This window comes from Scardinius erythrophthalmus, assembly GCF_964197995.2.
Source record: "Scardinius erythrophthalmus genome assembly, chromosome: 8".
NCBI classification, from domain to species: Eukaryota; Metazoa; Chordata; class Actinopteri; order Cypriniformes; family Leuciscidae; genus Scardinius; species Scardinius erythrophthalmus.
Genome location: NC_138228.1, coordinates 4,340,735 through 4,462,630, shown reverse-complemented (window position 1 = coordinate 4,462,630; position 121,896 = coordinate 4,340,735). Strand labels below are relative to the sequence as shown.

General features: G+C 38.0%; 5 protein-coding genes across 11 annotated transcripts; 4 read left to right on the top strand and 1 right to left on the bottom strand.

Moving 5' to 3' along the window:
• The first annotated feature begins 5,715 nt into the window (after positions 1–5,715).
• On the top strand, positions 5,716–21,201 carry itpkcb (inositol-trisphosphate 3-kinase Cb). Its single transcript, XM_081372594.1, has 7 exons — positions 5,716–6,634; positions 15,075–15,174; positions 15,284–15,497; positions 16,197–16,401; positions 16,666–16,767; positions 18,508–18,579; positions 18,701–21,201. The coding sequence occupies exons 1-7, from the start codon at positions 5,720–5,722 to the stop codon at positions 18,920–18,922; spliced, it is 1,830 nt and encodes a 609-aa protein (XP_081228720.1). The 5' UTR covers positions 5,716–5,719; the 3' UTR covers positions 18,923–21,201.
• A 699-nt stretch (positions 21,202–21,900) lies between these two features.
• actmap (actin maturation protease) lies at positions 21,901–25,619 on the bottom strand. Of its 2 annotated transcripts, none has more exons than XM_081371967.1 (7): positions 25,231–25,619; positions 24,973–25,152; positions 24,823–24,891; positions 24,077–24,201; positions 23,820–23,949; positions 22,995–23,065; positions 21,901–22,908 (listed from the first exon to the last, which is right to left on the bottom strand). In XM_081371967.1, the coding sequence occupies exons 2-7, from the start codon at positions 25,149–25,151 to the stop codon at positions 22,577–22,579; spliced, it is 906 nt and encodes a 301-aa protein (XP_081228093.1). In that variant the 5' UTR covers position 25,152; positions 25,231–25,619; the 3' UTR covers positions 21,901–22,576. The 2 variants fall into 2 exon arrangements, with proteins under 2 accessions (XP_081228093.1, XP_081228094.1); XM_081371968.1 differs by having other exon boundaries at positions 22,254–22,908; positions 24,973–25,155; positions 25,231–25,591.
• A 75-nt stretch (positions 25,620–25,694) lies between these two features.
• On the top strand, positions 25,695–29,692 carry snrpa (small nuclear ribonucleoprotein polypeptide A). 3 transcript variants are annotated; one of them, XM_081371966.1, is made up of 8 exons: positions 25,754–25,834; positions 26,205–26,281; positions 26,387–26,559; positions 27,222–27,395; positions 27,493–27,578; positions 27,626–27,669; positions 28,923–29,011; positions 29,094–29,692. In XM_081371966.1, the coding sequence occupies exons 2-8, from the start codon at positions 26,209–26,211 to the stop codon at positions 29,157–29,159; spliced, it is 705 nt and encodes a 234-aa protein (XP_081228092.1). In that variant the 5' UTR covers positions 25,754–25,834; positions 26,205–26,208; the 3' UTR covers positions 29,160–29,692. The 3 variants fall into 3 exon arrangements, with proteins under 3 accessions (XP_081228090.1, XP_081228092.1, XP_081228091.1); XM_081371964.1 differs by having other exon boundaries at positions 25,695–25,834; positions 27,493–27,669; XM_081371965.1 differs by having other exon boundaries at positions 25,807–25,988; positions 27,493–27,669.
• A 9,913-nt stretch (positions 29,693–39,605) lies between these two features.
• On the top strand, positions 39,606–108,239 carry LOC308694661 (uncharacterized protein). 2 transcript variants are annotated; one of them, XM_081372312.1, is made up of 14 exons: positions 39,606–40,072; positions 49,913–50,230; positions 82,933–82,990; positions 88,579–88,833; positions 89,902–89,962; positions 90,076–90,206; positions 94,930–95,049; positions 95,442–95,555; positions 98,095–98,205; positions 100,352–100,465; positions 100,717–100,763; positions 100,845–101,012; positions 103,785–103,935; positions 104,014–108,239. In XM_081372312.1, exons 1-14 carry the CDS (start codon positions 39,845–39,847, stop codon positions 104,442–104,444), a joined length of 2,307 nt encoding a protein of 768 aa, XP_081228438.1. In that variant the 5' UTR covers positions 39,606–39,844; the 3' UTR covers positions 104,445–108,239. The 2 variants fall into 2 exon arrangements, with proteins under 2 accessions (XP_081228438.1, XP_081228437.1); XM_081372311.1 differs by having other exon boundaries at positions 98,092–98,205.
• Positions 108,240–110,202: 1,963 nt separating this feature from the next.
• Positions 110,203–117,394, top strand: LOC308694883 (uncharacterized protein). 3 transcript variants are annotated; one of them, XR_014030649.1, is made up of 3 exons: positions 110,203–110,418; positions 110,570–117,163; positions 117,315–117,393. XR_014030649.1 is itself a non-coding variant. In XM_081372694.1 (3 exons), the coding sequence occupies exon 3, from the start codon at positions 112,528–112,530 to the stop codon at positions 116,776–116,778; it is 4,251 nt and encodes a 1,416-aa protein (XP_081228820.1). In that variant the 5' UTR covers positions 110,203–110,418; positions 110,570–111,699; positions 112,346–112,527; the 3' UTR covers positions 116,779–117,394. The 3 variants fall into 3 exon arrangements, 2 of the variants coding, with proteins under 2 accessions (XP_081228820.1, XP_081228819.1); XM_081372694.1 differs by having other exon boundaries at positions 110,570–111,699; positions 112,346–117,394; XM_081372693.1 differs by having other exon boundaries at positions 110,570–117,394.
• Positions 117,395–121,896: the final 4,502 nt, after the last annotated feature.

The following is a 121,896-nucleotide window of genomic DNA, read 5'->3' as shown; positions in this document are numbered from 1 at the left end:
GCTCCTGGTTCTACTTTTCAGATGCTTTGGTGCTCGTACTGACCTCCACATGATGATTTTCAGATCTGCTTTCCTGTGGGAAGTGAACTGAAGGTGTTTATGAATGAGCATTTGTGTGAATTCCCTCCAGTTTGAACTCTTTTGTCAGTTTAACATCAAGAAATTGAAGGAGATTATACAGCACATCCACTTCTGAACATAAAGCTAGAAACACCCCAAAAGACGAAACAAACAGTTGCTTAATTTTCATAAAATCATATTATAAATCAATACTAATATTTTCTGAATTTGTAAATTCGCGTTATCAATAACAGGAATACATTATAACAGAATTGCATTACAGCAGAATAAGGAAGGCATTCAAATTCACACATATATTCTTATTTTATTGAATATATAACACGCATGCTTCCTATAACATTTCAACATTTAGATTTAAGATCAAGATCAATTTATTTGCTTCATCATAACTTTATTATATAATTAGCATTTATGACAAAAATACAATAATTAAATGTAATATTCAACTTAAAACAATATTATCATAATAAATATTACACATTTATTTTTAAATAATTTATTTTTATTTATCTTTTTTATATTACATTTAAAATAATATTGTCAGGGGTCGCTGTAGAAGAAATGCAGGACTCAGGAGGTACTCAAACAGATCTTTAATCTGATAATAAAACAATACCCAGGGCCCAGTTTTTCAAAAGTAATCCAGTGGGATTTCGGATCACGGATTGGATCAAATCTTGGAAATGGGTTTTTCAAAAGCAAAAGAGGGATTCTGAACTAAGATCAGATCATGTAATCCGATCTTAAATTTGATCTGGATCAAACCTGCCCTTTGGGTTTTTCAGAACTTTGAACTCGGTTTGGGATCTATTTGATCCAAAAAAACAGGATTATCCTGATCCCATCAGAAGGGTGGATTCAGTTGTGATTTTTCGAACCAAATAAAACCAGAGAGGTTTTTTTTTTTAAGTGAATGAACACAAAATCAATATTTACTGGTGATGATATATACATTTCTTCATATTTGAAGCATATATGAAGCATGTCACATCTAATGAGATATGGTAAAACAACAAAATCTGCAATTTAACATTATAACAAAATAAGGAAAGTAAAATGTTTCTGTTTATAACAGTGTTTCTGTTTCTTAAAATTAAAATAAACAATGGTTATTTGTGGCCACCGGTATTTTGCCAACTGTTGTTCTTTGCTAAGCCAGTAGGCTACACTGTTGGTTCCATTTAAGGCTCTAGTAAACAGGATTTGGTGATCCTGAAAAGTTCCTATCCGGATCAGATTGATCCAATCCGATGTTGCTTTGAAAAACTGGCTCAAAAGTAAGCTGGATTACGTGATCACGGATCGCAAAAAAAAGGATTACTAAATCCGGATCAATTTTATCCGGATTAAACCTTTTGAAAAACCGGGCCCAGGAGATTTAATCAAAGGATACAAACCTGGGGTAAGTGAGAACAGAGGGCCTATATACAAGAGCAAACAAAGGAGCTGACGAGATCATTAAACACACTTCTGAACAGAATACTCTAATCAAATCAGTTACCATGGAGACAAACAGGTGAGGAACAACTAATTAAACACAAACTGAACAGAAAAACAAACTCTAAACATGAATAATCAAACTCAAAATTTGACAAATATGATATTAAATTATATTATAAGTAACAATGACATACGAAGAGTAATACTGTCATATACATACACACTTAATAATAAAACAAAATAATAAAAACAGAGACAGATCAGTTTCACCATCCATTTAATAGTTTCATGTCACATTTGTATGACAATCATCCTCCATTAGTCATTTCTATTTGTTGAGCAACTTGGGATAATAGTAATAGTGCATATTTAATCCTAAAACACCTCTTAATCACCCAGGTGTCATCCGCACTATCGTCACCTGTGAGAATTTCCACATTAGTTTTGTTTCCGTAATCATCACACAAAACCTTGCCTATATGTGATTAATGTGTAACTAGTGTCTCATTCTGACACTCTCGGGACAATGAGGAGTGAAACAGGCTTAGACCATCAGCCACCGCTTCATTCTCTCTCTTCTCCTATAGGAACGTCTGATCTCACTAAAGCTCAGAAATATTCATAATCCTCAATATGATTCAGTGTGTGCAGTTCTTACCTGTGGAAATCTAAGGTTGTTGGGAAGGGTGTGTTTCATGACTCATGACTCATTACTAATTATCACACAAAACTGTAAAACATCAGCACATGTTTCTCCAGCAAATCATACAAAGGAGTGTCTGATATTAATGAAGATGGTAAGTTCAAATTTAGTGTTTAATAGTAACATTAAACTGTTAAAACAGTCATGTAGAACATTTTACAAGAACAAAAAAAAAAAGTCAAATTGTGAAATATTACTGTTTTCAATGTGAATATGTTTTAAAAGTAATTTATTTCTGTGATCAAAACTGAATTTTCAGCATCATTACTCCAGTCTTCAGTGTCACGTGATCCTTCAGAAATCCTTTGCTGCTTAAAGCTACACTGTGTAATATTTTAAGTTGATTTTTAGCAAAAAACACTTTGTTCTTTCAAAATTATACATTCTCATTAATGTGTAATCACTTCAACCAACTATAATTAAGTATTCCCGTAAGAGTATAATCTGCAATTTAGAATACAAGCGAGTCGCTCGAATGGCGGAAGCCATGTTGTGCATCCATCTTGAAAATACATTAGACAAAGAGGGACATACCTGGAAATTCAAGCTTCGCCTTTTGCGTTTTTACATCAGTGGCACTGTGACGAATGCGAGGGGGAGATTACTCGCGACTGGCGGCAGATTTGAAATAATATGCCCACCGTAGGAGTTAAAATCGTCTTCCGTGAGCAATTAACCTCATATAAAAAAATAAAAAAAACCTTTCCTTTTCCTTTAAATCCTTGCTTGACAGGCTTATGCTACTCTGAACAATGCCTGAACTTCGTATTTTGAGCACTTCTTGCATTGTTTTTTACCTCTTCATGATGACTCGCTTAATTTAGTCCTAATAAGTCGCTTTGGACAAAAGCGTCTGCTAAATAGAAGAAGCTCTATGACTCAGTGCTTCAGAAGCTCTATGACTCAGCTTATCACAATAATATTCTCAGGTTGGCTGACAATATAGCTTCTAATCCCATGCATATTTTGCACAAAGAGTTTGAACTACTACCGTCAAAGCGGAGGTATAGAGTTCCCAAATTTAATAAGGTGAAGTTGAAACACTCTTTTATGCATCAGGCAATCCTAGCGCTGAACAACAACAAAAAAAAACCTAATCAGAGATCAAGAGTATTGGGATGGTGGGGTTGATGGATAAATGTTGTATTGAATGTATAATTGTGTGGTTTGAGTGAATGTCAATGTTGAATGTATGTTAAATGTTGTGGTAAACATGGATATTGTCATGTAAGAAAAATTTCAGACCTCAGTCTGACAATAAAGTATAAAGTAAGTAAGTAAGTAAGTAAGTAAGTAAGTAAGTAAGTAAATGACTAAATGTAAAGCACCCTCGGAATGGGAGGGGCTATAAAGTAATATTCAGTTGGTAGTCATAAACAATTTCACCGCTAGATGGGAGAAAATCCTACACAGTGCAGCTTTAACGTATACAATGTTTAAAAAAATATTTATGCGACATAAATGTTTACACTTTAATTCATTTCAGTTTAATGCATCATTGTATAAATGTGTTTAAAACTCCAAAATTGGAACATTTAATTAGATGTAGAACTACTCATTGGCTAATTCCAGAAACTGTAAAGATTTGGGTAAATAATCACAATGCTTCTCAGAGCAGAAATGATTGATAGTCATGTTTAGTTCTCTAAGCATCAGACAAAGAAATGCAGGATGGCTCGTCGACATTGTGGTCTGTCGTGCAGCCTTAAAACTAAAGCAAGAGCTGTTGTCATTTAAGATCACACTTCCTGTATCGCAGGAAACTTGTGCCACAACAATACATCCGTGTGTGTGTGTGTATTCTCACATAACTCTTCGCATGGGTACAATGCGATTTTCATTCCATTTGATTTAATTTTTGTGACGTTTAATTCATGTACACTTAATTTCTTTATTAATGCAACAATTATTCTTGCTCTTTTGTGGTTTATACTGAATAACCAGGGGGACTGTGGTGAATGTGGTCTTGTCTTGAGTTGTGTCCTGTGGTCATACAGTGTGTCGAGTCATAGTTAGACTCACTGTAACACGGATTGTTGGAGAGTAAACAAGAATATCTTAGGTTGCAGTGTAATGTAGCTTAGCTTTTACTAATGTAGTTTAGATAGGTCAGCCAAAAATCAAAATTATGTCATTATTAACTCACCCACATGTCGTTTCCATCCATTTATGACCTCCTTTCTTCTGTGAGGGGAAAAAACATAAAATGCTATGAAATTTGCTCAAGCTTTAGACATGTACTTTCCCTCTTTAAACACTGGAGGGAGACAATCTAGATGCATTGGACGATATCGACACACAAATGTAAACTATATGTAACACAAAGTCATAATCTAGTTAAATCAAATGACCAAGTTAGTTAAACATTCCCCCTCTATGATATATATGGCATTTTTATTGAAGAAGAGCTCTTCTGGTAAGTGTTGGGATCACTTATAAGTCACATATTAAACGTTATAACTTTGTTTGTTTAATTACAGCATGCTTGTAATGATCGACATTTATTGACGTGTGTACATGGGTGTGATTTGTAAAAGTATGTTCTTTTGTGGTTAGGTTAAGCTTAAATATTTTTATTAAGAACTGTGTTTGTCCATGTGTCTTAAGGTGATCAAAACGATGTGATAGTCTATTTGATATATGAGATATTTTGTCCGCCTTGTAATTATTGAAATTTTTTTATATATATATATTTATAAATCTTACTGGATCATATTTGATACATTATATTTTTTAAAGGGATAGTTCACCCAAAAATAAAACGTCTGTCATCATTTACTCACCCTCAAGTTGTTCCAAGCCTGTATAAATTGATTTCTTCTGCTGAACACAATTAAAAATATATTTTGACGAATGTTCGTTACCAAACAGTTGAGTGGCATCATTGACTTCCATGGTAGGAAAAAATACTCTGGAAGTCAATGGTGCCCCAAACTTGCTTTACTTGATTATCCATGCAATCTTTAAATATCATGTTAGATACAACAGACTTGAGGAACAGTCAAGTTTGTATTTATTTCTCAAACATCACTGTATTGCATTGTATTATATGTTTTGTCCCCCACAATTAAACTACAGAGCTTCGATCATAAAACAAAACATTTAAATATCATGTAGGCTTATAAGACATAGGCTATTATTAGGAGGTATTGAGTGACAACTAATATACTGTTATAATATATATTTTGATATATCAAAAGTGTTAACTTTTGGCCATACAAATAACATCTGCACCAAAGTGCATATTTTGCTCAGTTTGGGCCTCTGAATAAAACTCTAATATATGATATGGGTCATAAAATCTTGACGTATCAAATATGCTTATATTTTGTATTAATATACAATAAACTGTTCCATTTAAAAAAAAAATGTTTGATATTTTTGACTAGGCTATTATTTCATATGTCGGGCTTTACAGGGTTAAAGGCCTTGGCCAGAGCCAGTAGTGGGCGTGGCATTTAAAGGTCTGCGTGAGGGCTCGCTACGGTGTGCAGGATGGGCCAATCAACATTCAGCAGGTCTTCACACTCAAGCAACAGCGCAGCGCCCGTGAGCTCCACACGAGCGCGCGTGCGAGGAGTTTATTGTTCGCCGCACACCGGTGACTGGTTAGACGAGAGTCCGATGAAAACCAAAGAGCTGCCGACTGTTCAGAAATGCTGGCGGGACGACTATAAAGAGGGGAAGACTTCTGTGGATGTAAGCGTTCGTGAGCCGAAAAAGCTGTTTATAAACGCGAGTTCTTCCGGTAATCAGCATGCGCCCGAAAACTTGCTTCTTCTGAGTCGCGCGACGGACTTCGAGATTCAAGTTTCGGATTCCCAAGGCGGACAGAAAGGAGGACGGGTGGAGGAGAACCATGAGTGTTGCGTCTCGCTGTGGGACATGGAAAGAATGTCAGGAGGTGCCGTGACTCCAGGCAGAGTTTCGGAGGAAAATGTGACTCAGAGCCTGAACACCCCAGACTTTCTTGTAGACTTCAGCTGTTCGTCTCCATTAGCTAAACACAAAATGACCAAAAGTACGTTGAAACCCTCCGTTTCCGATCGGAGGAGTGAAGAAGGGGAGCAACACGCCTTAAACCCGTTCCCTAGGATTATTCCCAGACTAATAGTCACCCATGATGATCTGGGTCCTGGTGAGGACAGTCCGCGCATCACTGATTTGACGCTGAGCATGGGCGGGTTTTCACTGGACCTGCACCCCGACGAGGACTCGCCCTGCTCGGACAGCGGCTGTGGAGGCTCCCCTAAGCCCTCTCTGTTCCACAGAAAACTCTCCAGCTCTTCCTCTGCTGGATTATCCTCTGCCTCGTCGTTTGAGGAGTCTGAGGATGACTTCACAGGCAGTGACATCGAGCCCACCAGTCTGTCCCCCAGTATGTTCAGCAGTCCTGATGAACTGGCCGGGGTAAGTGTCCAGTTTTACCAATTTAAATGCTTTTAGTCTTTATTAAAGGGATAGTTCACCCAAAAATTAAAATTGCCATTACACTCTTGTTTCAAACCCGTTAGACTTTCATTCATCTTTAAAACACAAGATATTTTTTTTATAAAATCTGAGCGATTTCAGTCCCTCCATTGACAGCTACGCAACTACCACTTTGACGCTCAAAAAGCTCATAAAGTGATTGTTAAACTAGTCACTATGAATTGAGCGGTTTAGTCCACAGTTTCTGAAGAGACTTGATCGCTTTACGAAACAGATTAAATTTAGGCTTTTAGTCGCATATAAACATTGATCAGCGAACATAGACAGAAGATCAACCGAACATGCTTGACGAGCTAGAACAAACCTCATTGGCTCTTGCTGAAGCTCAAACGTGCTGCGTAACACAAGAATGAACCTCATTGGTTCTCGCACATCAAGCTAGCATTCTTGAGCTTCTGTTTACCACATTTGATATCTGCATTGATGAATGTTTATATGTGAATAAAAGCTTAAATTAAATCTGTTCGGTGATAATTAAAAGCGACAATTTTGGTGACAATCGGACAAAAATTGGAGTCGTCGCAAAAAACTACTAAAATATAAAGATGTGTCCTACTTAACTATGTAAAAAAAAAAAAACTTAAGTTCCACTAACTGAATTTAATATAAATTTAATCTACAATATGTTTATTTAATTGCAAATATCATGTAATTAAGTGTCCAAAAAGTGTTCAGTTTGTATCTCAAAGTATATAATTTCCGTAATAAGTATTCTAAAGTCACTTACGGAAATGATATAGCCTACTTTGAGATAATATACTTGCAAACTGAACACTTTTTGGATGCATAATTACATGAGTGTAGCCTATTTAGGATATGTCTCAAAGGTTAGGGAAGGGCTCTTGATGAGTGTTTGTGCACAAAAACTTTATTACCAAATTTATTGTCAAGTCCTGCAGCAGACGTGAGGTATTGTGCTGCTTATCTACTGCTATTCCTTTAAACGCATAGATTAGGAGTTTATGCACGCCAGTAAGGAGCTTCTCAGCATTATGTTGATAACTTTGTTGTGTTTGAGTTGTTGGTGATCTACAGTAAAGCTTCAGTTGGCATGTAAGAATGAAGATTGTAAGGATGCTTAAGCACTGAGTCACAGTGAAACTTTTTATTAGAAATTACAGCTATTTTTAATCTCATTATCTGTCCATCTCCAGCTTTTGTTCTGTGAAAGTGGTGTCTCTGAGGTACTTTGACATGAGCCTGTTATTTTATATATATGTAAATCGTCTGGCTTTTAGAAAAGGTTACTGAAATATCGTAGTTTCATTCTCTCTGACAAATCATTTCTGGTCTGGCAAACGTTTTCGGTTTCAGACTCGTGTTTTTGATATATATATGTTGGCTCTTGGAACAGTTGACTGGTGAAACCCATGGGAGGGAGGATTTTATTTCTGTGGAAAGTTGGTAACTACACAGTATATTTGGCGTTTAGGTGTTAGAGACAAAAGTGAGTAAGATAAACCTAATGCAAATGGGGATGTTTTTTTAAAGTATGAGCGAAACTCTGAAGATGAAGAATAGAAACTCTTCTAGTTTCTGGAAACAAACAAAAAAATAGAATTGTGACATTATTTCCAAAGGTCACTGATTGATTTAATGTGACTAATGGAGGAGTGAGACTCATTGTAATGACTCCATCTGGGAAAAATCCCCCGAATCCCGTGTGTCTTGGTGTCTGACGCTTCAATCTTGGTGAGACAATGTGTGCTCAGTCAGTTTTGCTCGGGATGGATAATCCATCTGAAACTGGGTGGCGTTGACTATCCGAGGCTTTGAGTGACTTCATATCTCTGATTAGACGTGTGTTTACCTTGATCTGAACCGAAACTCTCGTTCCACAGACTGACCGAGCGTTCAGTGCACTGAGGCTGGACATAAATAAAAACCTTGTCTATTACTGAACCTCAATGCTAAAGCATGACGCGAGCAACACCAAGGTCATGGGCTTGATTTTCCAGGAACATTCTAATCAAATCTGTACTACTTTGAATGCGGTTTTGATTCAGTTTGAATAAAATAAGGGTCTTACAGTGACTGAAAAACACTATGACCGGCGTCAGCAAAAACAGAACTGATATTATGCATTACTTGCACATGTGGGCGTTTCTTTGCTAATTTTCAGTTTCCCACTCAATCTCCCATTATCCAAATAACCACAGCTAGTTTTGTTCATGTCTGGCTGATCCGTGAATCAGGATGAATCAGTCAGGAAGTTCCTCACAATCTTTCCATCTTTCCCGCACTGATTGTTTTCCCGGATTTCTTCATGCGTATACATCTTACACTACGCTTGATATTTGTAGTGTTTTTGAAAGTCTCTTAATGCTCACCAAGGCTGCATTTGTTTGATCAAAAATACATTGTGTAATAAAATACAGTAATATTGTGAAATATTATTACAGTTTAAAATAACTATGGTAATATATTTGTATATTGTGATCAAAGCTGAATTTTCAGCATCATTACTCCAGTCTTCAGTGTCACATGATCCTTCAGAAATCGTTCTGATATGATGATTTGATGCTCAAGAAACATTTCTGATTATTATCAATGTTGAAAACATGATGCATGTTTTTCTGGATTCTTTGTTACAAAGTTCAAAAGAACAACATTTGTTTTAAATAGAAATTTTAGTCACACTTTAGTTTAGGCTCCTCTACTCACTATTAACTAGTTGCTTATTAGCATGCATATTAGCTGTTTATTAGTACTTATAAAGCACATATTAATGCCTTATTTTGCATGACCATATTCTACAGCCCTTAATCCTAATACCTAAACTTAACAACTAGCCTACCTTACTAACTATTGATAAGCACTAATTAGGAGTGTATTAAGGCAGAAGTCGTTGTTAATAGTGAGAATTGGACCATAAACTAAAGTGTGACCCAAAAAATTTATAATTATAAAGCACATATTAAAGCATGACAATATTCTATATCCCTTAATCCTAATACCTAAACTAACAACTACCTTACTAACTATTGATAAGCACTAATTAGGAGTGTATTAAGGCAAAAGTCGTTGTTAATAGTTTATTAATAGTGAGAATTGGACCATAAACTAAAGTGTGACCCAAAAAATATTATAATTATAATTATAAAGCACATATTAAAGCATGACAATATTCAATATCCCTTAATCCTAATACCTAAACTTAACAACTACCTTACTAATAAGCAGTAATTAGGATTTTATTGGAGCAAAATTCAGAGTTAATAGTTAGTTAATGGTGAGAATTGGACTTTAATCTAAAGTGTGACTGAAAATTCTTGTAACAATGTAAAATACTTTTTCTGTCACTTTTGCTCAATTTAATGAACTTTTGAACTCTTCATATCTTCTCACACAATTAAAAAAAAGTCAATCAAATAAAAGGCAACAAAATATTGATAAGTCTCCTTGTAATAAGCCCCAAAAGTTCCTCATCACCCTGTCAGGGTTTATTTAGTATGCTATCATTACAAGACTTTTTCCTTTGCGTTTGCTGTACATTAGCGTCATACAAGCTGCATATTCAAATTTTTGTGTTGTTTTTGAATGAATGAGCCTAAATTGAGTGTGTTGCATCACAGCTGCTGACATCCACAGGCCTGTGCGCACACACACACACACACACGTTCTGATGCCATCGTTTAACCATCGCTCACACTGTCATGGAAAACTCAGTTGTGGGCGGTTCCTTTGTCGCTAAGTAACCATGAATCCATATATGGTGTTGCTTCACACTTCTGTTTTCTTCATCTCTTTCTTAATCTGTGTCGCACCTCACTTCACTGATCATGATTCTGTGTGTTTGTGAGAATTACTTGTTATGCTGAATGTATCTTGCATCTCAGCTTGTGATGACGTAAACCGTTCATAAGCTTGCTTAACCACTTCTCAGACAAAGACACGCACTCCATACAACTTGAAAACAGTTTACAGGAAGAATGTAAGACATTTGTCTCTCTGGCTCTTTTGCTTTCTGTGAAGCTGTTGGACAGGTTTACCTCTATTGTAATGCTTTAGGAGCTTCAGAGAGAGAGATCAGAAGATCGAGAGGGAAAGAGAGAAGTGGAAAATGGATCTCTGCAGAGACGGAGGAGGTGGTGATGGGGTGGGTGGGGTTTTTACAGCGTGTTCAAACACAAACAGACCAGAACAGCACATTTATTACATTAGTGGCGTTTGCTCCCATTATGATCTGATTTTAATCATTATTACTTGCTTACTAAAAATAAGTCATTTAAGTACACCAGTCTCCAGTCAACTGTACTATTAAAATGATTTATTTAATGTCTTTTATTGCATCTTCATTTCAGGAGAACACGGAGAAGATCCATGAAGTTTTCTTTTAAAACAGCATTTAACCTTTAAAACCTTTGTTTTAATGTGATTGACAGATGTCAGGCATGCAGCAGGACGTTTATATCCGTTCCCTTTAGGGCTGGGCAAAAAAATACTATTTTTTTTTATTAATCTTTTTTTTAAATCTGGTCGATTCAAAATCGATTCTCAAAGGCCACGAAACGATTTTTTCCATATTTATTTATCTATCACCCAAAAGCCAGTATTAGTTTTCCTCCACTGTTCATAGGCTTGCAGTCTCTATGTTACAGCTAATGCTGTGAGATTTGACGTGTTTTATCTTAAACATAAAATAACCTGATCCTGTTTGATCAAGGCATGCGACTGTTCTGAATTTACAGCATCAATTTTTCATCTTGCATCAAAATCCTGTCTATTATTGAATGCATTTGAAATATAGAGTTGGGTTCTGTTTTAATGTACCCAAGTGTACCTAAAATAAAAGGAGTTTAAGAGTTCTCAATTTCTTTTTATTAATTAACCACTTGTACACTTATGTTCACTGTTCTTTTTTATAAATATAGGATTTAAATTAAATCTATATTCATTGAGTCGAATCGAGAATCGAAAATGGAATCGAGAATCGAAATCGAATCAAATTGGAATCTATAATATAATCTGGATCGATACCCAGCCCTAGTTCCCTTGAGTTGTTATTGTAAACTGAAACTACAACCATAACTATTAACTCTTTCCCCGCCATTGACGGACATTTCCGGCTTTCCGTGTTTTCCCTGTTACACAGTAGGGGGCGCTGTTACACATCTTCTGAAAGAGTAGAGAATCTCCGGATCAAAACACACGTGACAAAGAAGCAGAAACAAGTGAAGAAGTGATAGCATATGTAATCAGATGCACATGTAAAATAACATGATCATTAACATTAAACCACATATAAATGAAAAGTGCCTAATGTTACTGAATGAAATGTCGACAGGACTGTGAAGCTTTGAGTGTGTTGATGGACTCGATCGACTCCATCTGTGTTTTGATCATCGTTCTGAATCCCATCCAGACGTAGCCTTTGACAAAAACACGATTTTCTCAGCTTTTTGCTCAAAATATTGCTTTTTTTAATGAAACTTACCCACAAGTGTTGATTTAAAAAAAAAAAAAAAAATACATGAAGCTAGAATAAAACATTTTGGGTTTTTTGTTTGTTTAAAAGCAGAGGTTTTTTTTTTTTTTTTTAGTTTTTTTTTTTATATTGCATGTTCAGATATTCATACAACAAAATATTGTGAAAATTATCAAAAATACTGGTGGTGGCAAACTATTTTTTAAATGCGGGCTTGGAAAGAGTTATAAATCGTTCTCGGCGATTTGAAATAAACATGAAATAAAACAAATGTACATTTGAGCTCTCTATTAATATGACTGGTTGCCTTTAAGTCAGAACACCCAACCGCATATCAATGTTCTCATTCTATCATGAGATTGTTTACGTGTTCTTTTACACATTTCATTATAAGCTTGTTTGTGTTTAGCAAGAAGGGAGTGAATGAGGCAGGAGGAGTGCGTTTACGCTCCATGAGAGCTAGTGAACGATGATGGATTAGGATCAGAGAGTGAGATAAGAGTGTGCAGGGGGACATATGAGGAGGAGAACGCATCAACTGACGAGTGAGACACTGGACTGATGCGTTTAGAGAGACGGCGAGAAAGGCAGTTGAGCAGAAGTCCATGTGAGCGAGAGACCTAGAATTAACATAGAGAGAGAGAGAGAGAGAGAGAGAGTGAGTATCAGTGCTCCATGCACATGATGTGTGTGTGTGTGTGTGTGGGGCGGCTCAGTCTGTTTCCCGGATGCGTGTGTGGTTGCAGGGCAGTGCGGGAGTCGTGGGTCTCTGCACGCTTGTGTGTGTTTTAAATGTGTGTTAGTGCATGCTTGTTTTTACCCATAAATTAGTGACTGTCTGCTGTCTTGCTTGCCAGGTAAGAGACATTCTCACACACTCACACGTGCGCACACACACAGCTCACACTGTTGTGTTGATTTGGGAAAAGGGACAATGGCAAGTAAGTGTCCATGTTAAAGGAAAGGAATAATAGTGCCATTCTTTGTTGATATGTTCATTGTATTCATGTTCGATTCATGTTTTGAATCTTTTATTTATTTTCAAGGAAAGTAAATAGTAATCATATATTTTCCTTAGTTCTTGAACACATGATGTGTTTCATGGTGTTATTTTTATTTAGATATATATAATTTTTATTTATTTTTTAATATATATATATTATTTTTTTTTACAAATGTCATGAATTCATATCAATATCATTAAGGATTTGAGGACCTAAACCATTCTTTTTCAAACAGAAAAACTGTTCTATTTTTGTGCATTTCTTTCTTTTCTGCGAGAGATACACTACATGTCAAAAGTTTGGGTTCAGAATAAAAGAAAATATATATTATTCAGTAACGGATGCTTTAGGTTGATCAAAAGTTACATTAAAGCAGCAGTAACCTGACAAATGAGCCCAGAATAATAAACCGTGTGTGTGTGTGTGTGTGTGTGTTTAAGTCCTTGAGATAAGTCAGACATGAAGATACAGCGGCTCTGTTTGTCCAGGGTGGTAGTGACCTTTGACCCATGAGTGGATCTCATTGTGACAGCAGTTCATATTTTAGAACGATCAGGATAGGAGCAGCAGACGTGAATCAGTGTGTGTTGCAATTACAATTGCATTAAACATAATGTTGTCATCGTTTAACAATGGTGGATGTGATGTTTGATGGATTTCAGGTGGAAAATGTTTGTCTAAATATATGTAGAACTGTTTTGAAAGTGAAATGAAATGTCATCCGTCTCTCCCGAGGTTTGAAGGGAGTGTGTGTGTAACCAGGCAGAAGGACAGGAGGGAAGACAGAGGTCTTTTATGAGGTGTCCCCTGTCCCCTGTTGGCTATAGTGTCGTCAAAGGGGGTCAGGAACAGAGAGGACAGACTGAATTACATCTAAGTGTGGAGAGCGAGCTGTCGACTCTACAGAGCACGTGTTGAAAGAGGGGGATGGTTTGGAAGAAGGGAATGAATGTATGAATTGTACTGGGGAATAAAGAGAAAGAGACTTGAAAGTGAGACCATAAGTGAAGCATCTAAAAATATTTTTTAACTACAAAAATTTGTTGCTGTCGTTACATTATCCGGTATTATATAATACAATAACATTATTATTATTATTATAATCTAAAACCTTGTTTATTTTCAGGTTTAAATGAGAAAAAATTGCTATATTTTCAGTGTGGTGTCATACTATTAAGTAGGTCATGTCCTAAAAACAGGTTATTCTGGAAACTGTTCGTTCCGGGCAGGGATTATTGTTTTTTTCCGTATTCCTGTCAAAGCAAGTGAAAAAGAAAAGAGAAAGAGAAAACCATCTAAGGAATTATGATAGGAATCTGTCAGTGATTGTGAATGTGAAAGTTGAAAAGGCATCATAGCACAGCTGAGTTATGTCATTTCCCACACTCACACATTCCTCATCGATCAGAGCTTTATAATCAATAACCTGTAATCTGTAGAGCCTGTGCGTCACGGCTGCCGTGTTGACCTTGTGTCGCTGATAAACTCGTCCCTCTGGACCTTTAGTTCCCATGCCTGAGAAGAAAGGTGTCAGTGTTTTTACAGAAATGAAGGGTGCTCTGATTAGGGTTTTTGGGGCCGGTCACGATCACTGGAAGCAGGATTGGCCAATACAATTATTGATACGGATTACCAAATAAATAATTCTATTCTTAATAACAATCATGTATTTTACGTATAAAAAAATGAAGAGATGAGAAAGTCTCATGAATTGACAACTATTTATTTATTGGCAAACAAGTGCAGACCAGTCAAAATTGCGAAAATCGTGAGTTTTGCCTCATCTGATTGGCCTTTATAGAGACCTGCGCACCCGACCAATCAGAGGACTCTTACACAAAATGTTTGTTTAGAGAAAACCGATGTGGAAGTGGGATGAGGAGAAAATGATTTATATGATCTGAGCATATGCGATCTTTGGTTTCAGGCTAAATCGTGGAGGAAGTTGAAGACCATGGTGCATTGCTCTCCATTTGTGGTTTCCTTTAAGAAGCGATATCCTTGGATTCAGCTCGCGGGCCATGCAGGTGAAAACTCGTTCTCATTTCATTGCTGGATGAATGGAGGAGATAAGTGCATCTGACCCATCATGTTGGACTGATGAAATGAACACTGTTTCTTCCTCTTTGTGTGTAGGAAGTTTCCAGGCAGGCGAGTATGGGAAACTGTTGAAGAAGTATTGTGAATGTGAACATCAGTGTCTCGAGAAGCTGATGAATGACAACCTCCGGCCATTTGTTCCTGGCTATTATGGTGTCGTGCAGCAGAATGACCAGGATTACAACCTGATGGATGATCTGCTGACCGACTTCGACTCCCCTTCAATCATGGATTGCAAGATGGGAACCAGGTGAGGAGGAGAAACTTAGGGAAAAGAATAAAGATCAGTTTAATGAGATTATACAAATAAGCTTAAAACCAGCCCTAACCAAACAAACTAGATGGCTCGACGTCATAAATAGGGGTGTAACAATATATCGCAATACAAAAATGCAACAATATGTATCGTGGATAGTTCACCTAAAATAAAAATTACCCTGTGAGAAAAAATGTAAGTTTTCAGAGTCAGTTCTACAGTACATTAAACTACAATATATTATGTTGAATATAATGTATTATAATGGGGGAATATTAGTGGGTCCTGATAATGCTTATGTTATAAGTCTTATGTTACCAGTAAAAAGTGGCATACATTATTTTAAATATATCTAGCCAGTGACAGAGCAAGCATATTCATCTAAAATAATTCTGTATTTTCAGGTTCAGAATCATGAATATTGTTATTCTGGTGTCAACATTGTCCTGTGCTTTGGGTTTCAGCAACAAGTCCAAGCCTATTCATTTACACCCACAATGTTATATCAAATTTAGCATTTAATCAACAGGACATTTTTTCTTAACCTTTTATTATATGTCTTGGAGTATCGCAATAATATCGTATCGTGAGTTCAGTATCGTGATATGTATCGAATCGTGAAATTAGGGTATCGTTACACCCCTAGTCATTAATGAACGAGGGTTGTGATTGGCTTGATTTCTTTTGCCACAGGACATACCTGGAGGAAGAGCTGGTAAAGGCCCGTGAGCGTCCTCGTCTCAGGAAGGACATGTATGAGAAAATGGTGGCTGTGGACCCGGGAGCGCCCAGTCCCGAGGAGAGAGCCCAGCAGGCCGTTCTCAAACCTCGATATATGCAGTGGAGGGAGACGCTGAGCTCAACCGCCACGCTCGGCTTCCGCATAGAGGGCATCAAGGTGGGAGCTTAGCTGATCAAATAGAGATGTTACTTTATCTGTTCACTCAGGATGAGCTTTTGTTCATTCAGAATCCTGAAAAAATGCATAATATTTCCTCAAAAATATTAAGCAGCACTGTTTTCAACATTGATAATAGTAAGAAATGCTTCTTGAGCAGCAAGTCAGCATATTAGCATGATTTCTGAAAGATCATGTGACACTGAAGACTGGAGTAATGATGCTGAAAATTCAGCTTTTCACTAACCTTGTGTTTCATTTTAGAAAGCAGATGGCACATGCAACACCAGCTTTAAAAAAACCAAACATAAAGAGCAGGTGACGAAGGCCTTGGTGGACTTTGTGGATGGAAACACACAGTTATTGGTATGTTGTTTCAGTGGAAAGGTTGCACTGTTTTAACTCTGCACTGGAGGGTTTTTTTTTTCATTAGCTTTAGCCAATGGCTTTCCTGATTTATTTTAGTTTTATATTTGTGAAAATGCAAAAGAAGACAAACTACAACAGCAAAAAAAAAAGAAGAAAAAAAAGAACCTATTTAATCTGCAATGTCGATTCCTTCCTCTTTGGTTTCTGATGAATTTCTGTGAAGGGCTGATCTGACAATGACAAAGGCTTTTCTAAATGACAAAAGCCCCTGCTACATTATTATTTTAGTCAACTGCAATATATTACTGTGTCCTTGTTACATATGTTACATGTACTCACCATAGTAATAACAGTAAATTATTCATAATTACATGCAACTAACCCTCAACCAAATCCTAATCCTACCCTAACCCTATAGTAAGTACATGTTGTTAATTATTATTACTCAGTATTTAAATATATAATTACACTGTAACAATGACACCTTAAAATAAAGTGTAACCAAATATTTAGTAACAACTATGTTACTGTATTAATAAAAAAAATATTTATTTTCCATTTAAAATATCTTTCCATTGGACAAATATAGGAACTACTATTTATTTCTTCAATAGTATTATTATTATTATTATTATTATTTTTTTTTTTTTTCAAATAATTTTTCATAAGTTATGGATGTTATTTTCATCCATATTTTTATGTAACCGTACAAAACATATATATAAAACAAAAATAAGTAGATGGAAATTACAAAATATTATTCACTTTTATTTAACAAGAGTGGGAATAAATGGGATTAAAATGAATCATTCAGATTTATCCAGTTTTGTTAATTTATATGTTTGCAGTTATGAAGCTGTCTGACATTAATAAATTGGTAGCACTATTTTACAGTGTCTTTGGTTGCACTTTATTTTACAGTATGTGCATTTACTTGTACTTACAGCATTCTTACCCTAAGAAAGTACTGAGTAATATGAAGTAACTGCAGGTTTATGGGTAGGTTCAGAGTTATTATCTAGTTATTACCCAGTTATTATTATTACCCAGTTATTATTAAACAGTTAGTATGTAACATGCTTAACAGGACAATAAAATAAAGTGCAACCGTGTCTGTTACACGTGCACTTGCTATGGTAATAACAGTAAATTATGTATAATTACATGCAACTAACTCTAAACCAAACATTAATCCTAACCCAATAGTAAGTACATGTAGTAAATGTATATTACTCAGTACTTAAACTGTAACAAGGACACCTTAAAATAAAGGATAATCAATAAATTCTGCCATAGGTGTTTCAGACTGTAACATATATGTATAATTATTTTTGAATTATTATTTTTTATTTATACTATTCAAGTTAAAGGTGCAGTAAGTGATTTCTGGAAAGCTTTTCTAATATTAATGCGGGTCCTAAAGGTCTTGCCTGGCCATAACCAGTGATATTCCTCTGAGCTTTTCTCTTTTGTAATGTCTCTCAGCCAACTCTCTGTCTACAGTCTTTCTTCAAATCTCCCTCTTGCTCACTCTCTCTCCTCCCCCATCATCAGTGGACACGCCCCCTATTGCTGATTGGCTGCAAGTGCGTTGTGCTGCTCGGTCCAATCTTACTGCACCGCTAATCTAACATATTTCCTGCAATATTGCTATGTTGTGTATTTTTGCATTAACCAATGAGAATCCAGGAGATGTGGTAATGTATAATTAGAGTTATGTGTGTTCTGTTTCTTCAGAGGAGTTATCTTCAGAGACTAGAGGAGCTGCGCAGTGCTCTAGAGATGTCACGGTTTTTCAGGACGCACGAGGTGAGGAATCTGTTCTTTACATGTTGTGAAATCCTTTCCTGCCTGGGCCAAATCATTGTCTTCTCTGGAACAAAACAAATCATGACTCATAAGCTCGAACTTTTACCCTGTTTCTCTCCAGGTGGTTGGGAGTTCTTTGCTGTTCGTGCACGACGCTTCAGGCCTGGCCCGAGTCTGGATGATTGACTTTGGTAAGACCATCCCACTGCCACCACCCCAAACCCTGGACCACCGAACGCCCTGGGCCGAAGGAAACCGGGAGGACGGGTACCTTTGGGGTCTGGACAACCTCATTCAGATCTTTGGTGACATGTTGCAGGACTCAACCCCTGCCTCACCCTGATGGATGCACCCAACATGCTTCAGCCCGAAGGATCACGTGTTGGAACACGCTGATGGATAATTGGAGGCTCACCGCAGGATATCAGTCCTGAGAAGAGTGCTCTTGTGCTGAGGGAGTGACTGAAAGCCAACAAAGCACGAGTGGAAAAACTCAAGCTGATTTTGTTGACTCGGTGCTCCACAAACTCACGTTCCTCATTCCTTTTTTGGTCATGTGGTCCTCTAGATACACAGAAGCTCCACAACAGTCAAAATACACTGACACTGAAACCAAACAGACAGTGAGGAGCAACAGATGAGAAGAAACTATCAGGGTGCACAAACCATGATTATTCTTTAAAGTTCACTTGTCTTTTTTCTCGTTTTTTACCTACAGGTATGATGATAACACTATTACACTAGAATGTGCTTTGGTTTATGTTTTTTTTTTTCCTTGTAAATTTCTCTTTGGGGTTTCAGTTATGTAAATAGTGCTTATTTAATTTTTATTTTACTTTTTTCGGAATAATTTCGTTTTTTTCTTTGATTTTATTTCCATAATCTAACTAGTACCTCGTTTATTTCTGAAAGGTGATACAGATCTCATCTTTTTTTCCACCCTGTGGTCGTCTAATCTTAATGGTGTATGATATTTCCACGATTTAACCTTTTAAACAGTTCAGAAGAACTTTAATTAGTTCGAAACCATTGAAAAAGGGTAAAGTTGTAGAGTTTGTCACAAACCTTTTTGCACTCAACTAACCGCCCTCATCGTGGATAGTTTAATCTACCAAGATTGTGTTTCTTCTTTACTGATCAGAATTAGTATGCAGTGTTTCTTAAAAATAGCCACAGTTACAAAGATGCATAGCAAGCTAACAAGTATAATATATATTTATATACAGGTGTTGATGGAATAGTTTGCTCTGTTTGCTCACTCTTGGTTCATTCGGTTTTAAGGCTGACCTGTTTAGTTTCTAGATTAGCCAAAAAGAGGTTAAAAAAGTCAACCTACTTTATCTGCCCCAACAGCCATTAACCTGATTTTAGTTTTCTTTAAATACAAATAGATTATTTTTGGAGCTTTTTTTTACTGGTACCCACACCAGAACGACCTCTGACCTTCAGCTCTTTCCACATCACTGAAAGTTCAGCTTCATCGTGTTCATGAGACTTTGCTTGCATGCATATCAAATCTGACAGATTGTCATTCTGAGATGGGTGATCTTGCAAACTGTGGTGGAAACTTTATTTTGCTGCGCATAATCAGATTATACCAGTTATGGCCACTAATGTCATCATTACTAGTTCTCAAATTAGGTGCTGTGGTCAACTTAAAAAGAAGAAAAAGAAAAAAGACACCAAACTTTTTCCATCATCACTTCATGTTTGCTAAACATAATCAGATAATATCCTCTTCAAGATCACAAACATGGTGTTAAAGTGATTACCTCACCTGGATGGTGTTAGTTTACAGAACGGGATGTTCTACCACTGTGTGTGTGTGTGTGTGTGTGTGTGTGTGTGTGTGTGTGTGTGTGTGTGTGTGTGTGTGTGTGTGTGTGTGTGTGTGTGTGTGTGTGTGTGTGTGTGTGTGTGTGTGTGTGTGTGTGTGTGTGTGTGTGTGTGTGTGTGTGTGTGTGTGTGTGTGTGTGTGTGTGTGTGTGTGTGTGTGTGTGTGTGTGTATCTTATAGCTTCAGAGATTGTATTTTCCACCCTGATCGGGCCTGCACACGGTCTGTCAGCATTCCTTCTGTCAGTATTTCCCCATCTCACACCACGTTCCTCTGGAGATCCACTGCCTTGTTTACAGATTATGTAAAGTATTATGTATTGTTCAATGTGTTGAAATCGGTTTCCTACTTCCATACAGGGTGTTTTAGATGACATGTTTTAAATTGGAAAGAGAACTGGATGGTGCGCTGCCTTTTTGAGTCGTCTCAGCCCATTTAATAGTTTGAGACGGCAGTTTAATTGCAATAGGGACATGCGGAGCATTTGTACTCGCATCTCCTTCAATCATTGTTGTCTTGAAAGCCAATACAATAAACTGGAACCATTATTGTTTAATACACTTTATTTCTTCTGTTCACTTTCTGATTCTCCATTACTTAAAAATCATCAATACTCTATAGTATGGACTGGGCTGAGTATGTGTTTTGTTTTTGTTTTTAAAGAAATAACTTGTATTCAGCAAGGATGCATTAAATTGATCTAAAATGACAGTCAAAACATTGTTACAAAGAGTACTAATTAAAAAAATGCTGTTGAGCTTTCAATTAATCAAAGAATCATTTTTCTGGGAAAAATTATCATAGTTTCCACAGAAATAAGAAGCACAACTTGTTTTGGACATTGATAATAATCATAAATGTTTCTTGAGCTGCAAATCATCATATTAGAATGATTTCTGAAGGATCATGTGACACTGAAGACTGGAGTAATGATGATGAAAATTACATTTCGAAAAACATTAAAACAATGCATTTAAATTGTATTTAAATCACATTATGTTTAACTGTATAAATGCAGCCTTGCCATTTATTTGATAAACACCTTCCAAAACATTAAAAAAAAATCTTAAAAGAACGTTGAATAAAACATTCCTGAGTCAAGATGAAGTTATTTAGATTACACGGATACTGCTCACTGTTTTAATATAAATGTTCTATTCCTGCCGAGTGATGTTTTCCTGTCATAATTTCCTGTTCAGAACAGCTCTTCCTCGAGTTGCACAACATATGACTAAAGCGTTCTGATAAACACATTGTCCTATTACTGATGGTCGTCAGTCGTCAGTAAATGATATCTGAATATGACTCGCATCCTCAGCTCAGTTTGTGCTGAACGGAACCGAATGTTCAGATTGGTCAAGAGGATTACCTCACAAATACAGCTGTCAAAACCGACAGAATCGTTGCACAAACAAAGTGTTGCGCTAGCAGACACCGCAATTAGAAAAGGGAAGCATCTTAACCACAAAATGAAATGACAGATTAGTCTTTAAAAGCATCTGCAGCTTGTAAAATTTATTCAGAATCCGAATCAGAAGTCTTGGAAGGTGAAGCTCACGGTTAAGGGAAGGGGCGTTACATTTCCGATACACGCTGGAGATGATTGGCTAATCACAACGCACTTGGGTAAACTGGCCAATCAGAGCACTCTGAGCTTCTGAGAAGGAGGGGCTTTGTAGAAATCAGCGCGTTTCAGATTGACTGGGAAAAGAGGAGCTGCAATAATGTGAATTTTTACATGTATATTAAAGCATGTTAACCTATGCTATTACAACCTATAATCTAAAAAATGAACTATTAAAAATAGCATGACCTCTTTAAACCAAACGACAAATAAGTGTATTGAAAAAAAGATCTTTATTGTGAAATCTTATGATTCCTGAGGAGGAGTGACACTTTTTACCAGGATCACCCATCATTCATAAAGTGTGCAGATTATGTGTGTGTCAAATAATTTCACACAACCATGAGCATGTAATATAACTACATTATTCTGCATCAGTTTTATAGTTTTGCATAAAGTAACTTCAGTTTAGCAGCTTTACAAACATTTAATCTATAAGGACACCTAGTGGATGAAGACTGAAAACACAGGTGTGCAACCAACTCCAACTCCAGAAACAGCTGATCCAGTGTGAAGACGAGTCTTTGGTGTTTTTGATCAGCTCATCTGTGTGTTTGTGTGAAGCAGAAGCACTTGTCCCGCCAGACCGTCCTGAACGCCTCCAAGAGGAACCACGTAACGCGTCCCATCGCTGGCTCTCTGAGGGTCCATTTCCTTGAGCTGGCTGTTGCTCTGTGTAAGCAGCTCAAACTTCCACAGCTGGTAACGGAGACTCTTCCCCTGCTTCGCCAGAACATACACCTCTTCAATGCCATCCATCGGCCAAGAGACGGAGGCCTCGTTCTGAGAGAGGTGAAGCCAGGGAAATGTGACGTCAGGAGGGAAGTGTTTGCTGTCCACACACCCCTGTCTAAAGCCTAGTAATATACCTGGAAAAAATATTAGATTGAAGTGTTATTCTGTGACTTCTACTAACTTGCTGAGTTTGTTAATTGTCTTAATTATTTAGTCTCACCTGAGACGACAGCCCAGTGGGCTTTGTGGCCGTTGCGTAGACAGGGTTCATGATTAAAATCCTCATCATATCTGTGCCAGAGCAGTCAGGGAGAGAGTACAGTCTATTTATGTGTGTGTGACTCATCAAGCAGTGTCTATGTGTCATTGTATTCGATTATGTTAGCACTTGCACACATAGTTGGCAGTTTAGAGGATCCTAAAACTAGCAAACAACAGTGTCAGAGATGTGGCTGTTATTGGTTATTAAAATGTCCTAGTGATGAAACTAAACAAAATAGAACAGAATAATTTCAGAAAACTGTGATTATAAAACCTAGTGGTAAATTAAAATAAACAGTGAAAACAGTGAGCAAAACATAAAACTTGGCTAAGTGCTAAAATAAAATAAAATAGTTTCAGAAAACAGTGATCAACCAAAAAATAAAAAAATTTAATTAAATAAAAATCATGTCAGAAAACAGTGAGCAAAACAAAAAAGGGTAACACTTTATTTTACAGTGTCCTTGTTACATATGTTACATGTACTTACCATAGTAATAACAGTAAATTATGCATAATTACATGTAATTAACCCTCGACCAAATCCTAACCCTATCGTAAGTACATGTAGTTGATTAATATTACACAGTACTTAAATATATAATTACTCTGTAACAATGACACCTTCAAATAAAGTGTAACCCAAAAAACTTGGCCTAGTGATAAAATAAAATAATTTCAGAAAACAGTGATAAAAAGGTGATAAAATGAAATACAATTAAATAATAAAAATGATTTCAGAAAACAGAGCTAAAACAACAAGCATATAAAGCAGTAAAGATACGGTATAAGAACAGGCTGTCCGCCAGCGAGGTGTTTGAGAACGACAGCGGTGTTTTCTCCCATCATGCCTCCTGATAACCTCTGAACTCTGCACCCACACACTTCCTCCGCCAGCTTGGCCATGTCACTGGCTAATTCCAAACAGAAAAAAAATAGCATTATAACAAATTATAGCTTTACAGTTAATGCTCAGCAGAACAACCTGCAACACTACTTTACTTTTCACTACAGTTCAGATTTAAAAGCAGATGTCAGTACCAGAAAACATCTCTCCTTGTTCAGTGTAGGCGTTGTGTTTTGCGGTTTGGACCAGTGTGTCCATGACCAGCGTCTCTGGAAGATGGAGTAGATGAGCCGCCATCCATAAGGCCACGAGACCACATCTGAAACCACATCTCATCTAGCAGAGCACAGACTCGCAGACACACAGCGAATGGCTGGAGTTTTAGTGGTCGATACTTGGCTTTTTTAAAACATCAACATTGGACGATACGTTTGGTCGACAAGTGTCAGAATATGCATGTGATATTCACTGTGTACTGTGTGTAAAATTAACTAAAATGATTCCCAGTGTGTACAGATTTGCCATATTATTGAGTTTTATTCATGTTTTTAACAATTTCTTTATTTGTGCAATCCACATGGATTACTTTAATGATGTCTTTACTACTGTTCCGGGGCTTTAAAGTAGTTGCGTAGCGGTCAATGGAGGGACAGAAAGCTCTCAGATTTCATTACAAATATCTTTATTTGTGTTCCGAAGATGAACGAAAGTCTTACGGGTTTGGAACGACATGAGGGAGAGTAATTACTGACAGAATTTTCATTTTTGGGTGAACTAACCCTTTAAGAATTATTAATTTTTTAATTATTTATTTTCAATTTCGTAAATAAATATTTTGAACAATAATATTTAACCATATTAATTTTTAAGATATCGGCATCATCGACCATCAAAAAATCCACATCACTTCGACTAACAGGTATTTTTATGTAAAACTTACTGTGGACCGTCTTGAATGAGTGAAGGCACATACTTATTGAACAGCAACCATTGCAGATCCTTCCTAAAACTTCATGGAGAAATGCTGCGATGAAATCATGACTGCACAGAAAAGGTTTTCTGAGAGTGTGTAACTGTGGTTTGTGCTCACCTGCTTTCTCTCTGTCCAATAATAATCCTGGCCTCCTCATGGTCCCCCTCTACAGGGGCCCTTCCCTCTGATAAAGCCTGGTAAAGCTTCTTCTTGCTGGACACTGAGGGAGCCAGTGATGGAGGAAGAAGAGGAGGAGGAGGAGGAGGAGGTGGAGATGAAACATTCTCCGCTGACATGCTGCTGAAACACAAACAGAAGAGTTAGTAAATGAAAAACATATGACAGTATTGTGAGAGTATGGTGTTACAGACATACGTTACAATGTTGTTTCCAATAATCCGACATCAAAACAATGTTGCAACAAGTACACGTGGTAAGTAACGTTATATAAGCATTCGCAAAATTACACGAATCCACATCAGCGTCCAAGAAGTTATTTCACTATCTGCTGTGAACTGGGTAGTGTTCTCTACTTAGGGAATACCAAATAAGGTCATATACGGCCATGGTCGTGAATACAAAAATACAATAAAAATACAAAATATCCCGATTGATTAAAAAAAGACGATATATTTTTACTTAAGCAAATCAAAATGATTACAAAATCAATAACAGAAGCTGCATGTTATAGATTCAATTCGACGGCGTGACACCCGAGCAGAAAGCAGCGTAACACGATCAACGAACCAATCCGTTTATAGAATGGCTCACCCGCTCCAAAAGTATCCAATCAGAATGTGTGTTGGAAGTCGGATGTGCTCAGTTGACAACCAATCGACAGGCTCGCCGTGAGACCAGCTGTCCAATCGAATCCTCTTATATTTTCGAGAAGGCGGTTATTCAGGCGGAAGTTGTGCGCTCTTTTAACCGTGTGGATTTTCATTCAGGTTTGTAGTCGGCTGGAGCTCGACAAATAATTGTGAGTAAATTGATTTAATGCGTATTTTTTGTTCTTATTAGCCTTTTAACTTATTATATAAAAATACGTGTTTTCCACTGATGGAAAATTTAATTCTTTGTCTGATTAGTTGACATGCTAACTCACTACTGCTAGCTTCCTTGTAAACAACGAGGTAGGTCAGGCATTCACTGTTTTATAGCGTGCAATAAGAAATTAATAATAGCCTATGTATTTCTTTCATCTTTAGGACTTTTACCGAATCACAACTACTTCCATCTTTTGCCATGTGCTCAATAAGCTCTTTTGTTCTAGTTTTTGGGCGGACGCATGTTGAAGTTTCATTCCTTTCAGAGCGTTTACTAAACGTTATCTGTGTTTATCACTTCAGAATCATGGCTGGCCAGGAGATGAGGCTGAACCACACTATTTACATTAACAACTTGAATGAGAAGATCAAAAAAGATGGTATGGTTTTGTTTATCTGATTGTGTTTAGTAAATATCTTCCTTGAATTTTTGCATATTAATTGTTCATGTTGCAACCCTTTTCCTTTTCTCTTGTTTTTAACAGAACTGAAAAAGTCGTTGTACGCTATATTCTCCCAGTTTGGACAAATCCTGGACATCCTTGTGTCTCCTGCCCTGAAGATGAAGGGGCAGGCCTTTGTGATCTTCAAGGAGATCAACAGTGCTTCCAATGCACTCCGCTCTATGCAAGGCTTCCCTTTTTATGACAAACCCATGGTATGATCTATTATGTGTTTGCAAACCTTTTCTTTTTTTTCAGGATATGTTATATAGAATCTAAACTTTTCAACAGTAGTGTTACCCTACTGTTCAAGAGTCTGGAGATGGATTGATAGATTTGGAAAGAAATTCATTCTTTTCTTTCAGCAAGGATGCATTAAATTGATCAAAAGTGAGAGTAAAGATTTCTTGCTGTTCTTTTGAACTTTCTATTCAAAGAATCATGGATAAAAAGGATTGGTTTCCACAAAAATATTAAGCAGCATAACTGTTTTCAACATCAATAATGTTACAAAAACATGTTTCTTGAGCAGCATATTAGAATTAGTTCTGAAGGATCATGTGACATTAAGGACTGGAATAATGATACTAAAAATTAAGCTTTTGATCACAGGAATAAATTACATTTTAAAATGCGTTCATAACTCTTATTTTTAATTGTAGTAATATTTCTCAACATTACTATTTTACTGTCTTTTTGATCAAATAAATGCAGCCTTGGTGAAGCAGAAGAGACTTCTTTCAAAAAACATAACCTTACCGAAATTGTATATATTTTGAAGTAATTGATGTCTTTAATTAAACCCCTTTTTTTTTTTTTTTTTTTTTTTTTTTTTTTTTTTGTACTAAAATGCTTTTAAAATTCGTTCTATTCACAGCGTATTCAGTATTCAAAGCTGGACTCTGACATCATTGCAAAAATGAAGGGCACGTATGTGGAGAGAGACCGTAAGAAAGAGAAGAGAAAGCCTAAAGTCCCGGAAGCAGGCGCTGGGAAGAAGGGGGCGTCCGCTGCCACCCCTGCTATGGCCGGAGTACCTGCCGCTATGCCTGTTAGTATATGTGGGATCTTTGGGAATTGGTGTGTTTGTTCCATTGTGGCCTATTTTAAGGCTATTATTGAATTTATTTTATTTTTGTCATTTACAGGGAATGCCGCCCATGAGCCAAACTCCTCGCATGATGCCGATGCCCGGTCAGCCTCCCTACATGCCTCCGCCTGGCATGATGCCTCCGCCTGGCATGGCACCCGGACAGATGCCACCCGGTGCCATGCCACCAGGTCAGATGATGCCAGGACAAATGCCTGGCCAGATGCCACAGCAGGTATGTATTAAGATTAGTATAAAGACACATGCTTGATTTGTGACTTTATTATTAAAGGGATACTTCACCGATTAGCATAGCTTAGTCCCTCCCCTCCGCTTCCGGCTCATGGGACCTTATTTCGGAAAAAAATATGTATGGTAGTCAATGGCGAGAGACAACTTATCTTTTTATTCTGTCTGAACTGTGCCCTGAATTACACATATGATGTTTGTCAATTTAAAAGATAATTATGAAAGTCAAGAAAATCGCAGTTTGTCATAAAACAGAAGAGTAACGTTTAGTTTTATGTGAAAATCACTCAATGAACTACATCTCTCGTCTCGCACTATGTACGTCACCGTTGCTCGTATGTGTGCAGTCTGGTACAAAACACTCAGGCATGACGGCGCTACGTTACAATTATAACGTAAGACTATAGAAAAAATGACAGACGTTAGCTTCAGTAAAGTTAGCTTCCTTCATTGAGAGAAAAGGTATGACGTCACATGTGCGCCTTTTGGGTTTGTAGTCTTATATAGTCTTATACCTCAACAGTTTTACATCAAACTGCGACTTTCTTGACTTTAAAATGTGTCTTTTAAATTGACAAACATCATATGTGTAATTCAGGGCACAATTCAATTGAGATCCAAATATTTGTCTCTCGCCTTTGACTACCATACAATATTGTTCCTAAATAAGGTTCCATGGTGGTCTACCGGAAGGGGAGGGACTTAGGCTCTCTATTAAGCTTTGTATCAGTAGAAACCCGGTAGTATTTTGGAGTGACCGTGCTTCCCTCCCTCATGTCCCCCTGAGACGAGAGATTTCTGTATTGTGTGTCTGGAAAAAACCTCAGATGACGCAAAGATCGTCATTTAGCTCATCAGAGGCTTTTTTGTCCAGAGGCGAGAGACTACAGCCAGTAGGAGGAGCTCGTCCCGCATGTCTTCAACCCGCCCATAGGGGGATCTCACGATAAAACGCCGTCTTTTCAGTTTCCAGTCGACTAGTAGCCTAGTTGTATCATTTCTCCCGATACTGGTAGGCGTGGCTTGGGAGTGTCCTCGTAGGGCAGCGAAGCAAGTGCATTCTGGGAGTTGTTGTCTTTCATCCACATGAGCCAAAAATAAATTTTCTGTCTTTTCTCAGTCTAGAAGGCTCCAACTTCTGAAATAATTTTACATTTCTACTACATAAATGACCCAATTTAAATACACATTCATCTTTCCAGCGGAGAAATATCCCTTTAACGTTCATTTTGTTTGTAGGTGTCGGAAAACCCTCCCAACCACATCCTGTTTCTCACCAATCTCCCAGAGGAGACCAACGAGCTCATGCTGTCCATGCTGTTCAACCAGTGAGCATTTGTTTTGCAAATCTGTCCAAAACTGTCATTTTTAAAATCTTTTGCTAATTATAATGTTGCTTTCTTCTCATAGGTTCCCTGGATTCAAAGAAGTCCGTCTTGTCCCCGGCCGTCACGACATCGCCTTTGTGGAGTTTGATAATGAGGTGCAGGCGGGCGCAGCCAGAGAAGCGTTGCAAGGCTTTAAGATCACACAGAGCAATGCAATGAAAATCTCCTTCGCAAAGAAATAACACTCAGATTCGTGCGACTTCGATGACATGCCAGTTACACACAGGCCTGCGTTTAGAGGCCTTTGGGAACAGTTCAGGGTGTTTAATGGCTGAATAGAGGAACACACACACACACCATTCAAAGGAAAAAGTTCAGATATGAAAAGTGTTTTTATTGGATGTGACTTGCTTAGCTGTGTCAGTTAGCTTTGTACTTCACAATACAAGGTAAGGAGTGAATGGAAAGGTTATTTTATTTTTCTCCTTTCTCTTCCACTTCATCCTTTTACTTTTATTCCCTTTTCTCTGAGATGGTCGGCTTTGGTGAGTTTGTAAGTATGTCGTTTTTTTTTTTTAATCAAATGATGTCTTCTGAAGCATTGCACCCAGAGTCTGGTTCCCAGACATTGAACCTGGAGCTTTTGTTTTTATTAAATGGCAGTGTTTTACTTAACTTGCATTCTGCTTGTCCTTTCATTTTCTTTCAGTGTTGATCTCTTATTGTTCAGGCTGAGGCCAGTATTTAGAGCCTATTAAGTTGATTAAAAGTGAGTCAACATTTAGAATGTTAGAAATTATTTTATTTTAAGTAAATACTGTTTTAAAATTTCTATTCAAAGAATCCTGAAAAGTCATTTCGCTGCAAACCCATTTCAATAATAATCAAATGTTTCTTGAGCCGCATATCAGAATGATTTCTGAAGGATCATGTGACTCTGAAGACTGCTGAAAATGGGAGAAACAGATTTTTAAAACTCTGAACCAATATTGCTTTGTAAATTGTACTCAAAACACCGCACTGACATTTCTGTCTTTGCCCAGAAATGTGTAATGACACCTTTTACAAACCATATGCAAATTATTTTTAGTTTTAGTAGACTTGCGAAAATAGGTCAGTCTCATCCTTTACTATATTATACCTGCATAAGTATTACAATTAATTAAAAAATAACCTACATTATAGAGCTGACCAGAGATCAGTTAAAGCCGTTAGACACTTATTCACTCGACATTATCTGTGAACCACTGAATTCTTGAAATGTTGTGTAACGGTTTGCTCTTCAATAAAGTGGCTGACTCAGAGTCCTCAGCCTTGAGTGCTAGAATAGGACAGTCTAGTTATTGTGCTGGTTACGTCATAAAATGCTTCCGTGGTCACGAAACAAAAACGCTAGACTTGATTCACTGTTAAGCATAAGTGTTTTACCTGGTTTCACAGATGAGGCTTAAGCCCTAGTTTCAGACTAAAATGCATGTTTGAGCAGTTTTAACTGAAAGCAACTTGCACTGATACATATAATGCCATTTTTGTACAAGCTAATATGATTCTTTAGGGTCTAAATGAAAAGTTTGTAATATACTTTAATTAAAAATTCTCATTGGTATTGTAAGAACTCATTTTACCTGGTCAAAAACAGCTCTGTTTTCAGCATGCCTTTTTAGTGCACGTGTCTTTAAATGATAATGAGCTTTGCTCACCCCGCCCCTCTGTTCTGTGCGTACACCGTTTGTAACACAACAACCATAACGCATTGTTCATTATAAACATATGGGATTATGAATTATATTGAGAACGTCGTACATAGAAAACATGCCGTAATGTACCCTGAGTGTAAACAGCCGCATTCATCGTGAAGCGTGCAAGTGATTTGCAAAGATTAATATAAATATTAATATAAAGGTCAATAAAACGTTACACTCACTCACTTCTTCTGGAGGTTCAGCAGGAACACGAATAGTTGGTACCGATCCTTTTTTCAGGAGCAGCTTCTTAGCAAGTCCAGCTTTATAACGTTACTGACCTCGTTTGTAAAGCAGTCTGGTGAGAAATGATTCGCGCAAACATGAAAGCATTGACGTTGATCGTGGGGAATATTCCCTTCGAAAACAAACTCAGCCACTTCGTCTTCAGCGGTACGGATTTAGGAACATCAATATGACTGCTGTGTTCGTTATTACACCCAAGAGCAGAACACCACAATCGCTTAGACGCCATTCTGCTCATAGACAGCGCTCCAACGTATCAACAACGGCGGAGCGGGCGGACTATGATGACAGCTCGCTCAAGAGCGAGGGCGGGTCTGTTTTGGAACGCTGCTGTCAATCAACAATCGTGGGAGGGGCGTCGGTTTTGTGACGTCACAAAATCGAACAGCTTGATTTGAGAGAGGGGAAAACGTGTAAGATGATAAAAACCACTGGATGGATTTTTATCATTTTTTGATGGTTGTGTACAAGCACTGCCAACACACATTTCAGTACAATCAACTTGCAAAAGTACATGTACCTTTATATGACCCCTTTAAAATATGGCAGTGCCATTGTTTTGTCTCAGCCAGTAATGTTTTTTTCTATAGTTCATTTATAAAAGCTACTTAAATGTTTCAGATGTTGTAAAAGCGACGCAGAGATGGAGTTTTTATTACTCAACAGGTGAATAAGAAGTGTTATTGAACAGATAAACTGCCAAATGTTGCTCTCTAACAGAGTTCACTGTAAAGCATCATCTACTGTGAAGGGTTTCATGATGGTTGTTGAAGCTGTGCTGGAATTTACCGTGTCTATTAATGGGTAAAGCTACAGTAACGTCTTCAGCTTGAGATCCTTTCCATCTAAACCCGTTATATCTCTTAAGCCTAGAAGTGAATGTTTTATGAGAAGTAGGATAATCTCTCTCTCTCTCTCTTTAGTTATGGGAAAGAACCGTATTCTTCCGCACAGTCACACAGAGCCGAAGCGCAACCAACACAATCTTCTTCTGCTAAATGCATTCTGTCTTGTTTGTGGACCTTTAACTGACTTAAGATAAATTCAATACAGTGAATGACGTCCGTCTGTGGTCTCCCAGTGGTTTACATAATGGACAGTTTAGGGATTAATTTACAGCATACAAAAGAAAACATAACATAAACATAATATCCGCCTCGTTTTTTGTCTTGCGTTAAGTAATGAAACTGGGGAATCTCAGTGCCGATTCATGTTTCCCACTAATTCTTTTTAGTGATTTGGAATGTGTGCTAAGGATTGTGGGTGATTGGAGGCTGTTGAGGAGACACTTAAAGGGTTAGTTCACCCAAAAATGAAAATTCTGTCAGTAATTACTCTCCCTCATGTTGTTCCAACCCCGTAAGACCTTCGTTCATCTTAGGAACACAAATTAAGATATTTTTGATGAAACCTGAGAGTTGGATCACTCCTCCTGCAGGCTTATGGACACGTTAACTTGCTGGCCCAGAAAATGTATTAAAGACATCGTTAATATAGTCCAAGTGACTCCAGTGGCTCAATCTTAAGTTTATAAAGCGACGAGAATACTTTTTGTGCGCAAAAACAAACAAAAATAACGACTTTATTCCACTTTTCATTTCCTTCTCTCTGGGCCTCGAGTCTTTTCACATAGTGTTTTTGCGTAGCACGTCAGTGTTGCACATCATCACGCATCACACACATGACCAGCGTCGCCCAATAGTGAGCCTACGTGGTGACGTGCAACACAGACACGCTACGCAAAAACACTACGTGAAAAGACTCGAGGCCCAGAGAGAAGGAAATGAAAAGTGGAATAAAGTCGTTATTTTTGTTTGTTTTTGCGCACAAAAAGTATTCTCGTCGCTTTATAAACTTAAGATTGAGCCACTGGAGTCACTTGGACTATATTAACGATCTCTTTAATACATTTTCTGGGCCAGCAAGTTATAATGCCTTAGAAGCCTATGGAGGAGTGAGCCAGCTCTCAGATTTTATCAAAAATATCTTAATTTGTGTTCCGAAGATGAACGAAAGTCTTACGGGGTTGGAACAACATGAGGGTGAGTAATTACTGACAGAATTTTCATTTTTGGGTGAACTAACCCTTTAATGCATCCTTCAAAATAAGCTGAATTAAAGACGTGAATCGAAGGCTGATCACCTTCCCATGATCCTTCAAGTCGCCTAACAGTGTTCTTTCCCTTACAATGATTTACTGTTTCAGTCTCCTTATTCATGACACATCATTTAAAAAATTCAGTTCATGCCACAGTATCCAGTGCCAGTCCTTGTTACTTGTGGTTGTCCTTGTCTGTCTCTCCTCCTTTTGAAGTAGAAGCCAGCAAACTCAGGGGAGGTTATCGTCTCTTCTCATCTCAGTGTCCATCTACAGCCAAACTGGCTCATGGGCATGTGGTGAGGACAGCCATTCCTTTGACATCAAACACTCAAAAATCCCTGTAAAATATATAAGCAGCCTAGATGATCATGCCCACACAAGTCTATGTTACACTCTCTGTATGTGATTCATTGAGCTTCTCATATAGAAAACCAAACACTGAAAGTCACTAAACGAAATGAGTACATTTAACTCATGAGTACATTGTACTTAAACCGAATAAGTTATGAATAACCTATTTGTTATTTTAGCTCTTAATTAATGGAATGAACTTAAAATATTCAAGTTACATAAACTCAAAATGATTGACTAAACCAAGACTAAATTATGAGTGAATATGACTCAATATATGTAAGTTCAAAATACTCATATGTATTTGTTTTTAAACTTAAATGGTTTGAAGCAATCAGTTTCTTCAGTCAGTTTGAGTTGAGGTTAACTTATTGGGTTTTACAGTGTAAGAATTTTCTCTTTTTTGTTCAAACTCCAAATCCATTCCCCAAGATTACGAGTGGGTTTTGCTCTGTAATGAACCCCAGTTTGTGAAACTCTTGCATTACAGAAAGTTAATGGCAGATCATTCACAAACTTATAAGCTGCTCTTCCGACTTTCTGCGCTCATACATTCACTCTCTTTAATCTCGAGCAGTGAGTGATTTCTATTGAAGGTAAATGAGCCTCTCATGGTTTAGGAGTCTTTTGTTTATGGTATAAGAGGTGATTTACTCTTCAATTAAGTTTGAGGGACTCTGCACTGTCAGAAGTATAATAGGGCCCGCCTTGAGTTACATTGTGTTGTGACCTAAATGACTTGGTCAACTTTTTTCTTTGCCCACAAACGTGCATTCTTCTGCAGTTTTCCCAAGCCTCTGCACACTCTACTGGTTTGCCTTGAGAAAAACCTGACCTTAACTACTGCTGCTTGTGTGTGTGTGTGTGTGTGTGTGTGTGTGTGTGTGTGTGTGTGTGTGTGTGTGTGTGTGTGTGTGTGTTTCATGCAATTGGCATCATGCCCAGCAGTTTGTTGTCCTGCAACACTGTCCCTTTTGAGTCACAGAACAGATACTTCTTATGCCAGCATGTGTGTGGGACACTTCTGCCCCCACACTAATCATACGACCAAGTGACAGGTTGGTCGGTTTGAGAAAATTGCATACAATGTAAACTCTAAAAATGCTACAGTAAAACCTGTTAACTGATTAAAGTTAATTAATTAATTTACAGTGAAAACCGTGTACAGTGTAAACTGACATTTCCAAAATTCCCAGTGTTACACATCTTAAAGGGATAGTTCACCCAAAAATGTTGTTATTAATTACTCGCCCTCATGTCGTTCCAAACCCGTAAAACATTCGGTCATCTTAATTCGTAACACAAATGAATGATCTTTTTGATGAATACATTTTAACATTGATCAGCGATCATAAACAAAAGCGCTACCGAACCTGCTTGACCCGCAAGAACAAACCTCATTGGCTCTTGAGAAGCTCAAACGTGATGCGTAACACGAGATTTAACCTCATTGGCTCTTGAGAAGCTCATACATGATGCGTAACACGAGAATGAACCTCATTGGCTCTTACTAAAACTCAAACGTGTAACATGAGAATGAAGGATCTTTCGCTTGAGTTTCCGTTTACCACAACTGATGTGTGAGTGGATGAATGTGTATATGTTAATAAAAGCCTAAATTCAATCTGTTCATATAAAGCGATCAAATCTCTTAATTTATATTGAATAGTTTTACGATCTCTTTATGAACTATTTGTTCATAATTGGTATTTAAGTTCATCAGAGAGTCAGTTGCGTAGCTGTCAATGGAGGGACAGAAAACTCTCAGATTTCATAAAAAAGATCTTCATTTACCGCTAGTCTGAAGCTTAAAATCATTGGTTACCCGTAAGCCAATCACATAACGTTTGGTTATGGCGTGTGTTATGCGCATGCTCAGCCGCATCTAACTTCCACTGCAAACACATGTATGATGTGAAAACAAAACCATCGAGCGAAATACCGGAGTGAACATGGCTGTGAACGACTTTTGCAGATTATGTGAAGTAAATCTACGCATCCACGGTACAATCAGCATCTACATCACGGCTCTCAGCCCGCCCTCTGTTGTTGATTGGCCGGCTGTTTTCAGGCCGGAGGAAAACGGAAAGCTATGACGCGGTCTCAGACTGAGTACAGAAGCGAAATGAAATTGAGCGGAAGTACGAAGTCTGACGTAGTCAGGCTAGGTATTCTGTGCACTTTCTATACATTAGTATTTACTTGTGATGAACTTTGATTCATCATGTGGCTTTCTCTTGTGTTATTATAGTCGATGTTAAAGGTATAAAGCAGGTTTTACAGAAGTATTCAACCACAGCAGCATTTCTTTTCTGTAAAAGCAACAGGATTTTATTTTTTTCAGTGCATGTGCATTGTTTTATCACAGTGCCTTGATCCCTCAAAATGGGCTGTTATGGATTCAAATTTGTGTAATTTATCTGGGTAGGTTTAGTTTATTCTTTCTTTATAATTCATTAGCCTATTTTATTTCCATGCCAAATAAGCAAATATCTATTGGTCATGTTAACCACCAAGTTTCAGATGATAATGTGTCCACCAGATGGAGACATTTCCTCAGAGCACAGCTACTGTTGCTTATAAGATCTGTACCTGAAGAGAACGATTCTCTGCCTTTGGAAATAAGAAACATTTAGGCTGTCATCTTTGCTTTTTTTCAACAAACATTTGTTATGTGAATAATCACTCATCACACAACAGCCTATGAAAATATTAGTACATTTAAGAACCCTGCAAAAATAATCGGTCGCTACATTCTTCAAAATAAAAGTGCCAAAAGCTGGTTTTCACAGTGATGCCATTAAAGAATCATTTTTGGTTCCCCAAAGAACATTTCAGTGAACAGCAGCACTATGGCAAGCCGTTTTAGCTTTTAGCGTCGGCATGAAATCAAATTTGACAAAACTTCTTCTTATATGTAATATTGTAGTGTTTATTATAAATGATTTATCTGTGCACTTCATTATTTTTTTAAAATTCATGTACCCTATAATCGTTAATCAAATACATTACCCTTCCCTCCCCCCTTGAAACGACCTCTCTTCTCTTTCGGTCACGTGCCATGGCGAAAGGGTGCGGCCAGAGCCGATGAGGGTGCGGCTATCGAGATGCTCTCGAGGGTGAACTTGACTGATAACAGAGAATGTCTAATAAGGCTGATAACTTGACTTGACTCATCTTGGTTCGCGGGAATAATAAAATAAAATAAAAAATCCTTCATGGGAGGGTAACGGTGGGGAGTCCGGTGGAGAGAAATCCTCCACAACTGAGCGTAAACTGACATTCAAATCTGCCTCGATTTTGTTTGCAACGCCAAACCTCCAACGATCCAATCAATTCCCGAAGGACGAAATCAAGCCCCGCCCTACATTTTTTTTTCTAATTTCAGAAGCCGTTTCACTCGGATATGCGTCACAACAAGGAAAAAATTACAATCTCAACTTCCGTTTCATGCCGACTTTAAATTGTACCCAGTGTTACTCGTCGTAATTGCATTTTTACTAGTAAGAATTAAATTTGAGAGCTCTACAATTCAATTCTTACTAGTAAAAATTCCAATTAGAGAGCTCTACAAATGCATTCACTTCCATTCTCCATAGATTTCCATTCATTTTTAATTACGGAGCTCTACAACTGAATTGTTAGTAAGAATTACAATTAGAGAGCTCTACAATTCAATTATTACTAGTAACAATTCAGTTGTAGAGCTCCGTAATTAAAAATGAATGGAAGTCAATGGAGACATATGACTAGTAAAAATTCATTTGTACAGCTCTCTAATAGTGATTGCTACTAAGAATTGAATTGTAGAGCAAATTATGACGAGTAACGCTGGGTACAATTTAAGCTAAAACGGCTTGCCATACAGCACAGGTGTAATTTCCTGATCCATCTGCTGTCATTCTCTCTGAACATCAGCTCTCATCACGGCTTCAGGGTCGCTAGGAATAAAGAGCTATTAAAATTCAGTTGAGTCGAGGTCAGCGCCGCTCTATGCTAATCTCAGCCGGACTTGAAGAGCCCTCTGTTCTGGCCATAGGTCACTCGACTTTGGGAAATAACCGGTTTCCAGGGATGTGCACGTCAGCAACAAGTCCATCCCATCGCGAGTGGGGGAGAAACAGGAGCGAGTCAATAAAATCGGCTCATTATGTTTTCAGCATAAAGCGGATGCTTTGTGTAGTAGCAACTGCAGCACACAGTGGAAACTTCACTGATAGTGATATGAGGCCGATATTTTCCACAATATTCAGTCTAAAGACCTGATCTAGTATGGCCAAGCTGCTTTAAAATGAAGCTGAAAAGTGGCCAAAACCTCTCTAAAACCAGTAAACAGCTACTATTGTTTGTTACTTCTAAAGGACTCCTTAAATGAAATGTTTTTTCTCATTTATTTCTTCAGCCATGTGGAATTATAAACAGTCAATAGGCAGTGTGTGTGGTCCTCAGTAATGACACAAATCTACTGTAAACACACTCAAAAATATTTAATCTTTGTGAAATGCTCAATCATCTGTATTCATCTTGGATACAATAGCTGGTTCTGGGTTTAATGATTTCTCCTCCTCCCCCAACAGTGATTGAGTCCGAGAAAGCCTGCCGCTTCCACGTTTAGCTATGATGTGATAACAAGCGGGCGGTAATGTAAATGTGCATGAGGATTGAGTGTAACAGGCCTCTGTCTGTGTATTGTCCGGCTTCTGACAGGGTCTTTAATTGGTGCCGCTGCACTTTGATCACGCTCAGAGATTAAGTGAAGCTTGAGACCTATTATTCCTCAACTGCCATGGGAGTACACATGAAAAGAAACCCTACTGAGAATTTCCAGACCAGTCCAGTGCATTGTGGGATAGCATGCACTAGTGTATCCCTGGCTACTATAGTGTCATATACTCTCACAGTAGTAGTTTCACAATTTATTCATTATTAATGACAGCTGTAGACTTCATAAACAGGTCGAGGAAAGAGTTCTGAGTGATTATATTTTATTGTGCAATTACTGTTAGATCTATGCAGTGCTGTTTTACACTGCATGCCGGAAAAAGCAACAATTTTCTTTTCTCTTTAAACACTGAATGGTTTAAGGAAGAATATCTATGGAAACTTTCCATTGCATTGAAGGTTCTTTATAGTGGAAAGGGGTTCTTAAATATTTTTAAACCTAAGGAAAAAACTGTTCTTTTAATAACTGTTCACTGAGAGGCTCTTTGGGGAGCCACAAATTGGCATCACTGTAATTTATAAACTACTGTAATTATTACACAACAGCTGAGATGCAGATGTGTTGAGGTTAACCTCGTGTGTTTTTCTGACAGAGTTCAGCATCAGCTCAGTTGTTTTATTTTCTTGGTTAGGCTATATGAACATTATGGGAACATTACTTTTGAATGTTCTCTGAACATTCTGAAACAAGTTTATTTTTGAAGTAAAAAGATGAAATTAGACCATTGGGGTAAGATGGGCCACTAGAGTTAGTAGTGTTATTATGTTTAAATTGTAATTAATGGGGTTATTATTCAGTATTTCCATGAATCTTTGCTTTCATTAAAACCTATAGGTTACTGAGTATATGCATAGTGTTGCTATTATGACATATCTTCAATTAAAATATGGGAAATTAAATAAGCAAATATTCATATGCCTGTATATACATCAAATAGAATATTTTTACCTTTCAGATGAATCTCTTTTACCAGGATTCTGCTTTGTCTGTCATCGGCTATTCAATTATGATCACCTAAATTGTCAAAATAAAATGTTAAATACAATAGTTTATTTAGTACTTTGCATTGACACTTTAAAAAATTATACATATTACTAAGAATTATATCAGAAGTAAGTATGGCATCTTTCTCCATTCTACCTTATAATAATTATGAGGTTACCACAATAAATTCGAGCAGTTTCTATAAGTGTTACAAGTTGTGGAAGTAACAGCATCACTCTTGACATTACATGACAACAACTAATTCATTTTGCCAAAGCCAAATGTGCGGATATGATTTTGAAGTTGGAGACAGGTGACGGGTTTTCCCATGCGGAGGACACACCCTCTCCTGGCAACTTTAACCACTAGTGCTTCCCACGGTGATGCGCAGTGAGTCTCGCGCTCTGCACGCGCACACAACAGCCTGTCCGCTTGACGTGAGGGTAAAAGAGCAGCTTTCAGTGAGTGGGAAAGTAAATGGGATGAAATATCGAGTCAGTAGACCAGCAGGTCGAACATTCAAAGCTTCTTAACCGCAGCAGGTGGAAAGAGGAGGAAGAGCTCGAGGAGAAGGAGGAGGCGCGCGCGCGGAGTGTAGAAAGACCTCAGTGGTTTCATCATTTACCTGTGCATCTCATTTGCCAGCTATATTTTGCTCGTTCTCACGCTGTCTTCATAATGGACAGATGGACAGTGTGAAGAGAGCGTCACCAAACAGGGAAAGGCTGTTGCGCACGCACAGACCAAGTGCGCAAATGTCTGCAATGAGAATGGATAGAGACAGAAAGAGTTGGCACTCTTGGGAGAGCTCGAGGACGGGCAGAAGGAGTGCTGTTAGGGCGATGATAAGGGATGTAGTGCACGGACAGCACTGGACCGCGATTCTCCTGCTCTCGCTCGCGCTGCAGCCGCAGGTAATCCGCCGATTACGCGCTATTTTCAGCCACCGTTTAACCTGCGTTGACTTTTTATTTCCACGGTTGTGAGAGCTTCAGTGCAGGGTTGGTCTTACTGTAGAGGTGTGTACAGGAGATTCACACCACACAAGTGACTTTCAGGGAGCTCAACTTTTCAAATCAGTTTCTGTCAGTTATTTTCTGGGCGCAGTCGGTTGGGGTTCATCTCGCGCACAATTTGCTAACTACCTTAAAGACGTTTCCAACAAAACACTAACGATTTTTTTGTGATACATTTTTGTGTGTGTGTTGTGCAAACCCATAATAACGTGATAAATAATTACAGTAATTATTATTATTATTATTGTTGTCGATGTACCGACACCGATCGCCTAGCTGTTGCCATGGTTACCTCCTTTTGACACATTTAGCGATTTCTGACTAAACTTTTGTGATTGTTAAAACTATATTAAAAGCGATTATATATTTTTCTTTACCAAAATGTAGGAGGGTTGACGCTGAAATAGCGGTGTCAAACCCCTAACGAAAATTAAACAGGGTTTTACTGAAGTAAATGTGTAGTAATGTTTTTCTTTTTTGGCGGATCAATACCATTTGTATAACCACAGTTTTACCATAAATACCACTATGGTTAGTGAGGCAAACCATGGTTAATTTGTGGTTACCATGGTCTAGCTATATAGGCTAACCATGTTTTATTTATTTTTTATTTATTTTTTAGTATAGTAAAACCATGGTTAATTTTCGAAGCCAATGCTGTGGCGTTACCGTTTGCAGCCACCTGTTGTTCCATCTTTCTTTGTTGCTCGCTGCACTTGTCGCTCTTTTGGGCGTGTTGTCTCATTTTTCATGCAGATATTTCATTCTCATGCTCAGCTTTGGTTTATAGCCAACAATATATCTGACGCACACTGGAATTTGTTGTTGCAAAGCTTTGTCTTTAATACTATTTGCTCTGTAATAGAGAAATGAAAAACAAGGCTCAGCATATTTGTGAGTGAAATGTACCCTGGTGCACTGGCTTATTTGTTCAAGAACGCATCATTTTGCTCCAGTATATAAATGAGGACATTGCAGTGTTTTTCTGTTTAGAGCGAGGCTTATTGTTAATTTCATTATGTTTATATCAGGCAGTGAAGTAGTGGCTATGGAGATTTTTATAAAGAGAAATGGGTCTCTTTGTGGGTATGTGATTTTGCTTTTGTTTGCATTCCCAGAAAACATTCAGTGACTGTAATTATGCTGATGATCCATTTGTACCACCCGAATGGCTTAGCTGTATTTAGAGAACACATATCATCACTTTTTCAAAATATGAATCTCTCTTATGGTTTGAAAAAAGAAGCCAACTCTGTTTAAAAAGAATTAGCATCAAAGCCATAACCATGTATTGATGTCTTGAAATAAAGGATTAAAAGAAATAAGTTCTAGCTCTAACATAGTAGTTGTGAAGTAATCCATTTAAACTCTTTGAAAATTATATTTCGTTTAAAAATATTGACACATTCGCTCTTATATGTATGTCTAACGTCAAAATATGTCAAAAAGATATGTGAAAAAATGTCATATGTCTCATCACATTGAGTTATGAATGACATGTATTATGTAAATGATGGCATATTTTCAATTCAAAATGGTGAAATTCCATTAAAAAAGTTGAGAAGTTCACATTAATGTGGGTCTTTAAACATATCTATTGTAAAACAGTTGTTAAATATTAAATGTTTAGCTACCTATCTTACCACGCCCTCTTTCATTGTAAAAACTAAATCGCACTCGGTAAGCTCCGCCTTCTTTGATCTAATTGGCCATCATTTTGACATTGACGACTGCCGGGGCAGATCAGCATAAAAATAATTAAACTTTTTGAACTTTTTGTCATCCTAACAGAACGGTCGGTGCATAATGGGAAGCAGCAGAGCAGCATTAAGAATATCAAATATTGAAGGGGCAATTTGGCCATTTCTAATTATTATTTTGGGTTGGGTTCATAAAAACAAGGTACATCATTTCTGAATCGACTCCCAATGCTACACATCCCAGCGCAGCACCTGTTATTCCAGGCTTTGAGGTCTCGGCTGGGGTTGTTGGTCTGACTCCTCGCCTGCTGTGGAGGGCAGATCCTGCGTATGAAAACCCTTTGAGCTCAGAAACGGCATGTGTGTTCTGGCGGGTGAACATACCTGTCCTGACACCGAGGGCGTGTGAAAAACACTAATATTTTGGTTCTGCAGTTTTTGCAATACGAGAGCTTTGGTTTTTGAATGCTTTGATGGTTCTTGGATCAGATGTGCTTCAAAGTAAAGAAGGTAGACGAGAAAGGAAAGAAATCTACGGTTGGTTGGGCTATAAATAACAGGGCTCAACAATAAGGATGGCCCAGTCAGTGGCCTGAGGTCATTGAAGGAAATGTGACTTGACCTCTCCAGGCCAGTACTGCGCTTTCACTTCTTCTTATGTTCAACAATCATGATTAAGTGCTTTTATGCCTTGCAAACATTTGGGTTTTGTCTATTTGAACTTTGTTGTTCAATTTGATTTCTGCAAATTTAAATATGTCACATAGGTATTGTATGTAGCCTATATGTCGTAGGGTTACATTAGCTGTCTTTGTCAAAATTGCAGGAATGACTTGTGACAGTACTATGAATATTCACTACACTACCATTCAAAAGTAGATTTTAATCTACTTGATTTTAATATATTTAAAAATGTGTTCCTGTGATGGCAAAGTTTAAGTAGCCATTACTTCAGTCTGTAAAATATTTCAGAAATCATCATAATATGCTGATTTGATGCTCAGAACCATATTTTTATTTTATTATTATAAATGTTGAAAACAATTCTTCTGCTTAATAACGTGATAATTATTTTTTCAGGATTCTTTGATGAATAAAAAGTTCAAAAGAACAGCATTTTTATGCTGAATTAAATGATTAATTTCTTGAAATAAAATCCTCAAAATTCAGAATGGTAGTGTGCATTAAAAAAAATATTATAATCTCGCATACCTCATGCCATTGTTTCCAGAAAAAAAATGTGTTTATGAATGAACGAGTTATCCTATAGCTGTTATAAAGAGAAAGACCATATTTTTTGAGCCCGATCTCACGGGAAAACGTACAAATTCTACGAGGTGGCTTATTCGTACGAATTCATACGACCTGACTCGTACGAATTAGTACGTTTTTTGCAAAATCGTACATATTTTACGAATTGGCCAATTCGTATGAATTCATACGAATGACCTACCCCTGACCCCGCCCCTAAACCTACCCATCACGTGGGTTTAGACAAATCGTACAAATTCGTACGAGTGAGGTCGTACGAATTAGTACGAATTAGCCAACTTTTTATCATTCGTACTAATTCGTACGAATTGGTCGTGAGATAGCGTTGTATTTTTTTCTGACGCATATATAAATATGTTGCTATAACTTGCAAATGTTGCCGTTTATTGTATTTGTTGCCAGTTAAAGTAATGTAAAGAACTAATGATCCAACTGGGCCAGCCCAAAATAGTGATCTGTTGAGCCTGCAGAATATGCAGAAATGATGGCCTAAATATGCATGACAGTAGTGTGTCAGATAGACCAGGTGTGTTCTGCAGTGCTTTGTTGGATATAACGTCTTGTACTCAGACTGTGGACTTTAACGGTTAAGTCCATTAGTAGTTGGAGGATAGCCATTTTAACAGTACAGCCATTCATGCATTGTGGGAAGTATTAAAAAGTGAAATCAAGAATAATTCCTGGTTAAACGACTAAATCAGAAATGCGTTTGTACTGTTAGATGCTGATAATACAGTAACAGCTGGGCAATCCCAGTCTGTTAGATGTAGTTGTCCCCTCAGAAATGGGCAGTATTATTCTCATTTTGAATCGCAGCATGTCTTTGTCTCTGATGTTGGACAGCAGAAGTTCAGCATGAGTCTCTGAGGGGTTTTAATGTCTTGGTAATGAGCCCCGTGATGCAGCTCCACAAGAGAGACTGCTGAAATACAGGTATGTTGGGAATGACCCTGGCAGAGGATCGAGGGAGAGGAAGAAAGAGAGATGGAGAGTGATGGCCGGTGGTCTATCTGCCGAGTGTTTGATGTGTCCATGTTTTAGGAGCAGGAATGGGACAACATGCCTTGATGGAACAATGGGAGGACAGTACAGCCATTCAGCGGTCCGGCTCAAACGTAGGGTCACGGGGAGAGGAAAGGCACCACTGAGTCTTACTGTCTGACCCCGCTTGGAATGTCGTATTCACAGGAGAATCAGTGTGTGTGTGTGTTTGTTTGTGTGGGAAAGAGTGTGTGATGCTTCTGTTTTTTCTTGTATTTGCATATGGCAAAGACATCATGCACTGGTCTAAAATATCTACTCTTTATATAATAGCTAATGAAGCTAGGGTCTAAAATACCCGTTCATGACTTTCTTCTGCCCCTCTGCAGAGTTTTACGTGTGTGTGAATGTCAAGTCAAGTCACCTTAATTTATATAACGCTTTTTAAAATGCAGATTGTTTCAAAGCAGCTTTACAGTGATAACAGGAAAATAATGCAACAAAGTTTGTTTCTAGAAGAAAACCGCGTCATAGTCCAGCTTAAGTAAGTTCAGTGATGGTTCATGTGTGTGTGTGTGTGTGTGTGTGCATTCTCTCCTCCTTAAGACAAAAAGACTGAATAAAGGAACAAAGGAAGGTCTGAACACAATAATGAGAGAAGGACAGATCTGTTCCCAGGTGAAAAGGAGAGGAAAAAAAAGAACGACACGGTAGGAGCTGGTGTGTAAATGTTTCCCCCCCTTGGGGAGAGATGGAGAGAAAAGAAAGGAGGGGTATTGATATAAAAAAGAATGGAAGAAAGAGGACAAGGGGATGAAGAGTAGGAAGTAACTAACACAAGGGATTAAGGAGAGAAAGCGTGAGAGAGAGGCAAGACATGAGGAGGTAAATAACCTGAGGGGAGAAGATGGAGATAATGAAGTTAAGTGAGCATGCAGATGAAGAGGGTGATTATAGTTCAGAAGAGGACTGTCCGTTTAGACACACGGGATTTGCTTTGAACCAATGTTATCGTCTTTTCCTTCTGTCTGCCTTTGGATACAAAGGCTACTAGAGTCATTAACTGTCTGGATGAATAGGGTCTCATGAGGATCGTGTTTGTGTTGTTTAAAGGTTGTTAGATGTCAAGGAAACGTCATTGTGTACTGAAATGAATACATCTGTAACAGATTTGAATGTCATGTTTTATTTTGAATTCACATATTTTACTCAGTCCAAACCAGCAGGGCCTTTGAGCATTACTCAGAGCAAGTTCATCTGTGTTCATGCAACCGCAGTACTTTTGTTTTGTTTTGATTTTGTGGTAATGCTGTTGAGTGCTTTTCAATCTCCTGTCTTAAATGGTTAGTTCACCCCAAAAAAATCACAATTTTCACACACTCTGTTATTCTAAATTTAGTTAGAATGCTCTATGCTCTCCTCTATATCATCAAGTGAATGGGGGATGAGTACGGTCATGCTCCAGGAATTACATTAAAAACACCTTAAACGTAAATGTAGTGAGACAAGTCAAGGAAGTGTTGCATAAAATGTAATGTTTGATATCACTGACATCAAACCTGTGTGTAAACTTCAGGGAGATTTGAGAGCTGTAATGGAGGGAAAGATTATCTTCTGTGACCCTGGATCACAAAACCAGTCACAAGTCGCACGGGTATATTTGTGGCAATAGCCAACAATACATTGTATGGGTCAAAATTATCTATTTGTCTTTTATGCCAAAAATCATTAGGATATTAAGTAAAGATCATGTTCCATGAAGATATTTTGTACATATCCTACCGTAAATATATAAGTGAATGCAGCACAGTTGTGAACATAAATGGACAACTTTAAAGGAGATTTTTACAACAAATAGTTGTATCTCAGCCAAATATTGTCCTATTCTAACAAACCATACATCAATGGAAAGCCTATTTATTCAGCTTTCAAATAATGTATGCATCTCAATCTAAAAAAATTGACCCATGTGACTGGTATTGTGGTCCAGGGTCACATATAGCTTATAAATTGCATAACTTAGATAAGGTTTTAATGGTATGGAAAAGAGCTGCTGGGACATTGGATCTCTTTGCAAGCAGCCATTACCCTGTAGCCCAAGACTAGTTGCCCACTAAATCTAAGCAGGTTTGAGCCCATGAGAACCCCTAAAAGGTTCTATATAGAACCTTTTTCCTGGCTACGAAGAACCCTAAAGGGTTCTTTTGATTGGACCCCTAAAAAGGGTTCTATATGGAACCTTTTAGGGGTTCCATATATGAAGCGCCTGATAGAACACTTTAGGGTTCTATATAGAACCTTTTCTTCTGAGAGTGTGGTTAGTACCTGGATGGGAGTCTTCCTGGGAAAACCAGGTTGCTGCTGGAAGAGGTGTTAGTGAGGCCAGCAGGGGGCGCTCACCTGTGGTTTGTGTGGGTCAAAAAAAGCACAGTCCTTCGGATGTGACGTTAATCCGAGGTCCTGACTCTCTGTGGTCATTAAAAATCCCAGGATGTCCTTCGAAGCAGTAGTCTGGCTATCACCAGACCAAGCTCAATCTTTTAAGATCGAACATTGGTCTGGGGAGTGTACCGTGATCAACGGGCATAGTTCAAATGACTCTGTACGCAATTGGATGGTCCTTCAACCAATCAGACCAATGATCCGGGTGACGTACTTTGCAAAGCGACGCGAAAACTCCCAGCAGGAAATGTGTAACCAAACGTGTTGATCAGCGGTTTGCAGAAGCAGCAATGGAATCGAGCGATTTTTGCAGGTTGTGCAAAAAAAACATGAAAGTTAGTGGTATTTACACCCACTCGAGCGATTTGTTTGCTAAAAAAAAGCCATTGAGCATCTTCGAGAGGTTAAAAGGAATTGGACAGAGCCATAACGGCTCTTGAATTGGATTGGATTAAACCCGCCAATAGCGTGCCAGGTGGATAAGCCAGTTTGTGATTGGGTCCCGCAAATTTGTAATGGACGCAGGATAGATAAATGTACAGGTTTCCAGCCTGAGCTCCAGGGCGAAATCAAATCGCCGGCAGATCAGGCTGGGTTTACCCAGTCTATCGAAGCGGTGTAATCCTGGCCAAATTTGCCCTCATGGCCTCCTAATCATCCCCTTATAGCGATTGGCTTCATCACTCTGTCTCCTCTCCATCAATAAGCTGGTGTTTTCTTGGCGTTCTGGCGCGAAATGGCTGCCATCGCATCATCCAGGTGGATGCTGCACAATGTTGGTGGTTGAGGATAAAGGATCCGCCTAAATATAACAAACATTTTATAGAAGACTTTTATGATTTTCTGGCTGGTATCATGACAGATTATGACGAGATTTTAATTGCTGGGGATTTTAACATGTCTGCTGTCCTTTAAAACCACTTGCTAGAGACTGTTTAGATATGATTGATGCTTTTAATCTTTCATAGCATGTGACTGGACCGACACAGGTATATGGCCACACGTTAGATATGGTTTTATCTTATGGGTTGCCTATTTCTAATATTCGAGTACATAATGCTGTTTTTTCTGATCACATGCCTGATTTGTTTTTTCTCTGCCCTCTCATAGTCTCAAACTGCCTGCTCCTATGCGCCTGTGTCGTGTGTTTAAGCCCTCCACTGCTGCTCAATTTACTTCTGCTTTTATTAATATAACCCAGTCTGGTAGTAGTTCTCTAGCTAACCTTGACACAGAACAACTTCTTTCGTCCTTCCTTTCAAACTGTGCCGACATTCTAAACTCTGTTGCTCCACTAAATGTTAGGTGCCTCAGATCTAAATGTGAGCCATGGCTCAATGATGAGGCCAGACGAGTGTGCAGGAGAGCTGAGTGCAGGTGGAAAAAGCACAAGCTCCATGTATCATATGAAGTCCTTAAGGAAAGCTTGAGAAAATATCAGAAAACTGTCAAAGCTGAAAAAATAAGATATTTTGCTGACATTATCTCCCAAAATTTTAATAAACCTCGAGTCCTTTTTAAAACTATTGATTCTTTATTGAACTCTCCACAATCTTCCAGCTTGGAAGCTTCATTTGAAATCTGTGAGAATTTTCTTAACTTCTTTTTAGACAAGGTTGTCACTATTAGAGCCCATATCGCATCCCCCGCTCTCGACCCTTTCATAGTTAGCACTTACTCAACTGTCCTCAACCAGTTTGAGCCTGTGTCACTTGTGAATCTCACTGAAATCGTTATGAAACTAAAACCCTCTTATTATTGCCCCACTGACATTATGCCCCCTCGACTCTTTAAGGAAGCCTGGGAGACTATTGGCCCAATTGTTCAAAAAATTATAAATAGTAATTTGGCAGCAGGTGATGTTCCAACATACCTCAAAGAAGCAAAGAAATTTGGATTCCTCGGTTTTATCCAATTATAGACCTCGAAGCTTCCTTTCATCTCAAAAGTTTTAGAGAAGACTGTTCTTCTACAGTTGCAGTCTTTTTTAGATGTACATGGAATTTTGGAGATTTTTCAATCTGGCTTTAAAGCATTTCACAGCACTGAAACGGCACTTTTAAGAGTTTTTAATGACCTTTTATTAACCATTGACTCTGGAAATTCTGCCATACTAGTGCTTTTAGACCTCACTGCGGCATTTGATACAGTTGACCACGCAGTTCTTATCTCCCGTCTAGAGCACTGTGTTGGTATTAGGGACACTGCTTTGCAGTGGTTTAAGTCCTATTTATCTGGGAGATGCTTTTCAGTAAAGCTTGGAGATTTTGGTTCATCTACTGTCCCCCTTCTTTGTGCTGTTCCACAGGGCTCAATTCTTGGACCACTTCTCTTTTGTCTATATCTCCTCCCCCTTGGAAACATAATTAGAAAGCATGGCATCCTATCATTTTTATGCAGACGATTCTCAAATATATCTTCCCCTCAAAAGAGGTGAAAGCAACAATCTCATACCTCTACTGGAGTGCTTAAAAGATATTAAGGCCTGGATGGCTTCTATCTTTTTAAATCTAAATGAAGATAAAACTGAGGTAATTTTGTTTGGACCCAATTGGGCCCATGATATTCTTCCTGTTGACCTGGGCTACCTGCAACAATATGTGAAACCCATAGTCACAGATTTGGGTGTCAAAATAGACAATGTTTTTAAACTTGATAAACAGATAAATAACATTGTTAAAACCAGTTTCTGTCACTTGAGGCTTTTATCTAAAATTAAACCTGTCTTATCTCTTAAGCACTTTGAGCATGTGATTCATGCTTTTATTTCAACTCGTTTAGACTACTGTGCTCTTTACATTGGCGTAAACCAAACCTCTCTTTCACACTTACAGTTAGTACAAAACTCGGCCGCACGCCTGTTAACCGGCACTCGCAAGCATGAACACATAACACTAGTCCTGGCCTCGCTACATTGGCTCCCGATCCATTTTAGAATACATTTTAAGATCTTATTGTTTGTTTTTAAATGGTTTCAGCACTTTGTAAACCTTGGTTTTTTAAATGTGCTATATAAATAAACATGGAATGGAGGAGATTCAAACACGCTCAAGTCATTTGCACATGCGCTGTTGTAATCGCATTGCATAAAACATAAAAATTAGGCTGCACGCGGACAGTGTGCGCCGAAGTATGCTCAGGGCTTTAAAGAGCCTTGACAAACCTTGGGTTGAAATGTGTGTTCCCCTCGGTTGAAATATCGCACCTGCACTTTATTAACATAAACTAAAAAACACAAAAATCTTTGGAGGCTGAATGTGATGTGTCTCATCTTAATAATTTCATGCACTCTGTCACTTTAGACTTACTGTTTATTTAACCTTGTTGTTTTGATCTCCCGTAGGTTGTGTGTGCGGTGGGCAAATTTGAGGTGGAGATTCGACAGTGGCTGAACCCTCAGGGCTTTCTACAGAGTGGTCAGTGCTGTGACCCCCAGGCCAGCGGGGTGCAGCGCTGCTCATCAGGTGATCAGTGTGACACCTTCTTCAAGGCCTGTCTGAAGGAGTACCAGGCGCGGGTTTCACCAACCGGCCCCTGTACATACGGCACTGGCAGCACACCTATCCTGGGTGGCAACTCCCACACCTTACATCACCATGGAAATGAGGGAAGTGACAGCAGAAACGGACGGATTGTTATCCCATTTAAATATGCATGGCCAGTGAGTACAACTTATTTATCAGTTTAGCAAACACCGCTGAAGTGAGAATAGAGATCATGTTTTATCGAAGCCTAATATTGCTGAAGACACTCGGATGATGTGCAGGTTTTTCTGATCTTTTATACAGACAATAGTGCGTGTTTGAACATATCAGGGGGATATTTTTTAAAGGGCAGCTGTCATGTCACCATTAAACTGTCTCAGCTGCAAAGACATCACCTCTGCTGCCCTTATCATGCAAGTTCTTGAAGGTGAACCATGTCATTTACAAAGATAGAAAAAATAAGACTGAAAAAGTTTCCAGATCACTCCTCCATCTGCCAGTGGTTGAAAAATACATAGTACCGCCTCCAAAACTCACTCCATTAGTTGAGCCAATGTTTTGTTTTTTAAATATGCTGATAATGGAGAAAAAACAGCTAAATTTCGAAATTGAAATAAAGGTGTAAATGCCTATGCCAAGTTGTCTGTATGTTAAAGGAATAGCATTCTGTCCTTTACTCATCCTCATGTCCTTCTAAATCCAGAAGACGTTTGTTAATCTTCTAAACTCAAATAAAGATATTTTTAATAATATTTGAGAGATTTCTGTCCCTCCATTGAAAGTCCATTACACTAAAACTTTGATGCTTCAAAAAGGTCATAAAGACTCTTCAGAAGAGTTTTGATTTAAATCGCTTGATTTGCATGGATTTCTTTTACAATGTCTTTACGATCCTTTTCTAGTGTCAAAGTTTTGGTGTAACAGACTTAAAAGGAGGGACAGATATCTTTAAGGTTTCATTAAAAGTATCTTCATTTGTGTTTTTGCCAGGGCTGTCGATTTAATGCATTAATTTAATTAATTATTAATGGTAAAAAAGTATGCGTAAAAATTTTTGGCGCGTTTATCAATATCACACAAGTGCTGTTTTTGTCCCAAATAGCTTGCAAGAAGTAAATATTGTTACATTTTAAACACAATATTGTCTGCTTTTGCTCAATTTTGCCAATATCATCTGTAAAGCCAGAACAGAACTGTTGTACATCAGTTTTGTTTGTGAGTAAGTCCACGTTTTGAGCAAATCAGTCGGATCAACCAATGATTCAATGGCCCATTCATAAAGAGAGCCATTTACTTAATTCCTGAATGAATCAGCTGTTTGAATGAATCGAATGAATGAATTACTTACTCATTTAGACATTTATTGCAACCTACTGGCAGTTTTAGTTTCTTATTTACAGTATAATGTCATGAAAAAATGATTTCATATTTCCATATTAATAAAAAAAACCATTAAAGGTATAGTTCCTCGAAAAAAAAAGAAAATTCTGTCATCATTTACTCACCCTAATGGTCTCATGGCCATTGAAGCCTAAAAGTTTATGTGTTATAAGTTCTATGTTGAATAAAAAAAGGCTGTAGTTTCTCAGCCAAATTTTATATGCGATTAATTAATTGCCACATCATGTAATTAATCAGATTTAATAATGTAAAGCCCTAGTTTTTGAAGATAAACGAAAGTCTTCTGGATTTAGAATGACAAGAGTTCTGGGTAAATGATGACAGAATTTCCATTTTTAAGCAAACTAACCCTTTGAGAAAACCTTTTTCAAAGTAGATGCACTAGAAGTGTTGTATCTAAGCATTTGTTTGCCTCTATCTATTTACAGTAAATTTGGATTGCAGCCTAAAAGTGGTTTCCTTAAAGCTATACAAGCTGTTTCCTTAACTTGCTTATAGGGAAGTTTTCATTTATCCTTGATCTGACCTCAGTGGCATTACGCTGAGCATATGGAGGCATTAATGCTGGCTGGCGAGATCGTAGACATGCTGTGCCAGGGATCTTACTGAACCCTGAGTTCTGCGATCAGTGTTTGGCTTTCTCCAGCCTTAGTCTTTAAACTGATTACGCAATTATTGATTAGAGCGGATTGATAGAGTGTGTGTGAGAGAAAAAGATGAGGGTGAAAGATTGCAGCACTACATTTCCTTTTAATTGTATATATTGGTGTAGTGGTGGCTGAAGATAAGAATGTCTTTGTAACATAATGGGTGTTGTTCATGGTCCTATAATTTAATAAGGCCGCTGATATTTCATATAACGGCACTCGGTCGCTTCAGTGTTTCTCCGCTTGTCTGTGTTCACCACACACCGATCCATACCAACATTGTAACCGAACGATTTTCATTGATGGAGCAAAAATAAACAATATATTTGGTCATATTTTGTCTGAATTTGTTCCTCAATATTACATTCACAACAGCAACATCACAATCGCAATCTTGCTGCCAATGAAAGTAGTTTGGTTGCAGTCTCGTGAACCACAGAATTGGTTTTCGATTGGTTTAGTCAAACCTGAACATCATAAATTACAGCTTGTTTATTTCTCCACTCCTCTTCAATTTGTGTTTATTTCCTCTGTGGTCATTGTCTTGACTAGAAAATGTGTCTTTCTTACCCTCCCACTGTGTCTCATCATTTCCTTGCTCTTTCTCATATGAAACATGTTTATTCTCTCTTATTTTTCAGACGTATTGACATCACTTGTTTTTAGTAACAGAGCAAACACCATCGCTACAAATAAGCCATTAATTGTTGACTTAAAAACTAATCTTTAATTAGGCCACCGTGATTTAATACTGGTGTATTTGTTTTATGATATAACTTCATACAAACCTAAACATAAAAGAGAGATGCCCAAGGCCCCAAGAAGGAAACCAACTCTTTTGTTTGTCTTGTGGTTGAGATCATGAAAGTCTAGTCACTATGCTAAGTCATCACACATAATGCTAATCTTATGATCAGAATCTCAAGGGAGGGGTTGTGGATATCAAACTCTTCGATGAGTCACAGAAACCCCCAATAAAAGAAAGATGAGTCTCATGACCCACATCTCTCTCATGTAAAACATTACAATATACTCTTGCTGTAATTACTGTCTGCATTACAACCAGCTTCAGGCCCCAGAATCCCTTCAGAATCACTTGCCAGCTCTAGGAGACTGATAGGATGGTACAAGTAGGGTTTGCTAGTTTTTTTTAAATATATCTATATTGTAACGCAGTTTGTTGTTGCAGGAAGAAGGAGGCGGGAACATTTAAAGACTTTAATAACAAAATAAATAGACAAATACAAAATGAAACTAAAACCACTTTAAAGTCACATATAACAAAATAAAACACAACATAAATCCAGGCCTGGCCTCTCTCATCCTTCACTGTCATCGCTCCTCCGTGAGAGATACGAGACCGGTGTGTTGCTCATTAGTAATCACACCACTCGTCCTGCTCGCCACATATATATTGTTGCCTCAACTTGCCTGAATTGGGCTGTTCTCTGACTCTTAGCATCCTGAAATGAACCTCACAAGTGGCCAACGTGGAACATCACTCGACATACCAACTATTGTTCTAAATCTTTGCATCATACATTTATGCATTTGGCAGACGCTTATATCCAAAGTGACTCACGAACCCAATGCGACTTCAGTTAGAGCTCATCATGTATATAGCTGGAGACTAGACTTATGGTTGATTTCAGTATGGTGTTAGTGTGTTGCTAAGCTAATGCAAGCATCAAAAATGTAAGAAATGCACAACTTAAATCCAGAGTTCTCGCGAGAGCACAAGTTGAATTTGCTCAGCGAGTTACTCTGGCGTCGAGTAATGATGCTCATTAAATATGCCCTTGTATCCGAGCTGCACCAATCACATCGGGTTATCTGATATAGGCGGGCCAGAGGCGAGATGACGACAGCGCTGTGACGTCGAAGTCATTAGTAAACATTGCAAGATGGCTCTGGATGAACACCAGTTGTTTGAAACGGCTTTGGCCGCTACAATGAACGAGTTAGGCTTGGCTTTTTATCTAAAAGAGGAACAGAAGACGCCACTCGAATCCTTCCTTTGCAAGAAGGACGTTTTTTACTGTTTTGCCGACCGGATACGGCAAGAGTCTAATCTCCCAGTTAGCTCCGCTGGTAGCTAAGCGATAACTTGTTGTGATTGGTCGTAGTGTTATCCAATTGCGTGCAGTGAGATTTTCAAAAGCATGCTTGGTGCCGTCCCTCGAGCTGGCCGCTAGTGTAATGGGTTTCTTCCATAGAAATGAATGTATGGCAACAAACATAAAAATACACAGGCACAGCACACCCAAATAATAATATTTGGGTAAAACAGACCTTTTTTAATTATGTTAAAGTATTTTTCATCAATAATGTGTTATTAAATGGAATGGAACATTTCTCATGGCTCATTCATTGTATCTTTGAACAATACATAATTGGATTTCCTTCTATGCAAAGGATGTATGCAATGTTGTCTTATAATTTAGGAGGTATTTTAGAAGTTTTGGAACAACCTTTTTGGAATGGTTTCAGGGGCGTAACTAGGGGGTGACCATGGTGACCCCTGTTGCGCAAGCATTACGACTAGATTAACAGCTGACTTTTCTTGTTCAAAGAACTATGACACTGGCTAAAGACCATGTACACACTCCAACTGAACTAAGTTGTCACTTCACCTATTAATATGGAAAAAATAACAAGCCCAAAAATGCCTAAAATAAGAGGACATGGCAACACAGCAAGTGCACGCACGCTTGGCGAAGCATAAACAAAAAGCACAGAAGAGCGAGATGCGAGTGTAACAGTCAAACATGTTCTTCAAGTGCATGTTTACATAGAAAAAGAATGGAAAGGTAGCGCAGTGGAATGGGAAAAATCTTAAGGTTTAGCCAACAAAATTTGAAAATATTATTTGTATATCATCTGCGTTGTACTCTCTGAGGTTCAGAAAGCTGTCCTCTGTGAAATGTGCTGTACCTACTGTAACCTCTGAAAGCAAAAGGGGTTTTGCTTTTGCATCCAAACACACAGCGTTTCCACATGACGACACTACAATTCACTGAAACGGTTGCCTTCTTTGTTTGCATATGCTTTTGGGTGGACATTATGCTAACATAACATTATATGCTAACATTATGGACATTGTGACGTAGACTTTGTAACGTGGGAACATTGCAGATCATGTACAGGTGAAACTCGAAAAATTTGAATATCGTGCACCTTATTTGAATAAGGTGAAACTAATATATTATATAGACTCATTACATGCAAAGTGAGATATTTCAACCCTTTATATATTATAATTTTGATGATAATGGCTTATAGTTTTTGAAAATTTTCTACATTTCTGAGATTTTGAATTTGCACTCTAAAAAATGGTGGGTTGTTTTAACCCAATTGTGGGTCAAATATGGACAAACCCAAACGTTGGGTCAAAAATGTAATTTAAAATTTTGCCATATTTTACCCAAAGTTGGGTTGAAACAACTCAGCATTTTTTAGAGTGGGGTTTTCATAAGCTGTAAGCCATAATCATCAAAATTATAACAAATAAAGGCTTGAAATATCTCACTTTGCATGTAATGATATATTATATTAGTTTCGTCTTTTAAGTTGAATTACTTATGCACGATATTCTAATTTTTCGAGTTTCACCTGTACATTCACAAACAGATACATTACACACTAAAGGAAAACATTAAAGAGCATCATATGACCCCTTTAAATTCTTTACTTTCAAATGTTTCAAATCTTCAAGCTCTAATTCAGATGAATACTGCTAAAATGCTGTAAACTTCGGTGCACAAAAATGTCGGAATTATGCGAATATGTAAGTGAAGTAAACCTAGCGGATGATGCATTCCCACAACTCACAGCGCATGCAGAGATGGAGTTCGCTGTGTTTACTGTGAACCAAGCTGCTCTGAGATGCTGAATACAGTGGCGTATATCACAGTTATCTTATTAATTTTAATTTCACATTCAAGTTACATTAATTATTAGCTTTTTTTATCAACATTGTGAACCCCTGAATTGGGAAACCCTGAGAGCATGGCGCTATATCGCTGATATAAAAAAGTTAAAATTCCAAACACAAAACTAATAACACTTCAAACAAAGCAATAATGTACTGAAGTTAATGCATTATCTTTTATGCACCGATGCATTGAAGTGTGTGAGTGTATATGAGTATATGTCGGTCTGTTTAAAGAGTCACAGCTGTGAGAAAATCGTGGAGGGAAAAAGGCTGTCTGGATCAGTTTCAGGGCAGGGCTGAAGGTTCAGGGTGAGGGAGTGAATGGATTTCTGTGGGCATCAAGGTGGTGAAAGAACAGTATTATCTGTCCATCTTTGTGTGGTGGTTTATGGAGGGAGGGATGGTATCAGGATCCCACAGCCTCAGGTGAGGAGACAAACAGGTGAGCACAGTTATTATGAGGAAAGGTGAGCTGTTCTCTCTCTGGCTTTCTTCCCTTCTCTTCTCCTCCGCTCGCTTTCTGATCTTCCCAGCCTCTCCGCTCACGCTGTAAGTGTCGGTTCCTGAGTGATGACCCACACACTGTGTTTCACCGCTTAACTGTGTTGTCATACTGTAACGCATTGTGTCTCCGCCATTGTTTAGTGTTTCCTGATTAATGGTGCAGTGATTGAAGCTGTTGGCCTTCATGTGGTCGCACAGTAAATGAGATCATCACTCTCCCTTTCTTCCGTTGTGACAAGAAAAGACGAGAGGAGGGCGTCTATGATCGGGATGAATGGATGTGCAGAGGAAGTTGATGTGTGTGAACTCCAGGTCGGAGGTTTGGGAATCATCGTCTTCAGTGTCTGAGGTCATTACCTCTATCTAAAGCTCAGATATTTGTATAATCCCCATTAAAGGGCAGCATGACCAACATTGTAATTAGGGCTGCACAATATATCGAAATATCGCAAATGTATATATATCGCGATATGCGATAGGCTTGCAATAACTGGGGTCATGAACAAAAGACAAAGAGAAAATCACTCACTGCTCTTGGCTGAATAACCTTTGTAGCTTTAATAAGAATCAGTGTATATTTAATTCATACAGTGAAAACTAAGCAGTGTTTTATTTTTACATTTGATTATTCCGTTTGTGTTGTTAAACAATCCTAATGTAGGATAACCTGAACCCCTAAACCCTGTGGTTAACACTGATGTTAAAATAACACTTCTTGCGCAGTAAAACACTGATGTCCACTTTCAGAAGTTGTAGGGATGTTTTATTGTCACAAAAAGAATGTGAAAGGTTATATAATTTTTAATATATTTTAAAGATAATTTAAATTTATTTTACACACTTTAAGCATTATCGTATCGCATATTGAATATCGCATTATTTAATGAGTTATCGCATAACGCATTTTTCTTCAATATCGTGCAGCCCTTAATTGTTATCATTTTAGTTTGACCAACATTGTAATCACAGTAATTTGTATCCTAAAATAATATCCATTACACACACAAATCGATTCATATGTGAATAACGATTCTATCTTCTACCAATTCAAATCAATTCACAAATTTAAAAAAAATCAATTTTCTAAATGTTTGTTAACAACGTTGGAACAACGAAGGCGGCAGCAACTGCGACAGTTTAGAGAGTGCACAGGCTTGCAATGCGGGATCCAATATGAATCAAGCTTACTTAACAACAGGTAGCCTACTAAATCAATATCTTAAAGGAAACCTATTATGCCCCTTTTTACAAGTCTCAGGTGTCCCCAGAATAGTTTCAGCTCAAAATACCCCACAGAACATTTAATATACCATGTTGTAAATGCTCATTTTTGAGTGGGTGCAAAAACATGCTGTTTTTGTGCATGTATTGTATCTTTAAATGCAAAAAATGCAGTCCAATATACTGTGTTAATATGAAGGAATCTTCTGTATGGAATTTTCACAGATGTTTTACCCATATTTGGAATTACGTATTTTATTGTATTGTGTTTTTGAGTCGAAGGAAATGTCTGTAAACCTAATGGAAAAGGTAATGGTCATTTTATGCCAGGACATTATCCATTTTTCTACAGGTTATTTTCTCACAGTGCAGTTGGCGTGCGTTCAATTCCCTGCATGTTGCTGAATTTAAGCGAGTGTGATACTCAAGTCCTGAAGGTTATCTGATGAAGATTGGATTTGTACCCTCCGAGATATTTGAAGCAATTTATCACTGTTCCAGCAATACTCTGGGGTGTGTGTTCATGAGCAGTAGTTGTGGGTTGTAGTTACTCTACATCATTTCTTGATTGAGCATGTTTTTTTTTATTATTATTCAAAGTGATTACAATATGGTTATTGGGCGGTTCTCCTATTGGAAGCCTGACGTTGCACACTTTGTTCATTAGTGACCCTCCACCTCATTTATCACCACAGCTGAGGTCAAACCTCAGAGCAGATTTGATTAGAGGACCACAGCCTTACTCAACTAGGATACTAATTTTAGTAATATGCCATTTAGCTGACAGTTTTAACCAAACTTTTCTTTTGCTTATTACAGGGAAAGTGTCTCTGTGTGACCTAGGGTTGAGTTAATGGGTCAATGAAATGACTGAGGGTACGTTTACATGACAACGATGTACTAAAAACAGTACTTAAAAAATATCATGGGATATTAAAGTGTCCTGGAAGTAGCAGGTCATTCGGGCACTTTTTGCATACTCTTTTATGAGTACTGTGAATTACTTCTTTTGTCACATACTGTTTTTCACCTACTATATTCGATTTCAGATACAGCCTTTTTCAATTTTATGTATGTGTGTATATATATATATATATATTATGCAAGGACACATTAAATTGATCAAAAAAGTGAAAATAAAAACATTTATAATGTTACAACAAATTATATATCAAATAAATACTGTTTTTTAAAAACGTTATAGTCATCAAAGAATCCTGAAAAAAATGCACAATGGTTTCCACAAACTATTTTCAACATTGATTGTAAGATAATAATAAGAAATGCTTCTGAAGCAGCAAATCATCATATCAGAATGATTTCTGAAGGATCATGTGACACTGAAGACTGGAGTAATGATGCTGAAAATTCAGCTTTGATCACAGGAATAAATTATAGTTTGAAGTATAGAAAACCATTATTTTAAATTGTAATACTATTTCACAATATTACTGTACTGTAGTTTTGATCAAATAAATGCCGCCTTAACCTTCATTTAAAACCTAAAACCTTTCAGCTGCCCAGTCGAGATTTTAAATTCTTCCCTCCTTTCTTCTTTCATTTAAACCTGTAATCCCGAGCTTTAACATGGGCAATTGAATGCACCTGAAGCGGATATGCCTGGTTAAATGGAGTGGGCATGTCCAGACATGATCCCTGCCTGGGCTTATGGGTCCCATCCATCAATTAAACACGTGAAAAGCAATTTATCCATGATTCCACGTCAATTCCAATGAGCAAATCCAGAAGATTGAATCCGAATGAAAGAAAATCCACCCATATTTTCCTGTGGAAATGTTTCAGTCGCAATTCATCAGAAGAAAATGTATTAAAATGAATTAGGTTTCCATGTTCGTCCTGAAATAATGGATCTGTGAGCTGTGAGAGAATTTTAGAGGCTGTGTTGATGTGGTTTCATAGTTGGTACAGTTATTCATAAAGCTGTAGGGTGTAATGTTGACTTCATACTAGTACATACTCATTTTGTTTAAGTATAGATCACAGACATGCTGATGAAGAGCCAACTAAATTAGACATGGGAATATATATCAACTGTTTCCTGTAAATTTCCATCAGTGTTTCTGTATCGTGTAATATGATGAATGCGCTCTGTTTTGTGATTATTTATGTGTGTGTGTGTGTGTGTGTGAGAGAGAGAGAGTATGAGAGAGTGTGTCTCCAGGGTGAGCTGTAAACTGATCCCCTTCCATTATGTCATGTTGTATTTTGGAGAGTTTCAGCACTCAGTTACCTGGACATTCCTGATGCCTGGGAACCAGAGAAACTCATTTACCACAGGGACAGAGAGAGAAAGAGAGAGAGAGAGATTCTTCTGTCTTTCTCCCTCTCTGTTGACTACAACCACATACCTGTGCATTCACGCAGATCGTCTAATGTATACTGTGCAATTGTTTAAAGGCCATTGTGTCTTTCTCTCATGTGCTGCCTTCATCTCTCGTTGCACTGTTCTCCAGAAGTCTCTCTGTATGCATCTTAAAACACCTGTAACGACTTACATACAAACACGCTTTGACTGATCGACATGCTGTGTTAATTCCATTAACATTCATGTGCTGAAGATAAGACCCTAGCCTTGGGACAGTAGAGTTGGGGGACGCTGGGACATTGTTCTCTCATTTGTTTGCAAATTGGATTGAAGAAGGAGTTTGTATTAAGCAGCTGGTCTCGTTCTCTTCTCACCTTCATAATTTAATTGTATATAAGAGCTGCACGAATTTGGATAAATTGAGAATGACGATTTTTTTTTGTTTCAGATAGAGATCATGATTCTCCTACGATTCTGAACAGACTACAAACTAACATGTAATATACTAGAGTTTATGACAAAATGTTAAATGCTGCAGTCTATTTAAAATGTTTAATTAACCAGATTTAATTAAATATGTTTCAGTGTTTCAAATCATTAATACTTCACTAGTTTCATTACTGGATGAATCAGTGTTTTCTGAACAAATCTCTTGACTGAATGATTCACTAGCCCCTTTCACACAGCACCCCACCCCACCCCTGGAATATGATTTGCCCCCCCTGGTACCCCCCTCAACATCATTGGGCTAGATTTACAGTCAACATGACAATGCCCAACACCATTGGATCAGAGCGCTGTCAATCTCTGGGCAGAATGAAAGGATGACAGAGTCTTTTTTTTTTTTTTTTTTTGGAACAAAACTGTGTGGTCCACTAAATGCAGTGCTACATTTAATATCATCTATATTAGGGCACTGGGCATTGCAAAGATTTTTTAAATCATGCCTAATATTTTCTAAACAAGTATTTATTTCCAGTTGAATTTTCTGATTTCCCATGCCCCCCCCCCCCCCCCCCCCCCCCTCACTGGTTCTTGGTCCCCCCTGTGCCCCCCCATTTATAAAATCCTGGAATCGCACCTGACCTGACGTAGATGACGAGGTATGTTTAGACAGAAAACGAGACAGAGTTCTTTATTAAATTCATAAAAGACAAAAGAATTACAGGAATACTGGATTCTAAGCCTCAAATAAATGCCACTTCAAGAGCTCGAAGCAGAAATGAGGGAGAAACACCCAGAAACTCCTCATATGTGCCGCTCTCAAGTATAAGAGTCTTTCCTTGCCATTAATGATTGGATAGCACACATACGTCTCCTTCCATTAATAATAATAATGGCCAGCGCAGTGGCTGGGATATAGTACATAAACCTACCAACGTCCGTTGCCATGATTTTTGGAATCACTGATCACGAGAGGAAAAAATGAAGTTTTAGTCGTATAACATCGGTTAATGGAAACGCCGACATTTCGCAATAGTTTTTTGTCGACATTTAGAAAAAATCGCAAAAGAATTCCGCAAATCTGTAATGGAAACGAGCCTACTGATAAGATAAAATGAAACATCCAGATTAAACATTTAGATGGTCACTTATCCGGCTCACTGATTTGATAAATGCTATGATCATTTAATGCTGTCTGTTCTATTGTTCTTGTTATTCTGCTGTATCTTTTATTCGCCCTTTCGCTCAATTCCCTGGCCTCGGGATTTTGTCCTTTTCTAAAAGTCACTCATCCATAGCGTTCCTCCTACATTTTCTCTCTCTCTCTCTCTCTTTTCATCTACTCACTCCTGTTAGCTGGACTGTGCTCTCGAGTCTCTTGTCTTATCTACTCCAGACCCACAGTTCCTTGTCCTTTATCTGCCCGTCTTCTGTCTAATGCTGGGACTATTACACATTAAAGAGCTGGGACTGGTTTGAGTTTGGTGGAATTATTCTCCATGTACTCTGACTGGCAGGTTACTTTAATTGGCTACTCTCATTTAAACAAGGCCTTGTCATTTCTTCTTGTCATTTCATCACTCGCCTCGGTTTATCCTTTTCAACCCCTCCCTCGCTCATTAATTTGAACTCAGTTTTTTTTCCACCTCAAGTGTTTACCATTTCACCGCCGGCTCCTGAAATACAGGGTTTGGTGTCCTGTATATTGATCTGGTGCTCTGAGGGCTGTTATTTCCACACTGAATAGGGCAGGTCACTGATGTCCTGCAGTTCTGATTGTTAGAAGTGTGACTATTCTTTCTCTCTAGTGGCTGTTTCACTTGTTCACCGCTGCTTAAGGCTCCTTCAGAGAAATGAGAGTGTTGCTGCATGCTGACGGAAAGCATGAGTGCAATCAGTCACAGTATGGCAAGAATGTGAACCATGCATGAATTAGGGGTTGGCGATATGAGCAAAAATACATATCACAATATTCTTAACTGTCCGGACGATATCAATATTATATTGCGATATGAGAGAAAAAATTGGAATCACATTTTAGTACACATTAGTTAGCCTAAATTCCAGGCAAAATATGTATTTTAACCGTATATAACTAGAAAAAGGTGAGGGATTTCATTGGACATAGACCTTTTTTTTTGTGCCATTGTTTTTTCTTGTTATTCTTGCACTTGTTATGTCTTTCCACTTTTTGCTCGTCTTCTCATAACGAGTACCGGCAGCGAATGAAGACTTTATTGATTTCTGAGTGGGAGCCGTCTTCAGGCGTGCTCTGTCTCCAGGAATATCTGTTGCACGCATTTGGGTGCATTCCTCATATTTGCGGACATGCATGGTTTTCAAATGATTAAAGAGATTGCTGGTGTTTCCACCTTTGTTGCAACAACACGGCGACACAACTTGCATAGTATTGTTCGTTGGTCAATGTCAGAGATTTTGAATCCAAAACCAGTTTCATACGACAGAGATACGATCCTCGTGCTCTTCAACATGACTTTCTGCGTGTTCGCTCATCTTGTTCACTTTTGCAGTGCCTATTGTTAAATCTTACGAGTTCGCAAACTGCAGTTGCATGTGCTCGCTCTATTGCTGTTGTGTGTTTGCCTGGAAATCCAGACCTAAATCTGAAAGATTAATGGTCTGGCATCGACTAATGAAACTCGGCCAGCTCGAGGGGCGGCACCAAGCACGCATTTGAAAATCTCACTGCACGCAATTGGATAACACTACGACCAATCACAACAAGCCCCATACGCTTAGCTACCAGCGGAGCTAACTGGGAGATTAGACTCTTGCCGTATCCGGTCGGCAGAACAGCAAAAACATCCTTCTTGCAAAGGAACGATTCGAGTGGCGTCTTCTGTTCCTCTTTTAGATAAAAAGCCAAGCCTAACTCGTTCATTGTAGCGGCCAAAGCCGTTTCAAACAACTGGTGTTCATCCATAGCCATCTTGCAATGTTTACTAATGACTTCGACGTCACAGCGCTGTCGTCATCTCGCCTCTGGCCCGCCTATATCAGATAACCCGATGTGATTGGTGCAGCTCGGATACAAGGGCATATTTAATGAGCATCATTACTCGACGCCAGAGTAACTCGCTGAGCAAATTCAACTTTTGCTCTCGCGAGAACTCTGGATTTTCAGGGTAGTTGTGTGTTTGAGGAGACGGGTGAATTTGTGCCCTATTAACTTGGACTGTTACCATGCTCTCTGTGTTTGATTATTAATGCCTGTGCATCACGTGAGTTGGACACAGTAGAGGAAAAGGTTAAATGTTCAGTTCAGCCTCGATTCTGTATCGTCATAAAAGTTGTAAAGAATACCAAATTGAACAAAACAATATAACTGCAAAATTTTAATTTTTGAATATCTAACGGTATCCTCTGTATCGCAAAATCCATATCATGGCACAACATAATACCAGTAGTCACGTTCATACCGGTATAGCGCCCATCCCTAAAGCATTAATATATTTATAATGTAAACATAAACTACACAGCCAGATTTGTTTGATTTGCTGTTTGGATTTAAATAATCCTTAAGAGGCTATGATTGGATCATTATTGCAGTGATTATTATGTTTCTAGCATGTTATATGTTTGGCAACAGTTCTTCTAACTCTAACTCATTTCTTAAACAACTATGTAGGAAGACATCATGGTCAAATTGCACCTCTTGATGGAAATAAATGTTGTGATGTTATTTCCATCAAGAGGTGCATCAGTTTTTGCTCAAGATCTTGTATTGACAATGCAAGAGTCCAGCACTGTGTAAAGTCTCCTCCAGCACATCCCAAAGACTTTCAATGAATTTAAGGTTTGGACTCAGAGGAGCCGATTCATATGTGAAAATGATTCTTCATGATCCTCACAACCATTCTTTCACAATACTCTACTGAAACATTCACATAATTGAAAATAAATGACCACTTTGCTAGTATCTGTCTCTCTGCTCTCCAGGCGTTGATCTGATTCTGCAGAGACAGTCTTTCGTCGCACTATTACGTCATAATGTGACAAAATCTGAAACAAGTCGTCTTCAGAGCTTCAATAAAAGCTGTTATTGGACTAACGAGAACGTTTTCAGTTCTGAAACTTACATGACAATGACCTTGTACATATCAAAAGATCAAGAAAAATTGTATTTCTCAATTCATGAACTGTTTAAAAAGCAGGACTTATTCTGCCATATTGCACATTGCCTCCAATTCATGGTCATATGAGTGAGCCGTCGCAGGGCATTATGAGACTTAAGTGATGCTGCCTTTTAATTTGGCTAAAATGTTCTTCATTTCAGGAGTTGTGTAGTTATAAGGCATTGTTTATGAATCCTTAAAATTACGTCTTCGTAGGTAGTTCACTCGGTTTTTGAACAGAGCAACACTTGCTAAAAATGCTTTTTTATGTGAACATGCCAGACGGGCTAATTTCCTGTGAAAGACAAAAGGGACCCGCTCGCCCCTGCCGTGGAGCGGCTCGAGGGGGCCTGTTGTTTTTAGTGCTCAGAAATCACATACCTTTGTCAAGCCAATTAACCCAGAAAGAATTTGACTTTGAGAGAGAGGGGAAATTACGAGAGGGTGGGGACAAAGGGAGAGAGAGAGTGACAGAGAGAGAGAAATACCTCAGAAGAATGAGCGATACGAGGGGGGAAAAAGGATAGAGGTCAGGGTCTCCGTAATATGTGTTTACATGCTCATATAAGCCCCTGTCCCCCTTCGTTGTCTGGCTGTGACGTGGCAGAGACCGTATAAGATGGAGGAGATTGACCAAAAAATGTAATGTGAGAAACCATAATGCTCAATATGACACTGTAGGAAATGAAAAGCATTTCAGTCAAATAATTACTTATTTGCCGGTGTTTGTCTGAACTGTTCTGAGCTATTTTTTAACGTAGCGTAATGTTATTGAAACATTATCTCGATCAGTGTTATTGTTAACTAAATCTATTAAAAGTTATTTTTGTTTACTCCTTCGGGTACTTAAGTTTACTCGAACTTTTTCTGGCAATCCATGTTTTCACTGTTATACGGTAGGGGGCGCTGTTACAGATCTCCTGAAAGAGTACTCAAAGGGTTAGTTCACCCAACAATGAAAATTCTGTCAGTAATTACTCTCCCTCATGTTGTTCCAACCCCGTAAGACTTTCGTTCATCTTCGGAACACAAATTAAGATATTTTTGATGAAATCTGAGAGCTGATCACTCCTCCACAGACTTATGGACACGTTAACTTGCTGGCCCAGAAAATGTATTAAAGACATTGTTAATATAGTCCAAGTGACTCCAGTGGCTCAATCTTAAGTTTATCAAGCGACGAGAATACTTTTTGTGCGCAAAACAAACAAAAATAACGACTTTATTCCACTATTCATTTCCTTCTCTCTGGACCTCGAGTCTTTTCACGTAGTGTAATAGCGTAGCGCGTCTGTCTTGCACGTCACCACGTAGGCTCACTATTGGGCGACTCTGGTCATGTGTGATACGTGGTGACGTGCAACACAGACGCGCTACACTTAAACACTACGTAAAAAGACTCGAGGTCCAGAGAGAAGGAAAAGAAAAGTGGAATAAAGTCGTTATTTTTGTTTGTTTTTGCGCACAAAAAGTATTCTCGTCGCTTTATAAACTTAAGATTGAGCCACTGGAGTCACTTGGACTATATTAACAATGTCTTTAATACATTTTCTGGGCCAGCAAGTTAACGTGTCCATAAGCCTGCAGGAGGAGTGATCCAGCTCTCAGATTTAATCAAAAATATCTTAAATTGTGTTCCGAAGATGAACGAAAGTCTTACGGGGTTGGAACAACATGAGGGTGAGTAATTACTGACAGAATTTTCATTTTTGGGTGAACTAACCCTTTAATCTCCGGATCCAAAACAAGCGAAGAAGAACATCTGCGCAACTGAAATATAACAAGTGAGATGCTAATGTACTAAAATAACTAAAACTGAAATAAAATTCAAAAATAAAAACCGGTCCCACTTTATATTTAGTGGCTTTAAGTACTATGTACTTACATCGAAAAATAAGTACAGTGTACTTATTGTGTTCAGGTTGTATTGTAAAACACTTGTGCTGCTATTGAGGTGTGATACGGGTAAGGTTAGGGACAGGTGTGGTGGATTGGGTAGGTTTAAGGGTGGGTTAAGGTGTAAGGGAAGGGTCAACTGTGTAATTACAAATGTAATTACATAAATTAATTACACCTGTAATAAATAGTAAATTTATAGTAAATATAAGTACAATGTAAAAACATGTATGTACACAATAATTGTACAATTGTATCAAATTATTAATTTCAATGTAAGTACATAGTACTTAAAGCCACTTAATATAAAGTGGGACCTAAAAACCTAATAAAAATTAAAAAATGACTAAAACAAACTAAATACAATAACACTGCTTTAAAGCAAACAGTTTAGGAGATTTTAGCATTTCCCCAATCAACTTCTTTCTAATTCATGTAGAATTATCATACACTGTTTTTATGAAATCACATTAATTGTGACCTTTAATTTGTATTTTTAATTAGTGAGAATACAGGATGAACTGAAAAAAGCTAAAAGTTCATTAAAAAGTGTTAATTAAAACACTTTGTTTATAATCTTGATTTTTTTTTAAGTTATTGTCTTTGTCATTTGTCAGTTTCTTCACTGTATGTGCATATGAACATTCAAATAATTCACACTGTGGCCAAACGCCAAACCGCCAACAGAAACCATACAACCTTCTCAAAAAAGAAAAACAACGAGACAGAAAAAGTAAGATGATGGACAGCAGAGAATGCTAAACAGTTTCGAACAACAAATAGTTAAGAAAGAAAGCAATGAAAAAATACCAAGCACTAGATTTGAAGATTGGCATCCATGTTTTGGAGATACACTCCGTGTGTGTATAAAATGAATCACACAAACAACAAACGACCCCCGTTTCTCCCTCTGAGGTCATCGAGGGTAAAGTAAAGTGATAATTAATGTAGCTGTTCTGATTTAGTCTCTTCCTCTCTGATGCTGTTTCACCTCAGGTGGATGCTTCGGCTTCCATGGCAACACCGTCTCTCTGCAGGTGTGTGAGAGCGAGAGAGGATTGGATAAGTGTAGTTATTATGGGGTTTGATAAGTGTGTGTGTGTGTGTGTGTGTGTGTGTGTGTGTGTGTGTGTGTGAACGTGCATAATTACTATTGATGTTTTAAGAGACTGTTTTTCCTCATTGGTCAATGTGTAGGCCTTGATTCATCTGTGCATGTTACAGCAGGGACGTGATGTGATTTTGTATCTCACAGTAGAAGCAAGCAATTCATGCTGTATATAATGTTTAAGTCGCTTTTTAACATGTTCTGATAACATTTGACAAGTCTTTATCTTGAATTCTGAGAATTATTATGTTCAAAAGTTTGGGGGCAGTACGATTCTTTCATGTTTTTGAAAGTTTCTTTTGCTCATCCCAGGCTGCATTTATTTGATAAAAAATACTGTAAAAACAGTAATATTGTAAAATACAGTGCTATGCATAAGTTTAGACACCCATACTAAAGTTGACTAAAAAGAGGAATAAAAAATCATCTTTTGGAAACTGAACTTAATGCCTTAATTTAAAAAATTAGGAAAAATCCAACCTTTAAGGACACCAATTTTCTTTGTGAATGAATAATGTATCGTAAATAAATAAATGTTCTTCCTTAAAATACAGAGTGCATAAGTTTGGACACCCCTATGTTAAATTCCCATAGAGGCAGGCAGATTTTTATTTTTAAAGGCCAGTTACTTCATGGATCCAGGATACTATGCATCCTGATAAAGTTCCCTTGGCCTCTGGAATTAAAATAGCCCCACATCATCACATAGCCTTCACCATACCTAGAGATTGGCATGGTTTTATTTCAGTTAGCCTAATAGCTAGTTTGATTTGCATTGAGAGATGATCTTATGGAAAGTACTCCATGCCGATCTCTAGGTATGGTGAAGGCTATGTGATGATGTGGGGCTATTTTAATTCCAGAGGCCAAGGGAACTTTATCAGGATGCATAGTATCCTAAAAAAATAATAATAAAAAAATACTTAAAAATAAAAATCTAAACTTATGCATAGCACTGTATTATCCCAATTTAGCATAACTGTTTTTTTATGTGAATAAATTGTAAAATGTAATGAATTCCTGTGATTTCAGCATCATTACTCAAGTCGCAAATTTAACTTGTGCGCAAAATTGGAAAATCGCGTAAAACATTTGCGAATAAAGCAGTGTTTCAATCCCATTTGTTCATGAGAACAAAATCGTCACTTCCTGGAAAATTGGCGTAAAATATCTGTAATAAAAATGGAAGTTGCTGCAATCTGGGAAGAAACATGGCTTTTTTCTCTACATCATAAATGAGTTGCGTCTCAGACCGTCAGAGGAAATACAATAAATGCTGTCATGTTATCTTTAGGAACGCAATCATGTGAGTCGCTTCTGGAGGGAATTAAACCAAATTATTCTGATCACTGACTTTGACTCAGCGTTTCAGAACGAGCAAACCAACATTTTAGATGCTGTGATGCGATTGGTCCGCTGGCTAGTCCAGTTATCCAATCACATCCTGTGATGAGGCAAAGTCAAGTGAGTTTTTACGTTGGGCATGGAGGGATTTGTTTGGTAAATGTGTTTCCATCGTAGTTTATGTGCATGCCTTCTCATCGGATAAAAAGTGTATAAACCTCAATTGAGTGAATATGTTTTTTATGCACATTTTTTTAATTTATGCGCATCTTGGTGTTTCCCTCCAGCGTTTTTTTTTTTTTTTTGTATGCACTAATGTCACATGGTCCTTCAGAAATCATTCTAATATGCTGATTTGGTGCTCAAGAAAGTATTTCTTATTATTATCAGTATAAGAAAGTATTTCTTATCATATAATAAGTATTTCTTTTTATGAAAACAGATTTTGTTGCTTAATATTATTTGAGGGAGCCATGATCCATTTTTTCCAGGATACTTTAATAAATATAAAGTTCAAAGTAACAGCATTTGAAATAGAAAGTGTAAAATTCTTTAACCGTCATTTTTGATCATTTTTATATTGCCAAATAAAAGTATGAATTTCTTTCCAAACTAACCTCAAACTTTTGAATGGGAGTGTATCAATTGTTTCATTGTTTAAATCATAAAATATATTAAATGTTTTTCTTGGAACGTGTGCTTGTTCAATATTTGTTTGATATTTGTTATCTAAAACAATGACATTTATACATTTTTAAGTGTGGCATATCTGTCCAGATCGTTTTTGTGACCATTGTAAATCTGGGAAATTGAGAGAGTAACTTTAATGTTAATTGGGGTTGTGTTTGGGGAAGAATGAGTGATAGAAAACACAAGCATGATGGAAGGTTATGTCAAAACAGCATGTAAGAATAGTGAGTCAGTGACGGAGAGAGACGGAGAGGGAAATTCCTCTCGGAGGGCTGGGAGTTCTTCCTGTTGGAATGAGTCGTGTTTGTACAGGCTGACTCAGTCGGGATATCCTCCTGTACCCCCATCTGTGGGACACCATTTGAGTTTTGCAAATCATTAGTGCTTCTCTTTTTTCAGAACTTTTTTTCTTTCATTTTTGTGTGCATGTAGATATACTACAGTATTTCATATGGTCTGTGTATTTCATAACTTTTTGAAGTGCGGCATAAACTTTGCAGTTTTCGATGGGGTCCAAAACACTCTGAGACCACATTTAAAAAATCTGATCATTAAAATTAGATTTAAACCTGGAAATAAAGTATTATGACATAAATATGTATTATGCAGCTTTATATCTAGGTCATCAAATCAGTACATTTTGGCATTGATAGTGTGAACTGCTTTGTACAGATGAATTTAATTTTCAGCTTTGGATCATCAAAAATGATGCTGGAGATCACAATCATCAGGTTTTACACAAACTTGTGTGAGTTTATTTAGTCGAGCACTGCTGTCATTAAATTAAAAGACACAAACCAAATATTAAGACATTAATTTTTCAGTTTAACTTTCCACTTAAAATTAGAAAAATGCTAAAAAGAGGCATTTTCACTTGAGGTCGTTTGGACCTCGCTTTATTATTTTGACAGTCATTTAAAATGAGCAAGACAGACAAAGAGAGTGAGAGTAAAAGAGAGAGCGGGCGAGTGTAAGGTCAATGAGTTTAAAGATGAATGCAAGTTGGTATAGATGTTTATGGATGGATGGACAGATATTTAGAGGGGAGAGAGAGGTTGAGTGAGAGAGAACATAAAGGGCTTTTTAACAAAAGCTTTCATCAGTGGTTGGATGGAAATAGAGGGCATGTTCTGAATAGCATTCTTACTGTTGCTAAATATACTTTATGTCCAAAACGGCTACTTTTCAGGAAATGGAAAAAACACTGGGGCTTCAAATATGATCAGACACTTGCATGTGTTTCAATTCAATTATCAAGATTTTACCTAAATCAAGCTCAAATAAAGTTACAAGGTTTTTGACCACACTCTTAGAAGGGTTCTGTTGCTGCTTTATTGATAAAACCTTTTAGGGGTTCCCCATCATGGGATCATTTTATGGATTTAGGGTGTGTTCACACTTGTAGTTCGGTTCGTTTGGTCCAGACAAAAAAAAAAATATATATATTCTATTAAAAATAACAGATATTCCTGGTCTGTTTAGCATTCACATTGGCATTTTAACATCGAAACTAAAGGCTTAGAGATGTGTTCACAACCTGATTGGTAGGCTTTTATTATGTATATTTCACGACGAAACTTACAGAAACATCCAAAACAATGCTGTGTTCTGGGCTAGATGCGCTCGTTGAATGTGTGTAGCTACATATGATGGTATTCTGACCAGCTGAGAACCCGTGAAGTGCCAAAACAGCGTCAGGAATCCCTCAGTCACACACAACAAATATGCCAACCCTTAGTTTAAAGGCACAATATGTAAAAATAAATAAATTCTGGGTTAGGATTAAGGTTAATTTCTGACTTGCGGTTGTTTTATCAAAATGAAATAAAATAATTTAAATTTAATTGATCAAACGTAATTGTAACAAAGTTCAAGGAGGCGGACGTTAAATGTAACTTTAATCGTAAAATAAACAAAAGCAACAAAACAAAAGGAGCGGCAGCAGCATACAAGCATAAGCATAGCTCACCCATGAGCAGGATTTGCTTTCCATCGCCTGTAGGAGTAAAGACGACAACTCCCATGATTCCAGTGCCTTTAATTGAAACCCCCTAGCAATCACATTGCGACATTTAAAAAAATAGAAAAATACAATTTCAAGATCTATTTTTATTGTATTGTTGCTCATAGTTATTAATTCTGTATAGTTGCAATATTTGAAACTGCACTATCATGTTGTGTGTAAAATATTTTTCAGCTATTTTTCGGCTGATGATGAACTTCATAACTCGCTTCAGAAATAAACACAGTCAGGCTTCTTATGTCTAGAGACCGAACTCTACACAATTCCAGACTAAAACAAGTCTTAACCTGTGCCTTAACCCCCCACCATTCACTGATTTTAATCTCAGCCAAACATCTTTGTTAAATGTAACTGAATGGATGATAGATTGCAGATGTGCTGCTGCGATATAAATCCAAGTCGATTTTTCGATTAATCGTTTTTTAAAATGTGGTCGATTCAAAATCGATTCTCAAATGCCACGAATCGATTTTTTCCATATTTATTCATCTATCACCCAAAAGCCAGTATTAGTTTTCCTCCACTGTTCATAGGCTTGCAGTCTCCATGTTACAGCTAATGCTGTGAGATTTGACGTGTTTTATCTTAAACATAAAATAACCTGATCCTGTTTGATCAAGGCAAGTGACTGTTCTGACTTGTCCAATTTATAGCATCAATTTTTCATCTTGCATCAAAATCCTGTCTATTCATTGCATGCATTTGAAATATAGAGTTGGTTTCTGTTTTAATGTACTCAAGTGTACCTAAAATAAAAGGAGTTTAAGAGTTTGAGTTCTTAATTTCTTTTTATTAATTAACCACTTGTAAACTTATGTTCACTGTTCTTTTTTTATAAATATAGGATTTAAATTAAATCTATATTCATTGAGTCGAATCGAAATAAAAAAATCAAATTTAGAATCGAAAATCGAACTGAAATCGAAAATCGAATCGAGAATCGGAAATCGGAAATCGAATCGAAATCGAATCGAAATCGAAAATCAAATATCGAATCGAAAATCGAATTGAAATCAAAAATCGAATTGAGAATCGAAAATCAAATCGAAAATCGAATCGAGAATCGAAATTGAATTGAGAGCTTGTGAATCGAAATCGAATCGAATTGGAACATCTGAATCGATAGAAGAGCTTGTTGAGCACTGAGACGAAAATCGAATCGAAAATCGAAAATCAAAACGAAATCGAATCGAAAATCGAATCGAAAATCGAATCGAAAATCGAATCGAAAATCGAATAAAAAATCGAATCGAGAATCGAAATCGAAAATCAAATCGAAAATCGAATCGAGAATCGAAATCGAATTGAGAGCTTGCGAATCGAAATTGAATTGAATTGGAATATCTGAATCTATACCCAGCCCTAGAAGAGCACTGAGACAGTCCGGCAAGTTTCGAGTCCCCTCATGAAGTGTTGCTATTCTGAGGGGCCGGATGCAGTGGAAAACAGTGCTAGCTCATTATGAATTCACTGCAGTGCAATTGTGCCTCTTTTTCCCTTAAGTGTGAATAGAGTTCTTTCATATGCAGGCATCCAAGCGTATTAGACTGTCAAACAGCTCTGTTGCTAAAGGCTTTTTGGAAATAACAAACACAACATCCCATTTCAGCATGAAATTAACGCATATACATATACTGATTATGTTCTTCTAGAGTGAGAGATACTGTAGCCTTTGCATATCAAGGGCTTACAAAATACTTTATATGTCTGTGGATTGGCAGCTAGTCATTATAATAGACTGTGATTGTTCATGATGGTTTTTGATGCCATTCAGTAAAATAATTTTCCTGAAGATTGTCATTTTTTGATGCTACTGCAGGAAAAGAGATGGGACACAATGCTTTTAAAATGTCAGAGACGACACAATCAGTGCTGAAGTGCAACGCTTAAAGGGTAACTCTCACCAAAATGCAACCTAGGGTCTTTTTGTGAATCTACCCGAGGCAAACTTTCATTTAAAAGCATAATTGGAATGGAAACTCCACTTTTGACCGTATTTTCATTTTTGAATGGGAGTGAATGGGGCACTACTATGATAGCATCAAAATCGCTATTTTGTTCTTAAAACACTAAGAAGGCTCGACTCAATATGAAACTGTGCTGGAAGTGTCACCAGGGGCTCTACACATGAACCTGAGCATTGAGAACATTGTTTATGTACACAGAGTTTACTAAAAAGAAAGATTTTGAACAACTCACTTTAGCTGTGTCAATGCAACGTAACAGGGAGGAGAGTAAAGATGGAAAGCTCCTAAAGCTTAGTTCCATATAAATTCACGGATAATTTATGTTTTGTCGTTAGTGAAAATCAATATTGACCTTCCTCATATAAGAAAAGGATCCTCATATAAGAAGCAATACTAAAATTCAGAGTCAGTTCATTCACATTCGGAGATCGACTACTTTTGACTGACAAAATTCCAGCCACCGGAAACACTAACTGATAAAGTGAGTTGTGCAAAATCTTTCTTTTTAGTAAACTCTGTGTACACAAACAATGTTCTCAATGCTGGAGTTCATGTGTAGAGCCCATGGTGATACTTCGAGCACAGTTTCATGTTGTGTCGAGCCTTCTTAGTGTTTTAAAAATAGCGATTTTTTGATGTTATCATAGAAGTGCCCCATTCACTCCCATTCAAAAGGCACTTTGACCGAAAATTTTAATACGGTCAAACTTAAAAGTGGCGTTTCCATTCTAATTATGCTTTTAAATGAAAGTTTGCCTCGGGTAGATTAACAAAAAGAGGTTGCCTTTTGGCGAGAGTTACCCTTTAACACTCACCTGTGCACAGAAACACACACACTCCTGCCACTATTGTCCTGAGTGCTAAAAACGGTCTGAGTTTTGTCTCTGAAGCTGATCTTATCTGTGTTGTTTACTGCTGGACCTTCCGGTTTGTCTTTTTGTTAATTTGCTAGTTTATTTCATGTATTTTGGGTGTGTGTGATTAGGCATGATTGTGTGAGAAACAGGCTCAGATGATAAACAGGACATGATGTATTTGTGTGTGTTTTGTAATGGGACCGTCTTTGGTCTTGTTTCGATGGTTCCCACAGGTTCCAAGAATACTGCATTAGCAAAGAGATAATTATAGCTTTCTGTCATAGTTAAAGCCTGGAAAGCTTTAACTAAATTAATATATTAAATAGTGCTTAACTCATGACTATATACAGTATGTTAGCAATAGTCCAGATGAGCTCTCACTGTATATTAGAAACACGCTCAAGTGCATTAAAGCTTCATTTTACCTCTAATCCTGCTAAATGGGAAACAAGTAAATAATATATGCAATCTATTTTGCAAAGCACTTTTTTTCTGAAGATATGGTTTAATTTTAAAATATATTTTTTAATTAACCTAAAGAACATATTTGATGAGATCTACATTACCAAAAATAGTATCAAAAATACCATGGTACTACCATGTTGTTGTTTTTTTACATGTCATAGTATTAAAACTATTAAGCTTTTAATTTTTTTTCCAAAATGTATTTCTTTGGGCTGTCCTACAAAATAATGTAGGATATTATTTATTTTCTGAATTTGATATTATTGTTTAAATTTGATTTCTAAACCCTAGTGAAAGAAACCTATATGAAAATATATTTAAAATACATGTTTGTATTTCATACTTCAAACCAATTAACATATTTACTGACATATCGCTTGAAACTAATATAAATATTATAATTAAACTTTATTTGGAGTACTTCTTTACTGCATAATGCACATTTCTTAATATTAAGCCTAAAATGTGTTTTTATATCATTATTATAAAGGATAGCATGATCTCTGTAATAATATCAGTCTTTAAATGCAAGATATTCAAAGTGTATCTAAAGTATACTTGCAATAATTCCACTTTAGCACAAACATATTTAAGGATATCTTTAGTTAAGCTCTATTTCTGTATCACTAAAGTGCATCAAGTACAAAATTAATTGTTACAATTTAGCAGACTTTAAGTATATCAGTTTAGTATACCATGTACAATTGCAGCATATTTATATTAAGTACATAAATATAAATGTATTTGTAGTATACTTCGCATAAAATGAATCTATTTAAAATACATTTTTGTATATTTATTTTTCACAAGGGAAGTCTGGTTGAAAATCATTCATTGTAATTGACTTTACCACCTTATACGTTTTGCAAAAGAATCATCCATTGTATGATGATTTGCTCAAAAGAGATAACATTAAGTTCTTGTTATGGCTGTTCTGATGATTAGTGATTTATGACTCATTAATCATAACATGAGGATGTTAAACTTGCATCACAGATAAATTAGCTAGAACGGAAATGACAGTTTTTGATCCGGAGCCAGAGGTGTGGTGAAGCAGGGGAACAGTGATTTAGCAGATTTCTGAACTTGACCTGTGACAGGAGACACTCGTACACCCTTCCTGCACGTGTATGATTCACTCACCTGTGTGTGTGTGTGTACGCCTGCGTTTGACCTTGGCACTGCCACGGGGCCGTTGGCCTGATCTGTGCTGATGCAGCCTCATAGAGAGAGAGAGAGAGAGAGAGAATAGAGGAAAGGAGGAATATGAGATAAAGATCTGGAGATCGGCCAGCGCTGATGTAATGGGTGTGTGTTAGTGTGGTTTTGTTTTAGAGAGCTTCACTTCCTAAACTCTCTGTTCTTTTGCCTCATCTCTTCCGCCAGGATGTCCCAGAGCCAAAACACAGACTGTGAGCGGAGAATATCAGCGGCTCCCTAAACCGACCCACGCACACAACAGACATTACACACACTTCAGTACAAACACACCAACACGATGGGCTTAACACGAATCAGCATATACCTCAAGTTAATAGTTATTGCATCCAAATGCTGTTTATGAACATATTATTTTCCCATCAGCAGTGCAGTTATAAGGACTCGGCACATGCGACTGTATTTTGGAATTGACCATGCTTTAAAATAATACATATAAAATCTGATCTCACATATGGTGTGGTATGTTTATAGCAAATCCATGCATTTAAAGGGATAGTTAATCCCCCCTAAAAAATCATTATTTACTCACCTTCATATTCTGTCAAACACAAAAGAATTGAGAGTCCTGGTCATCAAAAACTTAACCCCCCCCCCCCCCCCCTGGTTTAACATACAATTTATACAAAAGTCCATTTGGCCTATGACTCCACCACTGTACTGTTTTGTGGTTTTGTAAGGGTAAATTTGCTCAAAAGAGATAACATTAAGTTCTATATAATAATTTGTGTGTATATATATATACAGTGCTATGCATAAGTTTAGACACCCATGCTAAAGTTGACTAAAAAGAGGAATAGAAAATCATCTTTTGGAAACTGAACTTAATGCCTTAATTTAAAAAATTAGGAAAAATCCAACCTTTAAGGACACCAATTTTCTTTGTGAATGAATAATGTATCGTAAATAATTAAATATTCTTCCTTAAAATACATGGTGCATAAGTTTGGACACCCCTATGTTAAATTCCCATAGAGGCAGGCAGATTTTTATTTTTAAAGGCCAGTTACTAATTAAAATAGCCCCACATCATCACATAGCCTTCACCATACCTAGAGATTGGCATGGTTTTATTTCAGTTAGCCTAATAGCTAGTTTGATTTGCATTGAGAGATGATCTTATGGAAAGTACTCCATGCCAATCTCTAGGTATGGTGAAGGCTATGTGATGATGTGGGGCTATTTTAATCCCAAAGGCCAAGGGAACTTTATCAGGATGCATAGTATCCTGGATCCATGAAGTAACTGGCCTTTAAAAATAAAAATCTGCCTGGCTCTATGGGAATTTAACATAGGGGTGTCCAAACTTATGCACTCTGTATTTTAAGGAAGAACATTTATTTATTTACGATACATTATTCATTCACAAAGAAAATTGGTGTCCTTAAAGGTTGGATTTTTCCTGATTTTTTAAATTAAGGCATTAAGTTCAAATTCCAAAAGATGATTTTTTATTCCTCTTTTTAGTCAACTTTAGCATGGGTGTCTAAACTTATGCATAGCACTGTATATATAAGAACTTTTTCCCAGTCATCTCAATGGCAAAAAGTGTCTCAATCAACCTGAATTCACCCCTTTATATGGCTCACAGTCTCCGTTCCAGTTCATCTCAAAGGTGTTGGATGGGGTTGAGGTCCAGGCTCTGTGCGGTCCGCTCAATTTCTTCTGCACCAAACTCATCCAACCATGTCTTTATAGATTTTGCTTTGTGCAAAAGGACCTTCTCCAAAACGTTTTGGTATGCTGAAGCATTGAGTTTTCCCTTTACTGGAACCCAACCCCTGAAATACAAACCCGTACCACTATCCCTCCTCCACCAAACTTTACTGCACAGTGCAGTCAGGCAGGTAACGTTCTCCTGGCATCTGTCAAACCCAGACTCACTCATCAGACTTTCAAACAGAGAAGCTTGATTCGTCACTCCACAGAACATGTGTCCACTGCTTCAGAGTCCAGTGCCGGTGTGCTTTACACAATCTGACGCTTGGCATTGCACTTAGTGAAGTGAGGCTTGCATGAAGCCTCTCAGTCATGGAAACCCACTCCGTGAAGCTCCCGCCGCACAGTTTTCTGCTGATATTAAAGCCAGTGGAAGCTTGAAACTCTTCAGCGATTGAATCAGCAGAGCGTTGGCGAATTTTATGCATCAAGCGCTTTAGCTTACAGTTGACCCATGTAATATGTAGCAGATCAGAAATTTCACGAACTGACTTGTTGCAAAGGTGGCGTAGGGAGAGTTATGTTTTTGATAATGGCAGCCTGGGCTTTGAGGCTGTTTATGCTAGTTTGGAGCTGGATATCCATCTAAGACTTGTGTATGTGTGTGTGTATGAGGGTGTCGAACGCTGAGCTTGAGTGGTCTGGGTTATCTCTTTGCAGGGGGCTGAGAGGGGACCACTGTAGCTGGACATTTGTGCTTGTGTGTCTGAGAAATGTGCCTTTGTTCTGGTTGTTTATTTAAGGGTGTGGGTGCTGTGAATGTTTCAAGCTTGTTAGGGCTCTAAGGGCATGCTGTGTGTGTGTGTGTGTGTGTGTGTGTGTGTGTGTGAGAGAGAGAGAGAGAGAGAGAGAGAGAGAGAGAGAGAGAGAGACTATAGTGCTGGTTGTTATTTTTGAGTGTTCTGTTGTGGAGAGCAATTGTGGAAAGCTATCACTCATTTGAGCGAGCAAGAGTGTGTGTGCTTTTACAACACATATCATCTCTGGAATTATAAAATGCAAATTTGGTTTTATCTCAGTGCTTATCTCAGGGCCATTAAGGATGTAAAACAAGTCTGTTTGCATTGTGTAATGACTGTTAGCTTATTATACTAAACATTTATTAGGAGCTTAGCATTAGCTAACACATACCTGTGCTGTCAAAAGTAGACGTCTAAGGGTAAGACTGCAAGTTCATACTGATTTATACTCCGTTTGTAGTTTTTTATCCTGACAATGAAAAATATGAGAGGTTTTAGCTACAATTTTGTTTTCAACAACACTATTGTATCTACATTGAGGAGGGTGACCCACACCATACAAAATGAAAACACTTTTTATAAAAACTATTATGTGTACTACTCCATTCAGACGACTCTTCACAACAACACAAATTTAGGACCAAACTACTGAATGAACCTTTAAAATATGTTTAAAATAGTGGCCAACGAGGTGAATGGATATACAAATAGATATGGGAATGCTAATTTTCGCAATCTAGTGACAAAAATGTACATGGAAGAGCTTTTGTCCTTTGAGCTGCGGCAACGTAAGCCTGTTGTGTGCTGTTAAAACCGGAATATAATTTATGAAGCTCAAGCTCTGTTGTGGGAGTGTGTTCTTTAGTGCAAGATTCTTCTTCATCTCATGTCCATTCAATCACTAAATCATCTTCTCTCAACCCTTAACACCACTTTTATCAAGCTCCCCTACTCCTCCTGCCAATCGTTCCTACACCTCTCATGTCTTCCTCTCCGTCCTTCACTCCTCTGGTGGACACTTATGAGACAGGCGTGACTGCACATCCACACTGCCTTTTAGAGTTTCGTTACCCAGAATGCTGCAGCTGTGTCATTTGCATGGCAGGGTTTGGACCTCTCACTGGAGAACGAGAGTGTGGCTTTGAATTATTCATTTAGGAGACACAGAGAGGAAGAAGAAAATAGTTTTTTTCTGTCTCCCTGTCTGTCTATTTCTGCTCTCATGAATTTGTCAAGCCCCTTTAAATCACGTTGCGATGCTATGGCCGCTTGTTCAGTGGTGTTTGAAGTACTCTATTTGTTTAAGCACTCATTGTCAGGGGATGATGGGTACGTATTTAGAGTGACTTCAGACAGGCTTGGTCTCAGTGCTACTGACATTCTTCTGTTTTCTGGGTTTTTCTGTTGTTTTCAGCGTCACCATCTGTTCCCCCACTGGACTTTAGAGCTGTATCCGGAAAAAAGAGCTCAAACCATGGGATTCCGCAAATTTCAGCTTAGTCCAGATGAAGAGCACATCGCAAACAACCATGATTTAATATTTCTCATCTGTACTGTATTAGTGGTGCTTACTAGCATTTATATTGCTTATACTTTGAACAAACACCCAACCCTTGTAAAAAAAAAAAAAAACATTGCCGATTTTTAACCCGCTTTGTATTGTTACAATGTCGGTAGTTTATGAACAATGTTTAGATGTTCCAATTCGATTCGATTTCGATTCTCGATTCGATTTCGATTCTAAATTCGATTTTTTATTTTGATTCGACTCAATGAATATAGATTTAATTTAAATCCTATATTTATAAAAAAAGAACAGTGAACATAAGTTTACAAGTGGTTAATTAATAAAAAGAAATTAAGAACTCTTAAACTCCTTTTATTTTAGGTACACTTGGGTACATTAAAACAGAAACCAACTCTATATTTCAAATGCATTCAATGAATAGACAGGATTTTAATGCAAGATGAAAAATTGATGCTGAAAATTGGACGAGTCAGAACAGTCACTTGCCTTGATCAAACAGGATCAGGTTATTTTATGTTTAAGATAAAACACATCAAATCTCACAGCATTAGCTGTAACATAGAGACTGCAAGCCTATGAACAGTGGAGGAAAACTAATACTGGCTTTTGGGTGATAGATAAATAAATATGGAAAAAATCGATTTGTGGCCTTTGAGAATCGATTTTGAATTGACCACATTAAAAAAAAAACGATTAATCGAAAAATCTTTTTTTTTTTTTCAGCCCTAATGTTTACCCTTTCTTTGTGTAACCGGACTGAGAAATTCACGTTTATTTGTCAGCAAATATGGTTAAAAGTATGGTAAAATGGAAAACTATGGCAACAGCTTTCTTACCTGTATGTGACTAGGTTTTCTGACTAAACACAAACCGTCGCGGCGTTCTCTCCGTATTTCCCATTCTTTGCCGCTTTTATCCACTGCCGTAACTCACTCCCGCTAAACGTTTACTCTTTGAACACTTGCACCAGGAACAAAAGAAGTCCACACCATAAAGTTTGCTAAGAAGTATTTCCTACTAAAGCAAGGCGGTATTTGATTAAACTATAAAAAAAATTATAATAAATGCAATTAGCTGAACTTTAGAGTGCTTTTTTGACCCACTTAAGTAGTACATCTTTGTCGTTTCATAATTCTGTTGTCTTTGAAATATAGTTAACAAGCATTAATGGTGAACTAAAATATACTTTACTGTCATTTCTATTGAAACTTGTGTTGTTTATTTAAATATATTTGTTTTGTATAATTACTAAATTTTTAATGATGAAGTTGCAATTTAGCACATTTAAAATAGGCCTACACACCAAAATAAGTGTAGTTATTTGTTATTTTTAAGTTTGCTTTTATTTTTAATATGCTTTTAAGACTTAAAGTACAGTACAGGTTCACATTCAGAACAATTAAAGTCAAGTCAAGTCAAGTTTATTTATATAGCGCTTTTCACAATACAGATTGTATCAAGGCAGCTTCACAGTATTAAATTAAATTAATACATCAATGTTTGTTTTTAGTGGAAAACGTCTACGCTGGTAATGCTGATCAATAGTATTGTTGATTGATTAATTAAAATAAATATCCCCATATACTGAATTATGTATAATTAATTAGTGGTGGGAGAAAAAATCGATCCATCGATGCATCACGATTCTCTCTCCAACGATTCTGGATCGATTCTGAGCTTAGTTTATAACCAGATGTGCGATCATGATGACGCAGAGTTTGCTTTAGAAACACCCGTCTTCTGCTTGCCAACAATTCCCCACACACGTACCTTCAGTAAAATAATATTTAATAAAGTTCGGAAAGGTTGAAACGAATTATAAGGACATTCACAGGCTTCATTGTACAGGATGCGCTGTGAGAGACGCGCGCGCGCTCTGTTTGATGTTACACTTGAAGTGTGCTGTCTCGCGCGTCGATATTCTCGTTAAAAATGCTCTACGAAGTCATCGTTTATGTGGTTTGGAATGCAGTGGACTTATATATTTAAAATATGAACCTCGCTAACAGAAGGCTGCTTTCAGTTTCAAATGCTGATGCGCGCTTTGTTTGTGTTGACTGCTCGCGCATGCGGCTGTGCGACTCCGTGTAAGTGGTTTAATATACTTATGCAAAATGAACGTAAACACAGCAAGTTATGTCTTAAGGGATTAAACGGTGAGGACAAACCACATTACTACTTGTATTTAAAAAGAGATCCGAGCGTGAATGCAGCTAAATAGATATCTAAGATATCTCAGTCTAATAAGATGTCAAAGTAAAAAACAAAAGTATGATGAAAATAAATCACTCACAGTTCTTGAATGGAAAATGTTCATATAATCTTAAATACTGAAAGCACTCTTCTGTTTCTTTGTCATTTGTTTCTATGCTTCTCTTTATTATTTGCTAATATGGTTTGAAGTTATATTTTTTTTATAATTACAAATTATTTTATTTGTAATTATAAAAAAATAGACTACTTAATTACTTATGTAAACTAATGAATTAATGGGGGGGGGGGGTAGATAAAGAATCGTTCTGGAATCGGATCGTGACTCCCAGAATCGGAATCGGATCGGATCGTGAGGTGACTGAAGATTCCCACCTCTATAATTAATATTGCATTTTTGCTGCATTTTGTTGCATTTTCACTCAATAAATCCATCACAATGACTCGTGGACATGTAGCAATATAAAATGCACTGACATGTTTATTTTCCTTTGTCTAGAAATCGTTCTCTCTGGTGATCGAGGCTCTGGATCATGACAATGAAACATCAGAGGCAGGTATGATGATACATGTGTGTGTGTGTGTGTGTGTGTGTGTGTGTGTGTGTGTGTGTGTGTGTGTGTGTGTGTGTGTGTGTGTGTGTGTGTGTGTGTGTGTGTGTGTGAGACTTAAAAAACAAAATCCATGGATCAAATGTGTCCTCACAGAAACGATTTGTAGCAATAGCACAGAGAAAGAAAGAATGAAAAGGAGGACATCAGACAGCCAAGCCGTATTTACCCCTCACGCTGTCTTCTGGGGATTACAAGAGAACGGAGTAATGCACAGGGTCAGTCTCCATGACTCTTTCATTTCCTGTGTTGCTTTCTGATTGTTTCTCCTTATAATTGAAGAAAAGCTCCATGACTGAAAATATGTTGCTGGATTTTGCACACACACACACTCAGATGCACCGATTATGTCCTTTAATGAATAAATTAGACACATGTGCACGCTTCTTCAGACAATGCTGAGATACATTTTAATCATTTGGATATTGCCGCTTTATTTTCATAAATAACTCAACTTAATTTGTTAGAAAAACATGCATGCACATACTCATGCACATTCTGTCTTTTTTCTGGCACTCTTATTCTCTTTTATTATAATTTTCTTTTCTTTCATTTTGCTTCTCTTCTAAATCTCTCTCCCTATTTGGTTCCTCTCTCTTAATTTATCATTCTCACTGCCCTCCAGCTCCTGACATATCTTTTCATTTACTTTACCCATCCCTTCTCTCGTTCATTGGATTTACAGCTTGTCTCTGGTGAGGTGAGGCTTAGGTGGGCTGATCCAGGAGTCTAAATGACGCGAGTTTGGAATAGTAGAGCCGTTTTTCCTGCCAGCTCTGGATTATTATACAACCATATTACATATATCTGAGTGCCATAGCTTTAACAGTCTTCAACAAAGTCTGTCCTGACCCATTATGTCTTTGAAATAGACTTTGTGTGAGAAAAGGAGAGAGGGAGAGGCAAGGACAAAAGTGTTGTTCAGTTTCCATTTATTTTATCGTCTTCTATCCAGGGTGGTGCGCCATTCAGAATTGAATGAAGAACGAATTTAAATTGCAGATCAGTTTTCCTGAATTTTAACAGCATACATGTATTTTTATGCAAGGAAGTATATTTGAAATTTTAAATATGATTAATTAGTTGAGAAGCAAAAATATCAGGCAATACATAAAATTAATTGACTATGTTAAGTGTCTTCGAACTGCAATTCAGTAAATCCCTTCTGGTCAGTCCAATGTCGGACCAGAGCTGATCCTGACCTCCCTGTTGCCCTACGCAAAATTCTGTTAAGGGTCCGTCCTACCTGACCCGTGAGCCGTGTAAACCATTTGCCATTGCCACACAGTCACACCTGACACCCCAGCGATCCCACTAATCCTCCCTCCTAACTAGTACTAATGAAAATGTAATTCCTGAAATCAGAAATAGACATATTTTATATGAATCAAGAATTCACATTTTAAATAGTACAAATCTAATTATTGATATCAAAAATGCATCCTGTGAATGAATAAAAGCTAAAATGGCTTGCTATTAGGGCTGCACGATATTGAAGAAAAATGCAATATGCGATAACTCATTAAAGCTACACTGTGTGATATTTTCCCCCATCTAGCGGTGAAATTGTATATAACTACCCAGTGAATATTAGTTTCTGTTCCTTTCAATTCCGAGGGCGTTTTAACTCCTACGGTGGCCGTATTATTCCAAGATTAACATGGCTTCCAGTTCGACTTCATCCAATTGCGCCATTAAAACTATTCATCACCTGTGATTCGTCGCAGCACAGATTTATGTTACAAGGTAAAAATACTTTTTCACCATTGACGCGAGGAAAAGTAACGCAAGTTATACTAGAGGTCGTTCTGGCGTTATGCACAACCATGCTATGGTTAGACAAGCAACTATAAAACTTCAAATTTACACAAATAGGCTGAATTACCTGTCGAGAAGAAAGCAGGCAACTTCGGCGTCCGTTTTAAAATATTTGCTCCTCATGAGCTCTTTCCATCTGGGAAAAGTTACTCCAGTATTGACTTTGGTCTTGCTGATTTGCCTGTTGCGTTGACGTTTTAATTCTCTCTTTCGCTTCCTTGGCGACTCTGCTACATGTACTCGAAAATAGGCGTGATCCTCCATCAGCAATCTTTCAAATCTGCCGGCAGTCTCGAGTAATCTCCCCCTCGCATTCGTCACGGTGTCACTGAGTGTAAAGCGCGAAAGGCGAAGCTTGAATTTACAGGTATGTCCCTCTTTGGCTAATGTAGTTTCAAGATGGAGGGGTAACATGGCGACCGGCATTCGAACCCCTCACCCGTATGTACTTTCAGTGGCAGATTATAAACTTACGAGAATGCTTTATTACTTGAAAGAAGTAAATATACATTAATGAGCACATATATTTTTGAAAGAACTAAGTGTTTTTTGCTAAGAATCAACTAAAAAAATTACACAGTGTAGCTTTAAATATTGCGATATTCGATATGCGATATATGATAATGCTTAAAAAGTGTGTAAAGTAAACTTAAATTATCTTTAAAATATATTTAAAATGATATAACCTATGTGTTTCACATTCTTTTTGTGATGAGAAAACATCCCTACAACTTCTGAAAGTGTTTTACTCTAGCATAAGAAGTGTTATTTTAACATCAGTGTAAACCACGGGGTTTAGGGGTTCAGGTTATTAGGTTTATTTAACAACACAAACGGAATAATCTGTCTTATTGAATTCACGGTTCTTGGGGATTTGGAACCGGTTCTCGATTTTTCTATCCCTACTGATAAATTGAAGGGGAGCCGTTTTTTTTTTTTTTTTAAATGTTGCTCAATCCTGGTTCTGTACAAATATATATTGTGCACCCTCTCTTATTATTGAACCACCCTCTAAATCCAAATGTATTCCTCTCTTATGGTTTTGATGGATGTTGTGTGATCGTTATCTTACATTGCCGAGTGAGAAATCAGACTTATGTTCATGTAAATTTATGTACCTGAACATGTCAGAGATAAACTGTGCTCAAGGCTTTCTGCATGAGTGCAGCTCTGCTGTAGTCATTTACATCTCTAATGGATTGTAGTAGAATGATGTTTAAATGGACAACACCACTAATAACTGACTGTGCTTACACTGCAGTCCTTTAACAGAAGAGGACGAGACCATCATGTCCAGATTTGTGTGTGCGAAAATTGTGCCTTAAGGTTCCAAATATTTTTGGGGGTCACTGAATGTGGTTGATATGTTTATTTTGATTGAGTGCGTGGAGTTGCTGATAACTTATCTATGTTTGAACACCTTCGCTCTTCCCTGTTTTCATTGCTTTGTTTTTAAGCCCAGATGATCTCATCTGTAATAGTCCAGTCATTTTATGAAAAAAGGTTAAACAAATTGCAACAGAAGCAAACTCAACTGATTTTGTATCCTCAATATGTCCTGAGTAAGGAAAAATCTGGGGATTCATTTTTTATTTTGTCTACCTTTTGTCTTCTGCATTCCCCTTACCATTGTCTCCTGTTCTTCCCTCAGACTCGTCCCCCAGAAACATTCCCACAGACCCAGCCCTAAACCCCATCTCTGCAATAATAATTAATAAAGGCTGGTTTCTAAAGTACTTCTTCCTGCCTCTATGTATTAATGCTCATGGGTAGCCTAAACGGGTTCCATTCAGACCTTAACATTAAGTATTTTACTGTTATGTGTCAACAAGATTCAACAAGACATTTTCACCTGGCTACACCCAGTGTTTAGATCTGTTTTATTTATGCAAATTAGCACATCTGTAATTAGATTATGCACCGTTTGTCCATGTTAACAAACCATTTCAAAAAACTTGTAATACATTTTTTACCCTATTCACGTAAGAGAAAGAATGAATAGGAATGAATAGGATATATTTGGGTCTTTTTCGAAACTTTCCCCTAATGGGATTCTTCGGGGCTTTTTTTTTTTTCCTTACTCAGGACATATTGAGGATACAAAATCAGTTAAGTTTGCATCTGTTGCAATTTGTTCAAGGTTGACCCCCATTTTGGCTTAAAATGACTGGACTATAAGGCCAGTTTTCTTTCTTTCTCTTTCTTTTTAGAGCATTTTGTGGGAGATAATGCACTATGTAACAGTATTCGAGATTAGGAAGGCTAACAGTCAGAACAGTCACAGGGAAAACCCTTATGACTTATCACCACAAGTTAATCTCTATAAACAGAATTTGTTGTGTTAATGAAGTTGAAAGATTAGACACAACATTCAAGATCGGTATCACATCAAGTCAAGTCACCTTTATTTATGTAGCGCTTTTTACAATACAGATTGTATCAAACAGCTTCGCAGTGATAACAGCGAAGCTGTAAATGGACATTAGTCTAGTTAGGGGTTAGAAAAAAAAAGAAAGGAAAAAAAAGATACTTTTATTAATACTTTTATTCAGCAAGGATGTATTAAACGTATAGGAAACGTAAACGCTGTTTCAAATAAATGCTGTTCTTTTGAACTTTTCTGTTAATCAAAGAATCCTGAAAAACATGTAACATGTATACAATGTAAACATTTAGCAGCACAACTGTTTTCAACATTGATAATAAGAAATGTTTGTTAGGCAAATCAGCATATTAGAGATTTAGGAAAAAGGACATCCTGAAAAGTCCTTTAACTGTCACCCCCCCCTTTTTTCGCATAGACATGAAAATCACTATCCAAACTTAAATGCTTGTAATTCAAGAATGCTTTGGAATATAGACATATGGTTGGTCTTGTTTTAAAGAAGACAATGTAAAATGTACAATGTAAAAATATAATTATTTATATTCTATATAAAATATATATAATACAAAATATATTTTACTTTAAAACTGCAAGAAAATTAAAGAAATCGAAACAAGTTGTGTTCCAAATTTTAGGTTGATATCTCAAAAAATTTGCTTTCAGTAAGATTTTATTTGGGCGCAGTACCAAACTTTTCACTAGATTTTCATATATGTTTTGAGTGATCTGAACCATGTATTTCCATAATTTTCATACAGTTTATGAAGTATACATCCTATTCAGTAATAGTATGGGTGGTTTGGCAGTGTTTGATTTGATTTCAACCTCTAATAATCACATAAAAAGAGCACATATGTGCGTTATAGCTCGCTGCCGTATCCATAATATTTTTCTATATATTCAAAACATTTTCAGACCTTTTTTTCTCATAAAATTGAATTGGTGTTATCTTTTGGACTCTTGGCATGAAAACAAACTGAGGTTTCTACCAATCTTTCATGATTTTTCATGTTTATTTCTATTTCAAAATAAAGGCCTAAACACGCCTAATGAATATGAAATATTCTTGTTGCAAATTGATAAATTACTGCTCCTTTGCAAATTATTTTAAAAAACAGCAACTAGAACAGAAAACTAGAGATTTTAAGCTTTCAAATTATATATAGTTTGTCAATATTACTTTAGGTTTTTACTAAGATATTGTTGTTCTAGATGTGACACCTAAGGTCCTGTCTCACTCTTGCTGGAGCAGGTTTTTCCTTGGAAAAAAATAACATGAGAAAAGATGTTTAGTTTTTATTTTACTCTCTCTGTCTGTCGCCCCCCTCAGGTCGGGAGGAATTAATAGAGCGAGTGTTGCTTTCCTCAATGCTGAACCCAGGTGAGAAGTGGCAGTCGTTCCCTCATCACGGTCACACGTTCGATCTGGAATACCGCCTGCGATTCCGCTGTGATACCAATTACTACGGCCCACTCTGCAACAAACTCTGCCGAGCACGAGATGACTTTTTCGGCCATTTTGACTGTGATCCTTACGGGATTAAGGTGTGTAAGGAGGGCTGGACTGGACCAGAGTGCCGACAAGGTGAGTGGGTCCAGCACACTGTTAACAGCCGTATCATAAATGATGGCGATATCTATGGACTTAGCTAACCTAGCTATAATTAAGCTATAGCATAAGTTTGTTGCACATAACCCGTATTAGACTTTAGCTACAGGATTATTATTATTAAGATGTTTTTCCAACACTCCACAGAGGCCAAATCGTTTTCCAGCAGAGAATGACTTAAAGGAACACGCCGACTTTTTGTGACTTTAGCTTATTCACCGTATCCCCCAGAGTTAGATAAATCCATACATACCCTTCTCATCTCCGTGCGTGCCGTAACTCTGTCTGACGCACCCACCGCTAGCCTAGCTTAGCACAAAGACTGGAGGTAAACGGCTCCAGCTAGCATACTGCTCCCAATAAGTGACAAAATAACACCAACAGCGATTTACTCCAACTCTGAGCAAACTCTCTGCTCCTCACCACGGGGCTTCTCAGGCGCTGCGAGCAAATCACTCCGCCCAAGTAGCAGTGCTTCGCCTTCTGAGAATATAGTTCCCAGTATGTATACGGTTAGAAGATGGCTGTGTCTCATGTGACCTTGTTATTTGTACACGCTGTGACTATACAAATCACAACATGTAAATAGGAAAATGTTGGCGTTATTTTGGCACTTATTGGGAGCAGTATGCTAGCTGGAGCCATTTACCTCCAGTCTTTGTGCTAAGCTAGGCTAGCGGTGGGTGCGTCAGACAGAGTTACGGCACACATGGAGATGAGAAGGGTATGTATGGACTTATCTAACTCTGGGGGATACGCTGAATAAGCTAAAGTCGGTGTGTTAAGGAAGAGAGAAATGTCCACATCCTAATGGTTTGTGATCAGGAAGAGCCCATATTACCACCATAGCCTAAGTCAAAACATTGAGCTAGCCTTATGTTAACAATAGTTGAGTCAGAGAAGCATCACATCATGACTGGCTGCATTTAGCAATGGATTACGTGTCCAAAGTCTCTGTATTTGTGTGTTATTATGAGTGTTATGAAAATGACTGATCATTTTGATCATCATATCTGAATAAACCTTCTATATGCATCTTTGTAGCGGTGTGTAAGCAGAGATGTCACGTGGACCACGGTTCCTGCGATGTGCCCGGAGAATGCAAGTGAGTCTGCCCAGGTTTCAGAAATACAGAGCGCTGATGCATGTCATGTTTTGCTTTTGTTTTCTGGCTTTTTCTCACTTTCTCACTGCTGTACCCTCTCTCTATCTCTGTAGGTGTCATTATGGCTGGAAGGGTGATCTGTGTGATGAGTGCGAGACGTTTCCTGGGTGTGATCATGGCACTTGCACTGAACCCTGGAAGTGTGTGTGTGACACAAATTGGGGCGGCTTGCTCTGTGACAAAGGTGAGATGACATCTGCAACACAAGGAAATGTGCTGGTGTGTGTGTATGCATAAATGCCGGTTGTTATTATAAGGGCCATCAATCAATTTAAATCTTTACTTGTGTTTAACCTCATCATTTCAGTGTAGTTAATGTGTTAACACATTCAGTTGCTTTATTAAGGAAGGGAAAAACATGTGTGGATGACACTTGTATCTGTAATATATGTGCATATTTAAAGGCAAGTTTCAGCACTCGTCTCACACTCTTCTCCACCCTGGAAGAGATGATGCATTACACAACATCCACTTAACACCGAAAAACAGCTGAAAGCTTGATGACAGCGGTGAACTTTATTTTTAACATAAATTAACATATAATTTTAATTATTAAAATGTTGATTTAATTATGAATACATATGTGACCCTGGATCACAAAACCAGTCACGAGTCGCACGGGTATATTTGTGGCAATAGCCAACAATACATTGTATGGGTCAAAATGATCGATTTTTCTTTTATGCCAAAAATCATTAGGATATTAAGTAAAGATCTTCCATATTTTGTAAATTTCCTACCGTAAATATATAAAAAAATATATTTTTGTGAGTGAATGCAGCACAGTCATGAACATAAATGGACAACTTTAAAGGAGATTTTCTCAATGTTTCGATTTTTTTTTGCACCCTCAGATTCCAGATTTTCTAATAGTTGTATCTCGACCAAATATTGCCATATCATAACAAACCACAAATCAATGGAAAGCTTATTTATTCAGCTTTCAGGTTATGTATAGATCTCAATTGACTGGTTTTTTGGTCCATATGATATTCACATAAATACATAATTATGATTTATATTAGTAAAACTAGAGACCTGACAAATCAAAAGCTGGCTTTAACGTCACAGTCAAATGTATATTTTTAAAGACATCACTTCTGCTTATCAAGGTTGCATTTATTTGATAAAAAATATGAAAAACAGTAATATTGTGAAATATTATTACAATTTAGAACAACTATTTTCTATTGTATTATATTTTATATTGCAATTTATTCCTGTGTTGTATAATCATTCTAATGCTGCTGCTCTCAAGAAACATTTATTATTACTATCAATGTTGAAAACATTCGAAACACTTCATATTTTTCTGGAAAACGTAAAAAAAGTAGGATTTTTTGATGAATCGAAAATTCTAAAGAACAGTGTTTATTTGAAATCTAAATATTTTGTAACATTATAAATGTTTTTTTATTGTCACTTTTGACCAATTTAATGCATCCTTGCTGAATAAAAGTATTATTTTTACTGATCCCAAACTTGTGAATTGTAGTGTAAAATGAATGGCGAAAAAAGACCTTTTATATGTAAAATCTTTACATTTCAGATGAGGATAATAAAGTGGCTCTGCAGCTCGTCAGAAGTACAACCTGACAGATGTCATTAAAATAGGAAAACACTTATTTTTTTTTAATCTGAAACGCTGTCTGCCTGTCAATCAGGATTGCTGACAACGCCATGTCTGTCATGTCTTTGCAGGGCAGGATTTTGGAGACAGGTTGACGTTGAAGTTAGCAGAATGAAAGTGAAAAATCAAAATGAAAAAAAGAAAACCTTAATAAAATGGGTTAATAAAATGAACAGTGGCGTCTCGTCGGGGGAGGCAAGGGAAGAACAGGCTTCCAAACATTTTGAGGTGAAAATAGGAGAAGGATAATTTAATGTTAATAAAATTCCCAGTTATTTATTTTATTTCTTGTCTCAGAATGTGCATTTCTTGTTTGTAATTTCACCACTGTTAGTTACACTATAAAATATAACTGAAGTCAAAACCACTGCTGCTCTTCCCTGATCCTGCCAAATCTACCGATAGGAAAACTGTGCTAAGGCGATTCTGAAGGGAAAAGAAAAGGGAAGCCGAGGCAAATCCATAGCCAGAGACTTTTGCCTCTGTTGGGAAAAAAATTGCCAATCACCATCAAGTATTGCACTTTCAGCGGTTCGAGTGTTGAGGAAAAAATATCGGGGGGGGGGATTCTTAGACTACTACAATTTAGTTTGCCTCCTCTTTTTTAAAATCCAGCAGTCGCTACTGAAAATCAACAGTGTTAAACATAGTTATGTCATTTTAATAGCCCCCCCACCCCCCACACACACCAAAAACTAAAGTCATTAGATTCACTGATTCCAAGACTTACTATGCGGCAATGTTTGTGTAAATAGATCACGATAATTTGAGTTGGACCCATTCGTGGGGTTTCATCAGGGTTTTTAGAGGAAGAGGATAAAACAGATTATTAAAACAGATAACTGCCATTTAGCAGTTATGTTAATGGCACTGTCATGCGCACACACACACACATACACACACACACACACACACACACACACACACACACACACACACACACACACACACACACACACACACACACACACACACACACACACACACTAAACTAAACTAAACTAAACTAAACTAAGATCTCAGGAGCCAGTCTACCAATCCTGCATCATTTTCCATCATAGCGCTGGTTTTAATTTGTGTCTATTTGTATGTTGTGGTTGTAATTCTTCCAGTTAAGCATGCTTTTGTGTTGTGGGTAAATCTTCAGGAAACAATTCCATTTGAGTGTAACTCATCCCCTCAAGCATGACTGTGTAGGAATTCTTGGTTAGATTTTGTATGATTTATGATACAAACTACATTTAAACAATGTCTGGGTTGTCAAACCTGATTTGTGTCTAGACCAAACTGGCATTTTGTTTAACCCCATGAATCTGAGCTTGAAATTATTGTTTAAAAAATCATTTTCCTTCAAGCAACAGTTCCCAGTGGGAGATGTAAATTTTTGTGAGTTTTTATATACATATATTCACATATGTTACAGATGTTGGTATATTGTATTGCTGGAAGTAGTGGGATGTGGAACAGATGTATCACAGCTGTTTTCACACGGCTATCAGTGCTTTTTGAGTCATTTTGATGAATCAATAATGATTTTTCTGACAAATCATTCAAAACTGTGTGTTGTATGTATATGTGTTTTGTATCATTTGAGAAAGAAAATGTTCCTCTGTCTGAATCATGTGGTTTTAATTTGTCCTCAGTTGGTTGGAGGGCTGCAAGGAAAATGTAAATGATAAATTTGCATTGGTTTTGTCTTTACCACAAGTTTCTTATTTCTTAAGTCAACATTAATCAACATTCACTAAACAGTGCATAACCATAAAAATGTGGGACAGAGCTTGATTTGATCCGTTTTCATGATTGGATAATGAAGAGTGGATGTTTGATACAAAACTTTGCGATCACCATTGACTATTCTATCATTATTTACTCATCGTCATGTCGTTCCAACCCCGAAAGACTTCAGAAAACACATGAAGACTTTTTTTTGATGAAATCTGAGAGCTTTCTGACACTTTGACGCTTTAAAAAGTTTATAAAGGGATCGTAAAACTAATCCATAAGGATTGAGCGGTTTGGTCCAAATTTTCTGAAGAGACTCGGTCGCTTTATATGATGAACAGATTGAATTTAGGCTTTTATTCACATATAAACATTGATCAGCGAACATGGACAGAAGCTCAACCGAACCTGCTTGACGAGCGAAAACAAACCTCTTTGATTCTTGTGAAGCTCAAACGTGATGCGTAACACGAGAATGAACCCCATTGGTTCATGTGAAGCTCAAACGTGATGCGTAACACGAGAATGAACCTCATTGGTTCTTGTGAAGCTCAAATGTGATGGGTAACACAAGAATGAACCTCATTGGTTCTTGTGAAGCTCAAATGTGATGTGTAACACGAGAATGAACCTCATTGGTTCTTGAGAAGCTCAAACGTGATGTGTAACACGAGAATGAACCTCATTGGTTCTTGAGAAGCTCAAACGTGATGCGTAACACGAGAACGAACCTCATTGGTTCTTGAGAAGCTCAAACGTGATGCGTAACACAAGAATGAACCTCATTGGTTCTTGAGAAGCTCAAACGTGATGAGTAACACGAGAACGAACCTCATTGGTTCTTGTGAAGCTCAAACGTCCTGCGTAACACGAGAACGAACCTCATTGGTTCTTGTGAAGCTCAAACGTCCTGCGTAACACGAGAACGAACCTCATTGGTTCTTGAGAAGCTCAAACGTGATGAGTAACACGAGAACGAACCTCATTGGTTCTTGAGAAGCTCAAACGTCCTGCGTAACACGAGAACGAACCTCATTGGTTCTTGAGAAGCTCAAACCTGATGCGTAACAAGAGAACGAACCTCATTGGTTCTTGAGAAGCTCAAACGTCCTGCGTAACACGAGAACGAACCTCATTGGTTCTTGAGAAGCTCAAACGTGATGAGTAACACGAGAACGAACCTCATTGGTTCTTGAGAAGCTCAAACGTCCTGCGTAACACGAGAATGAACCTCATTGGTTCTTGAGAAGCTCAAACCTGATGCGTAACACGAGAACGAACCTCATTGGTTCTTGAGAAGCTCAAACCTGATGCGTAACAAGAGAACGAACCTCATTGGTTCTCACACGTCGAGCAAACATTCTTGACACGAGAACGAACCTCATTGGTTCTTGAGAAGCTCAAACATGATGCGTAACAAGAGAACGAACCTCATTGGTTCTCACACGTCGAGCAAACATTCTTGATTGCTTTTTAAAAACACACCTGTGAATCAGTGTTAATATAATAAATTGTCAGATTTCCCTAACTGCAGTTTCTCTCTCACTTACAGATCTGAATTATTGTGGTAACCATCAGCCATGCAAGAACGCTGGTACTTGTACCAACACTGAGCCGAACGAGTACCTGTGTGTGTGTCAGGAGGGCTTCCGTGGCCGCAACTGTGACATCGGTGAGCTGACGCTATAAAACACAACCATAAACTCTGTCAGCCCTGACAGCCTAATACAACCATACCTCAAAGATGTGCTGGACAAGAAAAAAACTGCAGAATATTTCAGTCAAAGCTCAGCTCTTCTTTTTCACTGTGCCACCAATTATCTCCTCTGAAAGGATAATTTTAGTCTGTGTTAACGTGTGATCTCTGAGAGGTGTTGATAAGAGATAAATTTACAACAAGAATGTTCTAGAGTTGAATGCCTCAAACCAAGAATCTCTGTAAGACGACAAATACAGCATAAAATATACTCCCTTATGTTCATATTAAAGGTGAAGTGTGTCATTTCTGCTCCAAACATAGTAGAGCTGTTCAGTAAGCATCTCTTCCTCTCGTCCCCTTAACAGTGGAGCACGCCTGTCTCTCCTCTCCATGTGCGAATGGAGGAACGTGTATTGAAGACCCAACAGGCTTCAGATGTGTGTGCGCGTCGGGCTGGGCGGGACCCTCCTGTGCCTCCGGTAGTTACACACACACACACATACACCTGCACAGATTGCAATCAGCACCAATCAAATGCAGCTGCTATTTCATGTGCCAATTTTAGCCAGAACTACATTAAAATAATGCTCCCTAACTGTCAGCAATCACACACGCACATGACGGATGCACAGATGATAATGTGACTCAGAGATCAGGTTGTGAGAGCTCCTCAAATTTAAGGACATTGGTTGACTGTTTTAAGACCATTGCATTGTTTTTACATGTTCTCATCAGTTTAAGCAATGCCTTTATTTTTTTAGAAGACATTAAAGTCGGGCTCAGACTACAGGAGTTTGGTGCAAGATTTATGCCTGGTTTATCCCTCCCAACATTCGGAGAAAAAAAAATGTGTCGGTTCTGATGTTCAGCCCGGATTTTATGGTAATGTGAGGCGTTTACAGATCAAATCTTAAACCTGATCGCGGACACATCAGGGACACCGGAAACATGTTTGATATTTAGGATTTTAAATCCGTTGATTACGGCTATAATTACGTCAGTACTTCCACAATAGCCAATGAGAGACAAGTCTACAAGGAGACGGAAGTGACGAAACTTTTTAAAATGGCGACCACGAAACAATAAGAAGCTGTACGGGTCCGGTGTACAACAGGGATTGAGAAACGACTGGTCGAAATGTGGCAACAACAACACGACTGCCTTTATTATGTCTCCTCATATAGGAGACATTATATTTTGTTAACACCCGCTTTCCCGTGAGGTGCTAAATCTGGCATGATAATCTTAAGCATTTTCAAATCTTGTAATGTGTGCAGGTTTGAGATTTGAAAGAAGAAAATCTATGAAGATTGTCCTCATGCAACCAGATTTCACAGTCGGTTAAGATTGAAAAACTCCTGTAGTCTGAGCCTGGCTTAAGGGTACGTTTACACTACAAATGGAAAGGTTTTTCCTTTGCGTTTTTTTGAAAAATTTAGCATATGGACAACAAGGTTGTCAAAACGATCCCTGTTCACACGGATCCGCAAAAACAAAAAAAATTCTGTATTATGCCTATGCCAGGCCAGTCAGAATCAAACGTTTCGGTGCACTGGAAGGATTTTGAGATTGAGACGGCCCTTAAAATGTTTGACTCCCTGATCAGTGCCCAGACTATTGAACTAGGGAGCTGATTGAGACCTTTGTAGTAATCCTGAAGAGCTTGATTAGCTTGTTCAGGTGTGTTTGATTAGGATTGGAGCTAAACCAAAGCCACTTGAAGGCATGCCTGCAACCCTAGTCGAAAAAAGCATAACGTCGGCTAGCGCTGCAGAGAAAGAGACACAAGGCTGTTTTTTTAAATAGATGTCAATGGAGGAGAGGCTTCACTACACTGAAAAAAAAAAAAAAAAAAAAAAGTTTTTGTGAGGAAATAGCTTATCACTTGATGAATTGACAGCCCATTGGCCAATCTTCAACATGTTTGCTCTTAAACATTTGTTTTGGATTGATCTATTTTTAGAGTTTACACCAAATAAAATGCTGTTTTATCAGAGAAATCACTTGCACGACAGGTAGATTTCAGTTTACAGCACTTCTCATTCATTTCTATGGTATCCGCAAACAGTGATTGACTGTCGCACAACTCAATGATGTCAAGGTTGTGATTGGTTATCAAGTCACACGTGATCCAAGTTAGCCATTCTGCTTTCTCCCTCATATCTCCCAAAAATCTCTGGCTAAACTCTGCAGGAAAGTGGACCTTGTGCTGAACACAAAGGAAGATATTTTGAAGAATGTCGGTAACCAAACAGTTGATGGACCCCATTGACTTCCATAGTAGGAAAAATAAATAAAAAGGAAGTCAATGGGGTCCATCAACTGTTTGGTTACCGACATTCTTCAAAATATCTTCCTTTGTGTTCAGCAGAAGAAAGAATTTCATACAGGTTTACAGGGTAAAAATTGCTAGTCTAGTGGTACAGTTTAGCATGCAAGGAGGCCTGGATCTAAAACACAATCTTTTTACTTCTTTTTTTTCAAACCAAATTGTTGTCTAGAAATGAGAGAGACATTGACATTTTTTGGTAACACTTTATTTTACAGTGTCCTTGTTACATATGTTACATATGTTACATCTACTTACCATAGTAATAACAGTAAATTATGCATAATTATATGCAACTAATCCTCAACCAAACCCTAATCTTACCCTAACCCTATAGTAAGTACATGTAGTTGATTAATATCAGTACTTAAATATATAGTTACACTGTAACAATGACACCTTAAAATAAAGTGTAACCCATTTTTTTAAAAATAATTTTGTGTTACACAGGAAAAGGTCATGAAAGTTTTGGTTGACATGAGATGGTGACAAAACATTCAGTTTAATGCCAAAGATTTGATGAAGGTGCGACTAGATTTAGCCTGTGAACTTGTTTCTGTCACAGCTTTTTAAACACCTTGAAAAAACCTTGCAACAAAGTAATCAAAGTAATGAAAGTTGCATTATGATGGATGGATGGATTTGATGTCTTGACGAGACCGAGAGCATGTTCTGTTTGCATGCAGCAGTGTTGCAGTGTGACTCCAGTCCTTGTGGTCGTGGGGCCACATGTCAAGAGACGGAGCAAGGTTTCCAGTGTCTATGTCCTCCATTCTGGACCGGCAGAACCTGCCAGCTCGGTACGTATATAAAGCAACACTAGCTTCACCTGTCCTGAGCCGTCCATACATGTCCACACTTGCCTGACTTGGCCTTACGCTCACACTCATCCGCGGTCTCACCTGCCGTAACCTGCCATAACCTGTCTAAACTTGTCATAGACCGTACCTGTCTGTTCTTTCTTGTTTTTGCTCGGTTCCTCACCTCACTCTCAGGGTACATGGACTAGCAATGCATCCAGGAATTACATCTAAGAAACCATAAAGAAAAAACATATTACAGAAACCATGACCACCACCATATTTGCCATTTGAAACCACTAAATCATAACCATCAAATCCAGAGATGGGAAACTCTGCTCACACATCTTGTGTTTATAAATTCCATATCAGCACAAACCACATTGAAATTATTAATCAGCATCACTGCTCCACCGACCATTATCCGCTAACCCACATCAGACAATTTCATGCTACAGTGTGCAGTATATTTAATTGCTGAATAAAAAGAGCTGTCGCTGATGCTGTTGACTTCTGGGAGAGTCTCTCTCACACTCCATCGCCCCTCAGGCCCAGATCAGCTCTGGCTCTCTGGAGAGGATCAGTCTCTCTGGACTGTTGACACTCTGTGAAATACACTCATGTGTCACAGTGACACCTCAGAGAACAGCCGTTAGCGTCAGCACATCTGTCTTTGAAGGCGAGATGTGGCTTTTAATACGTACAAAAACAGCAACTGTGGATAGAAATAATATTTTCTAGAGTATTTTATTAGGAACAACTTAAGTGAGGAATTTTACACTGAGAAATATACACTCATGCTCAAAAGGTTGGGGTCAGTAATTTTTTTTTTTTCAAGAAAATAAATACTTTTATTCTGCAAGGATGCACTAAAAAAGTTATTTAAAAATAGGCATTTATAATGTTACAAAAGATTTCTATTTCAAATAAATGCTGTTTTTGAACCGCTATATAACATTATGGTTTCCACTAAAATATTAAACGGCACAACTGTTTTCCAGAATGTTTCTCGAGCAGCAAATCATCAAATTAGAATGATTTCTGAAGGATCATGTGACACTGAAGACTGGAGTAATGATGCTGAAAATTCAGCTTTGCATTACAGAAACTAATTATATTTTAAAATATATTCAAATAGAAAATAAAGTTAATGTGGCAAGTTAATGATTTTTGCAATGACTTTTGCTATTTGACAACCAAGTTGTCACTAATGGACAATTACTTGCTGATAACTATAATTATCATGTAATTATTTATTGAACTCCACTTAACCAATCAGCATCCTTTAACCATGATAAAGTCACTCTCAGCTGCCTTTAATTGTTTTAAATAGTATGTGAAACATCATTATATGCATATTTAACACTTTCCCTGCCATTGTAGGAATTTTCTGGCTTTTAATGTTTTTAATGTTATACAGTAGGGGTGCATTTTCTGAAAGAGTACTGAATCTCCAGATTAAAACACAGGCGAAAAACAAACAAAAAAACAATAAAAGCATTGCTCATGCACGTTGTAGTCTTTTTAAAAAACACACGATTTTCTCAGCTTTTTGTTCAAAATGTCTTTTTTTAAATGAAACTTACCCACATACAAGTGTTAATAAAAAAGGTATGCATGAAGCTAGAATAAAATTGTTTTGTTTGTTTGTTTAAAAGCAGAGGCTCTGTTCTTTCTGTTCAGATATTCATGCAACAAAATATTCTGGGGGCCATGAAAGTTTGGTGAAAATCATCAGAAATGCAGGCGCTGGCTGGCAACTTAAAAAAAAAATGTTGGTGGGGAAAGAGTTAATTCACAGAGTGGCATCTAGTTGAGTCATCTCGGAAATACATTTTTATTATTCCAATCTATATAGCCTATTTAAAAATGTCAATTGGCAGCCTAGAAAAAGATGGTACAATTTGTGGTGGATATTACTTTCACTTCATTAGTTAAACTGGAAATTGGAGAACAAGTTGAGCGCATGGCATTGTGGGATACACTACCCAGCTCATTATGTTATGCTGTATACTGCACATTTTGGCAAATATAGAAGGTCATCTGGATATTGCATATGTGAAGTTTGCCAATTATACACACTATATACTGCAGATATGCTAAATATAGGCTCACTTCATCACTGTGCTTCGTTCCTCTTCCTTAGACACTAATGAATGTGAGACTGGCGTGTGTGTCAATGCTCGCTCCTGCCGCAATCTGATTGGAGGATATTTGTGTGACTGCCTTCCCGGTTGGTCAGGAGCAAACTGTGACATCCGTGAGTATTAGATGTGGTTTTCACAGAACCAGCGAAAACACTGTATGATTGAGCTTTAAATCAAACACGACAGATTCAGTGCTCATGGGAAATGACTTCAGGGTGAACTCACTGTGAGCTTGTTCTGGCATGGACCGCTCACAGGCATTGATGAATGTAGTTAGCTAGTCTCTTTCTTCAATTAAACCCAGTGTTCTGTGGGTTTCCACTTGGTTGGCTATTGATTTTTTTAAATATCATCTATTCAACAGGGAACAGTAGTTGCCAGGGCTTGTGTCTGAATGGAGGACACTGTAAGGTAAGATCCGATTCAGCTTACATTCACATTGAGGATGTGAAGTTACTTTGACATTTAACCATTTCTCCATGACATGTGCAGGACTCCCAGTGTGTGTGTTTGCCGGGATTCTCTGGGAAACTGTGCCAGACAGCAGTAAACGCCTGTGACAGCAATCCTTGTGTAAATGGAGGGCAGTGTGTCGAGCGTCAGGATGGCCGAGGCATGTTGTGCAGTTGCCCGCTGGGATATTCTGGCTCCTACTGTGAGGTCAGAGATTATTACGGTTTGGTTTATTTTAACTGACCACAAGTCTTTTTCGTAACCACTTAAGTTTCTGAGGTTTCTTAAGTTTCCGAGGTTGACTCAGCTCGAATCAGCAGTGTTTCTATACCCTGTGCCTAGATGCACACCAACACTACACATTTTCAAACTCTTCCAAATCAAACAAAAAGTGATTCAGCTCAACACATCGTTAATAGAGATTTAAAGACCAGAAATAGATGGGTCAGATAAGTACACATCCAAAATGTTAAAGGCAGGGTGGGTAGGATTTTTCTAAAAAAAAAAAAAACATTCCAAATTTGTTTAAACTGTCTTTATATACCAATACATAATTAAAATGTAAGTACTCTGAAAAAGAGAGTATAAAAACCGAGTGTCTGTAGACCTCTCACGACTGTTGTAAACACAGCTCATTATTTCCATTCACTCCACCCCCTCCCTTCTGGGCTCCTTCCAAAGCCACGCCCCCAAAACACATGAACGCGCGACGCCAAACGCTCAGGCTCAGCTGGAAGACACATTTATTTACCTGAGACGAGTGGAGAGGAAGGAGCGCAGTGCATGCAGTGACATCATGTCAGAATCACATGTCATGAAATACCTAACTTTATCACTATAAATATAAACAAATAAGATTTCTTTTAGTACTCACTATCAAGCTAGCATATCGATACTGGTAAAGTTTAAAATATACTTTGTTTGATTCGGTAACAAGATATATTTATAGGTAACAAGCTATATTTATAAGGCAAAGCTAAAAACAGGTTGCATTGATACACGTTTTTCCATTACCATCAGTTACACTGTGATGAAGGTGAATTTCGTGTTAGATTCATAACATATACGGTGTTTTGCATGTAAGAGTTTCCATGATGAAAACATTGTTGACTCTAATGAAGACTATAGTACCGCTTCGTCGGTTCAAGGACAGGTCCGGGGTCGAGGGCGAAGCAGAGGAGGTCGTTCAAGAGTGCGGGTAACCAGGGTCCGAGGAAGTAGTTTTTGCCTGGTTTGCCTTCGCTGACTGCATATGCAGGTGCTTTGAATTTTGAATGCTCTTTCTCTGCCATAATTTTACTCTTTGTAGGTTCCACGCCTCTCTTGCACTCCTCAAATCAAACGGGTGCGCGCGCATATGGGCAGATCTTGTAGCAACAGGGGTGGTAGCCATGGTTGCGAGAGTGAGTGACAGTCGCCCAAACCAATCAGTTGTTTCGTCCCGAATGGAAATAATGAGCTGTGTTTATTGCAGATTAAAAGGTCTACAGTCACTCGATTTTTATACTCTCTTTTTCAGAGCACTTACATTTTAATTATGTATTGGTATATAAAGACAGTTTAAACAAATTTGAAAAAAAGTTTTTATAAAAATCCTACCTACCCTACCTTTAAATGCCTCCACTGGCATCAAGTTTCTACTGACTTTACTTCAGTATTATGACATATTTGCATATTGAATGAGACAAAATATGTTACTTTTTTGTCATTTTTTGATGCTTTATTTTTTTGGGGTAAATTTTCTTCTAATTTAAGATTAAAGTGTTGAATTATCTGAATCTGAAAAAAAAAAAAAAAAACTAGGCATCATACACTTGGGACTGAAATTGGTTGCAGAGAAACATTGGTTACATTAACTCTTTCAACGCCGTTGATGACATTTTCCATTATTTAAGACACGACGCTTCCTTACCGTTGACAGAATTTTTCGACAATCCATGTTTTCACTGTTATACGGTAGGGGGCGCTGTTACACATCTACTGAAAGAGTAGAGAATCTCCGGATGAAAACACAGGAGAAGAAGCAGCAGAAACAAGCGATAGAAGCATTGCTGATGTACATGTAAAATAACACAATCATTAACATTAAACGGCATATAAATCAAAACTGCCTAAGGTTACTGAATGAAATGTCGACAGGACTGTGAAGCTCTGAGTGTGTTGATGGACTCGATCGAATCTGTGTTTTGATAATCGCTCTGAATCCAATCTGGGTGTAGTCTTTGACAAAAAAACATGATTTTCTCAGCTTTTTGTTAAAAATGAAATGAATTAAATGAAACTTACCCACATTCAAGTGTTGATAAAAGAATGCATGAATCTAGAATAAAAAGCACATGCTCTGTTCTTTCTTGTTCAGATATTTGTTCAACAAAATATTCTGGGGTCCATGAAAGTTTTGTGAAAATGATTTTTAGTTTTCTTCTAATGCTGGCGCTGGCTCCATTTTTTTTTTTAAACGTTGGCGGGAAAAGTTAAATGACAGGATCTGACTGAATATTCCCACATAAACGTGCCTCGAGACATGACAAATGAAAACAATATATTTTCTAAAATCGGATCAAAACATAAAACGTATTTGATATCCTCCAAATGCATCTAATCGTAGTCTGAAGCTGTAAAGGATACACATCATCATAGCCTACACTACGTGTATTTTCAGCAAAATCAGTCTGCTATCTGCCCAAAATCTGCAGACTGGTAGTGTACTTCTGACAACTAGCGCTGACCCATCTACACCGCGAATCAAGGCAAAAAAATAATGTAGTGTATTCCAGCCTATACTGTTCTTGAATGTTTGATATTCAAAAATTTTCTGACAGAGATGTATATTTGCATGCTCAATTGTGATGTATCTTTCTTGCATACATAATAAATGATACATGTCTTTCTTTCTTGCAACTATTTTGATCTCCTATTAAACCACCTTCATAGGCTGAAAATGCAAATCTAGTTTGTAAAGTTGTGACTGTATTTTAGGCGGAGCTGGATCTGTGTAATCCCAACCCCTGCCCGAAGGGGGCGCCGTGCCACAGTACAGGAGGAGGCTACAAGTGTGCCTGTCCTGACGGTTACTTTGGAAACGAGTGCCTGAGCCTGAAGGATCCATGTCATGAACCCCATTGCCAAGGTTAGAGGGATAAACGGTCACGTAAAGCAGTTCTTTAGCATGTGAAATGATGTTGACCGGATCTTTCTTGCTGTTCAGGAGCCGTGTCAGAGCCAGGGGTGAGCGGGTTCAGTCTTTATATGGTGTTGGTGGGTGTGTTTGCCCTGCTTGTGTCAGGCAGCTGCTCTGTGTGTGCATTACTACTGTCCCGTCTGCACCACCGCCATCGGACCAAAGAGCAGCTGCGCACCTCAGCGCCCGAAGACAACGCCATCAACAACCAGCGGCTCTGCACTCTCATCCGTAACCTGGACCACAGCGCGGCTCTGCTGCCTCCTGCCCAAACAGTGCCCACCTCTGTGCCCACGCCGGTGCTCTGCAGCGAAGAGATCGAGCTCACCCTTCCTCCATCACCTGCACCCTCTCCGGCTCTCAAACCAGCGCACGGACCCAAGACGGACATCTGCAACCGCCAGCGCGAGAAACTCAACCGCTTCCACTATGCAGAAAACCAGGAGCTGGAGGTGTGACTGACTGCACTTTGACCACTGGGGGAATAAATGACTTCTGTTGTGGTGAACCTTGACCTCTGAGCTTTGCGTTATAGAGGTCTGATCTCAACTGAAGAAACTCTATTGACAGACAGAGTCCAAAATTTTAATTTGCTGTCTTGCCGATGATGGTTGAATTAAAGGCACACTATGTAAGATTTTTGGATTCAAATATCCACTAGAACAATGTTATATATTTTGTTGATTTGTGCACTTACATTATCCCAAATGTTTCTTAGAATGTTTAAATCCAGAGAAATAAGCAGTTTTTAACCAGGACAATGACCTATCAATGACATCATACCCTTGATTAACGATTCCATCGACAGAAAACTAATCATTGTTATACAGCTCAACACAGTTAGTCTTTTTGTTTAAATCTCGTTTTCTTGATATACCGCGAGTACCATGCTTTACCATGCCTAATAGTCAAGTCAAGTCACCTTTATTTATATAGCGCTTTTTACAATACAGATTGTATCAATGCAGCTTTACAGTGATAACATGAAAATAATACAACAAAGTTTTTTTCTAGAAGAAAATTGTGTCATCGTCCACCTTTAAGTAAGGCAGATCAATAATATTGTTGAATATTAAATGTCCCTAACTAAGCAAGCCAAAATCCAAGGCAACAGATAATATTGATCTTGCTTACTGCAGTGAGCAACAACAACTGCTCATAAAGCAGCAGTTATAGTACAGAGTAGCATTATAACAACTTTCAACACACTCAAATGTATCTAATATGATAAAACAGTGCGGCGTTATCCCACACAGAGATTCCCTGATACAATTGTAAAGCGCTTTGGGTGTACAGTAGTACATATGAAAGCGCTATATAAATGCCTCTTTCATTCAAGTTTTCGGTCAAATTGCCTTTTGAATGGGAGTGAATGGGGCACTTCTATGATAGCATCAAAAATCGCTATTTTTAAAACACTAAGAAGGCTCGACACAACATGAAACTGTGCTTTAAGTATCACCAGAGGCTCTACACATAAACTCCAGCATTGAGAACATTGTTTGTGTACACAGAGTTTACTAAAAAGAAAGATTTTGAACAACTGTTGTTGTTTCCAGCCACCAGTCAAAAAATAGTCAATCTGCGAATGTGACTGAACTGACCCTGAATTTTAGTATTGCTTCTTATAAAGGTCAATATTGATTTTTACTAACGACAAAACAACAAATTATCTGTGAATTTATATGGAACTAAGCTTTAGGAGCTTTCCATCTTTACTCTCCTCCCGGTTACGTTGCATTCTGAGATTTTTGACTGTCAAAATGCCGGTGGACGGAAACACTAACTGATAAGGTTTTTAAAGATTTAGTAAACTCTGTGTACACAAACAATGTTCTCAATGCTGGAGTTCATGTGTAGAGCCCCTGGTGACACTTCGAGCACAGTTTCATGTTGTGTCGAGCCTTCTTAGTATTTAAAAAGAGCGATTTTGATGCTATCATAGAAGTGCCCCATTCACTCCCATTCGAAAGGCAATTTGACCGAAAATACGGTCAAACTTAAAAGTGGCGTTTCCATTCTAATTATGCTTTTAAACTAAAGTTTGACTCGGGTAGATTAACAAAAATAGCCTAGGTTGCATTTTGGCGAGAGTTACCCTTTAATAAATCTTTAATACATTACTGGTCATTCATGAATATGATTTCTGCCCGAGTCCATCGTATTCTCCACCGGCTGTAGAGGTGAAGACTACAACTCCCATGACTCTGCGAAATCAAGGTGTCATCAAGATACGCCTTTGTTTTGAATAAACGACCTCTAGTGGCGAATAGTTACATAGTGTGCCTTTAAGAACATTTAACAGCCATAAATATTTCGTATCAGTCATGAAACTGTAACACATTCATATATTTCTTTAAATGATAATGGAGATGATAAATCTGATGAGACCATGAAACTGCGCCGTTACAACAATGTGAGGAAAATTATCCCATGTACAATATGACACCATATAAAATTATGTATTGGTCATGTCATTTACATCAGCGAGGATCAGATTTTCATTCTTACTAATCGATTTAAACCATCAATTTTACAGTTCCTGGTAAAGTTACCAGCCAACTGGTGAGTAAATCCATTTTATTTATCATATTTCATGCTTGGTGAGAGCTAATTTTGGACCCTGTCAGGTCAGAAATGAGTTAGGAAGAAAGAGCAAGAAGTGTTTTTAAAGGCCAGTAATTCAGCTTCTTTGAATCCTGGATATTTAAGTGTGTTTTATTGTGTTTACACTTGTGCCCTATATATTTGTACACATTTGTTTTGATTGTAAGTGTGTGTTTGTGAGCGTGTAAGTGTATATGTATGACTGTGTTTGCGAACGATTCACCATAAATTCCCACAAAGCCATGCACATCATCACAACTCCCTGGGCCTCATTTATAAAACATGCGTACGCACAGATTTGAACATAGAGTTTGCGTACTCTAAAATCCACGCCAACTTTCATATTTATAAAAGCGGTCTTTGCCGTGGAAAAGTGCTCGGATCAAGCGTACACACTTTTCCCTGTAGGTATTTGGAAATCTAAGCAATTCTCGCCGCTCTGTATTCTCAAGTAAAGCATTTGGACATTGACTGGTGCTCTTTTATATGCTAATAACATTAAAGGGATATTTCACCGCTGGAAAGATGAATGTGTATTTAAATTGGGTCATTTATGTAGTAGAAATGTGAAATTATTTCAGAAGTTGGAGCCTTCTAGACTGAGAAAAGCCAGAAAATGTATTATTGGCTCATGTGGATGAAAGACAACAACTCCCAGAATGCACTTGCTTCGCTGCCCTATGAGGCCACTCCCAAGCCACGCCTACCGGTTACAGAGGGCAGTATCGGGAGAAATGATACAACTAGGATACTAGTGACTGGAAACTGAAAAGACGGCGTTTTATCGTGAGATCCCCCTATGGGCGGGTTGAAGACATGCGGAACGAGCTCCTCCTACTGGCTGTAGTCTCTCGCCTCTGGACAAAAAAGCCTCCGATGACCCTTAAATGATGATTTTTTGCGTCATCTGAGTTTTTTTTCCAGACACACAATCCAGAAATCTCTCGTCTCAGGGGGACATGAGGGAGGGAAGCACGGTCACTCCAAAATACTAGCGGGTTTCTACTGATACAAAGCTTAATGCTAATCGGTGAAGCATCCCTTTAATTAGGCGTTTACAAGGTGGAGATCTGAAACCTTTCGGCTGCACACAATTTCAAAATCACTTGTGATTTATACATTTTTGACAAACATACATTTCTGGACAGAAAGGCGTACGGATGAATCAAACGTAGGCATATTTGAGAAATGATCATAAGCTCAAATGTAGGACTGTTTCTACGCAACATTGTATAAATGAGGCCCCTGACTTTTTTGATACTTGCGTAAAAACAGTATATTTGTGTCCATGATTGACATTTAAAGGAATTCTGGAGAAAACAGCAGCACCGACTGAAAAAGTGCCAGGTGACATCCTTAAAAATCTTGTTAATTATTGCCTGTCATGTTGGAGATGTACAAGATGTATGATTTTTATAATACTTGGATGTATATAGCGCCATTGTACATATTTTGTACATATAAATTTTTGCCATTTTTGTATGCTGACTTTCAAAATGTCGCCATTTTAATTTCCTGTTTTCACTCGTTCCACTCAGCTGGTATTTGCAAGATGGAATTGTAATTAAAGTGCATTTATCAATCAAAGCACGTGTGTGTTTGTGTGCATTGCATTAGCGGTATTGCAGCGCATTTGGTATATCAGGGGGTGTGTGTGTGTGTTCGGTAATATTGTCCTGTATTACTGACTCTTCCTTACTGTCTAATTGCCATTTGGTAAGCTGTATGAAGTGAATAAAGGACATTTGTTCACAGAGCGTCCTGCTCCTAACAGCAGTTTACTGTACGTGTCAGTGTTGACTTTCATGTTCACTATCACAAATAATATTACAGCATGTTCATTATTAATCATATTACAATCATTTCATTTTGTGGTCAGACTTATTTGTGTTTATTTTATAGCTACTCAGCGTTAGTAAGTTTGATTCATTTTCGATTCACAGATCAATCATCAGTCAAATGTGCTCCTCATGCAGAATTTTACACAGAGGTATATAAAGGACAATATTTACAAGTTAAAATCAGTGTTGGGAGTAATGCATTACTAAGTAATTATTGTAATTTAATTACTTTTCCCTTAAAAAAAGTAAAGTAATGGATTACTCTTAATTTTTCTGTAGTTTAATTTCAGTAATTGCATTAAATACTGCATTTTATTTTGATGCACTCTAAAGTGAAAACCTTTAAAGAAATACAATTTTTTCATTGTTCTGACTATGTATAGGACACAGTAGATTCTGAATCCTCCTGTTTATTTTGTAGCAGATGATTTTTTACAGAGTTGACAGGTTTGAATATAGTGATTTTTAAACTAATAATCAAGAAGTGATCATGAACCGTTTTCACCTTTAGCTCAAGTTCATTAAAGGGGGGGGTGAAATGCTATTTCATGCATACTGAGTTTTTTACACTTTTACACTGGTAAAGAGTTGGATTCCCATGCTAAACATGGACAAAGTTTCAAAAACTAAGTTGTACGTTTGAAGGAGTATTTTTGTTCCAAAAATACTCCTTCCGGTTTGTCACAAGTTTCGGAAAGTTTTTTTTCGAGTATGGGTATGTGTTATATGGGTCCTAACATAGACATAATATACATAGACGCCCTATTGGCCGCTGGATCGTACGTCAACGGCGCCGCCATACTGCGGAGGGCAACTTTCCCATACCTCTCATAACGAGAATTGAGAAAAATGCCTATTTCTTGTGCTGCTTGGGGCTTTACAAATCGCCACACAATTGAAAACAGGTCTCAGGGAATTACCTTTCTCAAGCAAAACTGAAAATTTGTTTCTGGTTGCATTTCATTTACTATTTTTATTTTCAGAGGAGAAAGGCCACGAAATTTAAAAATACTACTGTTATTGTGTCACGAAATGTAGTTTTAAGAGTTTTTCAGTCGACAATGTAGTTGTTTAAAGCTCAAATCTGTGGTTTATTTATAAAGATAGCGCCTTTAAAAATGTTATCTGACGGTTTCGGAGTTGTGAGATCCAGCGATCCCTGCGGGCGCTCAGCGCTCATGTACCCCGCCGAGAACAGCCTTGCCTCGGCTATAGTGCATGTCGTACACCGCTTCTGAGTTCTGACGTTAGTCGCTGTCAGTCTAGTGAGAATAATTCGTCTTGTGTTTATCTAACGGGCGATCTTTGGTTTCATTAATCTATAATTTGTTCCTTGGCAGATTGTTTTGGCTGAGGGCAAAGTGAAGTTTCATAACTTAATATATTTAGGCTATTATAACAGTGTAGCCTGCTGTATGTTTGACTGGATCGTTTACTTTATTTCTTGATTTGTATAGCTTCTTATACCTTTTAAAAACTGAAATTTAACAAAAAGAGACAGGGTTGCGTCATTTTTTATTTTATATAGCCTATGTAATAATATTTTAAAATGTATAAATTTGCATTATTTATTATTGTTATTATAATAATATACCACTTACAATTATCAATCTATTATAGTTATGCTGTCAAATTATTTTACTATTCATAGTAACTATTTAACCTATTATTTTTATTGTCTATATTCTGTAATTGATATTTCATATTCTACTGCTATTATTAAAGTATACATAAACTATGTAAAGACCAACAGAGTAGTTAAGCACTATTTTGATTATAGCTACGCTATTAGGTTTTATTATTATGGTATCGGGCTTTTATTTTGATAACCAAAGAAATCGGAAGTATGGTGACGGAAACGAAACTGGCGAATGGCGCAAAGGACGAAAGGAAAGTCTGAAAAGGTTCACGGTTAAAAACAGTAAAAGGCCACGGAGAAACAGTTAAAACTACAAGGTTTAGCTTCGGTCAATTGGGGAACAAGGTTGGTAGAGTTAATGAGAAATATATTTGAGTTACTTGAAATGTTTATCGTAAAATGTATAATTTGGTAATGCTATCGGATTGAAACTAATGTAATGAGCTGTAACGTTCGAAATGTGATGGTAAGGCATGGTCTATTTGTTTTTACTCAGCTCTTACGTTGGTTGATGACACGGACGGCAATAAAAGTCAGTTTAACCATCAGTTCTGGCCTTCTCAATATTGACTGGATGCTACAGTAAGAGCTTGACCACCGCCGCACGCTGCACAACGGGGCTACGAGATCCAACGGCAATACCCGTGACGTCCAGCAGATGGCAGAAGTTGGTCAGAAAATAAAACAGTTCAATGAAAAGTGCTCAAAATGGAAGAATCACAGGCTGTTTCAGTAAGTCAAATGGACATAAATGAACAGATCACAAATTTACAACAAGAAATTCAAGATTTAAAAGACTCACTTAAAGACGAAAGTGAGGATAAACAAAACATTAAAGATTCGATCACATGCAAAGAACAAATCTTAACAGAGCTTCAAAACAAAGCTCAAAGCATGTCAAAGTTGCCAAGACGTTCTGAAAGAGTTAAAGTACAAACGGAAAGGATGATAACATTCCAAAAGGAAGAAATGAGTAAAAGGGAAAAAAGATTAATAACTCTTTATGAACAATGGAAAACACAGGTACGCGAAACAAGAGAAAGGTTAAAGTTAGATATCACAGACACGGAGATGTCAGAACTCGCAGACATAACAGAGCAAAAGAGAGATGATGTATTGAAGTTATATTCAGAAATAAGAAACCAAATGGCACCATCATCTGACATAAGGAGAAAGATGGATGCATGCGATGCAATAACTCATGACATTGTAAGGATAATTCTGGAAAGATTAAGTGGTGTTGATGAGGATTTTGATGCAGAGCGCGAAAGAACTCGTTTACGTGGACTTTTAGAGCACGACTACGCCCAGTCCATATACGGCTCAACCGCAGCATCAAATCGCAGCCAACGGTCCTCAGCTTCACAGCTCACAGCAAAACGAGCTGACGCAGCAGCAGAGCTAGCTGCAAAAGAGGCTGAATATGAGATCGTATTAGAGGAACAAAGACAACAGGAAAGGATAAAAGCTCTAGAGGAGGAGCACAAGAAACAAATGGCAGCTCAAACATCAGAGTTGGAACGATTGAAAGCACAGAAGGATGTGAAAGCAGCTCGAGCCAGGTTTGAAGCATATGACAGAGAGTTATCACAGGTGGATGACGTACAGTCAATTAAAGGTGAACAGGTGAGCCCATACTTCACACCCAAACAGCCCACACCAGCACTCTCTTTTATTCCTGTGCAAACAGCTCCCCCTAGTGTCACTCAACTAGCTCAAGCAGTGCAGGACAGCATTAAACTGAACAGACTTCCCGCGCCAGAACCGACAGTGTTTAGTGGCGAACCAATAAGCTTTATTGAATGGAAATCCACATTCATATCACTGATTGAACAAAGGGACATCTCAGCGGCAGACAAGTTGTACTATCTGAAAAGATATGTTACGGGCCCAGCTCGAAAATGCCTTGAAGGGACTTTCTTTAGAAACGATGAGGAGGCATACAATGACGCTTGGGTCAAACTAAACCAGAGGTACGGCCAGCCATTCGTGATTCAGAAGGCATTTAGAGAAAGGCTATCAAACTGGCCTAAAGTGCAGTCTAGAGATGCCGATGGACTAAGGGCATTTGCAGATTTCATAAATGCATGCATGCTTGCAATGCCTCATGTAAAGGGGCTACAAATACTCAATGACAGCGAAGAAAACCAAAAACTGTTGCACAAACTACCAGACTGGATAAATGCGAGATGGAACAGGCAGGTAACAAAGACTTTAATGGAGGGCGGTGAGTTTCCAAGTTTTATTGCTTTTGCCTCCTTCCTCTCATTAGAAGCTGAAGTCGCCTGCAACCCGGTCACCTCCATTCATGCACTTCGCTGCACTGAAACAAACAGCGACAGAAGGAACACAAAGGATATCAAAAGAAACAAGGCAAGTGTATTTAACACAAACACAACTGAACAAAGTGATAAAAGAACAATAACAAAAACACTTACCGGCTCTCCATGCACAATGTGCCAAGGCACCCATCAACTTCACAAGTGCCCTGACCTCTTGAAAATGTCTCTAGAAAACAGAAAGAAGCATGTGAAAGACAATAGACTTTGTTATGGCTGTCTAAAACAAGGACACAGTGCTAAGGACTGCAAACGCCGCCTCACTTGTGAGACTTGCACAAAGCGACACCCGACATGTCTTCACGATGAAACCTACAGGAACGGTCTGCAAAGAGAAACACGTGCGAGCACAAACTATGCAGCCCAAGGTAGCTCACCTGAAACAGCAACAGCAACAGCCATGTCACTTAATGTTGCCAGATCTGAACAGTCTGTCAGCACCTCAATGATAGTTCCAGTGTGGCTGTCCACTACCACTAACCCACTCAAGGAAAAACTGGTCTATGCGTTATTAGACACACAGAGCGACACTGTATTCATTGATCAGGATGTCACACATGAGCTGCAGGCAGATGTTTGTCCAGTAAAGCTGAAACTAACTACTATGATGGGTAGAAATGCAGTTGTAAGCAGTGGAAAGGTGTCTGACCTCTTAGTGAGAGGTTATAACTCAGCCACAGTCATAAAGCTCCCCACTGCATACACAAAGGATTACATACCTGCTAACAGAGAACACATACCTACATGTGAAACAGCCAAACAGTGGAGTCACTTGCTACCGATCGTAGACGAGGTCCCTCCACTCCTCAGTTGTGAAGTAAGTCTCCTCATAGGTTATACTTGTCCTAGAGCTCTCGCACCCAAACAAGTAATCTTAGGCAAAGAAAATGAGCCCTATGCCATTCACACTGATTTGGGATGGAGCATAGTTGGCAACTCGACACCATGCAACGAAACAGATTCGGCGAGCAGTCTCTGTCACCGAATCACTGTTAAAGAAATCCCTCCCTCCACTCCAGCAGATGCAATACGTGCCTTGGAGAGAGATTTCAAAGAGACTGACGGGAATGAAAAGACTGTGTCGCAAGAAGACTTAGTATTCCTTCAGAAACTCGAGCATGGCATAACACAGACTGAAAATGGACATTTTGAAATGCCATTACCATTTAAAGAAAGACCACAAATGCCAGATAACAGACAACTCGCTGAAACCAGGCTAAACCAGCTCAAACGCAAATTCATGAAAGATGAAAAATACAAAAGGGACTACATGAAGTACATGAGCGACATCATCAAAAGAGGGGATGCCGAAAAGACTGATGATAATGGACCATCCGGAGAGACATGGTACATACCGCACCACGGCATCTATCATCCTAAGAAACCTGAGAGGTTGCGCGTGGTCTTCGACTGCTCTGCAAAACACAAAGGCACCTGTCTTAATGAGCATTTGTTGAACGGTCCTGACATGATCAACAACCTAACTGGTGTGCTTGTGCGCTTCAGACAGCACCAAGTAGCTCTAATGTGCGACATTGAAAAGATGTTTCACCAGTTCCAAGTCAAAGAAAATGATCGCAACTACTTGCGCTTCATATGGTGGAAAGACGGAGATATGAACAGCCAACCACAAGCGTTCAGGATGACAGTACACCTCTTTGGCGCCGTTTCTTCACCCGGTTGTGCGAACTACGGACTCAAACATTTAGCCAAAGAGAACAGTTCTGCATATCCAGTTGGCTCACAGTTCGTAGCAAGAGACTTCTATGTAGACGATGGAGTCACCAGCGCAGAGACAGTAAAGGATGCTATACGACTGGCAAAGGAAGCACGCGAACTATGTGCAAAAGGTGGACTAAGGTTACACAAATTCGTGTCCAACAACTCTGAAGTTTTAAAAAGCATTCCAGCTTCAGAGCATGCAACAGATACAAAAGCAAAGGACTTGACGTTTAATGAAACACAGACAGAAAGAGCACTTGGCATTTATTGGAATGTGGAGAAGGATAGCTTTACATTCAACATCACACTAAAGGACCAACCACCAACCAGGCGTGGCATCTTGTCCACAGTTGCAGCAATATACGACCCCCTTGGCTTCATTGCTCCCTATGTGCTCAAGGGAAAGGGGATTCTCCAAGAAATGTGTCGTCAAGGAACAGACTGGGACGACCCGTTACCTGAGCATCTTAAGCCACGGTGGGAGTGCTGGAAAGGAGATCTACACAACCTAAAACATGTGCAAATCAGCAGATGTTATGTTCCTGCAGATTTTGGAGAAGTGGTAAAAAGAGAAATACACCACTTTTCGGATGCAAGCACCACAGGATATGGACAGTGTTCTTATCTCAGACTCATAAACAAAAGGGAAGATGTCCACTGTACCTTCATCATGGGCAAAGCACGCGTCTCTCCAACAAAGGTCACTACGATCCCAAGGTTAGAGCTTACCGCAGCCGCAGTATCAGTCGCTGTAAGTAACACGCTAAGAGAGGAACTGCTCTATGACAATGTTGAGGAGTTCTTCTGGACAGACTCAAAGGTCACTCTAGGATACATAAACAACGATGCGAGGCGGTTTCACACGTTTGTTGCTAATAGAGTGCAGAAAATCCGCAACAGTACCTCACCGCAACAATGGTTTTATGTGCCTACCAGCGAAAACCCAGCAGATATGGCATCCAGGGGCACATCTGTAAATGAACTGCTTTCATCTAATTGGTTCACAGGCCCTCACTTCCTGTGGGAAAAGAAAATACAGATTCCAACAAAAGAGACCATTGTACTTACAGTAGGAGACCCAGAGGTGAGAAAGGTACAGACACTAAGCACAGAAACGGTTGAACATACTAACCTTAGTGACCGGCTCACAAAGTTCTCCTCCTGGTCCCGTGCAGTCAGCGCAGTCGCACGTCTCAGACGATACCTGCTCAAAGACAAATCAAAGACACTCACAACGGTAACTGAAAGACAAAACACAGAAACTGTGATTATCAAAGACTTACAAAGACAAGCATATCAAAACGAAATAGAGACATTAAACAAAGGCAAACAACTTCCAAAGAACAACAAGATGTACCACTTGGATGTTCTCTTGGACAAGGACAATGTGCTTAAGGTGGGAGGAAGGCTCCATCACTCATCTCTTCCCAGCTCATTTAAACATCCAACAATCATTCCCAGAGAACATCACGTCACAAAACTGATAATTGCTCACTGCCACGAAAGGGTCAATCATCAGGGAAAGGGCTTCACGATGAATGAGATACGAGCCAATGGCTATTGGATTCCAAAGTTGAGTCAAACGGTTGCATCCTACATTCGCCAGTGTGTGTTTTGTCGGAAACAAAGGAGACCTGTGGAAGGACAAAAAATGAGAGACTTACCCACAGAAAGAATTGAACACTCTCCGCCTTTCACATACTGTGGTATGGACGTTTTTGGACCGTTCCTGACCAAACAAGCAAGGAAAGAATATAAAAGGTATGGCCTCCTTTTCACATGCTTTTATTCACGTGCAATACATGTCGAAATGTTAGAAGACCTATCAACGGACACTTTTATAAATGGACTCAGATGCTTTATCGCTCTAAGAGGCTCTGTCAGACAAATAAAATGCGATCAGGGTACTAACTTTGTAGGTGCCAAAAACGAACTGAGCGCAGCACAAGGTGAAATTGACACTGACAAACTGACAACCTTCCTTGCAGAAAAACAATGTGATTTTGTCCTAAACACACCTCATGCTAGTCACGCAGGTGGAGTATGGGAACGACAGATACGTACTGTGAGAAACGTTCTTAATGCAACACTGGCTCTCACACCAGGTCGACTCACCGACTCTTCACTCAGAACCTTCTTGTATGAAGCAGCTGCTATAGTAAACAGCCGCCCCCTTACAACAGACAATCTCAACGATCCAAACAGTTTGGAGCCGCTAACTCCAAATCATCTTGTCACATTGAAAACCTCAACTCCTCTGCCTCCCCCAGGACAGTTCGTTAAGGAGGACTTGTATGCACAAAAACGATGGCGTCAAGTACAGTACTTGCTCGAACAATTTTGGAGCAGATGGAAAGGGGAGTACTTGCAGAACATAATGGTCAGACAAAGATGGCACAAGCCTAAAAGAAACATGCAAATAGGCGACATAGTAATGGACAAGGATGAAATGCAACCACGATCACAGTGGAAACTTGGACGAATCTTGGACACTGTAAAAGATACAGATGGACTTGTCAGAAAGGTCAAAATAGGCTTTGCAGACAGAAATCTTACCAAAAGGGGTCAACGTGTGAATAAAATGTCTGTAGTAGAACGCCCAGTACATAAGTTAGTTCTGCTACTAGAAGATTGTGAAAGGTAAATTTACAATGCTTAAGTCTATTGAAATGTTGAAGTTACAGTTGTAACATGTTTACAAGGTTATTTCTGTATTCTGGTTAAGTAACTTGGAGAAATTATTTGTGTTTTTATGTGTGTAACAGGAAATAATTTGGTGGGAGTGTAAAGACCAACAGAGTAGTTAAGCACTATTTTGATTATAGCTACGCTATTAGGTTTTATTATTATGGTATCGGGCTTTTATTTTGATAACCAAAGAAATCGGAAGTATGGTGACGGAAACGAAACTGGCGAATGGCGCAAAGGACGAAAGGAAAGTCTGAAAAGGTTCACGGTTAAAAACAGTAAAAGGCCACGGAGAAACAGTTAAAACTACAAGGTTTAGCTTCGGTCAATTGGGGAACAAGGTTGGTAGAGTTAATGAGAAATATATTTGAGTTACTTGAAATGTTTATCGTAAAATGTATAATTTGGTAATGCTATCGGATTGAAACTAATGTAATGAGCTGTAACGTTCGAAATGTGATGGTAAGGCATGGTCTATTTGTTTTTACTCAGCTCTTACGTTGGTTGATGACACGGACGGCAATAAAAGTCAGTTTAACCATCAGTTCTGGCCTTCTCAATATTGACTGGATGCTACAAACTATATGCTATTATCAATATATTATTATTATTATTATTATATTAGTACTTATGATATTATATAATTATACTTTTCATTACTATTTTATTTACTGTATACTGTTTGTTTATTTTATTGACTAAACTATTTACTATTAGCCTACCTCTCACTTTATCTTATATTTACTATTTGCATTGCACTGTAGTTGTACCATATCATATTACCATAAAGGATCCATCAGTTATCTTTGTTATTGCTAAAATCGGGTCAATGACAGAATATGCTTTTCCCACAATAAGAAAACTTTATTTAATTTAATGTGAAAATTAAATTATATCTCAGTATGGGGGTGTTCACAATTCTTATCCAAGAATGAAAAGCTAAATACATGACAAGCCAGAGCTTTGGCCATTCCTTATTAAAAAAAAAATAATAATATATAAGTCTAACTATTGAGAGTTTAACTAACTACAGATGGAACTTTTTTTTGTACACCACATACAAACCACTGAAATCGGTTGATAAATATAATTTTTTTTGGTTTTTATACAGAAAAACCGCAGCTCAGCAGTTTACTTGCATTTGATTACAGCGCAGTCTTGCCCTCCACAAAATGGCGGACGCGTTGACGTATCGCAGCAACGTTCCAAAGCGGCCAATAGGGCGTCTATGTATATTATGTCTATGGGTCCTAAGGGCACTTCTCCGGTAAGATCGCGGGCGCGCGCGCACTCGTAGAACAGAGCAAGAGAGTGAAAGCAGTTCGCCATCAAAGCGCCCTGCCCGGCTTTTGGGAAGTCAATGTCACCAAAGAAGTGTGTTTTTGGTTGCCAGGGCAAGACAACCCTGCACAGATTCCCAAAGAACCCAGCGTTAAGGAACCCGTGGATGGAGTTTGTTTTCCTGAACATAAACGGAGTTGTGTAAGACTGTTGTTCCCTGCATTTCGACGATGATTGTTTTATAAACAAAGCCCAGATCGACGGATTTGCAGATCGCCTAATGCTTAAGGATCGAGCAGTCACAATGATAAAGGTTCGCGGTCGTGTGTTGGAACGGTGAGTAAAACTGTTGAACAAATGTCTCTGTGTGTTGTTAGCTCGGCGCGTTAGCACAGCTTTAGCTCCGCCCACACGGCCCGCCACCAGCCGCTCGTTTTTTTCCGGAAAGACTCGGTACAGCCAATCTTTCAATCAAAAATATAATAAAACAAAAGACTTTTTGGAGATATGAAGGATGCAATATTACTCTATAGGTACTCAAGATTAACAGGAGATTGAGTGAAAATGAGCATTTCACCCCCCCTTTAATCTACAAATAATGGTTATTATACAAACACATGTATACAACACAAGTCAATGGAGATCCTCACATGCAGCTTCAGAAGACTTGGAGTAGTACATGACTTGAATGGACTGCTTTCATGCTGATGTGCTTTGATTCACGCTGTGCTGCTTTTTTTGGCCAATTTTGGAATTTTAATGATTCTGACAATTATGAAATTTCTAAAATTGGCCCAAAAAAAAAAAAAAAGCAGCACAGCGTGAATCAGAGCACTTTAGCATCATGAATAAAATAATGAACATTCTTAGAACTTCTCCTTTTGAGATCCACTGAAGTCATGCAGGTTTGGAATGACAATTACGGGGGAAATTATGGACATGTATTTATTAATTTTTTGAACTATTTAAAAAATAAAATTAATTGGCTGTTTAAAAGGAAAGATAAACTTATGGGAGCATGATTGATTGGCTTGTTAGTCACAGAATACAATTTTCATTATTATTATTATTATTATTAAATCAATAACAGATTTAAGTCACGATGACGTACTTGTACTTTTATGTCCACGTGATTTTGTAATGGAGTAAAACTTTTTTTATTTTTTTATTATAAATGTAACTACAAGTTTTGGGGTTTAACAGATTTCAGGAAAGTACAGATTCCCCAAAATAATACTTATAATTGTTACTTAAAGGAGAACTCCGGTCAATTTTAACATTGAGCTCATTTTTTTGTACATTTGGAGTGCTGTCAATACAGAGAACAACGACAAAAAACGGTGTTGCCTACACCGAGTTATTCTATTTTCAAAATTTGCACCCTATTGACTTCAATGGGGCAAGTACTAAACCTGCTTTTAGCCTCTTAACATCCTTGATGTGTCATTACAAGTGCACAGAAAATGTGAGTGATTCCTTCAGAGTGAACACAAGTGAATCTGACTGCAGTAGATGTTAGAGATATTAATAAAAATGAAGTTAATTCAGCCAGCGCTCATACCTGTGTTTACATCCTGTTTTCTGTCGAAGTCCAAAGTAATCGATTGTCGAGTTCACGCGCGTGATCATAGGTATCTAAGCAATAGTGGTGAACTCGACAATCGACTACTATGGCCTTCGACTGAAAACAGGATGTAAACACAGGTATGAGCGCTGGCTGAATTAACTTCATTTTTATTAATATCTCTAACATCTACTGCAGTCAGATCCACTCGTGTTCACTCAGAAGGAATCACTCACATTTTCTGTGCACTTGTAATGACACATCAAGGATGTTAAGAGGCTAAAAGCAGGTTTAGTACTTGCCCCATTGAAGTCAATAGGGTGCAAATTTTAAAAATAGAATAACTCGGTGTAGGCAACACCGTTTTTTGTCGTTGTTCTCTGTATTGACAGCACTCCAAATGTACAAAAAAATGAGCTCAATGTTAAAATTGACCGGAGTTCTCCTTTAAGTTGCCTAGAGTTGTGAAGTACTACTAAAATACTTTGATTATACATTTCATTTTAGTCGCAACATTTTAGTTGTTCATCCCTATTTTTATATTTCACAAAATCAACCTAACTCTCAAATGCATACTGTAGGAACGTAACAACAAATGTTTTGCAAATCGGTCCAAAATAGTGATTCACTAACATCACTCGTTATCTAGAACGATGATGGAGATATAAAGTGTGAACTGATGTGCATTACAGGGAAAGTGAGTCAGAGGTCAGCAGAGAGTGAGCGTGCCGTATGACAAATGTGACTTTTGACCTCTACAGAGAGGGAATGGGCGGATATAACTCTTGCCTTCCTGTTCCCACCCGTCCATGAGGAAATGTAGGAAGTTCAGTCCTCTTAAAACACATAAATGAGCCGTGTCACACACACACACACACACACACACACACACACACACACACACACGCTGACAGTGATGAAGTCGGGACCCCCTCCCTCACACACCTGCTGGGTCTCAGGATACACAACCCTCCTTTCATTCACAGCATTGTGCTCGAGACCAGCAGGTCAGCTTCTCAATTAGTCGTTTTCCTGTCTTAGCTGCCATGATTTGTCTTTAGCAGGGTGAAGTCTCGATGACAGTGAGGTGTTCGGTTAGAGAGACAATCATGAGGCCTGGATAGTATTCAGGGTTTGAAATTAAGATACGCCATCCAGCCAAATGCAAGTTTAACCATGACAGATAACAGGAGTGGCAGCTGTACAAGAAGCTACACATCTTTAAAACTCGAATCTATTGTTTTCTATGTAACAATGCAACACTCAAAAGGTGGTTCAAAACTAATGGCCCACAGAATGTAAGGTTCTGGGAAGGTAGCCTACTTTATTGCAGTTGCTATCAGAGTCGGGGTTAATACATTACTAGTAATGCGAGATACATAATCAGATTACATTTGTAAAGTAGCCTAACTAAAGTAATGCATTAGTTGCAAAGTTACTTATCTCACTTACACGTGTTGACTGACAGCTCTCCTGTCCTGATGTAGAGAAATCAGGAGTGAGAGCAGAGGTGTTGTTTGTGAACATCATGATTATTATAGATCTACACTAATTTACTCATCTCACTTACACAAACACAGATTCAAATGACCCTCTTAATGAATTCAGATTCATTAAGAGGATCAATTCTGATGATTTCATGATGACTGTCGTTCAAAGCAAGATGCGATGCAACAGCCAAACCCGTGAAGGTGTAGTTTCTGTCAGCGAGTCTGTATTTCACAGTCACACAGCGACATCTGGTGGTTGTCTGAGGCATTTCAACCGCCACACACTATAACATCATCAGATAACCACGTTTGTCATGGCATGCAACTTCAAGTTTAATATGTTCTGAAGACTCACATTTACCACATAATCACATAGCATTACACATGATAAGTTGGGTATATCATCAAAAGATATCTTTATGAATTTCTCATCAAACACATGGAATGACCTACATAATGACAGATAAAGCCTGAAGGGTGTTGTGTGACTTCTGAAGGAGCCGTCGAGCTCTCCACACCGTAACTATAATGATAATTGCTCAGAGGAACTGTAGGCCTATTGTTGGAACCACTTTCAAGGAATCTATTTTTTTTAAACATGAATGGTAAAACAAAGCGGCAAAAGATAATTATTATATATTTTTTTAAATTCAGTGCGTGTTTATTATAACCAGAACAATATCATTGTTAAAGCTAGGGTAGGTAATCCTGTTCAGAAACACTTTTTTATACTGGGTGA

What these genes read in the sequence shown, in the direction of transcription:
- actmap (XM_081371967.1), bottom strand. Translation starts at nt 25,151, where the DNA reads ATGTCAGCGGAGAATGTTTCATCTCCACCTCCTCCTCCTCCTCCTCCT. An exon ending in ATTGGACAGAGAGAAAGCAG is followed by an intron (nt 24,892 to 24,972) that starts GTGAGCACAAAC and finishes TTCTCCATGAAG; the next exon opens with TTTTAGGAAGGATCTGCAAT. An exon ending in CCACTGGGCTGTCGTCTCAG is followed by an intron (nt 22,909 to 22,994) that starts GTGAGACTAAAT and finishes TATTTTTTCCAG; the next exon opens with GTATATTACTAGGCTTTAGA.
- itpkcb (XM_081372594.1), top strand. Translation starts at nt 5,720, where the DNA reads ATGGGCCAATCAACATTCAGCAGGTCTTCACACTCAAGCAACAGCGCA. An exon ending in GTCCTGATGAACTGGCCGGG is followed by an intron (nt 6,635 to 15,074) that starts GTAAGTGTCCAG and finishes CTTTGGTTTCAG; the next exon opens with GCTAAATCGTGGAGGAAGTT. An exon ending in TCCGCATAGAGGGCATCAAG is followed by an intron (nt 16,402 to 16,665) that starts GTGGGAGCTTAG and finishes GTTTCATTTTAG; the next exon opens with AAAGCAGATGGCACATGCAA.
- LOC308694661 (XM_081372311.1), top strand. Translation starts at nt 39,845, where the DNA reads ATGGACAGTGTGAAGAGAGCGTCACCAAACAGGGAAAGGCTGTTGCGC. An exon ending in GGGACCCTCCTGTGCCTCCG is followed by an intron (nt 95,556 to 98,091) that starts GTAGTTACACAC and finishes GTTTGCATGCAG; the next exon opens with CAGTGTTGCAGTGTGACTCC. An exon ending in CGGCAGAACCTGCCAGCTCG is followed by an intron (nt 98,206 to 100,351) that starts GTACGTATATAA and finishes CCTCTTCCTTAG; the next exon opens with ACACTAATGAATGTGAGACT.
- LOC308694883 (XM_081372693.1), top strand. Translation starts at nt 110,782, where the DNA reads ATGGAAGAATCACAGGCTGTTTCAGTAAGTCAAATGGACATAAATGAA.
- snrpa (XM_081371964.1), top strand. Translation starts at nt 26,209, where the DNA reads ATGGCTGGCCAGGAGATGAGGCTGAACCACACTATTTACATTAACAAC. An exon ending in TGAGAAGATCAAAAAAGATG is followed by an intron (nt 26,282 to 26,386) that starts GTATGGTTTTGT and finishes TGTTTTTAACAG; the next exon opens with AACTGAAAAAGTCGTTGTAC. An exon ending in GAGTACCTGCCGCTATGCCT is followed by an intron (nt 27,396 to 27,492) that starts GTTAGTATATGT and finishes TGTCATTTACAG; the next exon opens with GGAATGCCGCCCATGAGCCA.